A 144179-nucleotide genomic window follows, 5' to 3' on the forward strand; every position below is an offset into this window, starting at 1 on the left:
ATCATTGGTATTCACTGATGGAGTCCCGTACTTGTAGGCTACAATGCAGTGTTGCCGGGTGGTGGTTAGAAAGGAGCCAGTGCAGCGTTGACATGGCAATGGGAAGCTCCAGAGGAACCCATAAGGTAACATCGACTGAAGCATGAAGCAAAGATAATTCAGAAATCTGAGCAGCCTGGTAGTATTTAGCTACATTAGGAACCCCTAGGCCCCCCTGTAGTCTATGCACAAAAAGATAGCCAGCATTATTCAACCCAATTCCTCTGATCCCAGGTCATCCTGGACCCACCCCCCAGTCTGTGACTGGATAGCGAAGGGATAAGCAGCACAGTAATTAGCTCATCTGTAACTCTGATTTTTCCTCCCATCAGCATCTTTTCTGTCAGCTCATGAACTGATTGGCTCCATATGCTGCTTCTTCTTTGCACATTCCAGCCCTGCTGTACAGGGACTGCAACAGGCTGGTATCTGGTCATATTCTAGTACTGGCACGGCTTGCAGTAGAAAAATATAAAGTGGTCTACAGGGGCGGACTGACAACTCATGGGGCCCCCGGGCAATAGGGGATCATGGGGCCCCTGTGTCCTTTCCCAAACTCAAAAAAGCGTATGAAAAAGGTACCAGCGGCATCTCATGGGGCCCCTTACTGACCCCGGGCCCTCGGGCAGTGCCAGAGTTTCCAAATGGTCAGTCCGCCCCTGGTGGTGTATTAATAGGTACAGGGCTCCCTTATATGATCAGATATTGGCCTAGAGTCTATTTTCTGCCATTTGGATACAGTGTGGAAGAGAAGGAAGTGTGGAAGAGAAGGAAGTGTGGAAGAGAAAAAGTGTGGAAGAGAAAAAGTGTGGAAGAGAAAAAGTGTGGAAGAGAAAAAGTGTGGAAGAGAAAAAGTGTGGAAGAGAAAAAGTGTGGAAGAGAAAAAGTGTGGAAGAGAAAAAGTGTGGAAGAGAAAAAGTGTGGAAGAGAAGGAAGTGTGGAAGAGAAGGAAGTGTGGAAGAGAAGGAAGTGTGGAAGAGAAGGAGTGTGGAAGAGAAGGAGTGTGGAAGAGAGGAAGTGTGGAAGAGAAGGAAGTGTGGAAGAGAAGAAGTGTGGAAGAGAAGGAAGTGTGGAAGAGAAGGAAGTGTGGAAGAGAAGGAAGTGTGGAAGAGAAGAAGTGTGGGAGAGAGGAAGTGTGGAAGAGAAGGAGTGAGGAAGAGAAGGAGTGTGGAAGAGAAGGAGTGTGGAAGAGAAGGAGTGTGGAAGAGAAGGAGTGTGGAAGAGAAGGAGTGTGGAAGAGAAGGAGTGTGGAAGAGAAGGAGTGTGGAAGAGAAGGAGTGTGGAAGAGAGGAAGTGTGGAAGAGAGGAAGTGTGGAAGAGAAGGAGTGTGGAAGAGAGGAAGTGTGGAAGAGAAGGAGTGTGGAAGAGAGGAAGTGTGGAAGAGAAGGAGTGTGGAAGAGAAGGAAGTGTGGAAGAGAAGGAGTGTGGAAGAGAAGGAAGTGTGGAAGAGAGGAAGTGTGGAAGAGAAGGAGTGTGGAAGAGAAGGAAGTGTGGAAGAGAAGAAGTGTGGAAGAGAGGAAGTGTGGAAGAGAAGGAGTGTGGAAGAGAGGAAGTGTGGAAGAGAAGAAGTGTGGAAGAGAGGAAGTGTGGAAGAGAAGGAGTGTGGAAGAGAGGAAGTGTGGAAGAGAAGGAGTGTGGAAGAGAGGAAGTGTGGAAGAGAAGGAGTGTGGAAGAGAGGAAGTGTGGAAGAGAAGGAGTGTGGAAGAGAAGGAAGTGTGGAAGAGAAGAAGTGTGGAAGAGAAGAAGTGTGGAAGAGAAGGAAGTGTGGAAGAGAGGAAGTGTGGAAGAGAAGGAGTGTGGAAGAGAGGAAGTGTGGAAGAGAAGGAGTGTGGAAGAGAAGAAGTGTGGAAGAGAGGAAGTGTGGAAGAGAAGGAGTGTGGAAGAGAGGAAGTGTGGAAGAGAAGGAAGTGTGGAAGAGAAGAAGTGTGGAAGAGAAGGAGTGTGGAAGAGAGGAAGTGTGGAAGAGAAGGAGTGTGGAAGAGAAGGAAGTGTGGAAGAGAAGAAGTGTGGAAGAGAAGAAGTGTGGAAGAGAAGAAGTGTGGAAGCCCACCGATCAGCAAAATTGTCACGCTGACCTCGTGGGAAAGGTTAGAGACATAAACCACCTCAAGCGGACCACACACATTACAATCTTCTTTAAATCTACCAAAACTAGGTGACAGAAGGACAGTCCTACACAATAAACTTCACTTGTATCCAGTCAGGCAGGTCCTGCTCTACATAGCTGGCCGTAGATTTTAATGAAATTGTACAGAGTGTATAGTGAATATTGGCTCCTATAGGTGGCCATACACTATACAATATGATTGTACAATCTCCTTTAGATCTACTATCAACTACATAGTGCAATGGCCTACGTGATTCAAATTCAATTTTTTTTTTGGTTTGTTCCCATTATTCATAGTTTTGGTATGTCCAGCTTAATGAGGAAAAAGAAAAAAACCACACAGGTATTTATCTCACCATACACTCTTCCTGTTCAATTACACACATACATACGCACCCTCTTAGTTTTTGAAATAAACATCTGATAAATACTAATACATGACAAAGGATTCCCAGATCACTATGGCTTACCTAATGTGACACTACAGCAGCCCCTTTGTCTCCTTGACCCCACCTAACAGCGCAGTCTGATATGGGATGACCACTGCTGGGATGAGTCGTAGTTTTGTAAACCAGGCACATTTTTTGGAACGTGACAGCACAGGGCAGTCAATTGGGTTGCCTTATGAGCAACAAACACGTCAAAGTAGCCGCTGCACTTTTTTTTGTGGCAGTGAGCCTGGCGCATCTCATAGCTGCATTTGGGGTGTTATTAGGAAATAATGGAATCACAAGTGCAGTGCGTGATTTCGGGAACAAGAGCAGAAACATGCATTTCTCTGCACGTTCCCGGAATGCGCAGGTGTGAATGGGGCCTTAAAGAAGAATTCCGGGTATGGATATTTTATACATAGTTACATTGACCCAGCCTGGTCCAATGTATGTAGATATATCTATCTCGTATCATACCTGGCCGATGTCCCTGGAAGCTGGAAATCACCGACACGGACATCTCCACTTGCTTCCAGGTCCCATGCTGAGCTGCTGCTGCTTACTGAACACAGGAGGTCGGTCACTCAGGGAATGTATTGCACTTTCTGAATGAATGCAAAGCATTCTCTGACTGGGAGAGGGGGGTCAGTGGCATCATTATTTATTTATTTCAGGTACTTATATAGTGCCATCAATTTACGCAGCGCTTTACATATATATTGTACATTCACATCAGTCCCTAACCCTCAAGGGGCGTACAATCTAAGGTCCCTAATTTACATACATACACATACTAGGGCCAATTTAAACAGGATCCAATTCACCTACCAGCATGTCTTTGGGGTGTGGGAGGAAACTGGAGTACCCGGAGGAAACCCACGCAGGCACAGAGAGAACATGGAAACTCCAGGCAGGTGGTGCCGTGGCTGGGATATCATAATCCCCACCTCGTCCAAACAGAGAATGCTTTGCATTCATTCAGAAAATGCAATACATTCCCTGAGTGGAAGACCTCCTGCGTTCATTATGCAGCAGAACAGTCACGCCACTTCCAAAGGCATCGGCCAGATATATTATATAGTAATAAAAGAATATATGAATAGCTACATTGGTCCAAGCTGGATCAATATAATGATGTAAAACATATTCATACCTGGAACTCTTCTTTAACTCATAAAAAGATTATAAAAAGGGATAGTCTGAAACCCCGATAAGAGGATTAGAGCTCCCACTGCTGGCTCAAAAGGAGAATGCAGATTAATATACCAGATTTCATATTTACCTGAATAAATTACTATATAAATAATTCTTTAGCCCTGATTTACAGTAAAAAAAATCCCTACCACTAGTCTCCAAAGTTGTCAGGTGGCTCTGAACCCCTGGTGCTGGGTAAGCATACACCATCCTCCTGCCCAACACCAGAGTGCTGTCATACCTTTGGGTTATAAAACACCTTCATCACACTGACAGGTTCACTTTAATGAGGCTTCTGCCTCCACTTCCTAAAATGTAACGGGAGGGATGACCCCCCTGTAGGCACTACATGAATACAATGTTGCCTGTGTGCAGCAAAGTGAGGAGGACAAGATTATACTAGAAAAATGAAACAAAACTGACATTTTCCTGATACATTCCATACCTCCCGTCATTGACCCTGCTGATGCTGGCGGATCTTGTGCCAATGCATTTGGCAGCAGATCGACGAGAGGAGAAACATTTCCCATCTCTTCCCCAGCAATGACTTCATGACAAATCAGAAATGTTGTACCAAGGGAGAACACGGAGCTGGTGTGGATGATCTGAAACGCTCTCCGATGCCTGTCAGCCATACACTAGTGTAATGGAAGCAATGAATAGCGCTCACCTGGAAAGATATTCAGCATATTTGGGGCATCTCCTCTTTGGCATACGCATAGTTAACTGTAATGACTTGAAGTGTTCCTTTAACCAGTGTGCCATTTCATGGGGCGTTCCAGAGTTCCAGGTACTACTACACGCAGCAAGCCGTGATACAGGGGATTCCAGAGATCCAGGTACTACTACACTCAGCAAGCCGTGATACAGGGGATTCCAGAGATCCAGGTACTACTACACTCAGCAAGCCGTAATACAGGGGATTCCAGATATTCAGGTACTACTACACTCAGCAAGCCATTATACAGGGGATTCCAGAGATCCAGGTACTACTACACTCAGCAAGCCGTAATACAGGGAATTCCAGATATTCAGGTACTACTACACTCAGCAAGCCATTATACAGGGGATTCCAGAGATCCACGTACTACTACACTCAGCATGCCGTGATAAAGGGGATTCCAGATTTCCAGGTACTACTACACTCAGTGTGCCATGTCATGGGGCATTCCTGGTGTCCACGTACTACTGCACCCAGCAAGCCATGCTATGGGTCATTCCAGATGCTAATGTACTACACCCTGCATGCCATGCCACAGAGCATTTCACCTGTCCAGGTACTACTGCATCCAGCAAGCCATGTCATGGGGCATTCCCGGTGTCCAGACTACTACATCCAGAGTGCCACACCTTGGGGCATTCCCAGTATACAGGTACTACTGCACCCAGCATACCACCACACAGTCTATTCCAGCTGCCCAGGTACTATGGTCATACCATGTCATGGGGCCATGTCATGGGACATTCCAGTATCCAAGTACTACTGCACCCAGCATACCATGTCATGGGACATTCCAGTATCCAAGTACTACTGCACCCAGCATACCATGTCATGGGGCATTCCAGCTGCTGAGGTACTACTGCACCCAGCAAACCATGTCAAGGGGCATTCCAGTGTCCAAGTACTACTGCACTCAGCATACCATGTCATGGGGCATTCCAGCTGCCCAGACACTACCCAGCAAGCCATGGTGTGGAGCATTTTGGGACTTGTGGTCCCTGTGCAGTTGATACATTTGGCAAGTGTTACACCCAAGTAAGAAGAAGGGGAGTGAGCCCAGACCTGTGCCAGCTTATGGACTTAGTGATCCCTGTGCTGCCCACCATACACCCCAGTACCCCCAGTGCACACACCTCCCATTCATAGATCCCAGCGCACACAGTGCCCTGCCCCCATCCCAGTGCCATGCACACCCCCCACCCCCTGCCATCCCAGAGCCAGGCACACAGGCAGACCCCATGCACACAGGGCTTTACCTTGGGCTTATTAAAGGAGGGAGCCTTGCTCTCCATTCTGTAAGTTCAGTTTCCCCTTTGTGCTGCCTGCTGCATGACAGATAATATTGTCAGGTTACACCGCCCCGCCCCTCCTCTGCCCCCCCCCCGGACACGCCCCCTCTATGGCTCGTGCGGGGACAGCTGCGATCGTCTGCAGTGCTGGATGGACTGCATGGAGGGTGCATGGGCTGCATGGCAATGCTGCTGCTACCAGCAGGACGAGGCTGGGGCACACGTGGCTGCCCGACACATTACATCCAGGATGGGATCACATCAGATCCTGCTTAGAAATACCTAAGAAGATGAACGAGTATAGATAGATATACACATAAATATAGATAGATATATACATACATATAGATAGATATATACATACATATAGATAGATATACATACCTATACAAACACACCTACACATATAAATAGATCTATATATGTATATATACACACACAAACACAGATACATAGATAGCTATATACACACACACACACATATATACACACACATATACATACATACACACAGATGTCAATGGCAGTTCGTCCCCCCCAGTGTTAGACAGCCCGCCGCAGTCCTGCTATAAGTCACTGATCACCGTCATTACTAGTATATATAAAAATAAATAAAACTCCTAGTATCTATACCGCTATAACTTTCACGTAAACTAATTAAGTTACATGTATTGGGATTTTTTTGTAGCAAACACGTCGCAGAATACATTTTGGCCTAAATTTATGACGAAATCTGATTTTTTTTCTGGATATGTTTAATAGCAAAAAGTAAAAAATATTGTTTTTTCTTAAAATTGTCAGTTTTTTTGTTTATAGCGCACAAAATAAAAATTATACAACCGATCAAATACCACCGAAAGAAAGCTCTATTTGTGGGAGAAAAAAGGAGGTAAATTTGGGTACAGCGTTACATGACCGCGCAATTGTCAGCTAAAGTAACGCAGCGCCTTATCGCAAAAAATGGCCTAGTCGGGCGGGGGGGGAGGATCCTCAGGAGGGCAAGGGGTTAACTATATAAAATAAATTATTATACCCCTACCTTTTTTTTTTTTTTTTTTTTTTAAATGTCTCAGTTTCTGGCACAATGTTTCCGAACTGAAGAAACATGCCGGTATGGAGGCGATTAAGGGGCCACCTTGCACCTTGGCAGCCCCCTATTGGATCAGCACCAGAGGGACAATTTCTATTCCTGTGCTCCCATGCCATTCTTTGTTGTGCTCAGACAAAACCCGTCCACATGACTTGTGGGTGTCACTTGTTTGTTTCCACCAGGACACAGGAACAATCTAGGAGGTGAATAGAGTGCTGAGGGCTTCTCATTGTCACACCACCATGACCAGTCTGTTCCCATATATACAGCTAAAGTGGATGTACAGACAAAATTTCTTTTGGATAGGGAAGAGAAGGGTGAAAAGTCCAGTTTTCTTTTTTGCAGTGTCCCCGTTGGGGGGAGATGTCCCTTCCAATTCTTTTCCTTGTTTACAGGAAGTAAGAAGAAATATCTTCAAGTAAGGTGAAATTCCCTCTAGCACAGTGATTACCAGAACAGGTGTCCCCTTAGGAGGATTCCCCTCACCATATCTGGTGGTGACAGCCGGAACATTTTGGATTTCAGATCATTTTCAGTTCCCCTTACATCAGTGTCCTCATCAAAGATCCCCCCCCTTACATGAGAGTCCCCATCAGAGTCCATCCTGGATTAGAGGGCTGAATTAAACCTTGTAGTGGTCCTGATTTGGCCCACAGGCCATAGTTTGGAGACTGCTGGTCTAAGACAGAGGTCTCCAAATTTTTAAATGAAGGGCGAGTTTACTGTCCTTCATACTCTAGGTGGGCCGGACTGTGGCCAGCAGAAGTAGAAAATGTCTTTGTGTCAGTGGGATTTAACAGTGTCCCAACTTTGGTATCAGTGGGAGGAATAGTGCCCCGTCATTGGTATCAGTGGGAGGAATAGTGCCCCATCATTGGTGTCAGTGGGGGGAATAGTGCCCCATCATTGGTATCAGTGGGAGGAATAGTGCCCCATCATTGGTATCAGTGGGAGGATTAGTGCCCCATCATTGGTATCAGTGGGAGGATTAGTGCCCCGTCATTGGTATCAGTGGGAGGAATAGTGCCCCGTCATTGGTATCAGTGGGAGGAATAGTACCCCGTCATTGGTATCAGTGGGAGGAATAGTGCCCCATCATTGGTGTCAGTGGGAGGAATACTGCCCCATCATTGGTGTCAGTGGGGGGAATACTGCCCCATCATTGGTGTCATTGGTGTCAGTGGGGGGAATAGTGCCCCATCATTGGTGTCAGTGGGGGGAATAGTGCCCCATCATTGGTATCAGTGGGAGGAAGTGTGCCCCATCATTGGTATCAGTGGGGGGAATAGTACCCCATCATTGGTGTCAGTGGGGGGAATAGTGCCCCATCATTGGTATCAGTGGGAGGAATAGTGCCCCATCATTGGTATCAGTGGGAGGAATAGTGCTCCATCATTGGTGTCAGTGGGAGGAATAGTGCCCCATCATTGGTATCAGTGGGAGGAATAGTGCCCCATCATTGGTATCAGTGGGAGGATTAGTGCCCCATCATTGGTATCAGTGGGAGGAATAGTGCCCCATCATTGGTGTCAGTGGGAGGAATAGTGCCCCATCATTGGTGTCAGTGGGAGGAATAGTGCCCCATCATTGGTGTCAGTGGGAGGAATAGTGCCCCATCATTGGTGTCAGTGGGAGGAATAGTGCCCCATCATTGGTGTCAGTGGGAGGAATAGTGCCCCATCATTGGTGTCAGTGGGAGGAATAGTGCCCCATCATTGGTATCAGTGGGAGGAATAGTGCCCCATCATTGGTATCAGTGGGAGGAATAGTGCCCCATCATTGGTATCAGTGGGAGGAATAGTGCCCCATCATTGGTATCAGTGGGAGGAATAGTGCCCCATCATTGGTATCAGTGGGAGGAATAGTGCCCCATCATTGGTGTCAGTGGAAGGAATAGTGCCCCATCATTGGTATCAGTGGGAGGAATAGTGCCCCATCATTGCATTACCCCCTTCATTGTACTTGATGATATCAGAAGGCATCTGATTGTTCATTCTTGCAGTATGTGGGCAGCTCCACTACAGGGGAGACTTCTTACTTTCCTCAGACACTCAGCTTTAAAGTGTAACTAAAGGCATAACTTTTTTTTCATTTTCCATAGAATAAGGGAGGGTTATAACCCCGGTCAGGTTTTTTTGCCATCTGTGTCCCATTGGGGAGATTTACCTTCATTTCCTGTCCCATAGCCAAGAGAGGGATAGAGAGGAAATCCCTACAAAGTGAGGGAATCCCTTAGAGCCCCCCAGTAACCAGAACCAGTGTCCCCATTGGAAGATTTCCCCTCTATTACTTTGCTGGGGACTACTGAAAATTTGGGATTTTCTTTTACTTCTGGTGATCATGGTACACAGAACAAATAGAGAGGGGGAATCGCCCTAACAGGGACACAGACTGTAATAAAAACTGACATGCATTTTCAATTTATCCAAAACTAAAAAAAAAAAAGTTTTGCCTTTAGTTATATTTTAATTAATGGGCCATAATAAACCACCCACCTGCCACATCTCAGAATCTCCAGTGGGAAGATTTCCGTGCCTCTGCAGCAGGAGGAGCAAGACTCTCTATTTAAAACTGCAAAGTACCCCCCCTGGAGCTCCATAGGACGATTAAGCCTATAGTTACTCGTAACATAAATCAACATGGCGCAGGCTTCCTTTTTTTTTTTTTTAAAGCCCAAGACAAGCTAATTTTTTAAATTGTTAATTCAAAATTAATGACACATTTATTAAAAATATATGAACTGGGCTCCCAGCCTATAAAAAAAACTGCACTGGACTCTTGAAATCCAGAGCTGTTCCCAGCAGTACCTTACTTTCATCACAAGATGTCCTCAGACTTCCAGGTACATGACGCCCAGTGTCAGGGTGCATGCAGGGTGTCATAGGCCCGCCTACTGAGACATCATCACCGCTCCCTACTTTCCTTATGCAGTTCTGACATGATGGATCACGGAGGACAGCCTAGTATGGAGTAGAAGAAGAGGATCCTGTGGCATCACATGACCTCCATGAAGACACGAGAAGAGGTAAGTATGAAAAATAACAATGGTGACAACTGGCCTTCACCGGTTATATAAATAGTCGGAGTAAAATCACCAGCAATTGGGGAGTCTTAGGATTAAAGTGGAACTCCGGGAACAGACAAACAATTCTTAAGCAAAAAAAGCTTCCAGATGACAGATGTGACAGTCAGTGTATTTGTCTGTCCTCTGCTCCTCATAGGACGCACTGTCTTCCATGAATCGTTCATAGTATACAAGGCATTCATTGAACTCAAAAAGCTTGAGTGCAACAAAAGAAAAGGGTTACAAAGGAAATCATTCCGATTAGTTATGGATGTCTCCGTATTTCTTGGAAAAGGGTAAAAGGCTTATTCCACCCCAAATTATTAGTATTGTAGGATTCTGTATGGGGGGCCAGGGACGCTTCTGCTCTGTACATGGAATATACTTTTTTTTTTTTTTTTTTTACGGATTCCTGTACTATACCTGGCTGATCCATTCCCAGCAGCCCTTATAGTCCTAAACACAATGCAGTCGGCAGTGGCTGGCAGCAGTTTAATGAGAAGGAAATCTTGAGGGGTCAGGGGCATGCAGTCCCTTTGTTGTGTGAAGGATTCCATCCCATAAGCCTTTTGGACTTGCTTTGTAATTGGGCATTCTTGCAAGAAATTGGGGACTGGTGACATGCATTTCTCCATGAATTCCAGCAAATGGGCAATTAAAGTACAACTGAAAAGGCAAAACTTTTTTTTTTTAAGTTTGGGTAGAGTAAGGGATGGTTATAGTCCCCGTTTGTTTGTCATCTGTGTCCCACTGGGGAGATTGCCCTTAATTTCCTGTCCCGTAGCCAAAACAGGAAGGGGAAATCCCTCCAAAGAGGGAATCCCTGTTGTCAGCAAAACAAGTGTCCTCATTGGAAGATTTCCCCTCTATTCCTGTTTTAACAACCCAAAATGTGGGATTTGTTTTCATTTTCAATGATTATAGAGCTATATATATATATATATATATATATATATATATATATATATATATATATATATACACACACATACATATACATATACATATACATACATACACATACACAGTGGGGATCGAAAGTTTGGGCACCCCAGCTAAAAATTTGTATTAATGTGCATAAAGAAGCCAAGGAAAGATGGAAAAATCTCCAAAAGGCATCAAATTACAGATTAGACATTCTTATAATATGTCAACAAAAGTTAGATTTTATTTCCATCATTTACACTTTCAAAATAACAGAAAACAAAAAAATGGCGTCTGCAAAAGTTTGGGCACCCTGCAGAATTTATAGCATGCACTGCCCCCTTTGCCAAGCTGAGACCTGCCAGTGTCATGGATTGTTCTCAATCATCGTCTGGGAAGACCAGGTGATGTCAATCTCAAAGGTTTTAAATGCCCAGACTCATCTGACCTTGCCCCAACAATCAGCAACATGGGTTCTTCTAAGCAGTTGTCTAGAAAACTGAAACTGAAAATAGTTGACGCTCACAAAGCTGGAGAAGGCTATAAGAAGATAGCAAAGCGTTTTCAGATGTCAATATCCTCTGTTCGGAATGTAATTAAGAAATGGCAGTCATCAGGAACAGTGGAAGTTAAAGCAAGATCTGGAAGACCAAGAAAAATATCAGACAGAACAGCTCGCAGGATTGTGAGAAAAACAATTCAAAACCCACGTTTGACTGCACGATCCCTCCAGAAAGATCTGGCAGACACTGGAGTTGTGGTACACTATTCCACTATAAAGAGATACTTGTACAAATATGGTCTTCATGGAAGAGTCATCAGAAGAAAACCTCTTCTACGTTCTCTCCACAAAAATCATCGTTTGAACTTTGCAAATGAACATATAAACAAGCCTGATGCATTTTGGAAACAAGTTCTGTGGACCGATGAGGTTAAAATTTAACTTTTTGGCTGGAATGAGCAAAGGTAAGTTTGGAGAAGAAGGGGCACAGAATTTAATGAAAAGAACCTCTGTCCAACTGTTAAGCATGGGGTTGGATCAATCATGCTTTGGGGTTGTGTTGCAGCCAGTGGCACAGGGAACATCTCACGAGTAGAAGGAAAAATGGATTCAATAAAATCTCAGCAAATTTTGGATGGTAACTTGATGCCATCTGTGAAAAAGCTGAAGTTAAAGAGAGGACGGCTTCTACAAATGGATAATGATCCTAAACACACCTCGAAATCCACGGGGGATTACATCAAGAGGCGTAAACTGAAGGTTTTGCCATGGCCTTCACAATCTCCTGACCTCAACATAATTGAAAATCTATGGATAGACCTTAAAAGAGCAGTGCGTGACAGACAGCCCAGAAATCTCAAAGAACTGGAAGACTTTTGTAAGGAAGAATGGGCAAAGATACCTCAAACAAGAATTGAAAGACTCTTGGCTGGCTACAAAAAGCGTTTACAAGCTGTGATACTTGCCAAAGGGGGCAGTACAAGATATTAACTCTGCAGGGTGCCCAAACTTTTGCAGACGCCATTTTTTTATTTTCTGTTATTTTGAAAGTGTAAATGATGGAAATAAAATCTAACTTTTGTTGACATATTATAAGAATGTCTAATCTGTAGTTTGATGCCTTTTGGAGATTTTTCCATCTTTCCTTGGCTTCTTTATGAACATTAATACAGATTTTTAGCTGGGGTGCCCAAACTTTCGATCTCCACTGTATGTATATATATATACACACACATACATACACACACATATATACAAAGTTGCAAGAAAAAGTATGTGAACCCCTTGGGATTACGTGGAATTTTGCATGAATTGGGCATAAAATGTGCTCTGAACGTCATCTGAGTCACAACAATAGAAGAACAGTCTGCTGAACATAATACTACACAAACAGATGTTGCCATGGTTTAATTGCACATAACATGTAAACATTCACAGTGCAGGGAGGAAAAAGTATGTGAACCTTTGGACTTAATAACTGGTTGACCCTCCTTTGGCAGCAATAACCTCAACCAAACGTTTCCTGTAGTTGCACATCAGACCTGCACAACGATCTGGAGTAATTTTGGACCACCCTCTTCACAAAACTGTTTCAGTGTAGCAATATTCTTGGGATGTCTGGTGTGAATCGCTCTCTTAAGGTCATGCCACAGCATTTCAATCGGGTTGAGGTCAGGACTCTGACTGGGCCACTCCAGACGGCGTATTCTGTGCTGTTGCAGCCATTGTTTTGTTGAATTACTTGTACGCTTTGGGTCATTGTCCTGTTGCATCACCCATCCTCTGCGGAGCTTCAGTTGGCGGACAGATGGTCGTACGTTTTTCCTACAAAATGTCTTGATAAACTCTGGAATTCATTTTCCCATCAATGACAACAATCCGTCCAGGCCCTGAGGCAGCAAAGCAGCCCCAAACCATGATGCTCCCTCCGCCATGTTTTACAGTGGGGATGAGGTTTTGATGTTGGTGTGCTGTGCCTTTTTTTCTCCACACATAGTGTTGTGTGTTCTTCCCAAACAACTCAATCTTGGTTTCATCTGTCCACAGTATATTTTGCCAGTAGTGCTGTGGAACATCCAGGTGCTCCTTTGCAAACTTCAAACGTGCTGCAATATTCTTTTTGGACAGCAATGGCTTCCTCCGTGGTGTCCTCCCATGTACTCCATTCTTGTTTAATGTTTTCCTTATTGTAGATGTGTCAACAAAAATGTTAGCATGTGCCAGAGATTTCTGTAGGTCTTTAGCTGACACTCTGGGATTCTTCTTTACCTTATGCAGCATTCTGCGCTGTGCTCTTGCAGTCATTTTTACAGGACGACCGCGCCTAGGGAGAGTAGCAACAGTGCTAAACTTTCTCCATTTGTAGACAGTCTGTCTTACCGTGGACACATGAACATCAAGGCTTTTGGAGATACTTTTGTAACCCTTTCCAGCTTCATGCAAGTCACCAATTCTTGATCGTAGGTCTTCTGAGAGCTCTTTTCTGCGAAGCATGGTTCACATCAGACAGTGCTTCTTGAAACCAGTAAACCCAAAACAGGTGTGTGTTTTTTAAGGGCAGGACAGCTGTCAGCAACACATCCAATATCATCACACTGATTGGAGTCAAGGTTGGCTCACTCCTGGCTCCAATTAGCTCTGGGAGAAGTCATTAAGCCAGGGCCTCACATACTTTTTCCTCCCTGCACTGTGAATGCTTACATGTTATGTGCAATTAAACCATGGCAACATCTAATGTTTGTGTAGTATTATGTTCAGCAGACTGTGTTCTTCTATTGTTGTGACTTAGATGACGTTCAGAGCACATTTTATGCCCAATTCATGCAAAACTCCACGTAATCCCAAGGGGTTCACATACTTTTTCTTGCAACTGTATATATACACACACACATACATACATACACACACACTTTAACCACTTCCGTGCTGCACTATAGCAGAAGAACTACTGATACAGGGCAGCATATGTGCGCAAAATCACATACACACACACACGTGATTTTGCAGTTCCGGGTAGGGGGTGCGTGCGCGCCCTACCTGCGCCACCATTCGCAGCTTCAGCTGTCAATCACCAGGTCCCGGCCAGTGATTCCCCGCCCACACCCAGCAATCTCCGAGGATTTCCGATGGGGGAGAGACCAGTATGTAAACAACACAGATCTCTCCCGTCAGCTCCAGCACACTGCTTTGTATGGCTCTGCATTGCAGTGTGCTTACAGTGAAACACACGCACAGGCTAATAGTAAAACAGCACACAGTTAACCCCTTTGATCGCCCCTTCCTGCCTGGTGTCATTAGTACTGTGTCAGTGATTTTTATTAGCACTGATCACTGTATTGGTGTCACTGGGGATTTCCCAGTGAATGTAATCCCCAGATCTGTTCCAGTGATCCCTACTGCTTGCACACCTCACACAGAGATAAAAAAGTAAGGTCATATAAAATATCTCTAATTGTATCACAGAAATCCTACAGGGGTGAGATAAGCTGTATATTGCAAAAGAGTGAACTCTGGAACTCCTGGATAGAACTGGAAAATATTTGCAGAGATTTGTGCTGGTAGAGAACAGGGGTGAGAAAACTCTCTTAAGACATTTCGAGGAAAGCAGCATTTGTATGAGCTTCAAATAGAGGCAAATATTTATCATTTTGGGGGAAGCCTGATACAGCTGTTCTAAGTACTTACTTATGTAGCTTTGTTTGCACTGCAGCGGAAAATAAACCCATTGTGTGCGTTTGCTATTTGGCTGTGCGGACAACAAAATCAAACTGCTGGTGAAGTATCTTGGATAAGCAAATACTGTCTAACAGGAGCCACATACACATGAATATTGGTGTGCCTTGTGTATTTCTTCCAGATCTGAGCAGTAATCCAGTGTGAGACTTTACCTCTGAAATAAAGACCAGACACTGCTGATCTCTCTCCTTGTGCAGAGTGACTGGTCTTGTCTCCACCCCCCTGTGGTTTTCTGCAGGCAGCCTGTAGTGGGTGGGTCTTCTGGGCCCCTCCCACAGCTCTGATCAGGCTATGTACGACACAGTGATGATGTCACTGCCACTTTACAAGGCAATACATGAGTTTGCAAAGGCATTTGGTGAAAATATACCATTTGTGGTTGTTGAGGATTATATTCTTTAAAACCCCTGTTCATTTTTTTTACTGCCATCTACGGAGCTGATAGAGAGGGGTTCTCCTCATTTCCTGTCCTAGTGATGACAGTTTTACCAGACAAGAAGTGGGGAAAACAATCTCCAACAGAAACACACAGAAATAACAGGGAAAGGTTAGAACCCCTGGTAGAATGTTGTTGAACGTTTAGAGCAGCCTCTCTCAACCAGGGTGCCCAGACACCCTGGGGTGCCTTGAGGTTTCTTCAGGGTGCCTTGGCAAAATGTCTACAAATTGCCCAAAACTTGTATACAAGCCAGCTGGTGGAACAAGTCTGCCTTTTAGTTACACAAAGCCACAGGTTTTCATTGTGCTCCATTACAACCTTCTACCCGCCGGTGTCCTGACAACCCATGACATCATCAGTTGATAAGGAGGATGTCAGTTGCCTGCACAGCATCCTAGTTTGACCCTCCCCCGCCCCTCTCCATCAGTGCTGGGGTCACATTAGCTCAGTGATGGAGAAAAACTGAGGGAGAAGAGAAACACTGGAATACTAGTCAGTACCAGTGTGCAAAAGTGTATTTGCTTTGGAAGAATGAATCCCCTCTAATGTTGGGGGTCCTACATGTGTGGATGTTGCTGCGTTATATGAAACCATTAGAATAGTCTTTCACATTTTAGAACGGGGTACCTCATGGACTGTCCATAATTTTAAAGGGTGCCTCAGGAATGTCTTTATTTTTAAAGGGTGCCTTGACTGAAAAAAGGTTGAGAAACACTAGTTTTGTTGATTCCAAAATACAGCAAAATTAAAATAGACTATTATTGGACTCCAGATCACATATCACAGTCAGAAACTACAAATTGCAAAATTTCAAAGGCTGCAGACCCCAGGGCTATCAACAAATCACACGGAGTTTGTATGCATGTGTGTATAACAAAATAACACATACATACATCATATCTATACACACGTGTGACCACCACCAAGCTGGATCATCCAGGTACGGTGAAGGAACACACAAGATAGGAATCACAGATATTGCACAGATGACTCTGCTGATGCAATTTTACCAGAAGATGCCTATCGCAAAAAAATGGCCTGGTCAGGAAGGGGGGTAAATCCTCTGGAGGGGAAGTGGTTAAAATCCCTGCAATGTACATAGATCCCCCAGAGGGGAGGGCTTTTTCTCAACAAAAGTGGAGTTATCTGTTTTATGCTCTAATCTTTTTTATGCTGCTCAGAGCCAAAATCTCCATTGCTGAAGCCTGGAAAACTCCTAATGTCTCTCACTTGCTTCAGAACATCTCCTTTCTTTTTCAACCTTTTTTATTCTCGACTTCTGCTTGAGATGTCACATTTCTCAGATTGGTTTAGTGTCTTAACCAAGACCATTGGAGGGCCTTGAGATATTGATCACATCTATTGTCCTACAGGACTTGTTCTCCAAGATCTGACTGACGATGTAGTTCTATTTCAAGAAATGTATGTTTAGGACATAATTCATGCTGCTTCAATGTTATACCTGTAATGACTTTTGTAACATTTGACAATTAAAGTATTGAATGGGGGAAAAAAAAAAAAAGATAACCCTTTGTAGTGGATTCCTAGACAGATATATTTTTCTGCAGCCTGCAAATAACAAGGGTGACCCTCCTTACAGATCCCCTATAGAGAGATTTCTGTTGTTACTGAAATGGATCCCCTGTATGGCTGTCTCTGCAGCAGATGAAAGCCAGCGGAAGGGAGAGAAGAAGAAGCCAGATTTCAGATGCTGCAGAGAGTGCCATACAGGGGATTGGTTCCAGTAATTGCCCCCCCACCGTGCCGATCACCCTCCCTGCCTACAAATCTGATTCACCCAGCTGCCTGGGCCCCGTACAGGAGGACTTGTGGAACCCCCTTATCCAGGGCCCTGTATATGACTCAAATTCAAGCTGAATCGACTGAGATTAGAACCATGGGTGCCCCTATCGTCACAATCAGGGGCGGACTGACCATTTGGGAACTCGGGCACTGCCCGAGGTCAGTAGGGGGCCCCATGAGAAGCCCCTGGTACCTTTCATAGACTTTTTTGGATGTGGTTTGAGTGTGGGTGAGGACACAGGGGCCCCATGATCCCTTATTGCCCGGGGGCCCCATGAGTTGTCAGTCCACCCCTGGTAACAATTGACTTTTGTCACAGGATCCAGATGGAAAACTGTCAGCAAAACACTGCAAGCAACCAATCAGATGTATTCACTGTTTGGATGTTCCAACAGCTGTTAGCACTGGTTGCCTGGGCCCCCCTGATGGCCTGGGCCCCGAACAGGAGGACTTGTGGTACCCCCTTATCCAGGGCCCTGTATATGACTCAAATTCAAGCTGAATCGACTGAGATTTGAACCATGGGTGCCCCTATCGTCACAATCAGGGGCGGACTGACCATTTGGGAATTCGGGCACTGCCCGAGGTCAGTAGGGGGCCCCATGAGATGCCCCTGGTACCTTTCATAGACTTTTTTGGATGTGGTGTGAGTGTGGGTGAGGACACAGGGGCCCCATGATCCCCTATTTCCGGGGGCCCCATGAGTTGTCAGTCCATCCCTGGTCACAATTGACTTTTGTCACAGGATCCAGATGGAAAACTGTCAGCAAAACACCGCAAGCAACCAGTCAGATGTAGGCACTGTTTGGATGTTCCAACAGCTGTTAGCACTGGCTGCCTGGGCCCCCCTGATGGCCTGGGCCCCATACAGGAGGACTTGTGGTACCCCCTTATCCACGGCCGTGTATATGACTCAAATTCAAGCTGAATAAACTGAGATTTGAACCATAGGTTCCCCTATTGTCACAATTAACTTTTGTTACAGGAGCCAGATGGAAAACGGTCAGCAAAACAACGCAAGCAACCAATCAGATGTAGGCACGGTTTGGATGTTCCAACAGCTGGCTGTCAGAATATGGTGGGAGATTCAGCCATCCGTGCCGTTAGCATAGATGGAGGAATCTGTCAGATTTCTTTTGTTCAGCCCCTGCAAGTGTATGGCCAGATTTAGTGCGGATGGAAAGATCTTCAGCTGTATGACCAGCTTAGCCATAGGAGACTTTTTCTAAGATGCATCCTGTGTACAGAATGTCCTGTAGTCCCTGTTGTTCCAGCAGCGAAAGCGACAAAGGAAAATAGAGAAGTCTGAGCCAAGCCATTCATGGAGGCTCTCAGCAGATGCAGAACAATGGAGAGGTAGAGGACTCTAGCAAATCCTCCCATGTGGCCCCATACAGGGACATCTGAATGAGCAAATTCCTTCAAGAAAAAGGAGGGGACCTGCAACTTGGAGAGCCCCCAAAAAAAAGGCAAGCAGCTGCACACAGGATTACGGACTCCATGTAGAATTATGCTCACCTCCTCCTGGGAATATGTATTTGCTTACAGCAGAGCAAATTGAACCCAACTGAATTACTGATGGTGACTAGAAGGAATATCAGCACCCACCAATATATGGTGGACACTGATGGATAGGGGATGAGCAAAACTGAGCCCTCAATGCAGAAGATGAAATGAACTGTGTAATGAGCTTTATATGGCTCTTGAGGGTTAGAGAAGCACCTTTCATGTCAGAACATGATTCAGCCCGGGTTCACACTGCTGTTGTGCAGAATTTGCAGCGTTTTAAATGCAAATTCCAGAATCGTACCCAGTTCATGCGAACCGCTGCAGGTGTGTATGTTAAGCTAACAACACCCCAATATTGGTCCGCAAAACGTGGTGCGATGTGCAGAATTGGATCGCATAGGTGTGAATACCCATGCGATCCGATTCTAGTGCGGACCCAAAAAAGTGTCCTGCACCTTTTTGGTGCGGGGCGAATACAGCCATCCAAAATGTATGATTCCAATCACACCATACACAAATCGCATTTGATGTTGCAGGAATGCGGTGCGGTTCCTGTGCGAATCACATGCGATATACCACACCGCACATATGTGAACCCGGGCTGAAAATAATTTTTTACAGAAAAAAAAAAAAAATCACAGTGACAAAAGTAAGAGTTTTAGGCAATACTACATAAATATTAATAAATCAGGAAAGGTGACTTTCACCAAACATTCACTGCCAATTAGTCACTTAAACAATTTCAGCATCAGTGACAGGAGGTGCTGGGGTAACATTCATTAGTGTAGGCTGGGCGACCAGAGCCAAGTGTGGACATGTTCAGCTGCAACAATTCTAAGCAAAGCAGGTGCTGGGAACAGAGACGGAAAGCTTTTTTGGCTATACATTTCCTATTAATCACATGAGAGCATTTCATTCTGCACTCCTGTAACCCATTTTTAGTCGACAACACTGCTGCTGGCTGATGTAATTGTGCCAGGGTCTGGAGGAATCCCGACTGTAATGTCAGGCTGCACCCAGGTGCCTGGGCTACCAACCAGCTCAGTCTCCACTCCAGCACACTGCGCTCCAGTGGGAACTGGAGGGACACAGCAGAGAGCTGGTGACTGACAGCCACAGCTCATGCTCACTGAAGACTGGGAACTGAACGATCAGCAGTCTGTGATTGCTCAGTTCTGCTAATGGTGGGGGGACAGCAGCAGTTCCGTTGCCGCGTCCACCTGGGCGAGTACTTTTTTTTTTTTTTACATTCCCAAACATCTCTTTCAAATGTCAGTGCTAGTTATTTGTTTTTTTTTTAATGTATGTCAAATGCACATTTTTTTTGACGTTCAGCCCAGAAGGAATGGATCAGAAATGGCCCATGGGGGGCAGAGTGAGGTGACAGGTAAAGTGGACTAGGAATCAAGAAAAAAAAAAGGAAAAAAGACGAGGGAGGGAAAAGGGGGAAAAAAAGACGAGGGAGGGAAAAGGGGGAAAAAAAGACGAGGGAGGGAAAAGGGGGAAAAAAAGACGAGGGAGGGAAAAGGGGGAAAAAAAGACGAGGGAGGGAAAAGGGGGAAAAAAAGACGAGGGAGGGAAAAGGGGGAAAAAAAGACGAGGGAGGGAAAAGGGGGAAAAAAAGACGAGGGAGGGAAAAGGGGGAAAAAAAGACGAGGGAGGGAAAAGGGGGAAAAAAAGACGAGGGAGGGAAAAGGGGGAAAAAAAGACGAGGGAGGGAAAAGGGGGAAAAAAAGACGAGGGAGGGAAAAGGGGGAAAAAAAGACGAGGGAGGGAAAAGGGGGGAAAAAAGACGAGGGAGGGAAAAGGGGGGAAAAAAAGACGAGGGAGGGAAAAGGGGGGAAAAAAAGACGAGGGAGGGAAAAGGGGGAAAAAAAAAGACGAGGGAGGGAAAAGGGGGGGAAAAAAAAAGACGAGGGAGGGAAAAGGGGGAAAAAAAAAAAAAGACGAGGGAGGGAAAAGAGGGAAAAAAAAAAAAGACGAGGGAGGGAAAAGAGGGAAAAAAAAAAAAGACGAGGGAGGGAAAAGGGGGAAAAAGACGAGGGGGGGGGGAAAGACGAGGGGGGGGGAAAGACGAGGGGGGGGGAAAGACGAGGGGGGGGGGAAAGACGAGGGGGGGGGAAAGACGAGGGGGGGGGAAAGACGAGGGGGGGGGAAAGACGAGGGGGGGGGGGAAAGACGAGGGGGGGGGAAAGACGAGGGGGGGGGGAAAGACGAGGGGGGGGGGAAAGACGAGGGGGGGGGAAAGACGAGGGGGGGGGGAAAGACGAGGGGGGGGGGAAAGACGAGGGGGGGGGGAAAGACGAGGGGGGGGAAAGACGAGGGGGGGGAAAGACGAGGGGGAAAAAAAAGACAAGGGAGGAAAAGGGGGGGAAAGACGAGGGAGGAAAAAAAGGGGGAAAAAGACGAGAGAGGAAAAAAGGGGGGAAAAGACGAGAAAGGAAAAAAGGGGGGAAAAGACGAGAAAGGAAAAAAGGGGGGAAAAGACGAGGGAGGAAAAAAGGGGGGAAAAGACGAGGGAGGAAAAAAGGGGGAAAAAGACGAGGGAGGAAAAAAGGGGGAAAAAGACGAGGGAGGAAAAAAGGGGGAAAAAGACGAGGGAGGAAAAAAGGGGGAAAAAGACGAGGGAGGAAAAAAGGGGGAAAAAGACGAGGGAGGAAAAAAGGGGGAAAAAGACGAGGGAGGAAAAGGGGGGGGGAAAAAAGAGGGGGGGGAAAAAAAAAAGAGGAGTGGGGTAGAAGAGGGGAAATGACAGGGAGAATAGTGAATGTAAAGGGGAGGGAGGAGACATGGAGTGAGACTGAGTTCTCTTGTAGAATGTCAAAGGACCCAATCATGAGATCAAGGAACAGTTGGCCAAATGGAGAAACAAATCATCACAGACCTCACATAGGGGATGATTTACTACAATGGAAATAGACTATTCACTGTGCAAGGAAAGTTGCACTTTGAATGTGAAGTTTCATTTAGCAAAGAATACCCAATCACGTGCAAGGAAAAAAAAATACAAAATTGAGCAGAGCTTCACCTTATTTTGGGGAAAATTCCCTTGCTAAGTGAACAATCTATTTGCCTTTAGTAAACCAGCCCCATAGAGTCCACTCTGTGCGTTTCTTTATACTGACAAATAGTTTACGGGGATGGTTAAGCTAGCCATATGCAGATCACATTCTGGCCAATTCCCCTTGAATCAATGGAAATTGGAGCTGTGGGTGGCCCTGCTGACTCAACCAGACTAAACAAAAGTTTGAAAAATTCAGCTGCATGGGATGACATTTTCAGGTATTCAGCTTGAATAAAATAGCAGGCAGAGGAAATGTCTGGTTCTTAGCGTGTGTGGGGGAATTGAATGATTTTCTCTTGTTCAACCTGCAGGTTTAAGTAAGAGCAATCTAGATGTGTATGGCTAGCCCAAGTCTAAATGAGCAGTAGAAGTAAAGTTGGATCTAGAGGTTCTGCAGATTGTGGAATTCAGACACAGCATCATTTCCTAGTTTAGTACATCAGTACATTTTTATATAGCATTACACAGGATACTTTGTTTTGGACCTTAGTAAAATGGATAGATGGGAACTTCCAGGCTGGAGCTATGACACACTTGGCTGCTGTGAGAATGGGAGCGATTACATTGAACTGAACTGCTGTGCATGTTAATGGGGTTTTGTGCAGGAGGGCCCCATAGGGGTCCTTAGTAAAGAAAACTCCGGAGACTGTATACAACGGTCGATACACTCGGGGGATCAGAATCTTCTAACTTTGAGTCATTCCCATCGGATGTGAAGGAATGTTCCTTCTCCTAAACACCCATGAAAACATGTGGATGGATAGCTGAGAAGTTTAGAGATCCTCGCGGGAACCAGGTACCAGTGTAAAAGTAATTTGTAGATCACCCCCACCGCTAGGACATGGACTGAACTTTGGGATGCAGTAAGTCAAATCTAATTCCAGCCATCTTCCATTATAGAACATTCCATTTCCGGTTTGTGTGTGTATGTGAGTGGCGTGTTCTGGGTCACATCAAGCAAGGACGTGTACATGAAAGAGATCAGAGCAGGGCTTGTAATGAGGATTCATTAGTGAATGGTGTAAGTAAAGTAGTCTCTGATTAGTTACAGATAACTGAATGGATAAAATGCTTTATTTGGAGAGATCTGAAAATGTCTTGTGGTGGGTAAATGGTGGCAATATTCAAGAAAACAAAAAACAGATTGATGTTTTGGACGCAATTTAAATTTGATGGAAATGTACTACATTTTTCCTGCCCGACTTGGTAAGCACCAGTTCCAGAATTGTTTGATTATACCGGATGAAAGCAATGGCTTATAAACCGAACTGTTATCTGAACTGCCTGGAAGATGTGCAAAAATTTAAAGCTGAATTCCACAAAAACTGAAAATCCTCCCTGCAATAGGAGACTCTGACACTGCAAGAGTTATGTTTGTTAATGTCTACGGGATCTGGTAAAGCAGTTTTATGTTCCTGATCCTCTCTGCTACTAGACCGGGCCCCGCAGCCTATTCTCCTCTGCAATCCAGCAGTCTAAGGTCCTCTGATGTCATCAAGATCAATGCAAGGACTTTAACCCTGCATTGGATGTGAGGATGCCAAGGGACAGTCCACTGCTCAAGCATAGGGGAGCATCATCTGCCAGGGGAGGGGAGGATCAGGTAAGTAAAACTGCTTTACCCACCCTCTAGACAGAATCAAGCAATTAACCCTTGCGGACCAGACAGTTCCACTGTGTGAGGACTTTTAGCTTTCCAGAAGTTCAGCTTTAATGTTTTCATCCTCTGCTGAGCATGTCAGTTGTATATAGCGACATAAGAAAGCTCTCAATTTAAACGCATCTAGATTTACTGTAATTAGAGACTTTTAGAGAGCTACAGATTATCCCATTTTAAAAGCCCATTACGTTTGATCTGCAATTTCAGTTTTAAAAAGGTTAAGCTTCAGTCCATCCAAATTAGTTTTGGTTGTGAGTGGAGAATACAACATGGTTTTAATTTATATACTAGTTGGGGTAGTCTCAATGCTTCTGCTGCATTCCCGTTGATAACAAAACAGTGGACTCATTAAGGTCGATTTACTAAAACTGGAGAGTGCAAAATATGGTGCAGTTCTGCAGAGAAAACAGCTTCCAGGTTTTGTCAAAACTTAATTGAACAAGACAAAGTTAGAAGCGGATTGGCTGCCATGCACAACCGCACCATATTTTGCATTCTACAGTTTTAGCAAATCTCCCCCATTCTGTCATGGGCAATCCCAACCTCAGTTCAATTTGTTTCCCTGAAGCCCTTCAGGCCTGCTAGAAAACAAAAAAGAAAGAATCACCATGCTGCGTCTTACTTCATAAGTATAGAGTATGGGTGCCGTCATTGCTGACCACTTTCTAAAAATGCTATGTGCCTGGCTATCATGCTGATCCAACAGCTTTAGTATTTTTTTTTTCAATTCTTTTAAATTTTTGTAAGGAATGTTGAGAAGTTAGAACCCCTATCAGAGTTTTATTATTGCCTGTGCTCCTGATGGATTCATCACTATTGGTCTTGGTACCCTTGTGGCAAAATCTGTACTGTCACCAGAACAGGAATAGAGGGGAAAACTTCCAGCAGGGACACTTGTTTGACTGACAACCCTCTCAGAGGTAATTCCCCCCTGAGATGTCCTCTGTTGTGGCCACAGGCAGCGCCATCTTAATGAATGGGCACACCCGGGCAGAGCCCAGGGGTCCCAGGTACATGTAGGGCACATGATCAGGGCAGGAAAAGGAGGGTGCTGTGTTGGGGGGTACCAGGGGTGGACTGACCATTTGGAAACTCGGGCACTGCCCGAGGGCCCGGGGTCAGTAGGGGGCCCATGAGATGCCCCTGGTACCTTTTTCAAAGGCTTTTTTGAATTTGGGCAAGGACACATTGCCCGGGGGCCCCATGAGTTGTCAGTCGGCCCTTGGGGGGTACACTGCTGATTTGGCCACTTGTGCTCCTCTTCTTTGACAAGAGTAACTGCAATGTCACTCCTGTCAGAAGGAGCAGCGGATGGCTTCTGCAGGAGGAGGAAGAGCTTCGGCACAGAGACTGAAAATTCACCTCAGTCTCAGCATGCGAGGGGAAGGAGGAGCTGCCTTTATTGCAGGTGGGAACAGCGTTTGTGATCTGTGAGTACAAGGGGGGATTCCTGATGTGTGGGGACACTGTGATGGGGGCACCTGATGTGTGGGGACACTGTGATGGGGGCACCTGATGTGTGGGGACACTGTGATGGGGGCACCTGATGTGTGGGGACACTGTGATGGGGGCACCTGATGTGTGGGGACACTGTGATGGGGGCACCTGATATGTGGGGACACTGTGATGGGGGCACCTGATGTAGGCCGGTAGGGGCCCCAGTGTTTTACTTTGCCCAGAGGCCCATGATGCTATTAAGATGGCATGGTCTATAGGACAGAAAATGAAGGGAAATCTCCCCAATTTCAGAGGGCAAAAAAAAGCGACAGGAGTTTTAACCCTCTCCCACTTTATCTGAAGTTGGAAAACATTTTGTGGATTTACATATACTCTAGGGCCTTTTTGGACTTCTATGTTGTGATAATGCACATTACTGCATCGCTGTATCATTTATTTTGAGTGGCACCCCAACATACTAAATCAACACACCTACATTGCAGCAATGAATGGTCATGTGTTGTGGTGGGAGAGCTGAAAGTTTACTATGGGCACAGGAAAACCACACTGACACATGACAATGAATGACTCCTCACCACAGACAGGAAGGGTTGAGCAACATCTACAAGCCACATGGTGGAGGCGGCTGTGAGCTGCACTCTGCGCACACTTTCATTTCCATACTCTCCTACCAGATCAGAGATAAATCCAAAATGTCCCTACTTCCCAGAAGAGCCCCGACTATCTCCATGTTCAGCATCATAAATGCGCACTGAATGTGGCCTTGAAGTATGGATTGATTATCTAGTCTGCATTCAGCTCTAGTGAAGCAGATTTCTGGGGACAAGTTAGTAAAAAATAACCAGGCATGGCAATCATGAAAGTTGGCATTGCTGAGAATGCTAGTTTCCTGGCTGCCATGTAGGCCTTCAGTTCTTGGAATCTGACCCAGAACAGCACTTGATCCTCTGGTATGGGTTCTGGTCAGAGAACACGCCAAGCGTGTAGTATCAGGGCAATGACACACATGTGGGCGATACATATAGAGGAGTCATAAAACAGCACTATACTCCAAGTATGCGTCACAAGAAAACTCCCCCCTCCCCCATCCAACTTATCTCCACTCTATGATAACAGCATACTGGGAGAAAGGTAAAGAACATACCATCCATACTGGGACCCTAAATGTGCCGAGATGTACACAGGGACCCTCCCTGTAACGTGACCAGGATATGGGGCCCATAAGCAGCAAAATGCCTTGTTTTTGGTCAATGCACTTATGTTCATTGTAAAGGCTAAACCCACCTTCCGAGAAAAAATACACATACTTGCAGAAAAAAAAAAAGTGTATTTTTGTATATTATTTTTGCATAGGAGTATGAAAAGCATTGCAACTGAAATCACTGGATCAGGGCCACAATCCCAGACTCGTCCTCCAGCTCTCTGTCCATAATGAGGCATAGACCTTCAAATGGAGAGCTGGAGGAAGGGTCAATGGAGGGGGAAAACTGGAAAGTGCAATATCTGGAGCAGCTCTGCCTAGGAGCCAATCAGCTTCCAGGTTATTCTGTCAAAGCTTAATTGGACAAGGTGAAGTTAGATGGTGATTGGCTATCATGCACAGCTGGGCCAGATTTTGCACTCTCCAGTTTGACCCCTGGTTCACATATATGCGGCCGTGCGGGCTGCGTTTTGCACAGGCACGAGAGCCCATTCATTTGAATGGACTCTCGTGCCCCGTGACACACAGGGAAGAAGTTTCTTAATTTCTTTGGAAAATGCAGCCTCCGTTCCCAGTATGGTTGTGTTTTCCAGTGCCTGTGGCGTGCAATTAGAACTAATGGCACCCGCCCGGGGGTCCGCATTTCTCTGTGCTGGCGGTGCGGCTACACGGATTTTCACGCAGATCCGCAGCAGCACCACCCGCACAGATGTGAATCTAGGGTTAGTAAATCAGCCCCCATTGTATTAGGAGTATGGTGATCACCACAGTTGTATCCCACTGAGAACTACAAGCCGTCTGCTGTAGTGGCATATGGGACTTGCAGTTCATTCATTCACAAACCTCTGAATGACTGATGCAGCTGTCTGGGTGGAGCTTTACACAACCATGCAAATTCAAAAGTGACAGCAGCTGCAGGGGAGAAGAACCTCTGCATGATGTTGGCGGGGGGGGGGGGACGTTTTGGGATTGGGGGTCTGCTTGGCACCAGGTTACATCATAAATAAGGGTGTCAGCCTTGGTTCACACCGATGCGGTGCAGAATTTGCAGCGTTTTCAGTGCAAATTCCACACCGCATCAGAATCGCACCCCGTTCATGCAAACCGCTGCGGGTGTGTATGTTAAGTTAACAACACCCCGAAAGCGGTCTGCAAAACGCAGTGTGATGTGCAGAATTGGATCACATACTGTAGCTGTGAATACCCATGCAATCCAATTCTAGTGCGGACCAAAGAAAGAGCCCTGCATGTTTTTGGTGTGGTGAGATTAGAGCCATTCAAAATGTATGGCTCCAATCGCACCGCACACAAATCGCATGAGATTTGCACAGGAATGCGGTGCGGTTCCTGTGCAAATCACATGCGATATACCCAAGGGCGGACTGACAACTCATGGGGCCCCCGGGCAATAGGGGATCATGGGGCCCCTGTGTCCTTGCCCACACTCAAAAAAAGCCTATAAAAAAAAAAAAAAAAAAAAAAAAAAAAAAAAAAAAAAAAAAAAAAGGTACAAGGGGCATTTCATGGGGCCCCCTACTGACCCCGGGCAGTGCCCGAGTATTCGAATGGTCAGTCCGCCCCTGGATATACCGCACATGTGTGAACCTGGGCTACGAGTGTAAAAGGTTAGCCTGTAAAACACACATTATATGCAAAGCAAGGCATAGAACACAGGCTAGTGGTTGTCAACTTATGAGCTATAGGTGGCCTCAACTGCAGCCCCTGACATCACCAGACGGCGGCACATAATGTTCAATACACGTCTCTGATTGAGAGGATTGTCATAGACTGCAAACTTAATAGAGGAATTGATGGTCAGAGACTGTGGGCATGCTGCATGATAGCATGTCCACAGTCTCTAGATAGTAGAGGTCAATGCTATTACCCACAGACTGCTGAGCTGTGAGGGCTGCACATTATATAAAGCCCTTGGGCCACAGGTTGGCCACCAAGGACATGACTTCAGATAATTCGTTGAGTCAGAGTGCTGCCTCTGGATGCAGCTATAATCAAAAACCGGCCAATCAGAAGTGGCCAAAATGCTGCAGCACCATTCTGGTTGATCCCGTTCGCAGGTAACCGCTCATGTGACCAGTTGCATATGAACAGCGGCGGTGCGGGATTTGAACAGAGTACATATCTGATAGCCAGAGCGATCGGCTGCTGCTGTTTGCACAAAATATGCATCAGTGCAGCATTTAGAACCCCTGGCGAGATTCTACAGATTCCCACTAGTGCCCATGTAAATGTAGCCTAGAATCCATAAAAGGTTCTCTATAAACCATCCCACTGAAATGCAACGAGCAGAACCACTGGCGTCATACAACACGGGGCACTTTAAATGCATCTACCGCATGGAAAACTCCAATTCTAAAGTTCCTCTCTCACTGCATAAAATAAGTCTTTAAAGCACACACATGTACATAAAAGCATCAAATGCACGATAAAAGAATGTAGTAGCCTGCCTCCAGGACACACATTGCTGCAGAAGGGCTCATTGAGACCTATGTCACTAGATCACTGTTCAGGTGACAACTAAGAATTTGTGAACACACCTGAGGTTTCCACCGGGTCATCCTCATCAGTACATAGCTAGTGCAGACTTCATCAGGGAATCAGAGGCTTCCCACACTGAACACACAAGTCCATCTACATTTGTAACGTGTATTGTAGATCATTTTTAAATACCATGATTCTGTGTTTAATGTATTTAATCCTATTGGAGCGTTCTCCTACTTGTATGTTTTATGCCTATAAAAAAAATGTAATCTGCACCCCACAGTTTCCTGGGCACCCCTTGAGTTTTGTTATTACCTTCTCAAGTAGTGGAAGTTTTCTGTTACATTTAGGCTGTGTTCACACTTGAAGCTACAAAAAAAGCTCAGAAAGAAAAGAGAAAAAGAAAGAAAGAGAAAAAAAGAGAAAAAGAAAGAAAGAGAAAAAAAGAGAAAAAGAAAGAAAGAGAAAAAAAGAGAAAAAGAAAGAAAGAGAAAAAAAGAGAAAAAGAAAGAAAGAGAAAAAAAGAGAAAAAGAAAGAAAGAGAAAAAAAGAGAAAAAGAAAGAAAGAGAAAAAAAGAGAAAAAGAAAGAAAGAGAAAAAAAGAGAAAAAGAAAGAAAGAGAAAAAAAGAGAAAAAGAAAGAAAGAGAAAAAAAGAGAAAAAGAAAGAAAGAGAAAAAAAGAGAAAAAGAAAGAAAGAGAAAAAAAGAGAAAAAGAAAGAAAGAGAAAAAAAGAGAAAAAGAAAGAAAGAGAAAAAAAGAGAAAAAGAAAGAAAGAGAAAAAAAGAGAAAAAGAAAGAAAGAGAAAAAAAGAGAAAAAGAAAGAAAGAGAAAAAAAGAGAAAAGAAAGAAAGAGAAAAAAAGAGAAAAGAAAGAAAGAGAAAAAAAGAGAAAAGAAAGAAAGAGAAAAAAAGAGAAAAGAAAGAAAGAGAAAAAAAGAGAAAAGAAAGAAAGAGAAAAAGAGAAAAGAAAGAAAGAGAAAAAAAGAAAAAGAGAAAGGAAAGAGAAAAAAAGAAAAGAGAAAGGAAAGAGAAAGGAAAGAGAAAGGAAAGAGAAAGGAAAGAGAAAGGAAAGAGAAAGGAAAGAGAAAGAAAGAAAGAGAAAGAGAGAAGAGAGAGAGAAGAGAGAGAGAAGAGAAAGAAAGAGAAAAAGAGAAGAGAAAAAGAAAGAAAGAAAGAAAAAAAGGAAAGAAAGAAAAAAAGGAAAGAAAGAAAAAAAGGAAAGAAAGAAAAAAAGGAAAGAAAGAAAAAAAAAAGGAAAGAAAGAAAGAAAAAAAAGGAAAGAAAGAAAGAAAAAAAAGGAAAGAAAGAAAGAAAAAAAAGGAAAGAAAGAAAGAAAAAAAAGGAAAGAAAGAAAGAAAAAAAAGGAAAGAAAGAGAAAAAAAAGGAAAGAAAAAAGGAAAGAGAGAAAAAAAAGGAAAGAAAAAAGGAAAGAAAGAGAAAAAAAAGAAAAAAAAGGAAAGAAAGAGAAAAAAAAAGAAAAAACGGAAAGAAAGAAAAAAAAGGAAAGAAAAGGAAAGAAAGGAAAGAAAGGAAAGAAAAGAAAGGAAAGAAAAGAAAAGAAAAAAAAAAAAAATCAGTCGTTCTCTATGGTGCCTGTTTGCGCGATCAGGTGTGAACAAGCACCATAGAGGACACTTTTTAAGTCTGAGCTTGCTTGGAGCTTCAAGCTACAAAGCGCTCAGGTATGAATGCAGCCTTAGGGAACAATGAACATCTCTGACATCTGACAATTCTTTGATAAAAATGTATAGCAGGAAAAGTACTGTAGATGTAAAATCTAACTGGACGCATTTAGTTTGCTAAAGCACTTTGCCTCGTATACATTACAAGTGCAATGTTTTCACTGCTGATCTGCTGTTTCCACACACTCCAGTGATAGCTGCATGGAGTTTCCTGATGGTGACAATGTCTGTCATTTATATTGACAATTCCACATGTAGTCACCATCAGAAGACGGGGTGACAACACAAGAACACAAATAGGAGACAGGGACAAAGCGTTGTCACCTTATGACAGGAGGTGCCTGAACAAACAGCTCAATGGCAAAATCAACAGGTAGAACATGAAAGCTGCAGATTGAGGAATATGGAATAAAAACATTTGGAATGAGTATATAAGATTAATGATGAATAATTACATCCAATTCAGCATGTTTGCACAATTGTTATCAAAAAGCATTGTTCCAGTAAACATTATACATAAACAAGGGGCGGACTGACCATTTGGAAACTCAGGCACTGCCTGAGGGCCCAGGGTCCGTAGGGGGCCCCATGAGATGCCCCAGGTACCTTTTTCATAGGTTTTTTTGAGTTTGGGCAAAGACACAGGGGCCCCATGATCTCCTATTGCCCGGGGCCCCATGAGTTGTCAATCCATCCCTGTCCATGAAGCACTATTTTATAAGATGACTGATTAGCTGGCTGTAGGTTTCTGTCTTGCACCAGTTTTAGAAATGTCCTACGTTCTATTAGAAGCCCCCCAAGTCCAGTACAACATACACAGACAACAGGACATGCCCTCCCCTGGAATACACCCCCTTACCTGTAGGAAGCTGGAAGTGTCTTCATAGGATACAATGCTTCTCCTCTGCAATCCACGGGCAGGTCAGGTTTTTCCAGCTCTCTCCCCACAGCTGAAGTGATTAGTGGGCCCACCTTACTAATGAGACACCTGTGCTGCCACCTGGAAACCAAGAAATATGCTCCTAGGTTCACATATGTGCAGGTGGTGCAGTTGAGGATCCATACAAAAATCCATGCAGCCGCACCACCAGCACAGAGGAATTTGGACCCACGGGCGGGTGCCATTAATTGTAATGGCACACCGCCCGCACTGAAAATCGCAACTGTACTGGGAACCGAGGTTCCCATGTGGGCTGCGTTTTCAGAAGAAGTGCAGGGACCTCTTCCCTGCGTTTCCCGGGGCACGGGAGTCCATTCAAATGAATGGGCTCTTGTGCCCACGCAAAACGTGGACCGCAGGAATGCGGATATATGAGCTACGGGTTACACGCCGGTCACATCGGGTGTGACTTGGCATGAGATTTGCAAATCGTATGCCAAGTCGCACCCTATTGTGCGCTATTAAAGCGGAAATATCAGTGCGGTTCTGACTTGGTCGGAGCCGCACCGATTTCTAAAGTAGCCCATGCACTACTTCTGGTGTGATTTGCATATATATCTGTGCCAGATGTCTTGCAAATTGCAACTGAAATAGGCAGTTCACCCGATTTTGAAATTGTGCAACTTCACTGTAAGTCGCACGATTTAAAAATCGGCTTTGATGTGGGGCTTAGTCTAGGTTCACACCTATGCAGGTTGCATTTGATGCGTTTCACATTGCGTTTTGCATTTTTGCCGCATTTTGTTTTTTTTTTTTTTTTTTTTTTTTTTTTTTTTTTTTAGCATTCTAATTGTTCTTGTTGCTAGGCAGATTTTAAACACTAAACACATAAAAAAACACAATACATGCTTTTCTGCAGCATTCCCCTTGAAGTCTATAGAACCACAAACACACCGTTTTGTGTTCAAAGAAGTTCCTGACCCTTTACAAAAAACGCACAGGGTAAAAACACAGAGATGTGAACGTGTCCCATAGGAAATAATGTTAAATGGACTGTACTGCGTTTGCGCAAAACGCTGTGGAAAACGCTTAGGTGTGAACCTAGGGTCAGGTATGGATCACAATATAGAAACACAGTCCTGATGTGTTCTGGATGTGTGTCCGATGCGTTTGACACGTTCTAGTGCGTTTTTATGCATTCCAGTTAATTTTTCCCCTCTCTTTTTCTTCAATTTGAATAGGGACATGTGCGTTTCTGATGCGTTTTACTGACTTCCAGTACAGTTCTGTGCAGAAAAAAGCAACCTGTTCTACTTTTTTTTCCACAACCGGAACGCACTGGAACTGCAAGCACTGATGTGAACTATGACATTGACAACCATATCACCTACTTTCTGTGCATTTTGGATGCAGAAAAAAGCAGCTGAAATGCATGCAGTGTGAACTGGCCCTTAGAGCACAAGGCCCCCTCTTTAAGAGGTTTTGGGGCCCATTAACATCATAATGGAGTGCAATGCTACATGTATGTTTTCCTGCTTTGTATAACATATGAAAAACTTGATTCTGTGGCATTTGTTTTTTAGCACATGGGAGCACAGTGCATATGCATCTGTGAATTGGGGTGCATTTAACTTTGCATAGTGTATTGACGCTCCATTCACACCTATGCAGATTGATTTTTGTCCATTTTGTAGTGCTTTTGCAGTTCATTTTGCATCTTTCTACACGTTTTTGACACGTTTTTCAGCTTTTATTTTTTTGGTAAAGTGGAATATTTTTTGTTGCTGTGCAGATTAAAAATGCAAAAGCGGTAAAAACGCACTTCCACGCATTTAAAGCACTTTCTCCATTGAACTCCATTGTAGCAAAAATGCTGCTTTTTCCTTTTAACCCCTTTACGCCGGCCGCACACATATGTGCGGCCTCCCGGCATCTGGGCCTAGACTCCAAGCGGCCACACATTTGCATTCAGCTAAGAAAAACCATATGTGCTGAGAGCGCACGCCCTGCATGCTCCCAGCACACATGTTCGGTACTCACGGAAAGGTCCCGGTCTGCTCTTTCGATCGGGACCTTTCCCGATCATGTGACCGCCGTGCCGACGGCGGTCACATGATCCCTAAACCACGCCCACCCGCCCCGCCTCCTACCATCTGAAACTTTTAAAGGGCCAGGAGGCGCCGGCAGGAAGGGGTTAAAGAAAGTCTCTGACCCTTTCCAAAAACGCAGCAGCTCAAAAAAATGTGAACGTGTTTCATAGGAAACCATGTTAACCGGACTGTAGTGCGTGTCTGCAAAAAGCACTAAAAATGCATTACAGTAATGTGAACGGAGCCGAAGTCTACGTTCACACCTACACCTTTTACAGAAATGCACTACAGTCCATCTAACATGATTTCCTATGGGACAGGTTCACATCTCTGCGTTTTCACCCCGTGCGTTTATTGGAAAGGGTCAGGGACTTTCTTAAACACAAAACGTTGCGTTTTTGGTTCTATAGACTTCAATGGAGATGCTGCAGAAAAGCATGTAGTGCGTTCTTGATGTGTTGTGTTTTAATCTGCCTAGCAACAAGAAAAAAACCCTGCAAAATGCATCAAACGCAAAAAACGCAATCCAAAACGCACTGCAGAAACAGATCAAATGCAAACTGCATAGGTGTGAACCTAGCCTTAAAGCCAATCGGATTATGGTTTATGTTCCTATACAGTGCAATTTGCTGTGCAGTATCTCAGACTGTTCCTTAAGGGCTCATTAACACTAGCGTATCACTTTTCAGAGGGTGTTTGACAAGCGATGAGGAGGTATCACCTCCTCACTGCCTGATTGAACTCCTAAAATCTCCCACCACAACAGAATGCATTCACTTGAATGGGTCATGTTTGGCAGTCAGTACAGACGAGGATCATTTTTTGCCACACTGTGATGTGAAGCATGGTGGCATGTGCATAACTGCACTGAACCTGTTAAAAATGTGGTTCAGCTGTGTGTTTTTACCATTCCCCCAATCCATATTCAGATTGCTTTTCAGAGGTGATTGACAGGTGGTATGAAGTCTCCTCATAACCAGTTTTAAAACATTTTTTTCTGATTAAATGCGCCTGCAATCACATGCATTGCACGCAGATGCAGGTTTTTGCGGCACTTTCCCATTTATTTGAATGGATCCTCGTTTGGTGGGGTTGTCCCCTGCTGATCATGATATGTTGGATCGTTCTTGCTGTAGTCACAAAGCATTACAACCGCAGCACATGAACATTCCCATTTGCTGCCATTGCAGACTAAAGTGGTTGTAATCCTCAGACATGAAATATGAGAAAGGCATATCCCTCTACAGCAGGGGTCTCCAAACTTGTCAAACAAAGGGCCAGTATACTGTCCTTCAGACTTTAGGAGGGCCGGATTAGGGTCAGTGAGGATAGAAAATATCCTGGTCCCAACATCAGGGAGAATAAACGTGGCCTCAGGGTTGTTGGTCAGTAGTGGGAAGAAGAGTACACCATCATCATTGGTTTCATGGGAAGAAGTACTGCCCCATTTTGGTCTCAGTGGGAGGAATAGTGCCCCAAGGGCCAGATAAAGGGTAGCAAAGAACCACACCCGGCCCTCAGGCCTCAGTTTGGAGACCCCTGATCTAGAGTATCTCAATCCAGAACACTAAGTGTCATTTCTCTCTGCTGCCTCCTTCCTCTGCTATCTGCATGAGTCACTTCTGACTAATTTGCTTGATACCAAGAGATAAAAAGGTGACAGGGGACCTCTGGCACACAGCCTGTGATTGACAGCCTCAGCTCTGTTCCTATGTAAAGGTGGGTGGGTGTGTTCCTTCCCTCCAATCAGCTCTCACCGAGCTCTGCAGAGTATAACTGCAGCTCCCTGCTTTCTGGAATCTCAAACTTTATAAATTCTGCACTTTGAAGGGCTGTAGAGAAGAGAAGAATGTAGATCAACCGGTATATCTTATATAAAAGGATTTGTTTCATATCACCTGAGGCCAGTCACTTCACTAAGTATATGTAATGGATAAATTCACCTTTAAAAAAAAATGTTTCAGGCCTCATTCCCTCACATTGGTGGTCAGTGGGAAGAATGTCCTTACATTGGTGATCAGTGGGAAGAATATCCCTTACATTGGGGGTCAGTGGGAAGAATATCCCTTACATTGGGGGTCAGTGGGAAGAATGTCCCTTACATTGGTGATCAGTGGGAAGAATGTCCCTTACATTGGTCATCAGTGGGAAGAATGTCCCTTACATTGGTCATCAGTGGGAAGAATGTCCCTTACATTGGTGATCGGTGGGAAGAATGTCCCTTACATTGGTGATCGGTGGGAAGAATGTCCCTTACATTGGAGGTCAGTGGGAAGAACATCCCTCACATTGGTGATCAGTGGGAAGAATGTCCCTTACATTGGTGATCGGTGGGAAGAACGTCCCTTACATTGGTGATCGGTGGGAAGAATGTCCCTTACATTGGTGATCAGTGGGAAGAATGTCCCTTACATTGGTGATCGGTGGGAAGAATGTCCCTTACATTGGTGATCAGTGGGAAGAATGTCCCTTACATTGGTGATCAGTGGGAAGAACATCCCTCACATTGGTGATCAGTGGGAAGAACGTCCCTTACATTGGTGATCGGTGGGAAGAACGTCCCTTACATTGGTGATCAGTGGGAAGAATGTCCCTTACATTGGAGGTCAGTGGGAAGAATGTCCCTTACATTGGTGATCAGTGGGAAGAATGTCCCTTACATTGGAGGTCAGTGGGAAGAACATCCCTCACATTGGTGATCAGTGGGAAGAATGTCCCTTACATTGGTGATCGGTGGGAAGAACGTCCCTTACATTGGTGATCGGTGGGAAGAATGTCCCTTACATTGGTGATCAGTGGGAAGAATGTCCCTTCATTGGTGATCGGTGGGAACAACGCCCCTTACATTGGTGATCAGTGGGAAGAATGTCCCTTACATTGGTGATCGGTGGGAAGAATGTCCCTTACATTGGTGATCGGTGGGAAGAATGTCCCTTACATTGGTGATCAGTGGGAAGAATGTCCCTTACATTGGTGATCAGTGGGAAGAACATCCCTCACATTGGTGATCAGTGGGAAGAACGTCCCTTGCATTGGTGATCGGTGGGAAGAACGTCCCTTACATTGGTGATCAGTGGGAAGAATGTCCCTTACATTGGAGGTCAGTGGGAAGAATGTCCCTTACATTGGTGATCAGTGGGAAGAATGTCCCTTACATTGGAGGTCAGTGGGAAGAACATCCCTCACATTGGTGATCAGTGGGAAGAATGTCCCTTACATTGGTGATCGGTGGGAAGAACGTCCCTTACATTGGTGATCGGTGGGAAGAATGTCCCTTACATTGGTGATCAGTGGGAAGAATGTCCCTTACATTGGAGGTCAGTGGGAATAATGTCCCTTACATTGGTGGTCAGTGGGAAGAATGTCCCTTACATTGGTGATCAGTGGGAAGAATGTCCCTTACATTGGTCATCAGTGGGAAGAATGTCCCTTACATTGGTGATCAGTGGGAAGAATGTCCCTTACATTGGAGGTCAGTGGGAATAATGTCCCTTACATTGGTGGTCAGTGGGAAGAATGTCCCTTACATTGGTGATCAGTGGGAAGAATATCCCTTACATTAGTGATCAGTGGGAAGAATGTCCCTTACATTGGTGATCAGTGGGAAGAATGTCCCTTACATTGGTGGTCAGTGGGAAGAATGTCCCTTACATTGGTCATCAGTGGGAAGAATGTCCCTTACATTGGTTGATAGTGGGAAGAATGTCCCTTATATTGGTGATCGGTGAGAAGAACGTCCCTTACATTGGTGATCAGTGGGAAGAATGTCCCTTACATTGGTGATCAGTGGGAAGAATGTCCCTTATATTGGTGATTGGTGAGAAGAACGTCCCTTACATTGTTGTCAGTGGGAAGAAAATACCTTACATTGGTCAATGGAAAGAATGCCCCCATTAGTTTGGTGGTCAGAATGCCATAGCTTAAAATGACAGCTAAAAAGCTCATTGGTATCATGGAACGTCCATCGGATTGCCAGACAGAGAAGCGTGATTGGTCACTCCAGAGAACACGTATCCCTCTAGAGTCCAGTGGCAGCGTACTTTACACCACGGCATCCGAGACTTTGCATTGCACTTGGTGATGTAAGGCTTGGATGCAGCTGCTCGGCCATGGAAACCCATTCCATGAAGCTCTCTATGCACTATTGTTGTGCTAATCTGAAGGCCACACCAAGTTTGGAGGTCTTAAGCTATTGACTCTGCAGACAGTTGATGACTTCTGCGCACTGCGATTCTGCATGCGCTGACCTCGCTCTCTCATTTGACGTGGCCTACCACTTTATGGCTGAGTTGCTGTTGTTCCCAGTTGCTTCAACTTTGTTATAATCCCACTAACAGTTGACCGTGGAATATTTAGTAGCCAGGAAATGTCACGGATGGACTTATTGCACAGGTGACAACCTATCACGGGCCCACGCTTGGAGTCACTGAGCTCCTGAGAGCGACCCATTCTTTCACAAATGTTTGTAGAAGCAGTCTGCATGCCTAGGTGATGATTTTATACACTGTGACCATGGAGGGGATTGGAACACCTGAATCCAATGATTTGGAGCCCGGACCCAATACGTTCGGCAATATATTGTATATTTGGCTCGTATACAGCAAACATTGCAACTGTTTGCAACAGTCAGAAAGCTCACACTTGCAGGGTGTTCAGAGGTGATCTTGTGGGACTGCAGCCTCCTACCACAGGATGCTACATCTCTAAATACAATGTAGGTGGAGCATCTGTACTAATATCTACAGATGATTGGTGCGTTTATCTATTTAGAAATGCAAAGAGGTTCCGGTGGGTGTGGTTGGGAATCCCTGGCGTGCAGACTTCTGAGCTTACTATTGGATGTTCCAGTAAAATCAGGCAAACTAAGCATACAAACAAAACGCTGGGCAGATAAATGCAGCTAGTATAAGTATCTGAATTTCACTTGTCAGCCTTTCATTACCTCATACAGCAGGCGAAGAGATGACCTTGTCAGCATGCTGCTGCTCTTTCACTGTCCAATCACAGGCTGGGAACAGGGAGATGAAATGGCTGCTTTACATAACTGCCCCAAATTACATCACCGATTTTGTCTCTAAATATCACCCAAACTGTCCTCTCTGCTCCTCGCACGACCTCCTGCTCTCTAGCTCCCTTGTCTCCTCCTCCCATGCTCATTTCCGGGACTTCTCCAGAGCTTCCCCCATCCTCTGGAACTCTCTATACCCCAATTTATCACTGCTCACTTTTAGGCGATCTCTGAAAACCTATCTCTTCGGGGAAGCCTATCCTGCCCTCAGCTAATACTGGAATCTTCTACTCTTCTAACCAGTCCATCCCCCACAGTTACTACCTTTTGTACCACTAGCCCCTCCCTCTTAGATTGTAAGCTCCAAGGAGCAGGGCCCTCAAATCCCTCTTGTATTGAACTGTATTGTTGCTCTATAGTCTCCCGTTATATTGTAAAGCGCTGAGCAAACTGTTGGCGCTATATAAATCCTGTACAATAATAATAACTTCAGGCTGGCTGTGCTGTCTGGCAGAACTGTGTATATTTCAGGACTGGATGGACAAAAATAAAACTTCTTTGATAGGTAAATAGCTCCAATGTATGCAGCAGAATGCAGTATTTAGCTGTTTGCCTGGAGTTGGGCATTACAAATGAGCAGACCTATGACTATTATTCTCTGGTGTCAGATGTTTCCTGCAGGCCTCTCTTTGTGGCCATCTCAGGCTTAGTTTGAGGGATTACAGAATGATAAATCCCCCACTATTACGGCTGACAACACCTGTGACTGGTATTGCTAGCTCTGCACTGTAGCCGAATGACCATTTCAAAGGTAAGTGAATTTTAATACTGAGAGATCAGCTGGGACTAGACAGCATGTATATAAAAGTCCTGTCTAAATCTAGAAAACATAGTGTAAACCTCCATGCGTACACTTCATTTCCTGAACGGGAATATCCAGCACAACAAAGGATTAGAAAAGTATTGGCTTCAATATTGCCTGACATACTGTACCAGTGCCAGATGCAGAAGAATCTTGTATGTGATTTTACAGAGCATTTGCTGAGAGAACACGGTCTTCGGAATCGTATATTTTAAGGATTTTAGCAGAGATTCTTACCCGCTTCCGTTCAGGAGGACTTATTAGGGGATCTGCTTACTATAATCATGTGATCGGTGCCAAAGATGAAAGGCTCAGTGCAGTCAATCTAAGGATGAATGCAAAAGCAGGGGATAAGCGTTTTGAGGGCCTATGAAGTGTGCTATAGTGTAAAAACCACTCCTTCTCATTCATCTCAATCCCATTTATTTATCTAAATCCCAATGGCTCAGTGTAACGCCTTCCACCCCAGAAAGGCAAGTACAGTGATAATAAGTCACATAAATATTAATTAAAAAATTAATTAATTAAAAAAATAAATGAAAAAAATATATAAAATAAATTAAAAATTAAAATGTATTTTTTTAATTTATTTTTTTTTTTATTAGCAGGGGATAAGCGTTTTGAGGTCCTATGAAGTGTGCTATAGTGTAAAATCCACTCCTCATTCATCTCAATCCCATTTATTTATCTAAATCCCAATGACTCAGTGTAACGCCTTCCACCCCAGAAAGGCAAGTACAAACAGTGATAATGAGCCACATAAATATTAATAAAAAAAATTAATTAATTAAAAAAATAAATTAAAAAATATATAAAATAAATGAAAAATTAAAATGTATTTTTTTAATTTTTTTATTAATATGTATGCGTCTTATTATCACTATATGAAGTGTGCTGTTGCCATGGTTGAAAGGAAGCAAGAAAAAAAAAACTACTGCTGGCAATCCTCTTGTTACTTTCCGTTAGAGATGTTGAATTAAAGGGGATGATCTTCGTTAACCAGAGTACAGCACTGATCCTGTAGGAGGGAGCCATTCTCTGCATTATTATAAATGGAAGGACACCCCCACAGACACCAATCAGAAGCAGATTCAGCCCTTCATAAGAACATGTTGATACATAAGGCCATTGACGTGTCTCATCGTGATGTTGGTTCAGCATAAGCCAGTATCTTTGTGTATTTAGAGAGGGACTAAAGTGCTACACTTACCTCCTGTCCAGTGAAGAAGGCTAAAAGAAATTAAAAATAAAAAAGCAGAAATAGTTGCCTTCTCCCTGTCACTGTGCCATGCAGAATGTCTGCTGTCACTGATCTAAAAAAAAAAAAAAAACACCTAGACTACACAATCCCTTTGGGATCCAGCATAGTTTAGCCGCTACTGCATTTGCAGGTCACCCTGACCCCAGGTTTGGTCAATAGGAGTGTGGAGATCTAGGCCTTTATGCTGCAAGAACCAGCTCACCCTCAGATGAAATCTCTTTAATTTAGTCCCTAAACTTGAACTCCTAATTTAAATTTATAGCCCAGTATTACTACAAATAAAAAAAGGACGTTTTTCCTGCAGTCTTCTCCTTTTATCTGGAGCCATCTCCTGCAGTAATTCCTTTCCATCACAAGATGTCCTCAGTTTTCCAGGCTGAATGACAGCCAGCCTCATCCAACCCACTTCCTCTGAGTCCAAAGTATTCCTGCACTAACTGGCATTCGCATGTGATCACATTAACATGTAATACTGAGTGCAGCAGTAACACCAGAGGACTGCAAACTGTATTTAGGTCTTAAGGGTGCAACTTGGCATGTGATTTGCAAATCATATGCCAAGTCGCACGCTATTGTCCGCAATTACAGCAGTCATATCAGTGTGGTTCCGACATGGCCGGAGTCGCACCAATTTCTAAAGTAGTCCATGCACTACTTTTGGTGTGATTTGCATAGACCAGAGTTTCTCAAGCTTTTTTCAGTCAAGGCACCCTTTACAATTCAGGACAGTCCTGAGGCACCCTTTACAATTATGGACAGTCCCGTGGCACCCTTTAAAATTATGGACATTCCCGAGGCACCCTTTACAATTATGGACAGTCCCGAGGCACCCTTTAAAATTATGGACAGTCCCGAGGCACCCTTTAAAATTATGGACAGTCCCGAGGCACCCTTTACAATTATGGACAGTCCCGAGGCACCCTTTACAATTATGGACAGTCCCGGAGCATCCTTTACAATTATGGACAATCCTGGGGCACCCTTTACAATTATGGACAGTCCCGGAGCATCCTTTACAATTATGGACAATCCTGGGGCACCCTTTAAAATTATGGACATTCCCGAGGCACCCTTTACAATTATGGACAGTCCCGTGGCACCCTTTAAAATTATGGACATTCCCGAGGCACCCTTTACAATTATGGACAGTCCCGAGGCACCCTTTATAATTATGGACAGTCCCGAGGCACCCTTTACAATTATGGACAATCCTGGGGCACCCTTTACAATTATGGACAGTCCCGTGGCACCCTTTACAATTATGGACAATCCTGAGGCACCCTTTACAATTATGGACAGTCCCGTGGCACCCTTTACAATTATGGACAATCCCGAGGCACCCTTTAAAATTAAAGTCACATGATTTCAAAGTCGGGCTTGATGTGACCAGGGCAGGGGCGGACTGACAACTCATGGGGCCCCCGGGCAATAGGGGATCATGGGGTCCCTGTGTCCTTGCCCAAACTCAAAAAAAGCCTATGAAAAAGGTACCAGGAGCATCTCATGGGGCCCCCTACTGACCCCGGGCCCTCGGGCAGTGCCCGAGTTTCCAAATGGTCAGTCCGCCCCTGGACCGGGGTGTTAGGGTTCCATTTTGTCTCTGAAGCTATTAAAGCAGTGCTTGCATCCACAGGTGTGCTAGGTAAATCATACAAGAAAACCTTCATTAAATACATGTAAAAGATACTTACCTTAGGCTTACACCTACTTTGGTGAAGCCGACATCGTTCTTCTTTCTCACAGGATCCTGAAAAAGACAAAAGATCTCAAATCTCCTGTACAGGGCCAACACATGTTTTGTAACTAGAAATGTAATATATGAAGGAGATTCCCAGAGCATTGTGGATGCAGAAAGACAGCACAGCGAAGCAGCCATCCTTGTGGCTCAGTCTGTCTAATTGAAACTTCAGGCACCCAATAAGGAATGAGTTGTTCTATTCTGTGCAGCTTGAGCTACAAAGCCTGTAAACAAAGAAGTTATTAATAGAGAGATATATCTGTAGAAGCAGAATAAGTCCTCATGCACACGGGACATTTTTACAGCGGCTGTTTTTGGCTTTTGACGCTTTTTTTCCACAGCTAGTAAACCCCACAGCATGTTATCCTATGTGTCCATACACACATAGACTGAAATCAACATTTTTGGCTGGAAAAAAATCCCCAGAACTAGAGGGTTTCTATAGGAGTTTTTAAGCTGTAAAAATGCAGAAAACCAGCCAAAAAACACAAAAAAAGTGGCTAAACGCAAATGCACGTTATTAATGTGACTTTACACAGCTATCGTTACCAGCGTTATTAAGACATCCCATGTGCATAGAGCCTTCAACTCCATATCCTGGCTTGAAAAGAGGGGTTCACATAGGAATATACAATATTTCAAGTGGACCTTAAAAGGGAAACATTTTTAAATTTCGTTTTTTTCAGTCCTGACCAGAAATTGTCACAACCCTCTATACTTTTTCTCTAAAAGTGCAAACAAGAAAATGTTAAAACTCTTGCTGTAGAACGTCATTTTGAGGGTAGATCCAGCCTCTTAATTTGCCAGTAACCAGGTGACTATCTTTTTCAGAGGGGGGTGTATAAAGGCTGCCCCCACATTCTGTCCTGGCTGGTGGACTGGACTTGCTTGTAGGTTGCTTTTCAGTTGTTTTGAACCAATTCTGAGTTGCTTTTCAGTTTACATTGACAAGAAAAGCGGTTTAAAGCCCTCAGGCCTCATTCCTGTGTTGGATGTAGAACTTGGCTCATGCTATATGTACACACTGATGTTTGCAGTGCTCTTGCCAGGGGTCAGAACCGACATCTGGGTGCCTGAAAAAATCCAGGAAGGGCCGCAGTTTGATTTAGCCTGGATTTATGTGCAAATTGATCGCCTAAGGAGGTGTGCTTGCTGGTTCAGTATCAGGATCTATGATGAAGATCCTACACCTAAAGCAACAGGTGTGATCTGCACACCCAGGAATAACCCTACAGATCTCACCATGTGCTGTTAATGTTTTGAATTTTGCCCAATGAATACAATTCAAAACAGTAACAAATAAAGCCATTTACAACTCTGCCCCCAATTACATCACCATCTCCAAATATTACCCAAACTGTCCTCTCCGGTCCTCCCATGACCTCCTGTTCTCTAGCGCCCTTGTCTCCTCCTCCCATGCTTGTCTCCAAGACTTCTCCAGAGCCTCCCCAACCTCTGGAACTCTGTACCCCAATCTATACATCTATTGCCTACTCTTAGTCAATCTCTGAAAACTTCTCTCTTCATAGAAGCCTATCCTGCCTTCAGCTAATAGCCGAATCTTCTATAAGTTACACCTATCCATATATGTTCTGAGGTTCTATTGATAAAATTGAAAACCTCAAGATCAAAAAAAACTTTTCAGAATGAAGTTGCATATGTAGCAGAGCCAGAAAAAGGCAACGTGTCCCCTTTCAAGCTAGAAACATTTTAGCTGATCCAGAAAAAAAGATTCAGAAAAGAAAAAAATAAATGAAAGAAACCCTCAGGAGCCATTTACAGAGATACTATAACCTTGTACATTCAGGACAAAGGGACAGTATGATTCTAAAGGGTATCCCCCCAGTTATAGCTACATTACCAGTGATATCCAACCACTCCTGCTTTAGCCGATCCTGGGGAAAAGAAAACAGTGGGAATGGGGGAACATGTGACCACCTACTATTGACAGTGCTAATCTCCTATTTCCCATCAGTTCATCCCCCACAGCTATTATCGTTTGTACCACTAGCCCTTCCGTCTTAGATTGTAAGCTCCAAGGATCAGGCCCTCCTAACCCTCTTGTATTGATCTGTATTGTTGCTGTATTGTCTCCCTTTATATTGTAAAGTGCTGAGCAAACTGTTGGCGCTATATAAATACTGTATAATAATAATAAAAGTGCTGTATGTGCAGCTTTTACAAGTGAGATACTAAGTCCATAGGAGGACCTGGTGCTGCAGCCACTACAAAGTGCGCACGTGACACCTACTGGTCATTTTAGATATGACACTGACAATTCAAAGAAACTTCTGAAAGTTTGGAAAACTCTGAAATGCCTTGACTCAACACATTTATTATTACAGGTACTTATATAGCGCCGTCAATGTATGTAGCGCTTTACATATATATTGTTCGCATTAGTCCCTAACCCTCAAGGGGCGTACAATTTAAGGTCCCTAACTCACATTCATACATACACATACTAGGGACAATTTAGACAGGAGCAAATTAACCTACCAGCATGTCTTTGGAGTGTGGGAGGAAACTTGAGTACCCAGAGGAAACCCAAGCAGGCACAGGGAGAACATGCAAACAGGCAAGTGGTGGCGTTGTTGGGATTCGAACCAACGACCCTGGTACTGCCAGGCGGAAGTGCTAACCATTTAGCCACTGTGCTGCCTGCACATAAAAAAAAAATCTGAACTAGAATGGGCAGCACAGTGGCTAAATGGTTAGCACTTCCACCTGGCAGTACTCGGGTCGTTAGTTCAAATCCCAACCACAGCACCTCCTACCTGGAGTTTGCATGTTCTCCCTGTGCCTGCGTGGGTTTCCTCCGGGTACTCCGGTTTTCTTCCACACTCCAAAGACATGCTGGTAGGTTAATTGGCTCCTGTCTAAATTGGCCCTAGTATGTGTATGTATGACTGTGAGTTAGGGACCTTAGATTGTACACCCCTTGAGGGTTAGGGACCTTAGATTGTACACCCCTTGAGGGTTAGGGACTGATGTGAATGTACAATATATATGTAAAGCGCTATGTAAATTGACGACGCTATATAAGTACCTGAAATAAACTAGAACCCACAGAATATTAAATCTGCCTTTATCTTGATTTGTAGGCCTCCACAGTAAACATATCTTAGTTTCACTGCTGAAATCAAACACTGGTTTCAAAAGGCCATAAACAAACAGCTAGGCATATTTAAAACCAAAAGGTCCCCCTGTAGTTCTATACATATAAACATGTTGCCACTAGAATAGGAAGTAAAGGGAAATCTGCCCAATGTAGACAAAGCCAACCTGACAGTGATTCAAACCCTTCCTTCAAAAATATTCATGTGAAATCTTCACAAATGCACTGGAACCACGGAAAGAGAAAAGAATAGTTCTGATGGTGGGAGGAACTTTACCTGTAACTGACACGATCTGTGGCCTTCTCATTATTGGGTACAGCAGTTCGTCAGGCCAGAATGGCCGATTATGAGGCATACACCTTTTGATCTTTACAATAAAAAAACCCTTTGGCACAGTTCTGTTGTACAAGTAAATATAATAATATCCTTCATGTATGAACTTACCAGGAGTTGTTGCTTAAAAAATCTACTCCAAAGGACAGTTCCGTCATTAGATGCATGAATGAAGTGCTGTAGAAAACAATATTCATGTGGGCTCTTCTGCAGTCTACACTGCACCCATAACATGCCAAGTATTCGGGTCCAATCTGCTTGTTATCAAATGCTCTTTTCCCTGTCACTATACATACATATGGACATTTAAATATTTCTACGGTCACAGCATAGACTTGCATGTCATAACATCCGCATAGTAATGACAATACAAACAAACTGACAATCTAATATAATCTCACTTGAAAAATCTTTCATGTTGTGAGTTCTATGTCTGCTGATCATCTCTGTCCACAACTTCCTGCTTGCTTTGCATCTTCTCCTCTGCAATTTACTTTTAGTTTCTAAGGACTACATGTCCCATGGTACCTTGCTGCCTGCAATCTGTGATTTCTGTTCTGACTCCTCCTCTCAGCACCTCTGTCATTCAGAAGGCAGGCTCTGTAAAATGTGTGATATGCATATAATTTTTTTTTTTACATTTTGACCACAGATAAGACTTATGTATAGCCGAAAATGTATTTTTGGTTTGGATAGAGTAGGGAATAGTTATCACCGTGTAACAGAATCTAATATATAGGTGAGCGCTGGCGATATCTGGGGAGCAGCTAGCACACAAGGTGAAGGTAACAATCCCCTACAATAGTATATGTAAGAAAGTGCAGCGCTTAAAACAAACAAATAAATAAATATATATATATACTCGAAAGAGCAGGGGTCTCAAACCTCTCGTGTATTGTTTTGTTACTGTATTGTCTCATGTTCTGTCCCCCACTACAATGTACAGCTCTGAGCAAACCTTCTGGCGCTATATAAATACTGTATAATAATAATATAATAATAATATATATACATATTGCGGAATAGTAGAGTGCAACACATAAATGTGCAAAAAACATTAGTAAATGCGAAATCTAAAAATCAAACAATATGATAACGTGCACTTTACCATATTGTTTGATTTTTAGATTTCGCAGTTACTAATGGTTTTTTCACATTTAGGTGTTGCACTCTACTATTCCGCAATATATATATATACCGTATTTTCCGGCGTATAAGGCGACTAGTTGTATAAGACGACCCCCTAATTTTCCAGTTGAAACAGGTTTCGGGCTATACTCGCCATATAAGACTACCCCCCTTCCGAGGCAACACCATTTAAAAACATCAGATTTTTTAATTGAAATGGTTATGACTTACCGGTACTTAAAATCCTTCAAAATCCTCATGTTCATCCTCTGACATCATAAGTTCATGAATGACATCTTCTGATACATTTGTAAGACAGTCATCATATGGATCAAATTCCAAATCAGATGGTTACCGCTGGATGTGCAGTAATACGGTCGCTTCGGCTACATACAGTATATATACAGCCCGCTGGATGTGCAGTAATGTACATACAGTATACCGCGCTGAGCCAAGCTGGCTCAAAACAAATGTCCCTATGACAGATTAATCTGCCAGCACGCTGGATGTGTGGTATATACAGTATACTGAGCCAAGCTGTTTCAAAACGTACCGGTACGCCCCTACGGTAATCAGACCGCTGGATGTGTGTATGTACAGTAGCTAAGGCTACATACAGTATACGCTGGACCAATCACGGCAAGCAATGTATTCTACTAATGAATACAAAGCCTGCTCGGATTGGCTGAGGTTGTGACATCATCAGCCCACCTCTCTGACTCAGCCAATCCAAGCAGGCTTTGTATTCATTAGTAGAATACATTGCTCGCAGTGATTGGCCCAGTGTATACTGTATGTAGCCGCAGCTACAGTACATACACGCATCCAGCGGGCTCATTACAGTACGGACGTACCGGTACGTTTTGAAACAGCTTGGCTCAGCGCGGTATCCTGTATATACCACACATCCAGCGTGCTGACAGATTAATCTGTCATAGGGACATTTGTTTTGAGGCAGCTTGGCTCAGCACGGTATACTGTATGTACATTACTGCACATCCAGCCAGCTTAACCCAAACAAACTCAAGGTTCACATTTTATACCCCGCATATAAGACGACCCCCAATTTTTGGGGTATATTTTTAAGTATAAAAAGTAGTCTTATACGCCAGAAAATACTGTGTGAATGTGTGTGTGTGTATATATATATATATATATATATATATATTTTTTTTTTTTTTTTTTAAGCGCTGCACTTTCTTACACAAGTTATCACTGTGTGCACACCGTTGGAGAGATTTCCCTTCTCTTCCTGTCCCAGATATACAACAGAAATCACGAGGTAATCTCTACAATGTGAGAGGAATTTACTTCCTAGCTATTTCCAGGAACAGGTGTACCCATTGGTGACTCTACCTAGTTGGGACGCAGACAATAAAAACCTGAGCTTACCAACTCTATCCAAAAAACACGTGATTGCATAGATATATATTTTTTTAACCAGTCGTTGCCATGAAAAGAAATAAAAATCCGTATCAGTAGGTCAAGGATATTTTATTATGTGTACAAATATGCAAACCCAGATAAATGACCACATCCGTTTCTTAAATAGAAATCTAGTTTTATTGAGATTAATACAAACTGGTTTCCACAACACTGTGTATGATACAGGGCTGCCAGAGAGGGGTGTGGGTCACCTAAAGTGTCAATCACAAAGGGGCAGCCTAAATGACTGCTGCAACAGTCCATCGCCAAAGGGAAAGGGGTAGTTTAGGTGCAGACTGTATACAATATAGGGGCATATCTTGGGGCCACCATCTGCTGGGGGGTTTATAAGCCTCGGTGGGGTGTGGTGAGGCTTACCAGATCCTCAGCAGCTCGGAGGCCCAAGGTAGCCAATAATATAATACATATAAAAATACGACAAAGGCCCTCATTCATCAAAGTGTGAGTGATAATTCACCCAGACTGCCCAAGGCAGCCAATCAGTCTCTCTTTCAGTCTCAGGGAAACCGAAAGGCAGAACCTGGCCGCTTTGAGCAACATGGACTGTCTGAGACCATTTTGGACGCTTTAATAATTTTGGCCCAGTGTCTGTAAAGTAACAGCCCGTACCTTTACCAACAAGGGAGGAGATACTGTACAATACAAAGTGCATAGAGCAGTACTGAGTAGAAACCGAACCATTACCACAATCTGCCACACAGTGCTTGTAGCTGCCGGTCATGTATATACAAGAGATGAAGGTTATTCCCTTCTGTAAAAGTACAGCCAAATTCTAGAGTCATCATGTTAAATAAAAAAAAAACCAAAAAGGTAAAAATCTAAGCTACTCAACTCACAGCAACCGATTCACACAAAACCAAAAATATACAGGAAATGAATTCGGAATCCACAGATAACCATTTTCAGTGCTCTCCCCTATAATCCCCGAAACTGTGTCGTACATTTTGGTTTGTGTGGGAATGTTCTGCAAAAGGTATTTAAATGATAAAGTTATTGTACGAGAAACCACAGACTTCAATAATCAAAGTGTGTGAGAGAAGTGTCTGCGTTGTCCTAAGAAAAAAAATGGCAGCTGGGATTGGACTGGCTGGTTGACGCAGCACAGACAGTTCTCTCGCCTTGGTAAATGTGGCCTTCTGCCAGCCTGCAGATCCTTGGATGAGATTATGAAAGCGAGTAGCTGCAGGCACTGAGGCAACCATGCAAGAACCGGTTGTGTTCCTGTCCTGAGTAAAGCCACATTTTCCTAGTCATAAGCTGTATTCTAGGTGCCATCACAAGCCCCCAGAGAGCCGACAAGACTGCAGGAGGAGGTCACTACAGCGTGGTTATCACTGCGGCTCGCCATGTCTGACAGTGCCGGTAGACCTAAAGGTGTAAGCACCTACAATGACAACCTGCTGCAACAGCTGAAACTATGAAGCCAATCAGAACCAAGCTGGCTTGCTACCATTTGTTACAACTACACTTTGTACTCGCAACCAAGTGTAAAATGCCATACAAATTCCAGAGGTGGGTTTATATACAGTGAAGTCAGTTCCAACAAAGGGTTACACACACGCTGCTTCAGTAGTACAGGCTATACCCCTGCAGTAAGGGTATTACTATACAGAAGTCTGGCAATTTCCATAAATGACTTGTAAAGGATCATTTCAGACAAAATTGGGAATTGTAAAGTGTCTAGATTGCTGTCAGGTTTCCTTTCACGGCCTTCAGCTGGAGAAATGATCCTCCACCATATACGAAGCATTACATTTATAGTTTGTATTGGGTGGCCTGACCAACCACAATCCGCCTACCACTGAACCTTTAGTTTTTTCCAGTGAGAAATTGTTTTTTGTTTTTTTTGCATATGAAAAATGTCAGTGTATAAATGAATGTGTAATACTGTATTACCAGTGTCATACCTCTATAATCCACACTTACCAACAAAGAACCAGAGTCTCCTTTTCTCCATCACATTAACATGCAGTGGCTTGTGCTGACATAACACATTTCTGTGCACACATAGCTGTGACACATACCCACAACATATTGGGGAACAGAAAAAAAGGTGACAATAAACGTTCAGAAGTGCTTCATTATGTGACACCCCATAAAGCAAACTTGTATCAGACTCCCATTTAAACCTTCGCCATTTACTGCACCTAGGATGGGTGTACTGTTCTCTCCCGGGCCTCTCTCACCTACGTGCTGCATTTTTTAAAAAAATCCTCCTACCTGCAGTTGACAGAAGAATACCTTCTGCCTGTAAAAAGTACCGGTGTTTCATGTAAAACTTCTTTACCCTGGTAAATGCATGAAGAAAACTTGTTAAACTGCACACAAAAAAATGACTTCAATGCTAAAAAATGCATAAGAGAGCATAAATATAAACAGGCTGCTTGCAAGACAGAAGGTGTCCCTGTCACTCAGTAAACTTGTCAACAATACCATCATGAATCAGGCATCACAGTCTGAACAGGCACCTCCTGGTATCTGTAAAGCCTGTTTCCAGATCCTGATGCCAGTTTATTAACCATACAGGTTATATACGGATTCAGGTCATCTGCAGAGTATATTTTTAAAAGGCCACATGTGCGTTTCTTAATCGGCTGATTATACCATCACCTCAACCCACCCACTAGTCTGTGAGTGCTCATTTGTGAAGAATTACAAAGTTAAATGCACAGAAAATGAGCCACATGTAATATTAATAATAAATACAACACATACAAATAAAATCTTGTTTCCCTGGTGCCTTGCAGAGATTTTCTAACATGCGAAAATGCTCTGCCTTTGACGACACACTCAATCGTAGCGCCCTGTTCAAACAAGGTATTCCAGGTCGATGGAGAATACCAACCAAGCTAAGCAGTTAAGCTAGCCACACACGATTAGGATTTTGATCAACCAATCATTATTATTATATTATTATACAGGATTTATATAGCGGCAACAGTTTTCGCAGCACTTTACAAAATGAAATATGTATATCCAAAAATGAATTCATCAGAGCGCTCGATGACCCGACAAATTGTGTTTAAAAGTTGTATAAAATTGTGTTAGATTGCCAATGTTTCAAATTTGAATGCTTGATTTTGGGAAGTATGTAATATTTGCGTATAATGCAAGTGATGCTATTAGCCGGTCCCTCATACTACTATATGTAGAGGAAGAATCGTTTGCAAAAATGATCATTTACAATCTTTCGTTGTGGCAAACATTGTATGCGCCTGTGTTTTTATACGGTCCCACACAGGGACGGACTGACAACTCATGGGGCCCCCGGGCAATAGGGGATCATGGGGCCCCTGTGTCCTTGCCGAAGCTCAAAAAAGCCTATGAAAAAGGTACCAGGGGCATCTCATGGGGCCCTCTACTGACCCCGGGCCCTCGGGCAGTGCCCGAGTTTCCAAATGGTCAGTCCGCCCCTGCTCCCACATCTTATCATGATATATATAGCATATTTATAATTATATGCACAGGAGCCCATGGGGTTATAGTGGATACATGGCAATATACTACAGTAGAATTCTAAATCTACCTATGCATATGCATTATATTTATTACACAAACCTTTGTTAGCATTCCATTATGTATATCATCATTAAGGCAAACGACTGTTCAATGACAACGAAAGTTGTACTTCCGGATGGAAGTAGTCCTAGCACAAGCGCAATTACAATAACTGATTGACCACCTTCCTTGTTAGTGTTTCAAGAAAAAAATGTTTTCAGCTCAGTACATTAGGAAATCAGTTTTATCCCTCTCAATGGAAAACAGAACAAATGTTTAGAAAACGACCGCTTTTGAACACCATTCTAATCGTGTATGGCTTGCTTTAGAGCAGGGGTGTCACATTGGCGGCCCTTCAGCTGTTGCGAAACTACAAGTCCCATCATACCTCTACTTTTGGTAGTCATGCTTGTAACTGTCAATCTTGCAATGCCTCATGGGACTTGTAGTTTGGTAACAGCTGGAGGGCTGCCAGTCTGACAGCTGTGCTTTAGAGTATCTGAAATAAAGACCGATAGTGCCATCGTAGGCTAACCTTTGCAGTCTGATTGACAAGAGGCACCTGGGATGTCAGTGTGTTAACCAAAGGCTATCACTATTATTACAAATCTGCAAAATCCACGTATGTGTCCTTCATGGACCTTTCTGTCACAGTTAATAAGTAAAATGACATTTAAGACTTTGTGTTGAAAGAATACCTGCATAATGTAGAAGCTACTAAACTGGCCTCAATATTTAAGAGCGGGTATCCTCTGGTGCCATTCAGTCCATACGTATTTACTGAAAGCAGCACTGAAGCGATTTCACCATAGCTATGTGCTATTATTTAAATTCCTCTAACATATCCCCCAATGCAGTTTCTAAGAAATTGCAACCATGGGGATCACAACGCTGCTCATGGGATCCCCATGGCTCTAACAGTCATACGTGTGCGAAGTATGTACAAAGGGTGGGAACTGTGTGTGTGGTCTCTCATTCTGAATCAGGAAAAAAAAAAAGCCCTGAACCAATAGGGAACTTTCCTTTCTGTGCTTCAAGTGCCAGTCATGATGAAAGATAAGACAGGCTTGTCTCTGGCTTAGATCTGCTCATTTAAAAAAGCAGTTTTCCCATCTTCAGAATACGGCATCACACTTTGCAGAGTAAGACTCCTCAGGTTACATTATTTACAAGGAATGTGCTGGAAGAAATGTATATTATTGGCAAAAAAAAAAAAAAAAATTCAATGGCCAGCTCAGATTTAACTGGCTTGCCAAGCCTGAAGCGGCTTTCGGATTAATCACGAGTCCCAAAAAAAGAAAGAGCCAACCAGTCCCTATCGTAAGAAACAAAAACGCAACTTAGACAAACAAAATTCTGAGATTTCAGTATCTTTTGATAAAGTCTCACAATATTTCATAAATGCCACCTCCCTCCCCCCCCTACATGTACTGGACCATTTTTTTGTTTTAGTTAAAAAAATATATAAAATATATTCAAAAACATATTACAGAAGTAGATAGTGTACAATGCTCCAACTTATACAGGTATATACACAAACACACATTGGCTTCTTTTTTTTTTTACGTTTTGCAGTCATGGTGAAAGCCCTTGGATCGAGGACTGAGATGCATGAGGTTAAAGACATTTGTAGAGGTCAAGTGCTCGGGCCTTATTGTATTGTAGCGGCATGCAATATCGAGGGGATTTCCTCTTTTTACAGAAAGTAGATTTACTGCAGAACTCGACCCAAGACAGATGAAAGCTTTTTCTGTGGACTGGAGCAGGTCTTGATCCTCTGGGGAGGGGTAAGCTCAGGGATTGTTCACAGCAGACATGTCATAATGCACATAAAGGTGTGGCATTACAACGCACTTTAACGTATGCCTATCTATGTTGTAAAGACCCCACCCCCTTTTTTGCTATACAACTGAAGGTCCATGGCCAGATGTGTTAGCTCAAATCAGCCAAGTCACTTGGTTCTGCTACAAAGCCCATATTATATATGTGATGCCATGCTAATTATTATTATTAAGTCCCTTTAAAGAGGACTGCCTTAAAACGTTACTAAACCCACAACAGTAAAATCAGTCTGTATATACAGTACAGCATGCTTGTTATACTCACTGTGGAACCTAAGGGGTTAACCCTTTGCATTGTGTAAAAAAGGAGGTTTACTACTGTTATCTCTGATCCTCCCCTTCTTCCACATTCCCCATTTCATCTCCTGATAGAACACAGCCTCAGGGTCACTCTGCACATGCTCAGTTTGGTGTATATGGCTAGAGAGTCTTTTTCTTTTTCTTGGGAGAGTGCATGTGATCAGTACAGGGCCAATCAGCACTGTCCAGACAGAGGGTCAGGGGTTTCACATCTTCCTAGAGCAGAAAGAAAACTCCTCCTACAAGCTTTAACCAGTGGTCAGCTGGACACTGATGGAAGTCACTAGACTGCTCTAACTGCTGATGAGAAAAGGTATTTTGCGGTTTATACTTACTAAAATAATTGCAGTTCTGTGTACTCTAGGAGACCAGATATAGTGAATGCAGGGTCCCGGGTTTAGTAACATTTAAAACGGAATTGTCACTATAATCTTAATTTTTTCCCATTCTGTGCTAAAAATGAAAACACCAAAAAATATGTAAGGTAAATATGAAAATACACTGCATATAAATATTTCAAATTTACCCCATTCAGCAGGTGGAGCACTTCAACAATATTAGAATCTGCTAAATCTCTTCCCTGCAGCTGGGCATAAAATTCGGCCTGAGGAGGGACAACAACCCCTCTGTCCTCTACATTTTAACACTGAACTATCATTAAAGTGGTTCCAAAGGTAATACGTTTTTTACCTTAATACACTCTATACATTAAAGCAAAAAAGAAAAAAAAACATCCTGCCACTTTCTGTGCACCGCCCCCTCACTAAATACTTACCCGAGTCCTCTATTGATTCAGCACTGTACATGGCTGCATTGGTTCTCTTCACTACTCCCCACTGTCATAAGTATGCTGAGAGCAACGGGAGCCATTGGCTCCCGCTGCTGTCACTCAAATCCTGTGAGGAGGAAATGGGAGGTTGGGCCGAGCTACTCTGTGTGTCTATAGATGCACACAGGTGTGCCCCCATAGGAAGCAGCTACCTAGTATCTCATACTAGATCTATTCTACTGTATCTAGCTGATTAGCACAGTATAGCAGAAAGCATGCAAGCAATGCTGGGCTTTCTTATTTGAAACCCCAGAATATGTTTTACGCAGAGTGCCACAAATGCAACCTCCATTAACTGTTCATTTTTAAAAATAAATATTTTATACAAATAATTAAAAATGATACAAAAGTTCATAAACCTGTAAACATTAAAACAAAATAGGCTAAAATAAGCTAAAAACATTATAGTCTCCCCTTTAAAAATGATTGTAAATACTGCCGAATTTGAACATACTATGATTAGTGCCACTGGCTTGCCATACTATCCTGGTAGTCCTCTGTAAGAAGTGTATTCTGGGCTGCCCCAATAAAACATTCACAGACTTACAGAGAGGTTACTGACTTCTTTGCATCATGCTAGCCTCACTGCCTCTGACTGTTAGGCAAGACTTTACAATGAGATCTATGCGTTGCCCAGGGGTAGGAAGAAAAAGACTGATGGCATCATACACCGAATAGTGGCGGAAGAAGGCATGACAGGTATGTTCTGCTGAGAAGGGAAAGGGGGGGTATTAAAGAGAACCTGTTGCTTTTGTTGTGCACAGTTCTGCTTAAATGTCTAACAAGGCCTCTTACAGCCTCATTCACATAAGAGGACCTACCTGACCTGAAGCCATTTGGAGACCTGGAAAGGGGATGAAACTTGCCCCATTCCACCCACCTTGCATCTGTTTTCGGGAGGAGTTCTGCTTTATCTTAAAAATAAGCTATATAACGCGCCTCATGCCATTGAAAGGTAAGGTTATTTGCTCTACGAGCGGAATTCATTTATATTTACAGAAAATATTGTGCGGGAGTTGAGAGAACACATCTGGAAAAAGCCTGTACAGACAGGAATCAGTCGACGGACTGCTCCAGGGAGGTGCTGCTGTTCAGGGGTCGTTTTGGCTCAGTGGCAGAAAAGAACCTGACGTCTTGGTCTCTATCCAGCTGCATGGCTTGTACGGTCTTCTCCACGGCCTCCAGGTGTGGGTGCCCCAGGCTGGTGAAATACGCTGGAAGAAACAGCATATGATTACATTTTTTAAAGGTTTGCTCCATCTACTGCCTTCTACCCAGAATCTCACTCCTCCTGCTGCATTCCTTGTCATGCAAAATACAAAAAAAAAATTCTAGAGCCAGGTAAGACCCATTGTATTGCCTTAACTAAGCTTCAGAAAACACGTAAAAAAAAAACCCCGGCCATCTACCATTTCCTTTCAGAAATGGGTGCCTGCTCCCAGAAAAAAAAGGAGGGATGGAGAATGAGGATAAGCAGAACTTTCCATTTTAGGTGAAGTTCCAACTTTAAATGACAATAATTTAGGTGCATGTCATAAATTTAGAGATGTCTTCTGTGTCCTGTTCACTCTTTCTGTGTTATCTCAAGGATTCTCAGTAGCCCCCCTAGTTCTCATCTTTGACTACAAAACAATGGCGGGAATTCAATAAAGCTTCTCCTCCACTTTTCTGGTGGTAAACCTTCTTGCACCAAATTCATAGAGCATCTGCAACACTTTTGTTTCTGGCAGCGACTTGTGCGCCGAAATCCAGATCAGTTCTAAGAAGAGCCAAATTCAAAATAAAATACCAACAGTTCATATCTTGTAAAAGTAGAGGCGTACAGAGACTCTGAAGCAGACAGATTTTGCTAAAATGTCTTGTGTGCATTCTACAAGTGGCGCCACATGCACCAAATTCAGGCACACATTCCAGACCGGTATTGTACAGGAATCTGGTGCACATTGCACCACTTTTAGTATGTACGCCAGACACTTTTGCAAAATCTGTCTATGCCAGTCTGAATTCCAGGGAATAAATCTCCATGTTTTAGAGAAAGGAAGGGGGTGGGGTGACTGAGCAACACACAAGTGAGCAGGGCTGACACCATTCAATCCACAAAAAATGCTGTGTGTTGTCAGCCCCCTTAAAAGTCCACTTCTGGCAGATCAACGGTTATTTTCTGTACTTGCATGATCTTTAAAGGGATAAATTTATTTATTACAGGTACTTATATGTGGCCATCAATTTTTGCAGCGCTTTACACACACACGTGTGTGTGTGTGTGTGTGTGTGTGTGTGTGTGTATATATAATTTTCTTTGTACATTCACATCAGTCCCTAACCCTCAAGGGGCGTACAATCTAAGGTCCCTAACTCACATTCATACATACACATACTAGGGACAATTTTAGACAGGATCCAATTCACCTCCCAGCATGTCTTTGGGGTGTGGGAGGAAACCCACGTATGCACAGGGAGAACATGCAAATTCCAGGCAGGTGGTGCCGTGGTTGGGATTCAAACCACTGACCCTAGAACTGCCAGGCGGAAGTGCTAACCATTTAGCCACTGTGCTGCCCAATATCATGACAAATGTGCATGCAATGAAGAGATGCACTGTATATGTTTTTTTTCCCTGACATACACTTGACTGAAGTGAAACTTTAAAAAAGAAAACCTGCCAGGATGTCTATTGTCACATCCCGGGTCCCTCAGTGGCTGGAGTCTGCCCCTTTAAGCAGTGCTAGTTCCAGGCTAGAAGTGCCTGTACAAGACACATTCATCTGTGACACGCTGGATGGAGCTGCCCTACTAAGTTAGTCAATGGCAACTTACAGCACTGGATGGGAGCCCCGGGGAAAAGTATAACGTCGCTATCATTTGTTCCCTTATTTGTACCTGTTTCCAGAAGAGTCTGTTTAAGCGCCTTAGCCAGTAATACTCGCACATTGGGCACAGGGTCTGACGCCAAGCTTAGAAGACTGGGGAGTAAGTGTGCAACAAACTGCTCGGCTGGCATACACTCCTCCTGCACCACCGCCTGTCAAACAACAAACACAGATATTACCATACAGGGAAAATTGTGTGTGATGCAAACATGGTATTATTTATTATGATCACAGCAAAACCGTTTCTTCTTTCTTGCTGAACAGGAAATATTCCTATGAATATTTTATATTTACAACATGAGACTAGCAGGCAGGGAGTTTAAAGGTAAGAGCCGGCTAATTTAGAGCTACGTTGTGTCTAGCCTGTGCTGTGATTAGGCCTACACAGCAGGAGAATTCAGATTACATGCTGCTGAATGACCTAGAGGGATAACACCATCTTCCCTCACAACATCATGTCAGTAGGAGGCAAAGCTTCTATTACGTCAGCTTCTGCTGCACCATGGCAGTTATGTTCTGCTTTCCTGCTTCAGGCCTACTCACCTACGCCACCTAGGAGGTGCATCAAGAATTGCATCTAAAATATACCCACACATCTAACTGGCATTTAAAGAGGAGTGGACAATCTAAACAGGCTTGTTTCACAGAAATCATCATTTTGCTAAAGTTTTATATTGATTTTAAATATAAATAGAGCTTATAAAAGTTCTTTATGGCATAATCTGGAGAGGACAGGTCCACTTTATATTAGAATGGATATGCATAGCTTGTGGGAGCAGAGAACTTTACGAGACGAGAAGGAAGACATACTGTGGTGGTGGATGAGGAGAGTACAGATTGTACATCAGAGGAGGGACAAGGAAATAAAAAAATACTTCGAGGTTAGAAATACCTGACAGATGAAGGCAAAGGCCTGCCTTCCCACCCATTTGTTGGAGTGTCGGAACTGCACAATGAGCTCGTTGATGAAGTTAATGCCTAATTCTGTCTCCCCATTAGAATAGAACTTGCGCAAGATTGCAACAATCTGGAAGGAAGAAAAAAAACAAAAAAACACTTAGTACCTTAAAGATTTTAACAAACGTTCTCAGAAAACAACTGAAAAAAAAAAAGCCAGGGTGACAACCACTGAAAGATTATCATTTTATGCACAACAAAAACTCTAGAATTCGGTGGCAGCTAAATTCACTCAGTTACACAGATGGCTCTTTTATCCTAGGTTCACATCTGTGTGGGTGGTGCCGCTGCGGATCCACACAAAAATCTGTGCAGCCACACCACCCGCACAGAGAAATGCGGACCCGTGGGCGGGTGCCATTAGTTCTAATGGCGCACCGCCCGCACTGGAAATCGCAACCGTACTGGGAACCGAGGTTCCCTTGTGGGCTGCATTTTCAGAGGAAGTGCAGGGACTTCTTACCTGCATGTCACGAGTACGGGAGTCCATTCAAATGAACCGAGGTTCCCATGCGGGCTGCATTTTCAGAGGAAGTGCAGGGACTTCTTCTCTGCATGTCACGAGCACGGGAGTACATTCAAATGAATGGGCTCTCGTGCCTGTGCAAAACACGACCTTCACGGCCGCATAGATGTGAACCGGGGGTTACAGAGAGTGAAGGCTTTGTCCAGTTTAAAAATATTTTAGATCCTTTAATATATTTAAGAAACGAAGCAAGTTTGCAAACATCTCCTCCCTCCTAGATTGTAAGCTCCAAGGAGGAGGGGCCTCTAATCCCTCTTGTATTGAACTGTATTGTTACCAGGGGCAGACTGACCATTTGTAAACTCGGGCACAGCCTGAGGGCCCGGGGTCAGTAGGGGGCCCCATGAGATGCCCCTGGTACCTTTTTCATAGGCTTTTTTGAGTTTGGGCAAGGACACAGGGGCCCCATGATCCCCTATTGCCCGGGGGCCCCATGAGTTGTCAGTCCGTCCCTGATTGTTACTGTACTGTCTCCCTCCATAATGTAAAGCACTGAGCAAACTGTTGGCGCTATATAAGCCCTGTATAATAATAATAATAATCTCCTGCTGTCATTTTAGAGCTGTATTAGGATCACCAAGGGTCCCACCATTTCTAACTGTCCTCTATCTTCTTATAAATCACCTGCAGACACAGAAAGGATAATTGCCAGATCAAAACTGACCAGTAAAGCAAGGGGTTTACACTTCAGGAGATGTTTGGAATACCGTCTTCAAATGCTGCAAATCATTGGCTGCATGTCTCTCCTCCTTCTATACCCACTATTCTTACCCCAGCCTCAGCGCATTTGCTTTGTATGCATGTCTAGGCACTTCACTAAAGACATGTGCTGTATAGAGATCATTAGGATGCACCAACTAAGTATAAGGCGCATCAGGCACAAGTCTGTACACAAGGACTTCAATCCAAATCAGTGTTACACTCTGCCATTCCGGATACTAACCCTACCTCTGCAATTCAATAGTCTAAGACAAAAACAGCAGGGGTCAGCAGAAGCTCTGGCTTTCACCTATGGACTTAGCAGCAGGAGAGGAAGGGCTTGCTGCAAAATTCAGCAGAAACGTAGTACTGGGAGTATAGCTTTGGTCATAAAATTCAGGAACATAATGCAAGACCTCAGCATCTACCAAAGTAGGAATTAAGCCTCACCACAGCTATGACATTTACCAGTCCAGTGCGAGGAGTGGTGGGGCTTAGTGCACTTCTTGATTGATAAACCAGGATGATTCCCTCTATAAGTAGCTCTATCACTGAGAGATGTTACTCGTTGTAGCTATTATTTGCTCTTGCCCGATACCACAGATCCTTCATTCCCATATTATAATCTTTTCACAATGATATGAAAACAAGTAAACAGTTTAAAAAAGAAATGATTATATAAACATATAGTTTTGAGTGCAACTTACCAGTTTGAAAGAGATCCACCTGACCTCGGACACTTTGTCAGAGCACAGCGTCAGTGCTATGACTCGCAAATAGTCATAGATGTCTTTGGGACTGTATAGTTCTAGGATGAGGATCAGTTGCCTGTAGAAAAAAACCCAAACATAGATTTACTCAGTGCATTTTCAGCAGTTCTCAGAGACAGCACCTCCTACTGGAGAGGATTCATCATTACAGCAAAGATGACCAGACCAGTATGCAGGCAGCCAGTGACGGTAAGTTCTGTTTAAAAGGCCCATCTGCAAAGTGCCAGTATGCCACTTACAGACAATTCTGTGTGTTCTGGATTTTTTCAAGTAAATTTAAAGGCATTTTAAAAATAAAAAGAGTCATTGGGGACTCTTAACCACTTGCCCTCCACTGATATTACCCCCCTTCCTGACTAGACCATTTTTTGCATTACGGCGCTGCGTTACTTTGACAATCGTGCGGTCATGCAACGATGCACCCAAATTAAATTTGCATTCTTTTTTTCCCACAAATTGACTTCTTTTGGTGGTATTTGATCGCCTGTGTGGTTTTTATTTTTTGCTCTATAAAAAAAAAAAAAAAAAAAACTGACAATTTTGAGAAAAAAAACAATATTTTTGACTTTTGCTATTAAACATGTCCTGTAAAAAATGTAAAAAATCTAATTTCGTCATAAATTTAAGCGAAAATGTATTCTGCTACATGTCTTTGCTAAAAAAAAATTCCAATACGTGCACATTAATTGGGTTACGTGAAAGTTACAGCGTTTACAAATGGCGGTATATGTACCGGGCTATTTTTTTTTTATATTTTTACTAGTAATAGCGGCGATCAGTGACTTATAGCGGGAATGCGGTGGGCATTCTGACACTGAGGGGAACTGACTTGATGTCACTGACACTGTACTAATGGAACTGGGCAGGAAGGGGTTAACATGAGGGGAGATCAAAGGGTTAACTGTGTGCTGTTTCACTATGTCCTGTGTCCCTGTGCTTCACTGTAATCACACTGCTTTGGATGGCTGTGCTGTGCACAGCCAAAGCAGTGTGCACGAGCCGTTGGAGATCCTCGGCAATCACCAGGCGCCGGCAAGTAATCACCAATAGGGACCTAGTGATTGACAGCCCCTGCTGTGAATGGCGGCGCAGGTAGGGTGCACGTACCCCCTATCCAGAAATGCAAAATCACGTATATATACGTGATTTTGCGCACCCGTGCCGCCATGTAGCAGTATTTCTGCTATAGGGCGGTTGGGAAGCAGTTAAAGACTGGGGGAGATCTGGTGCACTTACAGCGACCCTCTGGCCCTCCTCATATCATTATTGAATTAATTGTGCTGCAATAACCCAAAAACACAGAACAGAAAGCAGTATTACTTATCCCTCTTCTAGGAACACGTTAAATATAAAACACCACCTTTGTGAAAAATATATTATCAATATAACTTATATCTATGAATTGGTTTGTTTCTTTTTTTGTCTGTGCAGGCTTTTGAAGTGTTTACTGCCCAATGAAAATTTTGATTGCTGGAGATAATTATAAAACAATTCCCACATTAAATGTAGTCATCTGGACACATTACTGGCAAAAACACATTTGTTTATTTAAATTCCTTTTCATTGGGGAACATTGTCTTCCATTTCTTCTATTTATCACACAGACATAGCTGTAGCGCACTATTTCACCTCATTGCTACAAAAATAAAATAAAATCTTTGCTACTAATAATCTCATCTTCTGGGACCACCAACTGCAGAGTCATGTGGGAATGCAGGGCAGGTATTCCCAATAACTGTATGTTTTAGATGTTTCTTGGAGATGCACTTTTATGCCCCTTATTTATTCCTACAGAACATTCCCATATAATGCGATTGGCACTCACTCTGCTAATTCATATCGGAACCTCCAGTTGCGGATGTTGTCAGTGGTCAGGAACTCCTGTAGTTGGTAGAGGTAATCTCGCCTCATGTCTGCGTGGAGGAGCTTCAGAGACACAGAGAATTCATTCACAATCATCGCTTCAATTTGTCACACATTGCAGGGAATGTACAGCACAGATCTACACTAAACTATAGCTTAAAGGCATAGTCCACCTTTCTAATTTTTTTTTTAAAATTGAATAAATGCACAAACAATGAATTATTTAAAACAAGCGCATTTATGAATATTGCATTCAAGCATGAAGACCACTACAACCACGATCAATGCTTCTCTGGTGCAGCTCACAGGTTCCTGCATTGTTTCCCCCCAGCCCCAGGTCTGTATGGAGGTACAGGCCTTCAGTTGTGGGGCTGATCAAGGGACTACAAGTGCAAAGACATCACCACCCTACTGCTAGTGCAATCACCTGAGCCTGTCTTTCATAGTGACAGATGGAACTTATCGTATTCTGATTCACCAACCTGTGCACAGCCGTGCTGAATTCAAATAACTACAACCTAGATAAAGAAGCACCCCATAATTGAGGGGTTCGGGGTGTAACATGAAACACAGTATCCAACGTGGACTATGCTTTTAAATCCAGAGTCATTTAGAATATCTTTTCTAGCAATCAGTGTCCTAAAGGGACCCTGTGAGCTCTTTAAATGAGTTAGAAGTACAACACTGATGTAGGTATCCGTTTGCTCACATACCTCAGTGCATGGCTTTAGCAGCCACAAAGCCATCGGCTACACAAACAGCAACTTTAGGAAACTAAAGTCATGCTTGGTCCTGCCCCTTCTTGAACCTCCCTGTAAACCCATAAGTAAAATATATGTCTATATGGGCCAGTATGGAAGAAATGGCACTAGTTCCCCAAGTTACTTTTTGAATATGAAATAACTCGGACTCTGGTGAGGGAAAATCTCCAATGGGGTCACAGAGAGATTCAAAAAAGCTAAACGAAAATGATTAAAATAGATTGTTTCTGCGGGGACGTCTTACACATTTGGTGGTCATGCCCACGATTGACAGGCTTCTGGTCTAGAGTTTTTGGCTTGCTACAAATGCTATTTCACATTACAGTCCGTAGGGATGCAAGGGTGGCCCTTCTGCACTGCCCAATTTTGGGTCTGTCCAGATCTCAGCAGAAATTGGCATCCTATCTATTTACTTCGGCCAAACATGCCATAGCTCTAGCTTGGAGAACCCCTTCGGTTGTCTTCCAAGGGGTGAAGACCCGGATGAATGATATGTTGATCAATGAACAGATGTCTGGCATTCTTCATGATTCTCATCCGAGATTCCTTAAGGTTTGGGAACCTTGGATACGATATTCTTTGCCATCCCTGCCCCCTACTAGTTATGGCCTCTTGTAGTTGCTGCCTGTGCTAGCCCTGGATCCGTGATTCTCCTAGTCTCCCTTTCCTCTATGTTTTCTTTCTGATTTCTTTTTTTTTTTCTCCTTTCTTCTAACCTTTTTTCTTTCCTCTTCTCTTTATGGTATTATCTTGGACTACTCCTGATAATATTTGGTTCGGCTTTTTGCCATCCTCCCTTGCTGTCATTGGACATTTTGTTATTTGGCTAATACAAGTCAGCAGGATGTATCTGTTTCTGTGTTATTGTTAGCGCGGCCACTGCGTGGGCGTATATTGAGCTTGTTGTGTTCCTAAAACAAAACTTTCTTAATAAAAATATTGAAACAGAAAATAGATTGTTTCTGTCCGAGTCAAAGAAAGAGAAGAGGATACTCTTCAGTTGAGTCTAAAGTTCTAAAGTACCCATAAAAAAAATAAATTTCCTCCACACCCCTGACACAGCTGTAACATGCTGTTTCTGGCTTTTCAGCTGAGCTACTGTTATCACTGAACCAAAGTTCCATCTATATTCCCTTAACGAGTATATTAATGGGTGACAGATCTAGAACACTGTATTATCATCCTTCTGATGAACTCAGCATCATTACAGCATTGAAAACAGAGGATTTCATGTGAAGAACTACTTATTGGGTGCAGTACCATGCCATATTCTTTCTTCCCATCTTACTTCAAGCAGTGTGACACTCCACCACAATCTGCTAGTGTAAGATTTTAATTTGTACACATTACCTTAAGAAAGTCATACAAATGCTTTAAGACCCCAATGCGCACTTCATCCAAGTCTTTTAGGAAGCCGTTGAAAATAGGGACCAGATCAGCAGCTGTAAGCTTATCCCCAAGAATGACTGCCAGTTCATGGATGGAAAATGCAAGCGTTCTTCGTACCTTCCACTGAAAAGACAGGCAGGACATGACTATATCAATAACGTATTTTTGCCTACAATGTGCTAATTTACAGAACCCATGATGCTAATACTAGAACTGATTTGGGTAGTATGATTAAATGGTCAGCTTGAATTCCTCCCTGATCCATAAGCAGCCAAAGATGGTACAAACCTGGGGAAGGAGCTGTTTTGTCTAAGTGTCCAGCTTCCTAGGTGAAACTAATATCCCTCAGCAATGCTGGATCATCCAAAAAATGACTAAAGGATTTCTCTTCAATTCACTGCTACACAGCAACATATTTCATTTTATAGTATGGGTTTAAATACGAATATATCTATCTTCAATATACAAGTTAATAATGGAAGAATACTGTAATGTCCATAGATAAGTGGTCTGGCACAGCAAAGGCCATGTGATGAAGCAAACCTAAACGAGTATTGGGGCTGCCATTGATGATCTCTTTAGAAAATGCCAGATAACTGTCAGTCAATCTGATCCAAAGGCTTCGGTATTTACTAAGACCAGTTTCACATGGGCATTCCGATCAGGTTCACCTGTCAGTTTTTTAGGTGGACCTGATCGTAAGCTCCATGAAGCCCTATAGGCTCGTGTCTGTTTATGCCCAGCTACCTCCAGATTGATCCAGGTCTGGAAAAAAAAAAAAACAGAAAAGGTCTAGATCAGAGGTAGCCCAATGTAAAAATGGAAAGCGGAGTTCCTTTATACCCCGGCTGCCCATATAGCCTCTGCCTGTAACCACTCTGCACACAGATGTGACATCCTTCCTGCTCTGGCTCCGATCCATCAGGGGATCTGCTCACAGATCCCCTTCTGATTGGAGCGGACTCCACTCCATATAGAAGAGCCGTAAGGCTTTGACTTTCCTGTGACTCAAAATCCTTAGAAAATCCCACAGTTACAGATAGCCAGGGACATAGTATTTTATAGGGTGGTAGGGCGGTGCTGGTATAGGAGGTGGGCAATGACTGTCTATCTTTCAAGGGAATCCAGTGAATGGAGCTTTACTTTTGAGGCCAGCCATGTTTTGGAGAAACTCTGTGCTATAATCTGTATATATCCCAATAAAGTCAGGCATGTGACATCTGGGCTTTCAGCAAACATCTATCATGGGGAATGGATCTATCATGGGGAATGGTTAGTGACAATTTGCAACACTCACCTATTTTTTTCCCTCTTACTGAAAAAAAATAAATAATTGAAACTACATAATTCATACCTGGACATCAGCTGCCAGTGTTTCGTATGTGTCTTTCAGAAAATGCCAGTTTTGTCTCCCCAGTGTCAGGGCCACTCCTGGCAGGCTGTAAGCGCAGTGCTTAGTGATTTCTGTATCCACTGTCTGGGCCCGGACAGGGTCAGTCATGGAGAGGTACTGGTCGAGCAGTGGCTGTGGTACAACATCCTGCAGTAATGTGGAGCAAATGTTAGTGATGTTTTATTTGTGAGAGCCAAAAAACTGACAGTAGGATACAAGAGAGCAATATAACTTCTACAGTACAGGATAAATAGCACCGTGTTACCGCCATAATATCCAAATATCACTTGTCACCAGTGCACTGCTGTCATTCAAGACGATTTATATCTGAAGAGATCTCTCCACAGGCCAGAGAGAGGGAGCCAGTAGGACAATATACCTACCAATATCTATCTAAAACTAAACTATCAGTTTTGAGAAGAGCTTCTCTTTACATTTTTAAAGGCATAAATGACACCAACAACAGTACTTTTTTCAGGTCGGTGTGATTTATGGTGTGTGCTGAAAAATCTGTCTGTGGGTTTGTGAAGATAGCCTGTCACTAGACCATTCATGTCAACAACATTCTCCCCAAAAATTATATGTACATTTCAGATATTTGATGCATATTATTTACTTGTACAAGCCTCCCTTGTACAGACATATTAAATTCCTGAGACTGCTGCTGGGCACAGCCATCGTGGACGTGATGTAAGCAGCCCTAGCAGACTCAGCTATTACTCAAATGACATTCAAAAGTATTCCCCTGCAGGCCACCCCTGGCAACTACATATAAGGTCATGTATGAAGGTGAGAGAAGGAATGGAGGAGCTGGGCCAGCATAGGAAATAATTAGACACTCCCAGAAGAGGAGGGGGCTGTTCCTTGGTACTTGATTTTTCTGTGCTTTTACCTGCAATTTTTTTTAATGTAGTGACAGGACCTCGTTAATGACATCTGGGGATTACGTAAACTTCACTACATCAGTTTTCGGTGAGTACTGAGAGGAATCACAAATGTACATTTCAAAATGTCACCTAAATTCTGACACTGTCTACACATTGTCTCTTGGAATTTTTAACATGTCTCTACTTGTGCTTTGCAAAAGGACTTTTTGGAAGGTATACCCATTGACTTGAATGAAAATGGTCTATTTAAAGCAGTACAGCCAAAGCTCTTATGGCTGTACTTCTCATGTGGATCACATGAGTGCACTTTGTTCTGCACTCATGTGACCCGTTTTCATCTGACAGTGGAATGAGGTCCGCTGTTGGCTGACATCAGCCAGTCCAGGCTGGGGAAAGATCCCGACATTAAAGTCAGGAACTACCCCAGAGTCTGGAGCGGCACCAGGCTCAACCTCTTAGTGAAGCGCTGAGAGCCTGAGCCAGCCTCTCCCTCCCACTCCATGATCCAGTGCTCCAATGAGCACTGGGGGGGCTGAGCAGACAGCAGTGACTGACAGTCCCACTCTCTGCACAGAGTGGAGAGAACGCCGCAATCAGCGGTCATATCGTTGCTAGGTTCTCACCCTTAGGCTGGCCATACATTATACAATTTTCTTGAGATTTATGGTTTAGATTTACCAAAAACCATATAATGTGAGGTCAAACCTAACAAAACTTTCAATTGTATCCAATTAGGCGGGCTCTTGTACTACATAGTTGAAGGTAAATCTAAAGGAAATTGGGCAGAAATTGGACAGAAAATTGTACAGTGTATGGCCAGCCTTAGAGCTGATGGGTGACAGATGCTGCATCCACCTAGGCAACTGTAAGTAGGGAAATAAAATCCCTACTTCTCTTTTAATCCAATTTCGTGCATTCGCACACGATTATGTGCATTTGCATTGTAGAAAAATGCAGCACTACATTACAATAGTATAAACTATGCCCATTGACCTAAAGGTAATTAATTCCATAACATCCCCCCAACCCACCGATATCTCCTCTTATATGCTCTTTAACCCACAAGGACTGGGTTTACAGGTCTGTAATGGATCAATGGAGGGGTGGGGAAGGAAGATGAGTATCAGCGGGAAGTGAGTTGCACTTACAAGGAAACCTGTCACTTTTAGAGTACATTCTCTTTAAACAACACTTGATTTTCAAATGGCCGCAAAGCCCGTATTGTTAATGACTTATCCTCCCTTCATGTTATATGACGCTTACCCAGGGAACTTCTTTACCAGTTACTCTAGTAAAGGAGCAGAAACAGGTAGCTTACTGTGAAGGAAAGAAATATTTCTCATCCAATACGGGAGTGTCGGTGACACACTGACCTGTACTCTACACTGCTCCTCCTCTTCCTCGTTCATTGTATCTTCCTCTTCCTGTACAGAGTCATTAGAAACCGAAGTCTCATTTTCTGGAATCTGATATGCAGAAAACAAGAAAAGAATAAAAGATATAGATTTAGTGCAACAAGTACTGTCAGTGTTGAGGCTCTACCAAAAAGAACTTGCTTTTCACTGTCCCACTGCAGAATAAGATGCTAAGGGTTGAACTGCAATAACTGCCATCATTTTTCACAAAGCTTTTTAAAGGGATTTATTTACAGTCCGTGTTCCTTTGGGGAGATTCACCCTCATTTCCTGTCTAGAAAGGCAGTAATGGGAAAACTCTCCAGTATGGACACATACTGCAAAGACAACCTTTTATTTAGTAAAATGTGGCATATGCAGGGGTGGACTGACAACTCATGGGGCCCCCGGGCAATAAGGGATCATGGGGCCCCTGTGTCCTCGCCCACACTCAAACCACACCCAAAAAAGCCTATGAAAGGTACCAGGGACATCTCATGGGGCCCCCTACTGACCCTGGGCCCTCGGGCAGTGCCCGAGTTCCCCAATGGTCAGTCCACCACTGGTCTATGGGCATTCCCTCCTGTTCCATTATTGTCTATGGGCATTCCCTCCTTTATGCCCTTCTGTTCCATTATTCTCTATGGGCATTCCCTCCTGCTCCATTATTCTCTATGGGCATTCCCTCCTGTTCCATTATTCTCTATGGGCATTCCCTCCTGTTCCATTATTCTCTATGGGCATTTCACTGCCCTGGTAACGTCTATGGGCATTTCACTGCCTTGGTAAAGTCTATGGGCATTTCACTGCCCTGGTAAAGTCTATGGGCATTTCACTGCCCTGGTAAAGTCTATGGGCATTTCACTGCCCTGGAAAAGTCTATGGGCATTTCACTGCCCTGGTAAAGTCTATGGGCATTCGATTGTGCCATTCGTTTTAGTATGTCCCCGAGTAGGTCCATGTGTCCTGAGTCCATCCAGGTCCCATACAGTCCCCCCAGGGTGACGTGTGCAGTCAGTAGGTGCTGATCTCGGTGTGAGGTCCCCTGCGATCATTAGCACTCACACATGACAGGGGTGGACTGACAACTCATGGGGCCCCGGGCAATAGGGGATCATGGGGCCCCTGTGTCCTAGCCCACACTCAAACTACACCCAAAAAAGCCTATGAAAGGTACCAGGGACATCTCATGGGGCCCCCTACTGATCCCAGTTCCCCAATGGTCAGTCTGCCCCTGGGCGTATGAAAACTTTTGTCAGGTTATTATAACTGTTTGTATCTTCCTGTCCTACTGTCACAGGGACAGGATATAAGAAGAAATCACAGACAGCAGTGAAATATTAGTAGAAGAATGTAATAGACCCTGGGACAATCCAGTCCTCTTCTCCTGACATGCTCATCCCCTATTCACAAAATGCTGGCCATTTCCCCATCAGTGACAATCACAAGCTGTAAGCCCTGGTTCATATATCTGCGGCGGTGCGGGCTGCAATTTGCGCGGACACGAGAGCCCATTCATTTGAATGGACTCCCATGCCCCAGGACACGCAGGGAAGAAGTCCCTGCACTTCTTTGGAAACCGCAGCCCACGCGGGAACCTCGGTTCCCAGTGCGGTTGCAATTTCCAGTGTGGGCGGCGTGCCACTAGAAGTAATGGCACCTGCTCACGGGTCTGCATTCTTCTGTGTGGGTGGTGCGGCTGCACGGATTTTTGTGCGGATCCGCAGCAGCACCACCCACACATATGTGAACCTAGCCTAAAGGTTACCAGGCAGGTGGTCATTTTCTGTACAGAATTTGACATTCCATAGCCTGTCTAAGAAACAACACAGAGAGCTTCTTTATTCAGAATCTTTCATAAATAAGAGTTGAAATTGAAGTGCCAAGCCACTGTTAAGAGGTCCAGATACAACTTTATTCTATTAAACATCAGGGGTATAATTTGAGAAGTACCCAGAGCATTTCGGGGGTCCTAGTGCTCCTTTCATCAGGGCTTGACTGGCAATAAAGTGAATAAGGCCCTCTTTTCTGAACACTGTACAACACACACAGAACACACCATGGATGAACAAAGACACACAGAACACACCATGGACGAACAAAGACACACAGAACACACCATGGACGAACAAAGACACACAGAACACACCATGGACGAACAAAGACACACAGAACACACCATGGACGAACAAAGACACACAGAACACACCATGGACGAACAAAGACACACAGAACACACCATGGACGAACAAAGACACACAGAACACACCATGGACAAACAAAGACACACAGAACACACCATGGACGAACAAAGACACACAGAACACACCATGGACGAACAAAGACACACAGAACACACCATGGACGAACAAAGACACACAGAACACACCATGGACGAACAAAGACACACAGAACACACCATGGACGAACAAAGACACACAGAACACACCATGGACGAACAAAGACACACAGAACACACCATGGACGAACAAAGACACACAGAACACACCATGGACGAACAAAGACACACAGAACACACCATGGACGAACAAAGACACACAGAACACACCATGGACAAACAAAGACACACAGAACACACCATGGACGAACAAAGACACACAGAACACACCATGGACGAACAAAGACACACAGAACACACCATGGACGAACAAAGACACACAGAACACACCATGGACGAACAAAGACACACAGAACACACCATGGACGAACAAACACACACAGAACACACCATGGACGAACAAAGACACACAGAACACACCATGGACGAACAAAGACACACAGAACACACCATGGACGAACAAAGACACACAGAACACACCATGGACGAACAAAGACACACATACACAGGAACAGTCTGCTAGCAGACAACATTCACACACAGGAAAAGTCTGCTGACAGGCGACACTCACTGGGTCTTCAGAGGGGGCTGTCTGCTCTGAATGAGCCTCTTCCTCTGTATTTGGGCATGCAGTGCAGGTTGTAGGTTCCGGCTCCTCAATTGGCTGTTTGTCCTCTTCTTGAGGTGAAGAATCCAGCTCAGCCGCCCGCAGAGCTGCAGACAGAACCTCAACCTGGGCTGGGGTACAACATAGAGAGTAAATCACCATTATCAACTAAAACAAACTAAACCTGCTTGTGAAAGTATAGCATAAAAGGATAAGTCTAGCCCTAACTATCAGGTTACATAGTTTTGGGGAACACTTTCGGGGCTGTTCATCACCCCTGTTCAATTCCTATCAAAAATCAGCCCAAGGAGGGGACAGTAGTGGCTGCAGCCATTCAAGCCATGCGATGGCTGTAGTGGGAAGTTGCGAGGTGATCTTCTTCCAACCACAAATCAAGACAGCCTGTTATTATAGCTGCCAACATGTTTCTTTCAACTTTCTAGGTGGCAGTTCAACTGAAATGTCAGTTATGTGTGGATGCAAACAGACTGATAAACTCGTAGTGAATACAGAGATGGAAATTGATTTTCAAATCAGGCAAGGCAAACTTTCAAGCACTAGTCTGCTTGAATACACAGATGCTGGCTTGTCCAATTTGACTCCTTGGATTCATCTGTGCCATTCATGTCTGTTCCTTATATCAATCATATATTGGTGAATCAGAGTTCCCAGCTCTACCCCCTTGTCCCAGCCACTGCAATGAGAACTTGCTTAGCTGACAAGTATTAAAGGAGGAGGAAGACTCCATAGTGTAGGAGGAGCTGGGAACTCCAGGGTGGAGGTTTTTCCACTAGAATGACCAACAGACAAAAGAAGCCTTTGGGTCATTCAGTACGACTGCATTCACTCATTACTGAAATGTCCATATTCTACAGACTTGCCCTTCAATCCCCTGAAGGGTAATATAATAAAAACTCACCTTTTGCCATTCACACAGTATCCCTGGTCCAAAATTACAATGCAGTTTACCTTGTACATCAGGATCATCCAGGTGTCCCTGTAAACTCTGCAGCACTTTCTCTATGTCCCTGCTGGCCAGACACGATTTAGGAACAGCGCTGAGATCTGGTTCCATTGGAGATTCTACAGGAAGCAGCTCCAGTTCCTCACTGATGTCAGGCAGTGGGCTCCTCCAGAACAGGAAAGAGTTAAAGGCATCGGGTTGGCGCCCCTCTCCGGAGACACTGCTGCCTTGGGGTCTCCTGCTGGGGTTCCCATCATCCTCTAGAGTGGAGATGCCTGTGATATTGTCCATGGGAGATGCCTGTGGGTCCTTGCTGCTGTTGGTCTGGCTGGGTGCTATGTCCGCACACTTTGCAGGGCTATGAATATGTACACAACAAATGACATACATTACACCAGGCATTTTACATAAGCCACAACTGTCATCAAATTACGAGTTCAGCATAGCCTAGGGAAAATATATTTTCAGAGTAATACTTTATTGTTTACTAGAAAGTAAGCAACTGTTTGATAAATACATTTATTTGTGGTTGCTTTTCCATATTTCATGGTAGCAATGTATATGTTTTCACTCTAGTGGTTATATATTTTATATATATATATATATATATATATATATACACACACACAAAAAAAAAAAGAAAAAAAGAAACCTGCAGACATTTCCCTAGTTTGCGCTCCAGCACCAGGAAGCATGGCCAGCGTGCATTCCACGAATAGGAAGCACACAGTTCAGTTAATCTTGACAGTGTACCCCAAATAATAATTGGTAGTGGCCACTGTTTCCCATTATTACTATCCCATGTAAACGCTCATCTTCATGAGCCAGTAGCTCATAATCCACTCCATTAGATGCCCTTAAAGATCGTCACTGACTGGCCCCACACATTGATGGTAAGCAGTCATTGGCCAGAAACGGAGGGGTAGATGAGTACCTCAATATATAAGCCCCTTTGATGATGTGGAAAGAGATATATATATATATATATATATATATACTCCATCCCTCCTCTCCCCACCCCCCTGATGGTAGGTGGGTTGTGGGATCCACATATGTTATTTAAGGAGTTTGAGTTCTGCCTTTGATCTGAGCAAGAGGGCAGGGTCCCCGAAAAGCGTCAGCCGTCAACACCATCTTGTCTCCAATTGGATAGCAGTCCACATTGTGTGCTTATGCAATCACATGCCAATAGCTCACTTGGTTTGTGAGTAGAACCTCTGCCTCCTATTTCTTAATAAATTGTTTTGAGGTAACGCACCAGGCGTTTGCGCCCTCTTTGTTTTTATGTTTTTGTGTAGTGTTGGGTTTCCCTGGTCTGAGGAGGGCTGCATTGTCATTTCTTTCCAGTCCTGGTTGTGAAAGGTCTATGGGATCTTACCAACAGTGTCCATTTCTGAGCGTCGAGTGTCAAGTTTAACTATTTCTTCACATGCAGGTCATACAGAGCATGATCTCTAAATGTTCACCCTTACAACTCCCTTGAAAGTGAACCTAAAAGGGTCAACCTACCCATACATTATATTTTAATAATAAAAGTGGTTGGAGTTAGCCCCTGGATTCCCTTATGTCCCTTCCTCATGCCCCTTAATATTCTAATAGTGAGATCTCCTGTCATAGTTCCTGACTCTGCGCCTGTCGACTTGTGAGTATTGGATGTCCCCACCTTGCTTTGTGTGTTTCTCTGGTTACATTCCCTATTAAATAAAATCAAGTAGAGAGCAGGGGCGGACTGACCACTGGAACAGTCGGGCACTGCCCGAGTGCCCTGGGTCAGTAGGGGGCCCCATGAGATGCCCCTGGTACCTTTTTATAGGCTTTTTTTGAGTGTGGGCAAGGACATAGGGGCCCCATGAGTTGTCAGTCCGCCCCTGGTAGAGAGATTAGGAACCTGGGATGTAGACTTGACATATCATTGTATATATATCTTACCAACACATTTTTCAAGAAATACAGAGAACGTGAGTTGGTTTAACTCTCTAACATCTACCAAATGTCAAAAAGTCAGTTTTTGGTGAACTGTAATTATAGAATGATGGAGCCTGCAACTACCCTGTCTTTCCTGAAAATGCTTGCTCGCTGGCTCTCTTTGATTTTGGTACTCTCAGAGCCACTGGCTGAAATAAAAGTCTATCAGGGTTGTGATGCCTAGGTCAGTGACTCAGAAAGCATAGAAGCCAGCCCCTTCAGAAGTAACAGGGTCACAAATGTCCTATGTTCCTTGTACTGAAGACAATCCCTGCACAATAAAAGGCTCTGATACAATGCACGTTGCAGTATTGCATGTCACAGGCAGGTGCCACTATATATAAACCAAACCATTCTCAGAACAAACCAGCCTTTTTGGTTATTGTCGGTATTACCCGGGTCTCAGCCTATGACACCTACACAGGGTTACTTTAAATTACCTTAGCAGTGTTTTCTACATTTATTTTCTCTGTCAAAAAACAAACATAAATTTTTTTTGGCTGGAGTTGGGCTTTAAAGTGACCCTGTCACCACGGTCACTTCTACAAATGAGGAAGTCTGTTATAGAAGAGGCAGTACACTTATATTTCCAGTGCTGTGTGTTGAAAAGCCACGTATACTCTTGCTTTCCAAATGCTGCAAATATTTTACACTTCTGGATGCGTAGAATACCTCCTACCATGACATATGCTGTGCGGGGGAGCAGGTATTTGATGACCCACCCGAAGTGTTGAATACCTTCAGCAGTAGGTCATCAAAATATAGGTCAGCAGAAATATTGCCTCTTCTATTATAGGATTCCTTGTTTGAGTGGATTTAGACTTGATTGACAGTTCGAATTTCTCATGTTCAGCCTGCAGGCTAAACAAGATAAAATCAACTAACACCACCATACACACTAGCAGCTTGGAAAGAGGAATCTCCACTGCTGTCTATTGAATCCAGGCAGCCACAACACCCACGGATGCCTGAGTATGACACTTACAAAGAGAGACTGCAACCGGCTAAGCCTCGTTTTCAGTTGACTTTTGTTGAGCCAGGGGGACCTTAAGACTTGATTTGAGTCTTTTCAGATTAGAACCGGTTAGAATAAAAACGGTAAAATGTACGTTTTAGATACACTTTAGAGGAAAAGGGGCTTTACACACACTTGACCATTACAAGTACCAGCTAGCTATATAATGGCTACTGTTTCTCCTTGGCTGCCTGCCAGTTAGTGGCATCAGCATATAGAATTAAAAATCCACTACAGGGTCAGTGAACTTCAGCTGTATAACCTCTCATGTATAACTGCACTAGGGTGACTGCCACTTGCCTTGGTGACAGGTCATACCTAGAGCTGTCCTGAGTGTCCTCTGCAGGAGGCCGGATGCTTAGTGTCCCATCCTCCTTCACGTATAATCCTGCTGTGGATGGGTTGGCGAAGGTGGAGATAAAAGGACCCAGAGACTGGAAGGCAGTCTGTCGTACCTGTAATGCAGATCATATCATCTGTTAATGTCTGTGCCAGGAGAACATAGAGAAATTACTCAGTACTCTACTGATAATGGAAGCTAAAACAGGAACTGTCACAAGACCAAAAGCCAACAGCCCCTCTTTCAATGTGGTGAAGGTATATAAAGGCGGTATTAGGAAGCTATGTTTATGTAACCTGAACAAAGATAAGAAATGCTACAGCGAGGAATGGGGAAACTTACCCATCGGCAGGGGTCACTGATAAGGTTTATGAAAAGAGGGGAAAGCTTGGTCCGTCGCACCTCACTTGACGTTGTGTAAGACACGGCCATGAAACACTCGGCACACACTTTGCGCATCCCCCAGGCACTGTCAGAACACAACTCCAGAAACTTGGGGATCTGCAGAAACAAACATCAACACTTAGAACAGCTTTCTAATGACATTTGGAAAACAAATTTTATATTTCAAATTGTTTATTAAATGAGCAGTACAAAAGAAAAAAGTCCTCCACAGAGATCATTTCCACAAAATAAAAACAGGGGACATTGCAAATGAAAAATATACAAGAAGAAAGAAGTAAAACAAATTTTAAAGCAAAAAAATGTAGCATGATTCGGGTCAATTGGTGATGTAAAAATTTGAAATGCTAGACTAAAAAAGAATGAGATGCACTGTAAAGGAAATAAGTGTACATTTTAAGTAATATTAATTTTCTGCTACTGATGCGAAATAAAATCTATTATATTATCCTATTTTGTTTAACTCCTCGTAAGAACTCACAAAATGGTAGATTCAGCAAAGGCATAAACTACCTTTTTTCAAATATAAAACAGCGCAAAACACAAACTGCCTCACACCAATCAATATGTGAGCAATAATAAATAACCTATTCACTAAATAATATTATTGATAAAATTTATCAATAATATTATTTAGTGAATAAGTTATTTATTATTGCTCACTTATATTGATTGGTGTGAGGCAGTTTGTGTTTTGCGCTGTTTTATATTTGAAAAATTATTTTGGTTTTTATACCTGTGCACAGTGGCATTTCACTTAAAGAGTGTGATAGTAAATTGGTCCTGGGCGCTGAGGTTTTTCTATTTGCAATAAACTACCTTTTGCTAAAATTGTATAAATTCACTCACGTTAATAAATATGCATTTATTAAATTTTTGCATTGAAGCCTGCAGACCACCGCAACTATGATTAGTGTGTTACGGATGCATTGCACAGGCTCCTGCACTGTTCACTCCTCAGCCTCAGGTCCATATGGAGTTACAGACCTACTGTTTTGGGGCTATAAGAAGTAAATAATGGACTACAACTTAGAATAACATCAGATTAAAAGGACTCTCCGCTTCAAGCTACTGCTTCTCAGCGCCACTCAAACTCTAGGTGCAGGAAGATGACGGAACCATCCGCTTTAACTGGAAGTGAAAGAAAAGGCTGGCACACACTGGATAGGTCACAAGTGTCCACGTTTATTGTAGACACCATTCACAGACATGGCAATGGTAGGCCCAACCCTAGGACCACCCGTCTATTGTGCTTTACCCTATCAGGGGTTATTGATAGAAATGGACTACAATTGCGGATATGTCACTGCAGTTGCGCCTGTGCGCCCACACTCTGTGAGTTCTTTTGCCACAGTCTTCCCATTCACAGATGCCAGTAAGTGTGAATGGAGAATGTTCCATGAAGAATGACTCCACATTTCTGGTAAGTGAGGGGTGATGGGGAATCTGCAAGTCGCACCTGAAATCACAAAAACTAGTGCAGGTACTTTCGGGAGTCGCACCGATTTGAACGGTTCCATTGGAAACAATAGGGTGCAACTTGTCATGCGATTTGAAACTGTAAAATCGCATGACAAGTCGCATCGGTGTGAACCAGGGTTTATGTTACACCCTAAATATGTGTATAACACAAAACATGGTCAAAAGGGAAGTCTTTAAGAGGTAAGGAGCCACTCATACAATATGTTATCATGCACAAGGAAAGGCATTTATGTTTTATAGCCAAGACAAAAAAACACGACCTGGGATCCAGAACTAATCTTACCAAAAATTTCTCGGTAGCTTCTTGGCCAACTGCATTGCACACGTCACCAAAGTTTGCTGCGCAAACCTGAAAAGGATATACAACATTTTTAAAGGTCATCCCCACAGATCAGTCTTAACCATTGAAATTCTGACAGTCACATCATGCCATAAAAATGCAAAATTTAGTTATTTCTTTTTATTAGAGAGGGAGGGCTTCCTACACAGAAGTTAACAACACACACATGATTGAATCAATCCTACAAACATCAGCAGCTGAATTTTGTCCACATTTTGACAAACATAAACCGGGTTCAAACACAATATTGATGCACAGAAATCACATCCCATACCCTAATGCAGGCCATACATGGGTCAAATTCCGAATAATTGTTCGACCAAAAATCGAAAACGACGTTCGCTCAGTAATCCGATGGTGCCATCAATGATTTCGAAAATTGGCCAACCAAATCAATACGTTCACCCCATATAACAGGTGAAACTTCTGTTCCTTCCAGGTCACGGCTCATGCGCATATTCTTTTCGGAAAAACGATCGTACGATTTGACCATCTCTGAGTCGAAAATCAGTAGTTTTTTACAATTTTCCAACATGCCCGATCACCGAAAAGGGGAGGAACCACAAAAATTGGCCGGTGCCATTGGCCACTAACAAAGCAAAAATCAGCCGATTATTCTTAGGTCCGATTTTTGGACATTAGGCCCCTTTCCTACGAAAGATCTGATAAGGACCGCCTATCAGTTTTTCAGGCCGACCTGATCGGATGGTCTATTCACCCCTATGGACCAGCAGGCATAAACAGACTTGTGTCTGTTTACACCTGCCTACCTCTGGTCTGATCCAGTCTGCAAAAAAAAATTCAAAAGGAGATCTGTCCCCTTCTATCTAGGCAGATCAAGTCAGAGGGTAGTTGGGTGTAAACAGACAGTGGCATCCACTTACTTCTGGCTGCCCATAGAGTGGAGCTGGTTTTGTCAGTGTCTGCTCCGCAGAAACTGAGTGGACACTGACCTGTCATCCGCCCGCTCTGCTCAGATCAGCAGACAGATCCCTTGCTGATCAAAACGGAGACCACCCCGTAAAAAAAAAGGCTTTAAACATCATGCCCCCTTTTTTGTCATACCTTGCGGACTTGGAAGAGCTTGCTGTCGCTGCAGAGGTCACAGAATCGCGGCAGTAACATCTGTTCCGCAGTTTGCCTACCGAGCATGGAGATCATCTTACAAATAATCTGGGAGGAAGAGAGAAAAGGTTTATTCCACAGGCCAATCTAGTCAACATAGAATAAGTGATACATTTTTGGCTTATTTGAGTCTTTTTATCTGTAAAGAAAAGCGTGGCGATAATGTTGCAGAATGACATCATAATTAGATCTAGAACCTTATTACTATTAAGACCCTGCTTCCTTTTCCCAGACCCACATAAAGGGCTAAACTGGGCTAGATGATCAGCTTACATTGGAGCCCTTTCTCTAACATGTGAGGCAGCTACTGTTTACATGGGCTTTACGTGTTATGTCAACTAAAAAAAAAAAAAAAAAACACGGGTTGGGGCTAACCTCTTTAGCTTTACAGCCTGTGTCCCAAAAATATACGTTATCTGCGCTAAATGCGATAAACAGGACTGGTCAATGGTCATACTGAAATGAGCATTAGTCCTCATGCACACTGGAACGTTTTTCCAGCTGCTGCTTCTGGCTTTTAGTGCTTTTTTTCTACAGCCAGTAAACTCCCCAGCATGTTATCCTATGGCTCCATGCACACATAGTCTTTAAAGTTCCACCTGAAAAAAAATAAATAAAAGTCAGCAGCTACAAAAAACTGTAGCTGCTGACTTTTAAAATACAGACACTTACCTGTCCCTTGGTTCAGTGGTGTCCTCATCACCGATGGTTTCACCGGCCGTCCTCTCTCCCTGGCACCTTCAGTGTGGGCTCCCGGCTGTGACAGCTTGCAGCTTCACAGCTGGGTGCCCACTGCGCATGTGCGAGAAGCGCTTCACTTTGTGAATGGCCCCATAGTCTTCTGGGACCTGTCACATGTCCCACAAGACAATGGGACCTGTCACATGTCCCACAAGACTATGGGGAGGGAGGGGGGAGGACAACTTCCGCTTCCTATTACCTAGGCGATCGTAGCAGAAATGGGAGTGAGTATCTGTCAAATTCAGGTACCCCGCTCCCCCCCCTGCTCCCCAAAGGTGCCAATCCTTAATGGGGAGTGGGAGACAAAGGCTTAAAGCGGAACTTCCCCTTTTGGATGGATTCTGCTTTAATCAGCTTTTTTGGCTGTAAAAAAAAAACCAGAACTAGTGGGTTTCTAGAGGAGTTATTTAGCTGTAAAAACGTTGGGAAAAAAGCAGCAAACTGGCATTTTTTTGAGCAACAAATTGTTTTTTTTTACTGCTACCGCGTAAAAACGTGATTGATGTGTTTTTCAGGCGTTCCTCTTTATAAAGTCACATGGCCATTCTGTCTGTATGAGAGATTTTATCTCATGTCCATTCCTTCTCTGTGAATGGGGCTAAAACACCAATACAAAACCGCTAAAAACTGCTGAAAAACTCCCATTTTTAAACGCAACTTTACACAGCTAATACTGCCGGCGTTATTAAAGCTCCCCGTGTGCATGGAGCCTGACAGCTGCATTTACACTTACAAATATTAAAGAGCAACTCTTACATGGCCACACCATGGCTACTAAACGTAGCTTTCCATTTATGTTATTATTCCAAACGTTCTTCTATTTCCCATTTAATTCCAATCTTTGGTCTATTGCAGCACAGTGGCTAAGTGGTTAGCACTTCCGCCTGGCAGTACTAGGGTCGTTGGTTCGAATCCCAGCCACGGCACCTCCTGCCTGGAGTTTGCATTTTCTCCCTGTGCCTGCGTGGGTTTCCTCCGGGTACTCCGGTTTCCTTCCACACTCCAAAGACATGCTGGTAGGTTAATTGGCTCCTGTCTATATTGTCCCTAGTATGTGTATGTATGAATGTAAGTTAGGGACCTTAGATTGTACGCCCCTTGAGGGTTAGGGACTGATGTGAATGTACAATATATATGTAAAGCGCTGCGTAAATTGACGGTGCTATACAAGTACCTGAAATAAATAAATATTGCAGAGGTACACTGGATGCAGAATCTTCAGCATCCGACACTTTTCTGTGTGTCGGACTGATGCCTGTGTGGACTGATGCCTGTGTTCCCTTCTGCGGGCTGGGGTTCAACCGGTGAGCCACACTTGGGAACACGGCAGTGATCAGCAGCTATTTTTACAAGAATAAAGTGCAGAGGAAATGAAATTGGTCATGCACTGGAACTACTCATCTACGGGATTGCTATGGTTTAGCACACTTTGCACACCATTACTGCTGTGTGCTTTGTTGGTTACTGCATTCAGCTGTCTATGAGTCACGTAGGGTTTTGTGACCCGCAGCAGTAAAGAATGAAACTCCTACACGGCGTCAAAAGTATGCAGTATGAATGTGCTTGTGCAAGCACGCTCAGGAGAACGCCGACTCACGCCTACCCCTTTCACTTACATTCACAGCTTCCACTTTGAATTCGTCGTCATTCTCGGGAGCGGACAGATCCAGCAGTATTGGGCACACTTTGTTCTCGAGGTCACTCTGGTCGATCAGGTCTTGCTCCAGCAGGATCAGCAGAGCCTCCTGGCTTGCCTTCCTCACCTAAGGACCACAGAAAGAAGTTTCAGCTATTTGCAGTTTCAGCTCTTAAAGTGCAAAAAAGGTTTTTTACTGCCGCATGTGATCTTGTAAGGGGGGAAAATCTAAAATTTTAAGAGTTGTCACCAGAAAAGGAAAATGTACAAATGGGAGCATCCATCAAAGTGGAAGGAGGAATCATCCTCCCTTCCATTTGTGTCTATGGGAGAGGAAGTGATAGTAAAATCTCCCTAATGGGGAAATAAAGTGTGTGACGGGAGTGACTTTTGGGGGTGGGGGGACCTCTGTATCATCTTCCCAAATTCCCATTATGTTTAAGGCACCCTGTGCCTGTTAAGGGGTACAGGGTGTGTATGTGAATGTCTGAGTCTTGTGTATAGTGTGTGTTCCTTTGTTCTTGGCCACATGGCTGTCCATTGTCTGTTTGCCATGTGCTACCCCCCATTGTGCTGTGTCTTCCTGTCCAGCCAACTATTATGGGATGTACTGTTTGTGTACTAGTGTGGGGGTTGGCCAATGTCCATTGCCATGTACTTCATCCCATTGTTCTGTGTCTTGGTGGGGTGGGGAGGGGTGATGATGTATTTCCTGTTCCTGGTTGTGTTTCCCCGCCCCCTGTATATATCCTGTGTTTTGTGTTAAAATAAAAGAGTTGGCTTTGTGTATTAAGAAGAGCTGGGTGCTGTCTGTTTCCTGAGGGATTTCAAGGGTGTGGTCCGTGGATGGTGTTCGGACAGGGTAAGCTGCAGGATAACGGAATATACCCAAGTGCGGTCCGGTCGGGTACCGGTTCCGTTACAAAGTGCAATTAAAGCAATATAAAACCCACAACCAAAAATTTTATATAAAGCCACTTAGCAATCCTCAGATGTGGTGGCTGCATTAGTTTTATTTTCTTAGGCTTTTCCCCTTTGTCCTCACCTGGTGATCTGGCCAGTAACACACCTTCTGTATTAAAGTGCCTCCACTCTGGATGAAGGAGCACAGGGGGCACCTTTGGACAGCAGCATTGTCAGTCTGGCAGGGTAGGGATGTTAGATGTACTAGCAGATTTATTTACACTGACAAATTGAAGCCAAACTGCAGATCACACGTTAAATTCAGTTATTTTTCCCTTTTGGGATAAAAGTTTTACATAAATAAAATCTAATCATTGTAAGCACCCATGTCAGTGGTAAATGGTTTTTCTCAATATTCTAACTGCTACAATTGCAGGAGAGCTTGTTCTGTGGAAAAACAAAAGACTTGCTGGGAGGATCACCAAATGAAAAGAAAGAAAAGAAAGCCTAAAAAAGAAAATGAACATCTAAGAATTGGTAAGCTGCAGTATAATACATGTTTTGGGTTTAATACTGCTTTAAAGTTGTTGTAAACCATTACATATACCCAGTGACGTGACTGGCTTCAGGTGATACACAGAGATTAAACAAATCCTCCTCCATACGTTGTACCTGTTTATCTGCAGTATTTTTTCTCTACATCCCTACAAAGCACAGAATTTTTACAGTTTGTCTGAGAGTTCAGAAAAGAGGGGGTGTAGAGCTGAAATTACACACTGAAGCTCAGTGAGGAGAGCTCTGAGAGCTGATTGGAGGGAAGGGACACACCCCCCTCCTCACAGCACACAGGAACAGAGCTGAGGCTGTCAATCTGCTGGAGGTCTCTCCTCTGTCACCATTTTTCTCTTAGTGTCAGGCAAACTTGTCAGAAGTGATTCATGCTGATAGCAGAAGAATGTAGCAGCAGACAGAAATTACACTTAGTTCTCTGGATTGCGACAAGTACACGCTACAGAGGGATATGCTTTGCTCATATCACAGTGGCTAAATGGTTAGCACTTCTGCCTGGCAGTACTGGGGTTGTTGGTTCAAATCCCAACCACAGCACCACCTGCCTGGAGTTTGCATGTGTGGGTTTCCTCCGGGTACTCCGGTGCTTGAATGTAGTCTTTCGAGTCAAGAGATCTCTTTCAGTCATGATGACAACCTCTCCCTTATTACGGGTGTCACAGGTACTGGAAGTAAGGGAAAATCTTCCCAATGGGGTCACACACAGAAATAAAGCTGGACTTCATATTTCACATCCATGGACTACTGGGGATGCAGACATTCACTCTAGTAGTCTCTGCTACATACAGTCAGCACTGGTCTCCTCTATTTATTTTTTTATTATTATTATTTTTGCATGTTCTCCCTGTGCCTGCGTGGTTTTCCTCCAGGTGCTCCAGTTTCCTTCCACACTCCAAAGACATGCTGGTAGGTTAATTGGCTCCTGTCTAAATTGGTCCTAGTATATGTATGTATGAATGTAAGTTAGGGACCTTAGATGGTACACCCCTTCAGGGTTAGGGACTGATGTGTAAAATATAAATGTTCCATAAAAACTTTTTTTTTGAAGAATTCACAACATTCAAGATTACACGGTGAGAAAAGCTGAAATGCTATCATACTAACATAGATCAATAGGCTATAATATAACATCAGTCAATGAAGGCCATTTAAAATATAGAGAAATTTTGTATTTAGTGTTGTCTTGTGCCTCAAAGTCATAAAAAAAATAGAAGCGAGCCAATTACAGTCTATGGAAAGGTAGCTGAGAGTAAGAATCTAGCAGGTATTTGGACGCTCGTCGGTGAAGTTGTTTAGAAAAATCAAATAGCTCATGAAAACTAGCATGTCACCATTGTAGTCTATGAATATAGACATCAAATCATAATAATCAGGAAAGAAAAAGGGGAAAAGTCAGGGAAAAAGAAGGGAGAGTGGGGGAGGAAAAGTAAGTTAGGTGGTGAAAAGAAAGCGGATTCAGGATAGAAGAATGTGTAGTTATATAAAAAAAAAAAAAAAAATGTGGATGGGCAGCACAGTGGCTAAATGGTTAGCACTTCCCCCTGGCAGTACTCGGGTCGTTGGTTCGAATCCCAACCACGGCACCACCTGCCTGGAGTTTGCATGTTCTCCCTGTGCCTGTGTGGGTTTCCTTCGGGGGCTCCGGTTTCCTCCCACACTCCAAAGACATGCTGGTAGGTTAATTGGCTCCTGTCTAAATTGTCCCTAGTATGTGTATATATGAATGTGAGTTAGGGACCTTAGATTGTACACCCCTTGAGGGTTAGGGACTGATGTGAATGTACAGTATATATGTAAAAGCAATGCTTAAACTGACGGCACCAGGGGCAGACTGACCATTTGGAAACTCGGGCACTGCCCGAGGGCCCGGGGACAGTAGGGGGCCCCATGAGATGCCCCTGGTACCTTTTTCATAGGCTTTTTTGAGTTTGGGCAAGGACACAGGGGCCCCATGATCCCCTATTGCCCGGGGGCCCCATGAGTTGTCAGTCCGCCCCTGGACGGCACTATATAAGTACCTGAAATGAATAAAGTGACCAGCGAAAGTTTGAGTAGGGTTCTCATTGTATGGTGAACAATGCAAATCCAGACTTCAGGTGGCTGACACATATTTCCATATTTTTCATTTAAAATTTGAGTGCCTACAGGAGCCCCCAACAATAAGGGACTGGTTAGACAGGGTGGCAAATATAAACAGGATGGAGGAACTATACCATATAGACGAAGGTAATATGACCAAATTTAGAAAGAATTGGGGAAGATGGTATGACTTCAAGGCATCTGGAAAATATATTGAAGTAATGGGAGGCCCAGGGACCTGATTTGAAGTAGGAGAACAAATGGAATGATCTGAAAGGCAATAGCATGAATAAGGAGACGGGAAAAGAAAGGCTGGAGGGAAAGGAAAAATTGTAAGAAAAAGGAAGAATTGGAAGTGAGGACCGAGGAGAAAGATCATAGGCAGCCTGGGGCAAAACAGTGGCTAAATGGTTAGCACTTCCGCCCGGCAGTACTAGGGTCTCTGGTTCAAATCCCAACCACGGCACCACCTGCCTGGAGTTTGCATGTTCTCCCTGTGTCTGCGTGGGTTTCCTCCGGGTACTCCGGTTTCCTCCCACACTCCAAAGATATGCTGGTAGGGTAATTGGCTCCTGTCTAAATTGTCCCTGTTATGTGTATGTATGAATGTAAGTTAGGGACCTTAGATTGTACGCCCCTTGTGGGTTAGGGACTGATGTGAATGTACAATATATGTATGTAAAGTGCTGCGTAAATTGATGGCGCTATATAAGTACCTGAAATAAATAAATAACTGGTACAGAATGGAAAGTCAGAAAGAGAAGGGAAGAGCTATATGGACTGGGGTAAATTATTAGGGGGTTAGTGGGGAGGTGGGATTGCAAAATTTCTGGGGCATGGTTGTATTTTGGATGTAAATGTAATTTTGTGTTTTTGTAAAAGTTTAATAAAAAAATTAATAAAAAATAAATAAAATTTGAGTGCCAGTTTGGAATTAACATTTTTAAAAACTGGATACTGCACTTGAACATTGCAAACATTGAGAATGAGCCCCATTTGCAGTAAAGCCTGTACACACCACTAATGCAATGCTGGTCACGGAGGTGTAATACATCCTCAGGAAGGGGTTAAATAAACCCTGTCAATGTGTTTTTTGTTCATTCTATGACTATCCAGCGTTCTACTAGATGCACATGCTTTCTGCAAGCAGCATCATTTATCTAAGCATCACTGATGACGGTTGGGAAATGTGGGGTTTACATGCCTGTGATAATGAGAAGCTAAGCAGCTAGAACCACACCAAAATGTGACACTTCTCAATTCTAAAACCCGGACAGGTTCAGCAAAGCCGATGACAGTGGGCAGACCTCTCTCCAGAGCGATCGATGAAAGATCTATGAATCTTCGGTCTCCCTTACGCTAAAGGCGGGTCAGGCAGAGGTCAGTCTGGCAGGCTGTTTACAGTGGAAATTTTTGCAATGCCTACTTGCACAGACAGGCAGACATTCTCCATCAAGTTCCCAGTGAATGCTGCACCTGAGGGATAAAATAACTTAGGAGTTGCCCTGTTAAGCTTCACACTGACTGGGAACAGGACAAGAAAAGTGGGCAAACCGGTTCTCGCCTGCGCATTACTGGGATGCTCTAACGCTCTCCTCCATGCATGAAAATGCCAGACTGCTTCCTGGAAAACAGAAACCTATAGACCTACTGAATGGGAGACAAAGTAAAGTGACCCACAGCATCCAATCGCCTTTCATTGTTCTGTTGATAAAAAGGTATAAACTGGTTGGTTTTTATGGGCTTTGAACTGACTTATTTATTTCAGGTACTTATTATTATTATATTATTATTATTATTATTATTATTATTATTATTATTAAACAGTATTTATATAGCGCCAAAAAGTTTGCTCAGCCCTGTACATTATAGTGGGGGGACAGGACATGAGACAATACAGTAACAATACAATACACGAGGGGTTCGAGGGCCCTGCTCTTTGGAGCTTACAATCTACTATAGCGCCGTCAATTTGCGCAGTGCTTTACATATATATTGTACATTCACATCAGTCCCTAACCCTCAAGGGGTGTACAATCTAAGGTCCCTAACCCTCAAGGGGTGTACAATCTAAGGTCCCTAACCCTCAAGGGGGGTACAATCTAAGGTCCCTAACCCTCAAGGAGCGTACAATCTAAGGTCCCTAACCCTCAAGGAGCGTACAATCTAAGGTCCCTAACCCTCAAGGGGCGTACAATCTAAGGTCCCTAACCCTCAAGGGGCGTACAATCTAAGGTCCCTAACCCTCAAGGGGCGTACAATCTAAGGTCCCTAACTTACATTCATACATACTAGGGTCAATTTAGACAGGAGCTAATTAACCTACCAACATGTCTTTGGAGTGTGGGAGGAAACCGAGAAAAATGGTGACGTGTTCAATAATTATTTTACCCTCTGTAAATAAAGAATGTTAAAAAAAAATAAGTCAGCAAAGAGTTGCGTATATTTCCATCCTTCTAAGCTAAAGGTATCATGGTTCAAGAAGAAAGGGGAGAGATGGAGCTTGGATTGTGATGCTATTAGATGCCTGAGTTTTTTAGAACCTGACATGTGATATGTGAGTATTCAGTTCTTGGTTTTGATTGGAATTATTTTTGAACTGAATGTATAATATACATGTTATTATTATTATACAGGATTTATATAGTGCCAGCAGTTTGCTCAGTGCTTTGTAAAGAGCTACGTAAATTGTAGACGCTATATAAATACCACAAAAAAGTAAAATAAAATCTATTTTCGTAATGAGCCATGAAGGACAGTGCTATGGTATGAAGCCCTGGCTTACCTGATTATTGGAATCTGTGAGATAGCGAACAAGAATGGGCAGTAAGTACTCAGAAAACGCCCGGGGAAACTGAGGTCGGCTCTCCTGCAGGAAGAGGGTGATTTGTGGGATCTGCTCCATCAGCTCAGTGCGCACTGTAGGCTCTGTAATGAACAAAGAGGACACAATCTCCATTACATTTTACATTACATTAAAAAAGTGACGCTGCTCTGCACAAGTGACTTGGAATGGGATCGCTAGCTGTTCCCTCATCAAGTCAGACTGAACACTATGAAGAAGAGAAGCCTGGAGGGGACAGCAGCAAAAAGACAGAAATGGCTGCACCAATATCCCCCACCATGAAAGATGCTTTAACAAGATGTATCTTGTTCTGCGTGAATTATCCTCCGCAGGAAGCCTTGTTCTCCAGCATTGCAGAAATAAAAAAAAACGAAAAAACTTCCTTTTAAAGTAAAACTATAGCTCAGCTATAACTTGTAGTGGAACCCATCTGGTCCAAAGTTTCCAGAGACAGAACCGTGCTGAAGTGCAGGATCCAACATGGCTCAAAAGGAATCTATTTGAAGACCAACCCAAGCATGCGCAGGCACCTCAATGCATCAGAACTGTCGCCAACTAGAGAAACATTTTTATTGTAGATAATGCTATTCTTAGAAATAACACATCCAACGGTTTTCAGGTAAAGTTTGTAATTAACCACTTGCCCTCCAGAGAATTTACCCCCCCCTTCCTGACCCGGCCATTTTTTGCGATACGGCGCTGCGTTACTTTGACAATTGCGCGGTCATGCAACACTGTACCCAAATGAAATGTCCTTTTTTCCCCACAAATAGAGCTTTCTTTCAGTGGTATTTGATCACCTGTGCGGTTTTTTTTGCGCTATAAAAGACTGACAATTTTGAACAAAAAAAACTATATTTTTGACTTTTTGCTATTAAACATGTCCAATAATAAAATGTAAAAAAATCTAATTTCGTCATAAATTTAGGCCAAAATGTATTCTGCGACATGTCTTTGCTAAAAAAAAAAAAAAAAATACCAATACGTGTAAATTAATTGGTTTACGTGAAAGTTATAGCGTCTACAAATGGAGGTATATATGCTGGAATTTTTTTTTTTCTACTAGTAATGGAGGCGATCAGCGACTTACTGCAGCGGGCATTCTGACATTGGGGGGAGGAAACTGACTAACTGCCACTGACATCCCCAGTGACACTAATACAGTGATCAGTGCTAATAAAAAGCACTGACACTGTACACTGGGCAGGAAGGAGTTAACATCTGGGTGCGATCAAAGGGTTAACTGTGTGCTGTGTGTGTTTTACATTGTGTGCTGTGTGTTTTACATTGTGTGCTGTGTGTTTTACATTGTGTGCTGTGTGTGTTTTACATTGTGTGCTGTGTGTGTTTTACATTGTGTGCTGTGTGTGTTTTACATTGTGTGCTGTGTGTGTTTTACATTGTGTGCTGTGTGTGTTTTACATAGTGTGCTGCGTCTGTTTTACTGTGTAGACAAACTGCTTTGTATTGCTCTGCTGTGCAGAGCAATACAAAGCAGATTGTTTGTGCTGACAGGGGAGAGATCTGTATTTTTTACATACAGACCTCTCTCCCCTGTCAGCTCCGCTGACGATCACCTGTCCCGGCCGAGAATCGGTGTTCAGGACCCGGTGATTGACATGTCGAGGAGCCAATAGCGGCGCGGGTAGACAGCACACACCCTCCACCCACAAATACAAAATCATGTATATATCTGTGATTTTGCACATTCCTGCCGCCCTGTAGTAGTACTTCTGCTATAGGGGGGTCGGGAAGCGGTTAATTATAGACAGGTTTCTGTCCCCACACAAACAAGTTTACTAAAACGTTCCGTAGGATTTAAAAGGATACATTTTTGCATGCATTTTTCTTCTGCGTTTTAAACCCCAAAAGTGCATCAAAACCTGATCAGTGTGAAAGGGCCCTAATCGTGCAGCATAGCGGTTGGGACTGATCAATCGTTCCAAAATTTGTTGACATTTAGCTACAGCAACCAATCTTGGTTTTGTCTTAAAAATCAGGAGTAAAACCAAAATATTGTAGACCGCAGTACCGACCTGAGTCTTCCGACAGGCGAACAACGATCTCCATGACTGTGAGAAAGTCATCTTCTGTACTGCTAAAGTCTCTCAGCACATCCAGCAAGCCGCGTGCAATTATCTGTCTGTATGGGAAGTATAGGAACACTGGTTAAAAGCATGTAGACAGTGGGCTTTACCATAACTGAGGTACCAATTAGGCTAGGTTCACATCTGTGCGGGTGGTGCTGCTGCAGATCCGCACGAAAATCCACGCAGTCGTACCACCCGCACAGAGAATTGCGTACCCACGGTCGGGTGCCATTAGTTCTAATGGCAAGACGCCCGCAGTGGAAAACGCAACCGTACTGGGAACCTCGGTTCCCAGTGCAGGCAGCGTGCCATTAGAATTAATGGCACCCGCCCGGGGGTCCGCATTCTTCTGTGTGGGTGGTGCGGCTGCACAGATTTTTGTGCAGATCCGCAGCGGCACCACCCGCACATATGTGAACCTAGCCTGAGACAATACAGAGTAAATTTACTCAATCTGGTGCACCTGTGCATGAGAGCCAATCAGCTTCTAACTTCAGCTTGTTTAATAAACCTGGAAGCCGATTGGTTTCTATGCAGAGCTGCACCAGATTTTGCATTCTTCAGTTTTATTAAATAACTTCCTACATGTGCTAAAGGTCCTTTGTTGGTACATATCCTAGTTAATAAGACCTAGAGGTCTACAAGCAATGTAGGTTATTGGCAAGGAATATGTGAAGCGCTGTGATAGAACAGTGGTAAGCACTAGTGGCTTGTAGAACAGGTGTCCTGGGTTCAGTTCCTGCTGCTCTGGATAACTCGGTGGCTCATATTGGGCCTCATAAACATGTAAAAATGTACGCCTTTTTAACTGGTAATCAAAACCTCTTTATAATTCTTTCAAGTATTCCTCCACCCCAAAGACTGGTAGAAAAGTCTTTAGTTGGGCACACATTTTGAGGGTTTTTTTCGGTCAATCAGCGGGCTAAACAGAAAAAAAACTCTCAGATTTCTGTATGCACACAAGCAGTGTGAATGCAGGTATCTTCTCCTCTGTGTTATTGAATTCTGACAGCGGGACATCCTCCCTGTCAGAATACACAGATCAGTGCTGCAGCCATTGGCTGCAGTGGCTGATCGAATGCTGGTTTCACCGCAGGACTGTTTGACAGAAGCTGGTCTAATGATTGGCTCCAGTTAAACAGACAACACTACACAAGGATCAAAATTCGACCTGTTCCCCTTGAACTGGCCAAATACGCTACATGATATCTAACTTTATGTTGGGGCTGGTGCAAGGGCAGACTGACAACTCATGGGGCCCCGGGCAATAGGGGATCATGGGGCCCATGTCCTTGCCCACACTCAAAAAAGCCTATAAAAAAGGTACCAGGGGCATTTCATGGGGCCCCCTACTGACCCCGGGCCCTCGGGCAGTGCCTGAGTACTCGAATGGTCAGTCCACCCCTGGGCTGGTGTATTGTATTACTTGAAGGCTTCTTCCATCTCTACTCAACAGTCCCACCCATTAAAAGCCAAGTAATGGTGCCATGCGCCTCATGGATTCTCCATACCATTATAATTTTGTATTCCAATTTTCAAAAAATTGATCTCTTTAATTGGGCCTTGTGTGGGAAGCAGAGACTTAACGTGTACCTTCACCCTCATTCTAAATATTCCCCTTGTATTACTATTTATCCCCTTGGGAAACAGAATCACTTTTATAATTTGTAAATATTTTTAGGGTTCTTATTTTCCCCCCTAAACAAGAATGATGTAGCCCCCTGAGATACTCACATCACACATCCCAGGAAGCTTTGAGGCAATCTATAAAATATGCATATTTGCTGCTGCAAGTTATCAGGAGGCCGACTGTCTCTTCCTGCCTCTTGCAGCCGGGCCCCTGATGATGAGCTTCATCAGGGGTCTGGTGACAAGAATTATGAAGGCTCCCAGTGATGTCAGGGAGGAAGATGGTGGCGAGGGGCCTGGTGTATAGCAGCAGAGCAGTGGATCACTATAAAGAGTCGCTGGATTTTCTGGGTGAGTAAATAGGTTTATTGTAAATGTAAAAGATCAGGTTCAGCGAGCGCTTAAAAATGAAAAAGCGGCTAGAACACTAAAAAAGGAAACCATAAAACATTCTATAAAACCATATAAACCATGTAGTGCAGCGCTAAAATATACGTGATCTTAATAATTAATACTTGTAACACACAATATAAATCACTATAGAATGATTATAATATTATGTAGTGATTTATATTCTGTGTTACAAGTATTAACCACTTCCTGTCCGGACACTTTTACCCCCTTCCTGTCCAGGGCAATTTTCAGCTTTCAGCGCTATCACACGTTGAATGAGAATTGCGCGGTCATACAATACTGTACCCATATGAATTTTTTACCATTTTTTTAAGACAGATAAAGCTTTATTTTGGTGGTATTTATTCACCGCTGGGATTTTTATTTTTTTTACTATGTAAATGAAAAAGTCCAAAAATTTTGAAAAAAGTGTTTTTTTAATAAAATTTTGCAAATAAATAATATTTCATCATAAATCTTGGCCAAAATGTATTCTGTTTTTTTTTAGTAAAAAAAAAAAAATCCAAATTAGTTTATAACCAAAAATTATAATTTTTAAACATTTATTTTTACATTTTTATATTATTTTTTTTTTTTTTTTTTACATACTGTCACCCTAGCAGTACAGTGTCACCATGGTGATGAAGATTTTTTTTTTTTTTTCTTTTTACACCCATATACGATGTAAAAGCAATCATTTCTCTTTCTCTCTGTCTGCATTCTTGCAGTCATTGAGAAGTACTGAGTGAGCTGTGATTGGTCATAGCTTGTCACATGGTACAAGGCTGTTGTGAATAGCCCTGTACCATGTGATCATTCACAGATTTCACACGTAGTAAGCAATGATGTCACAAGTGACATCTTGCTTACTACTTTTACACTGATTGGCCAATCAGTGATCACATGATCGGGACCTCGTACAGAGGTCCCGTCCGACGATCGGTGTTTCACTGTGTCCGGAGGACACAGCGGGCAGCGGATCGCGGTGCTGCGCACTCCCAGGGAGCGCGCACAGCTAGAAAAGGCGGGTGCCGTTTAGGAACGGCAACCTGCCCCTGGACTGCCACCGCCCTGCCGTTTATAAACAGCAGGCTGACGGCAAGTGGTTAATTATTAAGATCACATATATTTTAGCGCTGCTCTACATGGTTTATATTTTTATTGTAGATGCCACAGCAAAAAAAAAAAAGGTAACGGGGGATTAAAAAAAAATAAAATTACAGGCCAGGTACAGCTTCTCTTTCAAACACTGTATAGAAATTTCGGCACTTGGCTTCCACTGAGATGAAGGAAGCCAGCGGGTTATTATACCCACCCAAAACAGGAACGATTGGTTTTTGGTGATGTCTCCCACTACCTGCAGGGCCGCAGCATTTACCTGTTGAATATATTATCACTAAAGGCGTATTTTTCCAGGCGTGCCAGGGGTGTCAGGTTGTCCTGCCCGGGAATGTCCAGAAAAGCACTTATCCTCATGCTTTCACAGTCTGGTCCATAATCCTCGAAGCCAACTTAAAGGAGGAAAACAAAGAGATGTGTTACATTTCCCTTTAGTGCGGAGCAGACCTGTCTGGGTGTCATGTTACTCTGTGTGTGTGGGGCGCAGGGTGTCCTGTATCCACACCTATATACCAAGCGTCTGACGGCCATACTTAGGTTACACAATGATGGACACAAACCAGCCCACAGAGCTATGTAAGCTCATTTGTATCCAGCTCGGAGATAGCGATCTGCTAAGATGCTCAGCCCTGCTACAGGTTTGAAGAGCACAGCACTAATCCCTTGTAACATGAAGTGTGAGCAGAATTTTAATTCCTGCTCAAGAGGAATTACAGGAGATTTCCCTGCCCAGTTTGTCCTTCCTTTCCACCCGCCGTGAGGCACAAGTGACATGGGTTCAAGCAACATGGCTTCCTCCACTTCTTGGACCAAACTAGGGAGCCAAGAAACGAGGCTCGGTCTGCTGCAATTCCTTTGCGGATAAAGGTTTTATCTATTTTCATTTGTTTTCAGAGCCAAACGTCACTTAGGTTTCAAAAACTAAAGCAATGGCTGCCACTCTAGTAAAAAAAAAAAAAAAAAACAACAAATACAGGCGTACCTCAGTTTACGAACGCCTCGGTTTACGCAATTTTCGGTTTACGAATGAAATCCATTGAAAATAATGCCTCGCAATACGAACGGATTAATTGTTTTTCAGTGCATTTACGATTTGTTTTTTAAATCATGTTGCTGTACAGTACTATGCCTTTATAAAGAGTTTTGAACAAAGAAGACTTTTTTCTGACCTCTGAAAAAGATTAATTGGTTTTCAATGCATTTACGATTTTTTTTTTTTCATCATGTCCCTGTACAGTATTTATGCCTTTAAAGTGCATTTTATACAGGTTTTTGAACAGATAAGACTTTTTTTTTTTTTTACTTTTTTCTAACCTCCGGAACAGATTAATTGGTTTTCAATGCATTTACAAATTATTTTTTTTTATCATGTCCCTGTACAGTATTTATGCCGTTAACGTGCACTTTATAAAGAGTTTTGAACAGATAGACTTTTTTTTACTTTTTTCTGACCCCCGGAATGGATTTATTGGTTTTCAATGCATTTACAAATTTATTTTTTTTTATCATGTCCCTGTACAGTATTTATGCCTTTAAAGTGCACTTTATAAAGAGTTTTGAACAGTTAAGACTTTTTGTCTTACTTTTTTCTGACCTCCGGAACAGATTAATTAGTTTTCAATGCATTTACAAATTAATTTTTAATTATGTTCCTGTACAGTATTTATGCCTTTAAAGTGCATTTTATAAAGAGTTTAACAGATAAGACTTTTTTGACTTTTTTCTGACCTCCGGAACGAATTGATTTTCAATGCATTTATGATTTTTTTTTAATCATGTCCCCATACAGTATTTATGCCTTTAAAGTGCATTTTATACAGGCTTTTGAACAGATAAGACTTTTTTTTTTTTTTTAGTTTTTTCTAACCTCCGGAACAGATTAATTGGTTTTCAATGCATTTACAAATTATTTTTTTTATCATGTCCCTATACAGTATTTATGCTGGTAACGTGCACTTTATAAAGAGTTTTGAACAGTTAAGACTTTTTTTCTTACTTTTTTCTGACCTCCAGAACGGATTAATTAGTTTTCAATGCATTTACAAATTAATTTTTAATCATGTTCCTGTACAGTATTTATGCCTTTAAAGTGCACTTTATAAAGAGTTTGTTAACAGATAAGACTTTTTTCTGACCTCCGGAACGAATTGATTTTCAATGCATTTACGATTTTTTTTTTTAATCATGTCCCCGTACAGTATTTATGCCTTTAAAGTGCACTTTATAAAGAGTTTTGAACAGATAAGACTTTTTTTTACTTTTTTCTGACCTCCGGAATGGATTAATTGGTTTTCAATGCATTTATGATTTTTTTTTTATCATGTCCCCCCCGTACAGTATTTATGCCGTTAACGTGTACTTTATAGAGAGTTTTGAACAGATAAAATATTTTTTTTTCTTTTTTCTGACATCCGGAACGGATTAATTGGCTTTCAATGCATTCCTATGGGAAACCGCGTTTTGGATTACAAATTTTTCGCAATACGAAAAGTCCCGCTGAACGAATTAAATTCGTAAACCGAGGTACGCCTCTAAAGTTTTAAAGTAATAAAGTTCTAAAAAGGATAGATTTTGACTAGAATGGCAATGTTTTATGTAGTCAAGTAGGGGGAGATCTGAATTGCTGTCTGTGTCTTTGTTGGACTGTCTAGTGATATGAGTGTAAAGCCAGCCATAGATGGATCAAATCTTGTCCGGTTCTGCAGGGACAGGCCGAGATTCAATCCATCTATAGGTAGGCTGGTTGTACAATCATCCTGTCAGATTTTTTTGGGTTGTGATTACTGCCAGCGGCTACAGCGTCTAGCAGTAATCATTGTGTTTTGCTGGCCGGGAGAACACAATATCTCCAGGGGTGGGATTCCACCATCAACACTAAGGACCAATTCACACTATATACGATGACAGACGTTTTACCGCATGGTTAAATATCTGTCACCGCAATGACACAAAGAAAACGATTGTTTCCTATGTGTCCCATTCACACTGCAATGCAGCCTAGCGCTGAGCAGCAGCATGCTACGGTAACATGCAGACGTGCTGCATTTTATTACAGCGCATTGGCCCAAATCACACTGTAATGTCGGGCAGCACAGCGCAGCGCACTGCCCGACATTGCAGTGAATGAAGTGTATGTTTTGTACATTTCACATAAAGCTTTTACAAAATGAAACAAAAAAAAAGAAGGGAGCAGCATGATGCAATGAATGCGCTAGTGCAGTGACAACGCAGAGAGGTCAATCGCTCCACCTGCTCTGCATTGTGCTGTGAATACACCCTCACTGTGTTGATGAGGGAAGCAAGTGATTTTCTTTCCTGCAACCTGTGGTTGCTTGCCTTAGCACTTGTTTACACTAGTGGGTTTGGGGGGGCAGTAAAACCACACAGCTGCATTTTTACATGGAAAGACAGTGGCTGGGGGTGTACGTACAGCAGTAATGATACCCTTTTTGCATTTGGCAGGCACTACCACCTGCTGAATGCAACCCATTCAAGTGAATGGAGCCACACTGCAGCCGTCCCGGAACAGCATGCAATGCACACAGTTGCGGCGTAGCAGTCTGGCGTTTAGGGAGTTAAAACAGGTGGCCCTTTGCACTAATCAGTGTGATGCCCTTTGAACAGGCGTTTTACAAAAACCGTTTTACTTGACTTTTCCTGGCATAATCATTTTTTTACTGCGCAGTTCACGGCTCCAACCTTCATGGTGAATGATTAACCCCTATAGATTCCTACATGTGATCTTAGAAGGAAATGACATCAGAGGACGATAATACTTGTGTCAATAGAAACACAAGGAGATCAGCCTGCAGATGGTTCCAACTTTCCCAAAGTAAACACAACAAGAAATCACAGTAGATTGAATGCGTAATAACAAACACATGGCCTAATATACAGTATATGCAATAATGAGCGAATGAAAGTGAACTGAGGGCAAGAAAAAGCCTGTTTTTAGGTATTAGTGTGCTTTTTGACGTGCTGACTGCACAGGTTTTTCTTCTGATAGTAAAGAAGAGGGAGCATATATGAGCCCTGGATGGCTTTCTTAGAAAGGGAAACAATGCAGTGTAGCAAACTGTAGAGAAAGAAACTCAGAATGAACAAGGTGCTTGCAGCCAAATCCCACCGTAGCTCCCGTATTATTGGCTGCCCTCTGTGTGCCTGACTTCTCTCCACTGGCTGTGGTGTTGTTCTGCAGCTTCTCCTACCTCCGTCTGTTAATACATTGGAGATGATGTACTAAAGGCAAATAGACAGTGTACTTTGCAGCTGCACCGATTTCCCCCAGAGCTTACTGAATGTGGTGAAGCTTTACTTTGTAACGAATACTCAATCGGGTGCAAGGCAAATAAACAAAACATCATTTCCGCTTGCACGATTGGATGATGGAAATCAGCCAAGCTTACCCGAATTCATAAAGCGGCTGAATGTAACCACACTGCACTGCGTTCTTTACTGGTCTCAATGGCCAGGAAATCTGTCAACGGGGACGCAGAAGTAACGTCACTTCCGGGTCAGGACGTGTTCACTCTCCTCCCTCCCCTCTAGCTGAACTGGTCCTGGGCCTGCAGATGGGCAAGCAGAGCCCGGTTGACATGGGGGGGACGGGGGTCAAGGCTGGCACTATGGGCTGTGTGAAAACAATCGGGCAGCAGCACGGCCACCCGAATGCTTTCAACTGACAGGCGAGTCCTACTCCTTGCCCGCAGCAGGGCTAAAGGTTGAAAGAAAAAAAAAATACCTGCCTGGCGCCTCGAACTACATGTCCCAGGCGTTGGGTGATATACATTCAACATCCCTGTGCAACTGCCACAGTCTATTCACCTTTAGTAAATCAACCTCTAGGTCTGCCGTGCTACGTGATCTGCCTAGATCAATACAAGGGCACATAGAAAACAATTGCTCTCTGTGTGCCCTATTTACACCGTATATCTACAGTGGTGTGAGCTCACCGCATGTCACCGCAGCGGGTCACAACACAACGTGGTGCAAAGGGCTGAAGTAAATGTCATTTTGTTACAATTCAAGAAAGTTAAAAAAAAAACAAAAAACAGAAAGAAGTGACAAGGCATTGCGCTATGTACACCAGCACCCACACACGTTAGATCAGGGCTTAAAATTTCCACTCACCTGCTTGCATTTGGCGAGTGGAAATAACGTGGGGGCGAGTGTTATTGTTGGCTACTCCTTGCCCGTTACTGACCGCTCCTGCACCTTCTATCACTCTCTTTTCTTTTACCTATCAGCTTTACTGTATGAGGTTCTCCCACCTCCCCCGGTACTTGTGTCCTGTGACACCCAACCTGGGCAAGGTAGGGTGGGGCAACTGGTGGAGAGTAAGGTTTGTGCCTGGCTAGTAGGTCTAGACTTGAAATTATAAGTCCTGCGTTAGATGACAAGTCGGTGTGAGCGAGCCCGTACTCTGCGATTCTATGATAGTGTTGGCTCTACATCTGGATAGCTGTGCAAACAATGTAAAAGCTCTGACAACTAAACATGCATCCCTGACCTAGGTGATGAAGGAAACTTCTGTTTTGCTCAAGTGCTCACTGGTGTAATTTGTGTAGGTGCCGGGGTGGTCGGATGTGCTGTTACGGCGCATCCAACTGTTTGTTTTTTTTCTGTTTAACTTTATTAAAGTGGTGGGGTGACATGCAATGCTGTACGTTGCACTACATGAACAAGGCACATAAACTACAATTGCACCCTTGTGTTGATCAACACATCTCGATGGATATCTCCGGCATTTGATATAGTTTACCACCCTGTTCCTCTTCAAATAAAAACTCCCTTGGCCTCTGTGACTCTGCAGGTTCCCCTCTTACCTATCTCACCCCACCTTCAGTGTCACTTACAACTTTCCTTCCTGCTCTCTTCTTCCTCTTTCAATATGGGTCCCCCAAGTTTCCATTCTCAGACCTCTTCTGTTCTCTATCTACACCTTCCTCTGGATCACCTGATAGACTGCCATAGCTGCAACTACCATTTCTATGCTGATGACACCACAACTCTGTCTTGAGCTACATCACCAACCTCATCGTCCTCCCTGCTCCTTCTAAGACCTCCTGCTCTGTAGCTCCCTTGTCACCTCCTCCCATGTTTGCCTCCAAGACTTCTTCAGAGCCTCTCCCATCCTCTGGAACCCCCTACACCACAGGTGTCAAACTGGCGGCCCTCCAGCTGTTGCCGAACTACAAGTCCCATGAGGCATTGCAATATTGACAGTTCCAAGCATGACTCCCAAAGACAGAGGCACGATGGGACTTGCAGTTTGGCAACAGCTGGAGGGCAGCATTAGATCGATGCTGCATCTACATAGGTAAGTATGTTTGTTTTTTGTATCCCATACTTCTCTTTTAAAGTTCTATTTCACAAGAGTTGAAAAAAAAAGTAGTGGTTAGTTAATAGGACTTGAAGTACAGGTACTGGAGGAAGTAAACGTCAAGTAAAGGAGGAAGTGGAGGCGTACGATGACGTACGGCCCCCGCAATGCAGACTTACAGTCATCCAGATCATCTTGTAGGTCCACAAAGTAGAGAGGAATCCCTGAGAGGAAACACAGCAGGAAGTCAGCAAGACAGAACATTGACATGTAGAGGACAAGGAACACAAATAACATTTAAAGGAACAGTCAGTTCTATCTTCATGTCTATTAAAATACAAACGACAGGATGGAGATCCTCCCTGCGAGGAGCAGGCGTAAAGCTCTTCAACGACAATGTGCCCATTTTATAGGCAAAATCATGTTGGGGGTATTTTGGGAGGCAGACATTCCACACACAAAATTCAGGCAAAATTGGAGAACATCAAACTCAGAGGACCCCTTCCTTTCTGTCACCATGAAAAGACTCACCCTTGAAGTGACAGTACACTCTGTTGTGTTGTTACTCTTTAGGATGCGAGTGCTGTGACTTACACTGGCTGCTGCTTCTTCTAATGCACGGGTGTCAGTGGCCCTCCAGCTGCTGCAAAACTACAAGTCCCATCATGCCTCTGGCTTTGGGAGTCATGCTTGTATTTGCCAATCTTGCAATGCCTCATGGGACTTGTAGTTCGGCAACAGCTGGAGGGCCGCCAGCTTGACACCATTATTTATTTATTTATTTCACGTACTTATATAGCGCCGTCAATTTACACAGCACTTTACATATATATAAATATACACATATAATGTACATTCAGATCAGTTCCTAACCCTCAAGGGGCGTACAATCTAAGGTCCCTAACCTTCATACATACACACACTAGGGACAATTTAGACAGGAGCCAATTAACCTCCCAGCATGCCTTTGGAGTGTGGGAGGAAACCCAAGCAGGCACAGGGAGAACATGCAAACTTCAGGCAGGTGGTGCCGTGGTTGGGATTCAAACCAATGACCCTAGTACTGCCAGGCGGAAATGCTAACCATTTACCACTGTGCTGCTCACGTGTTCTTCTGTTTCTGGTTTTCCACCCCCCTTTTCACTCCCTCAGTTTATGCTGTAGGGGTGGCCCCTTGGCTTGCAGGGTCCTATGGAGCCCCCACAAGAGCCACCCTTTTATGGGAAGAATACTACAAGATGACATCATGACCTGGCAAAAGACATGCCTCGGGCAAGTGATTGAAAGCAGCTTGCAAGGGCCGTGCATGCGCAATGGTGCTATGAATTATGGGATATGTAGTATGGAGGAAGGGGATCAGTGTGCAGCTATGAGTACGCACTCCCCAACCAGAAATACAAGGAAGGGATATTGTGATACCTTCAGATATATGGATGGTGGCTGTGCTGGTTGTCACTTCACATATTAAGGTGGACAGGGATTTTTTTTTTTAAAAGCAGTACCCCAGGTAAAGGTAACAAGATAAATAATGAATTGAAAGGATAAAATAACATATCCAGCCTTCACTGCAATATTCAGCTTCAATCCAGTGACTTCCCCTGCAGTACTGTTTTCTGCCCTTAGATGTCTTCAGTCTGATGGCCGGCATAATTCAACCCACTTCCTCTGAGCTCTGATCTTCCTGGGCCCGCCCCCAGCCTGTGACTGGACAGTGAGAAGAGAAGCAGCAGACTGATGAGCTCATCTCCCTGATAAACAATCTGCTCTCTCCTATCAGCATGCATTTGTCAGTACATGAAGTATCCTTGTGCTGCTTTTAACTCTCAAACTCCAGCCCTGCTGTACAGACTACAGGAAGCTGATCCAGGGTAAATCCAGGTACTTACTCTGTTTGCATATAAAAAAAACACATTTAAAGGTGTATTCATATGTACAGAGCAATAATCCGACTCCCCTGTATCAGCCAGCACAGCTGCAGGGGAGAGGAGGGAGCGGCAACATTGGATGGGCCATTGAAGCCTATGGGTGATGTCACCGTTCCAGGCTTCACCAACCATTGGTCGGAGCGCTCTCTACTCTCCCCTGCAGTCACCACTGGTTGACAGTACGGATCACATGATCGGACCACCGGCCTGAAAATAGGTCAGTATATGCATCTTTCTTACACCGGTTAGTAAGTATGGGTGTTAGGAGGGGGGAGGGGACATTTTTTAAGACTAGTTAGGGTTAAGCTGGAATTCCATTTTATTGTTTCGCTTTCACACAAGGTGTATGGCTCATCCACAGGAGCAGCCAGGGGGTGGTAAAATCAGGCAGCTGAGCACTGGCTTTACCGTCCTCCAACCTAACAAGGACATGCAGCCACTCAGGGCTATACACATACCACAGCTAAAATGTAACAGCATGTTGTTTTCGGCTGACCCTGAAATGTGACCATGCCGCAACCCCCAAGCCCCCCCCCCCCCCCCCCCCGCATCCACATGCAGAGCAAGCTGTGGATGCCCAATGGTAGACTATGCCTGAAGGTGACATATCACCTCCTCACCACCTGCGAAAGGCCCTCTGAAAAGCTATCCATGGTGGATCACTTTTCAGAGAAGCAGCTATGACAGACGCATGTGTGAACAAACCCTTAATGGATGCACAAGTGTGAGGGGGCACTTATGCTCTTTTTTTTTTTTGCCAACACATTTTTGCTTTGTCTTTATGAAGAACACAACAACATTAAAATGCACCTGAGGCTTTTTTTTTTAAGAGGAGAACAGAGTGCTGAGAGGTTAGAACCCTGTGTCCCCGCCAAGGATATTTACTCTATGTTGGTACTGGTGACCACAGTCACCCAGATACAACGTGAGGGACCACCTAAAAGTTGTCACCAGAACAGGAATCAAGGAGAAGTTTTCTATTGAGGGCCCCTGTTCTGGTGACAACTTCCTAAGACAGGGTTTCTGTTACTGTGGCATGAGGGGTGACTGGCAATGACTTATGAGCACACACTTCCCCACCAGGAAGTTCAGGGAAGTGGCACACACAGCTGTAAACAGACCAAAATGTGTTTCTGAACTTGGTGGCAGGAATCATGTATTGTGCTGTGCAGATTACAGCTGAATTCCAGCAATGGCTAGGAATTTGTACATAGCTGCATTGATCCAGCTTGCAACAATGGAAGTATGAATGTGCTATACTGCTGGGATCCCTGGAATTATTAGGCACCACCCCTCCAGCCATCTCCACTAGCTTCCAGGTCCTGTGCCAAGTGATTGCCCTGATGTCTACTGAACACAGGAAGTCACAGGGGCGGACTGACAACTCATGGGGCCCCCGGGCAATAGGGGATCATGGGGCCCCTGTGTCCTTGCCCAAACTCAAAAAAGCCTATGAAAAAGGTAACAGGGGCAACTTATGGGGCCCCCTACTGACCCCGGGCCCTTGGGCAGTGACCAAGTTTCCAAATGGTCAGTCCGCCCCTGGGAAGTCATCATCTCAGCATGGGCACCATTCAGAGAACACTCAATAAAATTTTCTCTGATTGGATGAAATGGAGATGGATGACCACCCCACCTCATCCAATCAGAGGACGCTTTGCATTCACTTAGAAAAGGCTAAGTGTTCCCTGAATGGCGACCCTGCTGAGTGAGTGGCCTCCTGTGTTCACAATACAGCAGGGGGACCCAGAAGCTAGTGGAGATGCCTGGAGTAGCGGTCAGTGATTTCCAGCTTCCAGGGACATTGGCCAGGTACGGTATATACACAGTTACATTGTTCCACGCTGGGCCAGGAATACTGTGTACAAATACCCAGAGCTGGAATTCACCTTTAACCTATATCAGTAGATTTCTGCTTAAAAAGGAGACATTTTCTTAGCACTGTAAGAACCTCCACATGTACAGAATGCAATGAGCACACCAGGCCAAAGATCTAGGATTGCAAAGTCTTTTAATATTTGTATTATTGCAGAACAGGAGAACATAAGATGACCAACGCGTTTCGGGGAGAAAAAAATTTTGTAAATTGATCGGCCTGCTAATACGTTGAATCCTGCCTGCACCATCTTCTACTACATTGCACATGTCCAACAATAGGTCTACCCCAGCACTGCACATGTGCCCACGCCGTCCAGTCCTCTACAGCCCCAGCATGGTGTCATCACTTCTCTTCTGGACCCTGAGTGCACCCTGCCACTGGACAGCCAATAGGAAATGTCCATGTCACACAGGCAGTGATGATGTCACCTGTCGGATGTGCGCAGAAGAGGAGAGAACGCTCAGGGCGGGAACATCACCTGACCAGCGATTTGTTAAGAGGGCGATGGGAGAGAAGGGGGTCTGTGTTTTGTGAGCTGGGCTCTAACCTTCTGCCATGGGCTGTAAACACATACAGTATGTGGAGGTAGAGAGCGGGATGTCATCCTGTGCGTCCATATATACAGGTCTACAGTCTGTGCTGGGAACAAGAACAACTGTGTCTGCACTGTCAGCAATACCACAGAAGGCTCATACACTGCACCCAGGGCCACTGCCCCTCCTGTCCACCCCATATCCTCCCCCCTTCCCCACTGCACCCAGGGCGGTTGCCCCTTCTGTCCACCCCATATCCTCCCCCCTTCCCCACTGCACCCAGGGCCACTGCCCCTCCTGTCCACCCCATATCCTCCCCCCTTCCCCACTGCACCCAGGGCGGCTGCCCCTCCTGTCCACCCCATATCCTGCCCCATTCCCCACTGCACCCAGGGCCACTGCCCCTTCTGTCCACCCCATAGCCTGCCCCATTCCCCACTGCACCCAGGGAAACTGCCCCTCCTGTCCACCCCATATCCTGCCCCATTCCCCACTGCACCCAGGGAAACTGCCCCTCCTGTCCACCCCATATCCTGCCCCATTCCCCACTGCACCCAGGGCCACTGCCCCTCCTGTCCACCCCATATCCTGCCCCATTCCCCACTGCACCCAGGGAAACTGCCCCTCCTGTCCACCCCATATCCTCCCCCATTCTCCACTGCACCCAGGGCGGCTGCCCCTCCTGTCCACCCCATATCCTCCTCCATTCCCCACTGCACCCAGGGCGGCTGCCCCTCCTCTCCACCCCATATCCTCCCCCATTCCCCACTGCACCCAGGGAAACTGCCCCTCCTGTCCACCCCATATCCTGCCCCATTCCCCACTGCACCCAGGGCGGCTGCCCCTCCTGTCCACCCCATATCCTCCCCCCTTCCCCACTGCACCCAGGGCGGCTGCCCCTCCTGTCCACCCAATATCCTGCCCCATTCCCCACTGCACCCAGGGCCACTGCCCCTCCTGTCCACCCCATATCCTCCCCCCTTCCCCACTGCACCCAGGGCGGTTGCCCCTTCTGTCCACCCCATAGCCTGCCCCATTCCCCACTGCACCCAGGGCAACTGCCCCCCCTGTCCACCCCATATCCCCCCCCCTTCCCCACTGCACCCAGGGCAACTGCCCCCCTGTCCACCCCATATCCCCCCCCTTCCCCACTGCACCCAGGACAGCTGCCCCTCCTGTCCACCCCACATCCTCCCCCATTCCCCACTGCACCCAGGGCAGCTGCCCCTCCTGTCCACCCCATATCCTCCCCCATTCCCCACTGCACCCAGGGCGGCTGCCTCCTGCCCACCCCATGTTCCCCTCCACTGCCCCTCCTGCCCACCCCATGTTCCCCTCCAGCGCACCTCCTGCCCACCCCATGTTCCCCTCCACTGCCCCTCCTGACCACCCCATGTTCCCCTCCACTGCCCCTCCTGACCACCTCATGCCTCCACTTCCCCACTGCACCTGCCCCTCCTACCCATCCCATGTTCTCCACCCCTTCCCCCCACTGCACCTAGGGCGGTTGCCCCCCCTGCATGTTCTCCCCCACTGCCCTCTTGCCCACCCTATGTTCTCCCCCACTGCCCCCTCCTGCCTACCCCATGTTCTCCCTCACTGCCCCTCCTGCCCACCCCATGTTCTCCCCCACTGCCCCTCCTGCCCACCCTATGTTCCCCCCACTGCCCCCTCCTGCCTACCCCATGTTCTCCCTCACTGCCCCTCCTGCCCACCCCATGTTCTCCCTCACTGCCCCTCCTGCCCACCCCATGTTCTCCCCCACTGCCCCTCCTGCCCACCCCATGTTCTCCCTCACTGCCCCTCCTGCCCACCCCATGTTCTCCCCCACTGCCCCTCCTGCCCACCCTATGTTCCCCCCCCCACTGCCCCCTCCTGCCTACCCCATGTTCCCCCCACTGCCCCCTCCTGCCTACCCCATGTTCCCCCCACTTCCCCCTCATTGCCCTGGCTGTCACCTGACAGCTCGCAGTCACATAGCTATCACCCACATCATGTGATCACTGTGACAGCCAATGGCATGAAGGGGCAGCCAATGTAATGCCATTACAAAATCTTAAAGGGCCCATAGTAGGGGTTTTAAAATTACAACAGCGGGTTTGCAAGCACCCAATAGGCAACGGCAGAGGAGATGAGCCGTACACGACCCGTCCTCCATGACATCCTACCATCAGTACCACCCCCCAATACTGACAATGGGGGGGGGGGAAGAGCAGGGCCCAGGGTTGGCTCCATACACCACCACGGCACATGACTGCGCTATACACACTATGAGGAGATGACATTACAGGTGTGAAGACACAACGAGCCCTGTACAACGCCATGGAATAGGTCAGCGCCATAATGAGTCCCATTGTGATTGTACAGAACATCATCTCCTTCTGGATACACAGCTTACTGTACACGGGCTGCAGTCCATGTGTACTCCCCGGACACAACAACGGGCCCCTGAAGGAAACACACCAATGACAGACAAAGAGGAAGGGGCCCCGCACCCAGCACCGCACACAGCCGGCCCCGCACCCACCTCCACCACAACACGGGGCCCCAACACACCGCCCACAGCGCCCCATACACCTCACACTCCGCTCACTCTGCACTTACCGGCCATCTTGAGGGCTGAGCCGGGAGGACGGAAGCGCGCACCCTGCGCCCAGGCGCGTCCCCGAAGCTCGCCCCGTCGGCTGCGCGCTCTGGCTGAGGGGCTGCGGGGCCGAGGGGACGCGCTGGGAGTATTCCCGTCACGTAGCGCGCTCGCCCCCTGGCGGGGATTGCAGGGTTCCTAGGCCAGCGGCTGCAGGGGATTGGCTGCTTCCAGTTCAAGAAGACTGTTGTTGTCTTTCTTCGGTTCAAAGAATCAAATGAAACATTGTTGTTGTTTAAATATCCTGACGGTGCTGCGATGTTCTCTGCGATCCACGAAAAAAAACGATTTTTTGACTGTTTTTCTTTTAGGGTTAAAAAAAAGAAGCAGAATACATTTTATATATATAGCAAGCGATCTAAAAAGGAAGAAAAAAATTATATATATGTATTTATATATACACACATTTTACATATACAGGATATACTGTACAGAGTTATATATACCAGTGTGCCATTTTAAAAAAGAAAGAAGGTGCAAAAAGCAATATTGTGTATATAGCAATATATGTATACATCATTACTATAGAATATATATATATACTAGTGTTCAGGGGCGGACTGACCATTTGGAATCTCGGGCACTGCCCAAGGGCCCAGGGTCAGTAGGGGGCCCCATGAGATGCCCCTGGTACCTTTTTCATAGGCTTTTTTGAGTTTGGGCAAGGACACAGGGGCCCCATGATCCCCTATTGCCTGGGGGCCTCATGATCCCCTATTGCCCGGGGGCCCCATGATCCCCTATTGCCCAGGGGCCCCATGAGTTGTCAGTCCGCCCCTGATAGTGTTACATAAAAAAGATAAAACGAAGCAAAGAGTAACACTGTTTATAATATATATATATGACATTTCATATACACAGTATATTCTAGTGCTCCATTATCACTATTATTATCACTGTTTTACCATTTATATGGCATTTTTCCTTTATTTTTCAAAGCTCAATCTTTTTTTTTTTGTAAAGACCCCCCCCTAGTTCCAGGGGTGGGCAACTGTGGCCCTCCAGCTGTTGGTGAACTACAAGTCCCATCATGCATCTGCCCTTGGGAGTCATGCTTGTAACTGTCAGTTTTGCAATGCCTCATGGGACTTGTAGTTCTACACAAACCCTGCCCTAGTTGGTTTTAATTAGAAAAAAAAAAAAACAACTGCACGTCTGTCTGCAATATTCCCCTACTTTCTGGTGCTGTTCCCTCCCCCCCTCCTGCAGAAATTCAAATCCCTGATTAGACTCGTCACTCTTCCTGGTTCAATGATTCCCATAGGAGATCCTGTGAGTGCAGGGGGTCTTGGACCCACCCCCTGGGAGCATCTTCATTATAGCATCCTAAAATTGAAATACTGCCCACTAGAGGACCTTTACAACTGCCACTTCTGGGATTCATACACCTCTACCAGACAGCACAGCCAGAGGAGTGGACACCACCTTAAGCAGTGGTGTATTTAGGTTTTGTGCTGCCTAGGGCTCTCAACTTCATCCGGCCCACAAAACTGTCAGACCCCCCCTCCCCCCTCGTGGAGAGAGCCTGACACTGACCAACACCATATCACCCCCCCAATGGAGAGAGCCTGACAACGACTGACAGCACATCACCCCATCACCCCGCACCCCCCCCCCCCCCCCCAGGGAGAGAGCCTGACACTGACCAACACTACATCACCCCCCCCCCCCCCAATGGAGAGAGCCTGACAACGACAGACACCACATCACCCCGCACCCCCCTCAATGGAGAGAGCCTGACACTGACCGACACCACATCACCCCGCACCCCCCCCCCCAGGGAGAGAGCCTGACACTGACCAGCACCATATCACCCCCCCCCCCCACAGAGAGAGCCTGACACTGACCAACACCACATCACCCCGCACCCCCCCCCCAATGGAGAGAGCCTGCCAATGACCGACACCACATCACCCCGCACCCCCCCCCCCCCAGGGAGAGAGCCTGACACTGACCAACACCACATCACCCCCCCAATGGAGAGAGCCTGACAACGACTGACACCACATCACCCCGCACCCCCCCCCCCCCCCCCAGGGAGAGAGCCTGACACTGACCAACACCACATCACCCCCCTCAATGGAGAGAGCCTGACAACGACAGACACCACATCACCCCGCACCCCCCCCTCAGGGAGAGAGCCTGACACTGACCAGCACCATATCACCCCCCCCCCCACAGAGAGAGCCTGACACTGACCAACACCACATCACCCCGCACCCCCCCCCCCCCCAATGGAGAGAGCCTGACAACGACAGACACCACATCACCCCGCACCCCCCTCAATGGAGAGAGCCTGACAACGACAGACACCACATCACCCCGCACCCCCCCCCCCCTCAGGGAGAGAGCCTGACACTGACCAGCACCATATCACCCCCCCCCCCCACAGAGAGAGCCTGACACTGACCAACACCACATCACCCCGCACCCCCCCCCCCCCCCCAGGGAGAGAGCCTGACACTGACCAACACCATATCACCCCCCCAGGGAGAGAGCCTGACAATGACAGACACCATATCACCCCGCACCCCCCCCTCCAGGGAGAGAGCCTGACACTGACCAACACTACATCACCCCCCCCCCCCCAATGGAGAGAGCCTGACAACGACAGACACCACATCACCCCGCACCCCCCTCAATGGAGAGAGCCTGACAACGACAGACACCACATCACCCCGCACTCCCCCCCAGGGAGAGAGCCTGACACTGACCAGCACCATATCACCCCCCCCCCCCCCACGGAGAGAGCCTGACACTGACCAGCACCACATCACCCCGCACCCCCCCCCCCGCAATGGAGAACGCCTGACAACGACAGACACCACATCACCCCTCACCCCCCCCCCCCCCCCAGGGAGAGAGCCTGACACTGACCAACAGCAACTGACCAACAGCACATCGCCCACCCCCCTCCCCCACATTGAGAGAGGAGAGGCCTGACACTGACCAACACCACATCACCCCCCCCCCCCCCCAGCCAGGAGAGCCTTCCACGACCCCCCATACATCCACCACCATGACACCCCCCACCCAGCATGAGAGAGATGCTCACCTTCACAGCTCCAGATAACCCCGGGAACAAGAGTTGGGCTCTGCATACACAGTCAAGCAGCCCACAGCCTCTCATGGATCCCACCTGTTCCCTATGCCATGTGTGTCCCTTCTTCCACCGCCCCCCAAAAATGCCACCCTAGGCAAATGCCTTGTTGGCCTTGTGGTGAATACGCCCCTGCCTATAAGCACAGAGTTTATAGGCCAAGGACACATTCCAGTCTTCTGGCCCATGATGAATTATTGCACAGGAATGATCACCTAAACCTACTGGGATTTTCACTGCTATTTTCCCTTAGCCTGGGTTCACACTGATGCGGTGCGGAATTTGCAGCATTTTCAGTGTGAATTCCGCACTGCATCAGAATCGCACCCCCTTCATGTGAACCGCTGCGGGTGTGTATGTTAAGTTAACAACACCCCGAAAGCTCTCCACAAAACGTGGTGCGATGTGCAGAATCAGATTGCATAGGTGTGAATACCTATGCGATCCGATTCTTGTGCGGACCAAATAAGGGTCCTGCATGTTTTTGGTGCGGGTGCAGTGCAATTAGAACCATACAAAATGTACGGCTCCAGTCGCACACAAATTGCATGTAATTTGCACAGGACTGCGGTGCGGTTCCTGTACAAATCACATGCGATTTACCTCACCGCATATATGTGAACCCGGGCTTACATTTACACTTAAAGACAACCAGGGTAATATTCTAATGCATAGATTAAACAATAAGGGCTCATTTACACTTGCTCTCGGGGGGAAGGGGGCAGTAAAAATAGGAGGTTGAGACACAGTTTTACCACCCCCAACCACCCAGATTAAAATAACATGGCCGGATGAAGTTGAGAGCAATACACATCTGCAGCAAAAATTAAACCCTCGATTGTATTCAGCAGGCATGACCACCACTAAACATAACCCATTCAAATGAATGGAGCCATCCTGCAACCACACTCCAAACACAAGGCACACGGTTGCAGCACATTATTCCCATTGAAAAACTCAGTTTGGCTATGAGAAACAAATCAGGCGTTTGGAAGGTGGCAGTATCGCCTCCTGAATGCCTGTCAGCAGCTTCAGTACTGCTCTCTGAAAAGCGATCCACCGCAGACAGTTTGTTATAGATCAATGCAGGTGTAAAATAGCCCTCAGAGCAGTGGTGTATTTAGGTTTTGTGCTGCCCTAGGTTTTGTGCAGCCGCCCCCCCCCTCCCTCCCAGGGGGGAGAGCATTCCATTACCCCCTAGCTATTGTGATGCAGACGTGTATTACCATTCCATCTTGAAGAAGCAGACTGTGAGCTGGGAAGCTTTTCTACTATCAAAGCTATTACGATGCAGATGCAAGGCAGCAGAATACTGTTCTATCCTGAGGAAGCAGACCAAGTCTGTGAAACGTGTCGTGAGCTGGGAAGCTTTTCTACTATCATAGCTATTACGATGCAGATGCAATGCATTGTATTCCTGTTCCATCTTGAAGAAGCAGACCATTTCTACGAAACGTGTCGTGAGCTGGGAAGCTTTTCTACTGTCATAGCTGTTATGGTGTAGATGCAAGGCAGTGTATTACCATTCCATCCTGAGGAAGCAGACCAAGTCTGCAAAACGTGTCGTGAGCTGGGAAGCTTTTCTACTATCATAGCTATTATGATGCAGATGCAAGACAGTGTATTACTGTTCCATCCTGAGGAAGCAGACCAAGTTTGCGAAACGTTTCGTGAGCTGGGAAGCTTTTCTACTATTATAGCTATTATGGTGTAGATGCTAGGCAGTGTATTACTGTTCCATCCTGAGGAAGCACACCAAGTCTGCAAAATGTGTCGTGAGCTAGGAAGCTTTTCTACTATCATAGCTTTTACGATGTAGATGCTAGGCAGTGTATTACCATTCCATCCAGAGGAAGCAGACCAGTTCTTTGAAGCACGTTGTGAGCTTGGAAGCTTTTCTACTATCATGCCTATGATAATGTAGATGTGAGGAAATGTATTACTGTTCCATCTTGAGGAAGCAGACCAATTGTTCGAAACACGTTTTGAGCTGGGAAGCTTTTCTACTATCTTAGCTATTATGGTGTAGACGTAAGGCAATGTATTACCGTTCCATCCTGAGGAAGCAGATCAAGTCTGCGAAACGTGTCGTGAGCTGGGAAGCTTTTCTACTATCATAGCTGTTATGATGCAGATGCAAGACAGTGTATTACCATTCCATCCTGAGGAAGCAGACCAAGTTTGTGAAACGTGTCGTGAGCAGGGAAGCTTTTCCACTGTCATAGCTATTATAATGCAGATGCAAGGAAGTGTATTACCGGTCCATCTTGAAGAAGCAGACCATTTCTGTGAAATGCGTTGTGAGTTTGGATGTTTTTCTACTTTCATAGCAATTACAATGCAGATGCTAGGCAGTGTATTATTCCATCCTGAGGAAGCAGACCAGTTCTGTGAAACACGTTGTGAGCTGGGAAGCTTTTCTACTATCATGCCTATGATAATGTAGATGTGAGGAAATGTATTACTGTTCCATCCTGAGGAAGCAGACCAAGTCTGCGAAACGTGTCGTGAGCAGGGAAGCTTTTCCACTGTCATAGCTATTATAATGCAAATTCAAGGAAGTGTATTACTGTTCCATTGTGAGGAAGCAGTCCAATTGTTCGAAACCTGTTGTGAGCTGGGAAGCTTTTCTACTATCTTAGCTATTACAATGCAGATGCAAGACAGTATATTACCATTCCATCCTGAGGAAATGTGTTGTGAACTGGGAAGCTTTACTACTATCATAGCTATTATGATGCAGATGAAAGGAAGTGTATTACCGTTCCATCTTGAAGAAGCAGACCAGTTCTGTGAAATGCATTGTGAGCTTGGACGTTTTTCTACTATCTTAGCTATTACAATGCAGATGCAAGGCAGCGTATTACCATTCCATCCTGAGGAAGCAGACCAAGTCTGCGAAACGTGTCGTGAGCTGGGAAGCTTTTCTACTATCTTCGCTATTACGATGTAGATGCAAGGCAGTGTTACATTATTAAGGAGGTCATTCTTCCCACATGGAATGTGATCAGTTAGATATGAGTATGTCTAGACATACTAGAATGTTGTATGATTTTAGGACAAGTATTTCATGTAACAATACTGATGAAATGATAATGATGTGATTTTACACTAGAAGGTCTCCAGGAGGTACTGGGGTACAGGGGTGTGCTCTTGGCAATCTTGCTGATTTGGTACTTTTTGGCCCCATGCTTTGATTTATTTTGTGATCTATATATAATATTAAAGACATCCCGAGGGGCTCTGCTCAGCTTTTGAACCTGGCAGAGACCGGCAGCACATATGTACATAAGACAAGATTTAACAATATAATATACAAACAAAAAAAACTGGAGAGATGATAACCTGACAACTTCACTTCTGTCCCTTAGAAGATAATGCAGATAAATTTTTTTTGTTAAAAGGAATCCAATGACGTCATCCCAAATTCCATCTAGTACAGGTTTCCTTTAATTCTCAACAGCAAATATGTACTCTCAGGTTTTAGATTCACCCTCAACAAACAGATGAGCAGGTTGTGAGTCATGGGACATGCATTATTCCTGTGCAAGCACACTTCCTGCAGGTACCTGTACCTTCCACAATGCACAGGGCGGGGTCACATGACTTTGCCAAACCTGTATCACTTCTGATTGGAGAGAAAGTTCTGGATTATGTGATGACAATTTGCAGCAGTATTGCTGAAATAAATACAACAGGTACAACAGATGTGCTTGAATGTATTCTTTCGAGTCAAGAGATCTCTTTCAGTCATGATGACAACCCCTTATTACGGGTATCACAGGAACAGGAAGTGAGGGAAAATCTTCCCAATGGGGTCACACACAGAAATAAAGCTTTACTTCATATTTCACATCCATGGACTACTGGGGATGCAGAAATTCACTTTAGTAGTCTCTGCTACATACAGTCAGCACTGGTCTCCTCTATTTATTTTTTTATTATTATTTATTTCAGGCACTCATATAGCACTGTCAATTTACGCAGCACTTTACATATATATTGTACATTCACATCAGTCCCTAACCCTCAACAGGCATACAATCTAAGGTCCCTAACTTACATTCATACATACACATACTATGGACAATTTAGACAGGAGCCAATTAACCTACCAGCATGTCTTTGGAGTGTGGGAGGAAACTGGAGTACCTGGAGGAAACCCACGCAGGCACAGGGAGAACATGCAAACTCCAGGCAGGTGGTGCTGTGGTTGGGATTTGAACCAGCAACCCTAGTACTGCCAGGTGGAAGTGCTAACCATTTAGCCACTGTGCAGGCACTCTACTTTCCCAATATTGGACATGGGGGGGTGTTCACCCAAGACCTCCGCCACTTAAAGAGTGTTTCCTGGCTCACCCCATGTCAGCATACAGTGGGTCAAGCTTGTGCTATATACTGACATGAGGAAAAGCCAGGAAAGGAAAATTATGGAAAGTATCAGGTAACAATTTTCCATATTAAATACACAACTTTCTCGGACTGGATGAGATGGAGGTGATTGGATGAGGTGGAGATTGTGACATCATCAAGCAATCCCAGTGACAACTGCCATAGAGTGGATTTCCCTCACTTTGTAGATTTCCTCTCACTTCCTTTTATGTTCCTGGGAGAGGAGGTTAAGTAAAATCTTCACAATTGAACACAGATGGCACAACTAAAAAAAAAGAAAGTCTGTTGAGATTTTACCCACTTATCACATCAGGACAATGATGCTTAAAGTCCAGCAACAATATCTTTCATTTGAATATGTCCCTCAAAAGCTCACATAATTAATTTTCACTTTTTGTGCACCAGTCGCTCTTTTAAGCCCAGATATTACTTTGTAAAATTAGCAGTGACATCCTCACTGTGCTGTACATAGCCTGTGCAGAGAGCAGAGCTGTGGGAGGGGCCCATCAGGCTCCACCCTCTACAGGCTGCCTGCAGAAAACTACAATAGGGGGCGGAGACAAGACCAGTCACTCTGCACAAGGACAGAGATCAGCAGTGTCTGGTCTTTATTACAGAGGTAAAGCGTCACACTGGATTACTGCGCAGATCTGGAAGAAATACACAAAACACACCAAGATTCAATAAGAATACACATGGACTCTTGTTACACACAAGTGGCTGCACACGCATTTATAAGGCTTGGCATGTTGGGTATCTATTTACTCATCTTTTATATTTACCCCCCAAAAATGGATAATCTATTGCATTTCTGTGCCCTGAAATGAACCTAAATGTTTATTGTACACTGACACCTTGCGCTTAGCAAACCATTGTGTTAATATCAAATAAAAATTAAAAGACTGGAATTTCCAACATTTTATTCTCCAGGCTCTCTGCTGTCAGAAAATATATGTCACGTGTGGGGGTTTTAAGTAGTCTTCGGGACTAAAATTATTTTTTAAACGTGTGCAAAAAAAAAGAAAATGCATCTCCGGCAGTGAAAGAGTTAAGTCCAATGATATTTGGAAATTACAGTCACAAGGCCAAAATAAAGAAACATATTCTTGTGTTCAAGCTGAACTCCGGGATAAATAAATATGATGTTAAATATATCCATCATGTGTATTCTTCATGACTCCTGGTGTGCTTTGTGTACTTCTTCCAGATCTGTTCAGTAATCCAGTGTGACACTTTACCTCTGTAATAAAGACCACTCACTGCTGATCTCTCTCCTTGTTCCAGGTTACTGGTCTTGTCTCCGCCCCCTTCTATAGGTCTGAAGCCAGCCTGTGGTGGGTGGAGCCTGCTGGGTCCCTTCCACAGCTGTACCCTCTGCACAGGCTATGTACAGCACAGTGGTGATGTCACAGCTACTTTTACAGTATCTGGGTTTGCATACGGTTCTGGTGAATGCAAAGTGGATTTGTATCCTCTGTGTCTACTGAGGGAATACACTATATTGCCAAAGTATTGTCCCCGCCCTCCCAATCATGTGATTCAGGTGTTCCAATCCCCTCCATGGCCACAGGTGTATACAATCATCACCTAGGCATGCAGACTGCTTCTACAAACATTTGTGAAAGAATGGGTCGCTCTCAGGAGCTCAGTGACTCCAAGCGTGGTCCCGTGATAGGTTGTCACCTGTGCAATAAGTCCATCCGTGACATTTCCTGGCTACTAAATATTCCACGCTCAACTGTTAGTGGGAGTATAGCAAAGTGGAAGCAACTGGAAACAACAGCAACTCAGCCACCAAGTGGTAGGCCACGTCACATGACAGAGCGGGGTCAGCACATCCTGAAGCGCACAGAAGTCACCAACTGTCTGCAGAGTCAATAGCTAAAGAGCTCCAAACTTCATGTGGCCTTCAGATTAGCACAACAACAGTGTGTAGAGAGCTTCATGGAATGGGTTTCCATGGGTGAGCAGCTGCATCCAAGCCTTACATCACCAAGTGCAATGCAAAGCGTCGGAGGCCATGGTGTAAAGCACGCTGCCACTGGACTCTAGAGCAGTGGAGACTGGAACAGTGTGTTCTCTGGAGTGACCAATCACGCTTCTCTGTCTGGCAATCCAATGGACGTGTCTGGGTTTGGTGGTTGCCAGGAGAGCAGTACTTGCCTGACTGCATTGTGCCAAGTGTAAAGTTTGGTGGAGGGGGGATTATGGTGTGGGGGTGTTTTTCAGGGGTTGGGCTTGGCCCTCTAATTCCAGACAAGGGAACTCTTAAGGCATCAGCATACCAAGACATTTTAGACAATTTCATGCTCCCAACTTTGTGGGAAGAGTTTGGGGATGGCCCCTTCCTGTTCCAACATGACTGCACTCCAGTGCACAAAGCAAGGTCCATAAAGACATGGAGGAGCCAGTTTGGGGTGGAGGAACTTGACTGTCCTGCACAGAGTCCTGACCTCAACCCAGTAGAACACCTTTGGGATGAATTAGAGCGGAGACTGTGAGCCAGGCCTCCTCCCCCGACATCAGTGCCTGACCTCACAAATGTGCTTCTGGAAGAATGGTCCAACCTTCCCATAGACACCCTCCTAAACCTTGTAGACGGCCTTCCCAGAAGACTTGAAGCTGTTATAGGTGCAAAGGGCGGGGCCAACTCAATATTGAACCCTAAGACTGGGATGCCAATAAAGTTCATGTGTGTGGAAAGGCCGGCCGGCCAATACTTTTGGCAATATAGTGTATATGTAAATGAAAGTTTTTGTGCTTAGAGTTCAGCTTTAACCCTTTTACTGCCACTGACATACTGCGGTGGCAGGGGGTTTTACAAACACTCCCAGTGACTGCAGTCGCATGACTTCCACACACCCCAGTATGTGCCGGTCTAAACAGGGGCAGACTGACAACTCATGGGGCCCCGGGCAATCGGGGATCATGGGGCCCCTATGTCCTTGCTCAAACTCAAAAAAGCCTATGAAAAAGGTACCAGGGGCATCTCATGGGGCCCCCAACTGACCCTGGGCCCTCGAGCAGTGCCCGAGTTTCCAAATGGTCAGTCCACCCCGGGTCTAAACACTGTATGTACCCACACCATGTTTCCTGGGCCCCACATACCCATCTGCAGACGTGGGACTGGCATGGCAGGTGCTTCTGGGTAAAGGGAGGGAGATCAGTGAACATTTGGTTGCTGATATCCCCTCCTTGCCAATGGAAGCAACATATAAAATGTCACTTCTGGATCCTAGTGTCAATTTCCCCAGCCAATATGGCCAGGAAAGGTGCTAATGGAATGCGATCTGCACTGCATTAGTCTCATTGGAGAGGGTCTTTTTAGACACCGGGTGTCCTATTAATGAGAGCCTGTCATAAAAAAATACATCATTTAGGGGGCTTTTTGTCCCCTATGTCATGAAAAAAAGTTTAAAAAGAAAAAAAAATTAATAAAGATAAAAAATGTAAATTCCACCCAAGCACCTGAAGTAGTTCTAAAGGCAGAAGGTTTTTTACCTATGCATGAAGGTAATAAAATGTTCTGGGTGCAGCTGCCTCCTTTTCCCCCCTATACTTACCTGAGCCCCATCTCGATCCACTGATGTGCATGAGAGCCTACCTCTCTCCAGGGTCTCTCTCTCCTCATTGGCTCACACAGAAGCAGGACCCATTGACTCCTGCTGCTGTCAATCACAGCCAGTGAGCCAATAAGGAGATAGAAGGGGCGGGGCCATGCCTTGCTCTGTGTGTGAATGGATAGCTTTTTTTTATTTTCCAGGGGGTCTGAAAATATATCATGCTTGGAGGGGGGGATGTGTAATCTTAAGGCCTATTATAAATGTTTGGGGTTTATATGGGTTTTTTTTTAAACGTGTGCAAAAAATGCAAAAATGGCTCCAGCAGCAAAAGGGTTAAAGTTTTATTGCAGGGGTCTCCATACCATTCACACAAAGGACTAGTTTAAGATTTTAGGGGGGCCGAATTGTGACCAGTGGGGCTAGAAAATGTCCTGTGCCTAACATCAGTGAAAATAAATATGGCCGCAGGGTTGGTGGTCAGCAGGAGGTAGAATAGTGCCCCATCATTGGTGTCAGTGGGAGGAATAGTGCCCCATCATTGGTATCAGTGGGAGGAATAGTGCCCCATCATTGGTGTCAGTGGGAGGAATAGTGCCCCATCATTGGTGTCAGTGGGAGGAATAGTGCCCCATCATTGGTATCAGTGGGAGGAATAGTGCCCCATCATTGGTATCAGTGGGAGGAATAGTGCCCCATCATTGGTGTCAGTGGGAGGAATAGTGCCCCATCATTGGTGTCAGTGGGGGGAATAGTGCCCCATCATTGGTGTCAGTGGGAGGAATAGTGCCCCATCATTGGTATCAGTGGGAGGAATAGTGCCTCATCATTGGTGTCAGTGGAATGGTGTCCCGTCATTGGTGTCAGTGGGAGGAATGGTGTCTCGTCATTGGTATCAGTGGAAGGAATAGTGCCCCGTCATTGGTGTCAGTGGGAGGAATAGTGCCCCGTCATTGGTGTCAGTGGGAGGAATAGTGCCCCATCGTTGGTGTCAGTGGGAGGAATAGTGTCCCATCGTTGGTGTCAGTGGGAGGAATAGTGTCCCATCGTTGGTGTCAGTGGGAGGAATAGTGCCCCATCGTTGGTGTCAGTGGGAGGAATAGTGTCCCATCGCTGGTGTCAGTGGGAGGAATAGTGCCCCATCGTTGGTGTCAGTGGGAGGAATAGTGTCCCATCGTTGGTGTCAGTGGGAGGAATAGTGCCCCATCGTTGGTGTCAGTGGGAGGAATAGTGTCCCATCGTTGGTGTCAGTGGGAGGAATGATGTCTCGTCATTGGTGTCATTGGGAGGGATAGTGCCCCATCATTGGTGTCAGTGGGAGGAATAGTGCCCCATCGTTGGTGTCAGTGGGAGGAATAGTGTCCCATCATTGGTGTCAGTGGGAGGAATGATGTCTCGTCATTGGTGTCATTGGGAGGGATAGTGCCCCATCATTGGTGTCAGTGGGAGGAATAGTGTCCCATCATTGGTGTCAGTGGGAGGAATGATGTCTCGTCATTGGTGTCATTGGGAGGGATAGTGCCCTGTCATTGGTATTAGTGGGGGGAATGGTGTCCCATCATTGGTGTTGGTGGGGGGAATGGTGCAACATCATTGGTGTCGGTGGGAGGAATGGTGCCCCGTCATTGGTGTCGGTGGGAGGAATAGTGAATCATGACATCGGGAAGAAGGGCCAGATAATTGCTAGCAAAGGGCCGCATGTGGCCCTCGGGCCAGGGTTTGGGGAGCCCTCTTTTGGTGCAGCAAGCCCCCTACACTGTGAGCGCAGTCCTGTCTGGATGGGAAGCTGTGGCCATGCTGGGACTAGTAGTTCCCCCCACCTAGAGCGACAACCAAACACCAGCAGGGCTGGGGCCGTTGAGGACAATGTGGGCGTGGTAGGGGAGGAGAGCAGTCACAAGGGGGAATGTGGGGGCGGGCCTTAGACGGTGGGTTGAGGGGGCGGGCACACAGTAGTAAAGGCCGGCAAAAACTGGGGGCGGTCCGTATGGGCAAGCAAGTGGGCGGGATAAGGGGTGCGGTAAAGGGCGTGTTTGTGAACGGAACACAGTGGCTGTGAGTGGGGAAGGGGGCGAGGCGATGGGCGGGCTGGAGAGGCGTGTCTGGCTTGTGCAGGGCCTCGGGAAGGCCGAGGTGCTGCAGGCCGGAGATCTGTCGTTGGTCCCGGGCATCTGTGATCGGACATGGCCCTGAGAGAGCTGAAAGTCTGCCTGCTGGGGGTGAGTGTGCTGCCGGTCCCCCTATCCTGCACTGTGACCGCACAGACCCATAGGGGGCACCTGGAGACGGTTATGTAATGGCTGTGACATCATAGCTGGCCAGAATCCGGGCTCTATTATATCTCCATATATATAGAACACTGTGTATCCATATAGAGGTCCTGCTATATACAGTCATATAGTGTGTGTGTCCATCTGTATGTATGATGGAACTATATATAGTGTGTATATCCATCCATCTGTATGTATGTAGGAACTATATATAGTGTGTGTGTCCATCTGTATGTATGTATGGAACTATATATAGTGTGTGTATCCATCTATATGTATGTATGGAACTATATATAGTGTGTGTATCCATCTGTATGTATGATGGAACCATATATAGTGTGTGTATCCATCTGTATGTATGATGGAACCATATATAGTGTGTGTATCCATCTGTATGTATGATGGAACCATATATAGTGTGTGTATCCATCTATATGTATGATGGAACCATATATAGTGTGTGTATCCATCTGTATGTATGTAGGAACTATATATAGTGTGTGTATCCATCTGTATGTATGTAGGAACTATATATAGTGTGTGTATCCATCTATATGTATGTATGGAACTATATATAGTGTGTGTATCCATCTGTATGTATGTAGGAACTATATATAGTGTGTGTGTGTGTGTCCATCTGTATGTATGGAACTATATATAGTGTGTGTATCCATCTATATGTATGTATGGAACTATATATAGTGTGTGTATCCATCTGTATGTATGTAGGAACTATATATAGTGTGTGTGTCCATCTGTATGTATGTAGGAACTATATATAGTGTGTGTGTCCATCTGTATGTATGTAGGAACTATATATAGTGTGTGTGTGTGTGTGTGTGTGTGTGTCCATCTGTATGTATGTATGGAACTATATATAGTGTGTGTATCCATCTATATGTATGTATGGAACTATATATAGTGTGTGTATCCATCTGTATGTATGTAGGAACTATATATAGTGTGTGTGTCCATCTGTATGTATAGAACTATATATAGTGTGTGTTTTATGTGTGTATGTGTGTGTATGTATGTGTATGTATATGTGTGTATATATATATATATATATATATATATATATATATATATATATATATATATACACAGTACATTTGTCTGTATCTATATATAGCGTGTATATATATTTATTGTGTATCTACATGTCTATCCTAATAACAATAGTAATATTCGGATCCTCTCCTGTACACATCGGTGGTGATCTGATTTCTCTGTTGTTACAATGTTACTTAACAAAAGAAACAAAGTATCTTCATGGTGCAGTTATAATTCTAAAGCCGGCCATGCATTATACAATCTGATGGTATGATCTGCATAAAGCCGGCCATGCATTATACAATCTGATGGTATGATCGGCCTAAAGCCGGCCATGCATTATACAATCTGATGGTATGATCTGCCTAAAGCTGGCCATGCATTATACAATCTGATGGTATGATCTGCATAAAGCCGGCCACACATTATACAATCTGATGGTATGATCTGCATAAAGCCGGCCACACATTATACAATCTGATGGTATGATCTGCATAAAGCCGGCCACACATTATACAATCTGATGGTATGATCTGCCTAAAGCTGGCTCTTGCATTACATAGTTGATGGCAGATCTAAAGCAGATTGGACAATCAGATTGTATAGTGTATGGCCAGCCTAATACCAACCATACCCCTTGTAATCTGACTGTAAAGTCTGCTTTAGATCTACCATCAACTATGCAGTACAATGGTCTGTCTGATTGGATACAAATTGAATGTAGAGTTCAGGTTTGTCCTCCTATCACATAGCTTTGGTAAGTCTAAAGGAGTTGCACATTCAGATTGTATAATGTATGGCCACTTTTCGATTTACTAAAAAAAAAAAAAAAATTAAAAACCCATTCCATTTGTACCCAGACAGGTGCGTTTGCACTACATAGAAGAGGTGAGCTCAGGCACCAAGCACACTCCCCTCTACCTTAAACCCCCCCCCCCGCTGTGCCCTACTGTCCAATCAGCCCTGAGCTGGGTCATTCCCCACCCTGCAGCACACATAAACAAAGAGGCGGAGCTTTCCCCTCATATAAACAAAGACCCTGGTGATGTCAGTGACCTTATATGGACACATGCTGATAGTCAATGTGATTATCCATAATAAAGACACTGACATCAGCATCCTGCCCCTTTGTTTATATGTTCTGCCAGGAATCTACCCAACTCACAACCGATTGGATTGTAAATGAGGGGACAGCAGGGGGGATTGAATAGGAGAGGAGTTCAGGAGACACCCGAGCTCACCTCTACTATTGTAGATCTAACCTGACCGGCTACAAACGGAATCACTTTTTTATTATTTTAGGTAGATCTTCCAGTGCACGTTTTTGGAGGAGATAATATACATTGTACAATCGGCCATATACTACACAATCTGACAATCACAGTCTATGGACACCTTAAAGGACACTATACAGTGTACAACCTCCATACAATCTGCTTTAACGGCACCAAAACTAATATAAAAACACCCCCTAAACCATTCTCTAGTATAGTTGGCTATACACTGTATAATGTCCTTTAAGGTGTCCATAGACTGTGATTGTACAACCTTCTTCACCATACATGTTAAAATCTCACAAAGCAATCTGTACAGTTAACATTAAATCTACCTAAACTATGTGATATGAGGATGTACTAATGTTATCCAATCAGGCAGGTGCCCTGCACTACATACAGTAGTTGTATGTAGATCTATAGAAGATTGTAACATTTATTGTGAGCTTAAAGTTGACTATACACTATACAATCTCCGTTAGGGCTGATTCACACATGTGCGGTGCGGATTGAAGCTCAGGTTTCACAGCTAATTGATATACAGTATTTGTTCACCGGTTCAGTTCAGGACAGGATCAGCTCAGGATTATCCTGTTCACACATACGGGGTTTAGAAACGGTTTGATGAATGTCGAGGTTCAGGAAGATGCTCAGGCAGGGTTGTGTTTGGTAAAAGTCCTGCCTGGGCACCTTCCTCCCAGTCCCGGGATACCCGAATTGCTGATTGTCGTTGGAGGCTCATACATACACCAATCTATTATTATTTTTATTATTATACAGGATTTATATAGCGCCAACAGTTTGCTCAGCGCTTTGACAACTTATGACAACCTTCGTGTCTATTTATAGGTTACTGGGCAACCAGTGTCACCGTTCCTGTATTGTATAGCAGTCATTGTGTGCAGAACCTGTTCTATCACCTTGTTATGGGGAGCCATTGTAGAACAACAGAGAGGAATGTAGGGGAGGTCCTTACTGACCTTTCCTTCTCAAAATGTCAGTTGCCTGGCTGTCATGTGATCCTATAGCTTTAAAGTATTGATAAAGAGAATGGGAGATGGGGACCCCCCCCCTTGCTAATGGGATTTTTTGGTGCCACACCCCTTGATAATAAGACACTGAAACTGACAAATCCCTAACTGAAAAAAACTAATGGGGTTGTAGAGGCACAAATTTTAAAGTTATTATTATTATACAGGATTTATATAGAGCCAACAGTGTGCTCAGCGCTTTACAATATAAAGGGAGACAATACAGTTCAATACAAGAGGGATAGGAGGGCCTGATCCTTGGAGCTTATAATCTAGGAGGGAGGGGCTAGTGGCACAAAAGGTAGTAGGGGGGGACAGACTGGTAGGCGAAATAGAAGATTCCATTATTAGCTGAGGGCAGGATAGGCTTCCCTGAAGAGAGAGGTTTTCAGAGATCGATAGTCTGATAAATTGGGGTAGAGAGTTCCAGAGGATGGGGGAAGCCTCTGGAGAAGTCCTGTAGATGAGCATGGGAGGAAGAGACAAGGGAGCTAGAGAGCAGGAGGTCGTGCGAGGACCGAAGAGTACGGTTTGGGTGATATTTGGAGACAAGATTGGTGATGAAATTTGGGGCAGAGTTATAAATGGCTTTATATGTTATTGTTAATGTTTTGAATTTTATCCGTTGGGCAATGGGAAGCCAGTGGAGGGATTGGCAGAGAGGGGTGGAGGACACTGAGTGGAGGCCAGTGGAGGGATTGGCAGAGAGGGATGGAAGACACTGAGTGGAGGCCAGTGGAGGGATTGGCAGAGAGGGATGGAAGACACTGAGTGGAGGCCAGTGGAGGGATTGGCAGAGAGGGATGGAAGACACTGAGTGGAGGCCAGTGGAGGGATTGGCAGAGAGGGATGGAAGACACTGAGTGGAGGCCAGTGGAGGGATTGGCAGAGAGGGGTGGAGGACACTGAGTGGAGGCCAGTGGAGGGATTGGCAGAGAGGTATGGAGGACACTGAGTGGAGGCCAGTGGAGGGATTGGCAGAGAGGGAGTGTAGGACACTGAGTGGAGGCCAGTGGAGGGATTGGCAGAGCGGGGTGGAGGACACTGAGTGGAGGCCAGTGGAGGGATTGGCAGAGAGGGGTGGAGGACACTGAGTGGAGGCCAGTGGAGGGATTGGCAGAGAGGGATGGAGGACACTGAGTGGAGGCCAGTGGAGGGATTGGCAGAGTGGGGTGGAGGCCAGTGGAGGGATTGGCAGAGAGGGATGGAGGACACTGAGTGGAGGCCAGTGGTGGAATTGGCAGAGAGGGGTGGCAGATACAGAACGGTTAATAAGGTGAATGAGTCTGGCAGCAGCATAAAGTAAAAAAAAAATAAACAAATACAGCTTTATTAATATAATTCCCATGCAGTCACAGGGAGAACATGCAAACTCCAGGCAGGTGGTGCCTTGGTTGGGACTTGAACCAATGACTCTAGTACTGCCAGGTGGAAGTGCTAACCATTTAGCCACTGTACTGCCCTGTTATTTCAATCAAAAGGGTTGTCAACTATAGATCGATTATCAGTTTGGAAGAGATTGGAGATCATTCGGAAAATAAATCGATCAGTTACTGAGGTGTGTCTGGCCACTGTTGTACTGTACAATACTACTGCTGACTTCTGGGGAGAACACTGCTTGAACATTCACTCCATAGTCTTCCTTGTGTTCCTGCAGTGTGTATGTATGCTGATGAGAGGTAATGTAAAGGTGATTGTGTCCTTTATCCGAGGAGCAGTGGAATTCCGTACAAAGCACAGCTCCAACCCCGGGGCAATGGAAATCACCTGATGTATGCACAGAATGAACAAGGACTATTGGCGGACAATGGAAACCCCCCCCTTAAAGGACAGCTCCCTCCTTGGCCTGATTGTTCCGCTGGTCAGCAGTAGACTGGCTAACCTATCGGTCTGTAGGAGAGAACAGACCACCAAGAGTGGGTGACACGTGGCTTTGTCATGGTTGCAGTAGGTTGGGGAGATTGGTGTAGAGCTACAGTTTTTGTAATGATCCCAGAAAAACCTCTGTGCCATTTATTTTTTTTATATTTAAAAAAAGTTTTTTACCCTTTTGGAGGACTTTGATTCATTCAGTGGTACTCACCTCCCAGCAACTGATGCACTACATTCACCTTGCTCCTTCTGTAGGGTTTTCCCAGCCCACTTACTGCGCCTCCATCCAATCAGTTGCTTCTAAACTGAACTCCCTTCCCACCACCCCTGTAATACCTATAGCAGGTGGGTGGAGCTGGGAACTCGTGGGCAGGTCTAACTGACATAGACTCGGGAATTTGATGGGATTCACACTCTAGGCCACAAATGTCAAACACAAGGCCCGCGGGCCGAATCCGGCCCTCCAGGTCATTTCATGTGGCCCTTACACCTCTCCTGCAGGTACCCGCTTGTCTCCGCCCCCACCTTGTCTCAGCAGTTGGCAGCAGAGAGGAGAATAGAACTCTGCCAAATCCTGCACCTGTCAGTGCAGCTGCAGCACCCCCTCATCTCTGCCCCCCCCCCCGGTTTGGCATTCAGCAGACTCTGATAACTGACTCCACTCCTCCTCTGGTCCTCCTCCAGACCCTGCACTTTCTGCTTTCCAGCTCTGCCCCCAAAGGGGGTGCACAGTGATGTTAGGGAGGGTGTGGGATTCTTGACACCTGATGTAATGGGGGGGGGGTGTGCTCCGGACATCTAGTCTTACAGATACAACTGGCCCTTTGAGGACAACCATAATGCTGATATGACCCGCGATGAAATGGAGTGTGACACCCCTGTTCTAGACTATTACTTATATGTCTGAAGAAGGGCAAATTTTGTTGCCCTTCGTTGCCCAGCAGAGTCCTCCCCTTACATCAATGTGTGCCCAGCAGAGTCCTCCCCTTACATCAATGTGTGCCCAGCAGAGTCCTCCCCTTACATCAATGTGTGCCCAGCAGAGTCCTCCCCTTACATCAATGTGTGCCCAGCAGAGTCCTCCCCTTACATCAATGTGTGCCCAGCAGAGTCCTCCCCTTACATCAATGTGTGCCCAGCAGAGTCCTCCCCTTACATCAATGTGTGCCCAGCAGAGTCCTCCCCTTACATCAATGTGTGCCCAGCAGAGTCCTCCCCTTACATCAATGTGTGCCCAGCAGAGTCCTCCCCTTACATCTATGTGTGCCCAGCAGAGTCCTCCCCTTACATCAATGTGTGCCCAGCAGAGTCCGCCCCCCCCCCTCCTTACATCAATGTGTGCCCAGCGGAGTCGTCCCGTCCCCCCCCCCCTTACATCAATGTGTGCCCAGCAGAGTCCTCCCCTTACATCAATGTGTGCCCAGCAGAGTCCCCCCCCCCCCCGTCCCCCCCTTACATCAATGTGTGCCCAGCAGAGTCCCCCCCCGTCCCCCCCTTACATCAATGTGTGCCCAGCAGAGTCCTCCCCTTACATCAATGTGTGCCCAGCAGAGTTCCCCCCCCCCCCCCCTTACATCAGTGTGTGCCCAGCAGAGTCCTCCCCTTACATCTATGTGTGCCCAGCAGAGTCCTCCCCTTACATCTATGTGTGCCCAGCAGAGTCCTCCCCTTACATCTATGTGTGCCCAGCAGAGTCCTTCCCTTACATCTATGTGTACCCAGCAGAGTCCTTCCCTTACATCTATGTGTACCCAGCAGAGTCCTTCCCTTACATCTATGTGTACCAAGCAGAGTCCTTCCCTTACATCTATGTGTACCCAGCAGAGTCCCCTCTCTACAAAGTGGTGTTGACCCTGACACTATGCGGACACCATCAGATGGGAGATCAATCAGCCACAACTCGAGGAACCTCTAGCGACTTCTGATTGACAATGGTTCTCTAGACACCTATAGAATAAAATTCATATAAAGGTAAAGGAAGCGGAAGTTCTACAAGGTTTCCCGTCTACCGTAAACCAATCACCATTGGATGGCCTTATTACTTGCTGCCTAGAGTTGCTCTATACGGCTTAATTCCTAGGCAGAACCTGTTCTAATTAACCGCATGCGTCTTCATTCTATATCTATCAGGCTGTTCCTATGAATCAGATGGCAGTCGCTTGTGTATGTATTACCTTGTGACCTCTCTTCCATGTAATATTACAAAAGCTCAGTGTGTAGGCAGGAGCGTCGTACAAACAGATGTACATTTTATTGAGAGCAGAGCAAATATTCTTTGCAACCACATTCCTAGAGAGAGCCTTCGGGTGGAAATATGTAGAAAGGAGATATTTCTTATCTACAGCAGCTTGGAACGTTAATGCGGAACTCCAGCCATTAGGTCTTACATGGGCTACGGAAACGTTGGAGTCTCTGTTGGGTTTTTATGGACTTCTGGGTTCCCGTTTTCATAGATCTGATTCTGGATCCATGACTACTGTCTCTAACACAGGAAGCGAAAGGGATTCTTCTTCACAAGAATGAAGACGGCGCCCTGTTCTACATAAAGAAGAAAAAAGCTGGAGTTCTGCATTCTATTACATTAAAGGGAACCCGTTGCCTACGTTCATTCTCTGTTTGCTCTGCTGCTCTGATTGCCTGCTGGCATCAAATGTAAGGAGCCCTGGGTAAGCTCCAAGTTGGTCTCATTGGAACTTATTCTGGGCTAAGGACTTTCCTCTCCCCATGGGACAGTGCTGGGGTCAGACGTCTGGTCCTCAGTGCTGTTTTGTGGGAGGACAGCGAGCGTGCCACACAATCCCACGTACTTGAAATTACAAGCAGCAGGGTTGGCTATTTAGTGAACCTGTTAGCGTGCCATGAGTGGGTTACGGGCTCTCTTTAAAAATCACGTTCTACCGTGTTATGTATCTGACCATGTATTGAGTTTAAATTATGGGTATACTTATATGGGGGATACTTTCACATTGAATAATTCAGACTTCCCATAAAGGCTCAGGCAGTGATTTCTCAGCACCGCAGTTCCCGGCTCCACCCAACCAATACGGTCATTAAATTCAACCTTTAGGTCTCGTGCACTCATTGGGCCCCTGGTACATGAGGCTGTGGTGTGTACCTGTGGGGTGCGCTGTCCAGCCTTGCTGCTGGCTGCCTGTAAAACTTTGACAGTCTGACAGCCGCTGCAGCTGGACCAGGCTGGGTGGTGCATTCAGCAGTACTGAGATTGTGCCCAGGGATGAACGCCCGGAATGTAGACTGCTTGTGTTCTGGGCATTCCTCCCTGGGCTCATACTGTTCTAAACATACAAACCAATAGGTGAACATCCCAGCTTTTGACCCTCCTAGAGTTTGACAAACTGCCAGCTATGGGACTGGACGGTGCGCCTGGGCCCTCCTGCAGCAGCTACATACCGGAACTTCATATGCCGAGTGTGCATGGGGCCTCAAGATTCACTTTTCATGTGAATCATTAGGACACATGAGCCTTATCAAATTTTATTATGTTTCAGCAGGAAAGTTCAAAACTAGCCTTAGAAAGTCCTAGTTTATCGAAAGAGTAGTTGATGCTTTTCATAGACTTCCAGCAGAGGTAGTGTCAGTCAACAGTAAGTGGACAAGCATGCTTGGGATAAACATAGATCTATACTCCGCACATGGGGAACGCCACACTCCCAACCCGATCGGAGTATAGACACAGGTGTAGAACAGCCTCAGCCAGCTCTGCTCCACAAACCATGCCCTAACCCATTTTGCTCCACCTATCAGGGGTTTAGTCTCTGACTAAGCCCTGATGGGCAGGACGAAACGCGTTGGTGTGTGGTTTGTGGAGCAGAGCTGATTGAGGCTGTTCTACACCAGTATTTAAACTTCAGTCAGATCAGGAGTGCAGCGTTCCCCATGTACACGGATTTTGACACTTGCTGAATAAGTGAGCCTGTATGGTGGCACGCGATTTCAGAGCACCGAGAGACTGAACTTCTCCCTGCTTAGAGCGGCACTTCAGCTTCCAATCTGGGTCACAATAGATCTATACTCGTTTGAACTTTTTCTGTTGTCACTGTTTGTTTCTGTTTTTGTTGTTACAAAAACTTTTTTCCTGCCTTTAATAACCGTGTCCTTGAAATTCCAGCCTAGATCACATGGTCTCTGACTACCAATCATTGCTCTACTGAGTCTACTTTCCAATTAGCAGTGTGACAAGCTGATCAGAGAGTCTGCCTACCAGGTGCATTGTGGGTGTTTTGTGTCATTAGCGGCTGCGAACAGTCTCTCCTTTTTCAATTGGTCAGGCACTGTCTGGTAGACTAAAGATGGCCACACACTAGTAGATTTTCAAACGAATGTTTGTGAGTAAATTCTATGTACATTAAATGATGAAAGTTGTTCGAGAGTACTTCAAAATTTCTGTTTGTTCGCTGTTAGCATTCCATTTTGGAATGCATGGACTTTCCTGAACCAATCCCACATTCACAATTAGAAATTCATTCATTAGACAAAAAATGTTTCCATCCTGCTCCTTCGAATTTTCTCATCACTGCAGGAGAAAACGAACTTCGATTTGCCTCCGCTAATGATTAGAAAATCAAATAAACATTCTCAAAATTTAGTATTACACCCCGGTCACATCAAACCCGACTTTAAAATTTTGAAGACTTCACTGTAAGTCACACGATTTCAAAGTCGGGTGGCTTCTTGATTTCATGTGAGATTTGCAAGACATCTGGCCCAGATGTCTATGCAAATCGCACCAAAAGTAGTGCATGTACTGCTTTAGAAATCGGAGCGGCTCCGACCAAGTTGGAACCGCACCGATATGACCGCTGTAATTGTGGACAATAGGGTGTGACTTGGTATGTGATTTGCAAGTCGCATGGTATGCAAATTGCATGCCATTTCGTATCCAGTGTGACCGGGGACTTAGTGTAACAAAAGGATCAGCAGGGCACAGTCATTCTGATCCTCCCAAGACCTTCTGCTCTCTAGTTCCCATGTCACCTCCTTCCATGCTTGCCTCCAGGACTTCTCCCGAGCTTCTCCCATCCTATGGAACTCTACCATAATCTGTCTGGCTGTCTCCTAATCTATCCACCTTTAGATGGATCCCTGAAAAACTTTCTCATTAAAGAAGTCTATTCTGCTTCTACCTAGTAAACCGCCATTTATTTCCTCCATCAGCTCATCCCCCACATCTATTACCTTTTGTATCACTCAACCCTTCCTTCTAGATTGTAAGCTCTAATGAGCCGGGCCCTCTGTCTCCTCTTGTACCAAATTGTATTGTAACTGTAATGTCTACCTTCATTTTGTAAAGCGCGGAGCAAGCTGTTGGCACTATATAAATCCTGTATAATAATAATTAGAAAAGCTACAATTTCTGGGGAAATTGTGTGAAGTGTTCTTGCCTCCACCCGTAGTCTACAACCGGAGTGGGAGGAGTAGCTTTTGTCACTCTGCTGCCTGCTCACACACCTGGGTTCCTATGGCAACTCACTCTACAGCAAGGTCAGAGAAGAGCTGTTAAAAACAAACTGCTCCAACTTGCTCACTTCACTGGCGGTTGCCATCTTCAAACGGTTGTAGTTTAAAAATTATAAATCCTACACCGAAGAGCTTTATATTGTGAGAATCACAAGACCCAGACCTATATGTTGATGCCTAGTATGTTTCTGAAATATTAAAATGAAGGCACAGTTGCAGTTTAGAAATTGCCCTTCAAATTTGAGGTGGCTAGAGTGGCGTTTCAATGAATGTAAATGGGCGGCGTGAGTTGCAAACAAATGGTCATATTGTGAAAACTATCAGGACTATGGCTTAGCCGTGGACATTTTTAGTGGCAGCAGGGATAGCTGAACGTTTTGATATAAGATTTGTGTAGGTGGGCTTGAAAATGAGGGAGTGATGGCAGTTTAGAAATCATGTCCTGATTTTTCAGCTCACACTCTAGCTTTTGTCAGCTCCCACTCTAGTTTTGAACATTCCACCATTCATTCCTATGGGACCAATTTCACCACAAAAACGCTGATATTTCGTGAACCATTTGGCGAAACATTCCACAAAGTAATGGCACGCCAATCGGGAACAATCCGCACGTTTCGTATATTACTGTCTATGTAGTGTAAAAACTGTGGGAGGAGTTAGGGTGGTAAATTTGGCTATAATAATAAGAATATATATGAGAGATAACAGGAAGTGGTCTGCCATGCAAGAACACTTAATAATTGTGTTGCAGTACTAGACAGGAAGCCTGCGGATGGCAATTAGAAGACACAGATATTGGATACGTTGTCACAGCTGCATTAATCATTGAAATATGGTTATATTCATTATTTGTTTGTTTCCTTCCCCTTTATGTCAAATGCCATGGCTAGAGCTCATACACTAAACTTCCTGTCACCATTCTGACCGTGGTTTGTTTTTCTGCAGGACACGGGTGTCGGAAAATCTAGTATCGTCTGGCGGTTTGTAGAAGACAGCTTTGATCCGAATATCAATCCAACAATTGGGTGAGTGTTCTTGTGTTCTGATAGCAGCTACCATTTAATGTATGGTTAAAATCCATGTCAGGTTTTATATTGCTGTTAATTTTCTGCTGAAGAGATCTCCCTTCACTTCCTGTCCCAGAGGAGCAAAAGGAAAGCGATGGGAAAATCTTCCAATGGGGACATCTGATTTGTGACACTTGTTAGTTGTCACAAACTAGGTGTCACCAATGGAAGATTTACCTTCCCTCCTTCTGTTCTGGTAACTGTAAAAATGTGAGTTTCTCATAGCTCTGCATAGAAACCAATCAGCTTCCAGGTTTTATTGCCAAATTTATTAGAACAAGTTGACGGTAGAAGCTGATTGGCCACCAGATTCTGAGTGTTCCAGTTTTAGTAAATCTCCCCATATATGTCTGTAATTATACCAGTGCTGAGTAACGAAGAGTTTGTCTCCCTTGCTGCCTTTGAGCTGCCTGACCTCCTGCACAGCACACTGACAAGCTGACAGCCTGTGAGGTCAGGCAATTGATAGGTTAGAACCTGTCCGATGTCAGGTGACCTTTGACCTTCTGATGCCCTCAGCCTCATAGTTTGATCCTGACAAGTGCCTTTCAAATTCTGTTTTATTTCAGGGCTTCTTTTATGACCAAGACTGTACAGCATCAGAACGAACTCCATAAATTTCTTATATGGGACACGGCTGGACAAGAGCGGGTAAGCTTAGATTGGAAGACTTTGATACCGTCGCTCTGTTTGCTTAGTTCTGCTTCAGGCTTTGGGGAACTTTGCTACAACAGCAGTTAATCCGACTTTCTGCACACATCCAAGTTAGCCGTGTCAATGAACATCAACTGCAGCACTGTGCAGTCATTCGCTGTCAATGGCCTGTCTAGCTAGTCTGTATTCAGCAGGCTTTTCACAATGCTTATGGAAGGCACTGCAGCCCCATGCCATGGGATCCTCTGTCTAAGAATCACAGAGGACAGTGCTTGGCCAGCATTTATGTAGGCTTGAATTTGAGACTGTTAAAAAGAAAGTAAAGGATACTGTCCACCAAAAGTATGGGCAGCACTGTGGCTAAGTGGTTAGCACTTCCACCTGGCAGTACTAGGGGCGCTGGTTCGAATCCCAACCACAGCACCACCTGCCTGGAGTTTGCATGTTCCCCCTGTGCCTGCGTGTGTTTCCTCCGGGTACTCCAGTTTCCTCTCACACTCCAAAGACCTGCTGATAGGTTAACTGGATCCTGTCTGAATTGAGTATGTCTATGTATGAATGTGCGTTAGGGGCCTTAGCTTGTAAGCCCCTTGAGGGTTAGGGACTGATGTTACATAGTTAGTCTGGCTGAAAAAAGACAAAAGTCCATCCAGTTCAATCATTAAAAAAAATAAATAAAAAGGTGAATGTAATTGTGTGTGTGTAAATTGATGGTGCTATACTGGAGTAACTAGCTGTCAGGATGATGGTCAGAATGAAAACTACAGACCCTTTGCAGGCTGTCCCCTGAGTTAGTTGAAATGCAGAATATTTATGACTGCAGTGTACATTTAAACATCTTTAAAAGTGCAAAGGCTACTGTAAAGTAATTATACTGTCAAACCCTCTGGAGATCCTTTACTCATTTCAAGTTTGGCAGCTTCCCATAGACCGTAATACACAAAGTCCTCTTATCTCTGTTCAGAAGAGAACAATAGTTGATGGCTTACATTTTCCACCCAGTTTGATTGGGCTGTCTAATAGCAAGCTCAATCATTTAATAAGTGCCTGTTGTTTTCCTGCTTTGTATTGGTTTGCATCATCCTACAGTTGGCCTCCAGGAATGATGAGCTGTGTAATGGTGAGCTGTGTAATGGTGAGCTGTGTAAACTATATATCTATAGGTGTTTATAACGACCTGTCTTATTTCCTTCTAGTTCCGTGCCTTGGCTCCAATGTATTACAGAGGATCGACGGCGGCCATCATTGTGTATGACATTACAAAGGAGGTGAGCAAAACCTGGTCCTGGTAGGGGTTGAGCTTCAAGTCTTAAAGAGAACCAGTCACTTGTATTCTTGCATTTCTCATTTATCTGTGACCCTCCATCTGTACTGGAGACCTCCAGTGACCTGTTTCTTGTAGAAATAAAATCATGTACAGGAGTGGGATTATTGGAGCCTACTAGCCTTAGGTAAAGATGGTCATGGATGTTTGATTCTTGGGTTCCTGAGCAGCCAGTCAACAAGCTCCTAAGCTGTCACATGGGGAGAAAGAGGAGCGAGTCGCATGCTCCTTGTACCTGGAAGTACCAGGTATTTCTCTTAGTTCCAGCATATCAATATAGCAGCTGGGGAGCAAAGGAAAAGGTGAGCACAGCTTGGAAGGGCAATCAGTCAACCTGTTCATTCGCCCTGCATAAGCAAAGGAAAGGTTCACTTTAAGTCAGGGTGGATAAAAATCAATGATTTTTTAAAAAAAAAAATCAAAAAATCGGATTTTTTTTTATTTAAATCGGATTTTTTTGAATAAAATGCTTTTTGAGGAAAATATATTCCCATCCAAAGCTCATTCCATCATGAAATAAAGATTAGTTTTGTATTTATGTAGAATAAGGATGTATATGTTTAATTTTTTTGGTAAATAAATTCCATGAATCCATTCACAATGTCATGCTCTTCCAGAGGTTTTTGTAAGATTATTGGGCAGTTTCTCTGCCTACAAGATATGATCACAGATGCTCGGTTTACTTTGCAGTTATCAAAACTGAATTTGACTCAGAGGAGATCACATGCCTCTTCTTCACAGCAAAAATGTTATAACATGAACAGAGTTAAGAAAAAGACCTTCATCCTAACTTCTACAAACCTATGAATACAGAATCAACCCCTTCAGTGCTAAGTTTCAAGAAGTTCAGTGAATAGAATAGAAACAATATTTTTCTGATTGTTTGGAGTGGAATAGATCTGCACAAGAAGAAAGTGAAACGAAGTGTGAGGAGGAAGGGGCTGACAGTCTAAGTTTCTTAGAATATATATATTTTGTTTAGCCAAATTAGTTACAAACATGGATGTTTAAGCAAATACCATATGCTGGAATGTTATTGTTTCAGTTGAATAAATCTATTTAAATTGTTATTATTAAGGTAATGATTATTTTTCTCCTTCCTAACTACAACAGAAAAGTTGTCCAAATATGAATGATTAACCTATTAAACTGGGGATAAAAAAACTAATATGAAAAGTTGTTATTCTAAAAATCTTCATCTACTTGCATATTAAAGTTATACCAGCAAGAATTAGTCTTTATGTAGAAAACTAGGATTTAAATCAAGCCTTACTGACCAGTGATTTAAATCGTGATTTAAATCCGTTTGATTTAAATCAAATCCACCCTGCTTTAAGTCCATTGGATCACACCTGTATATCTTGTCTTATAAGGTCAAATATTCCCTTTAACTGATTTGACTGAAATTGGGCTGCAATGTGTTACTGCAAATGGCACCTTTTGTATATTAAATATGCTTGATGTGCTGTCACAGGTTGGTTTTGGTTCTGGAGGTCCAGTGCATGACTTTGTGTTAGCAGACCTGATTTCACATAGATAAGCCATTTAATGTCCTGCTAATCACCACCTCTCTTACAGGAAACATTTTCAACGTTGAAGAACTGGGTGAAGGAGCTTCGTCAGCATGGACCCCCCAACATTGTGGTGGCAATAGCTGGAAACAAATGTGACCTAAATGATGTCAGGTACTTCTGGTTACCCTAGTACAGATATTGGCTTTCATTCTATAGCCTTGTATGCAAGCCTTGTTTTATCCATGTTAGATTGTCTATCAGCGCTACACTGGGAAGATGATCCGATGATGATTGGTGTAGCCTGGACGTGTCCAAATTCAACCTAGAATGATTCTGTACAGCCAATCAGATTCTCCTTTCCTTGTCTAACCTACGCTGATAGTGTGATAAGAAGAGGCCTGTTATTTTGCAATGGGTCAGAAACACTGCTGTATTTTAATACTAGTAAATTAAATATGGTAAGATGCAGTAGGCCATATCGGTCAATCGGAAATCCTTTTAAAACGAATGTTCACTTATAAAATGGACTTCCTCTTATCTGCCCTCCACCCTTACACAATAGGAGATAATTGTTTTATGTTGGCAGTGTAAATACCTATATTTTGGTGCAGGCCGCTACCTCCTTATTCCTTGACTAGACAAGGATGGCGAAAAGATCGGCCTTCACTTCCTTTTAGGATGTCAATTCACACATTCCAGAAAGCAGTGTTCCACTTGGAGGCAATCTTCTATATGCACAGACATGCCAGCAGGTCTACCAGGTCTCAAATACATGGCAGACCTGTGCAGTGCCTGCACATACGCGAGATCCCCTGTGCAAGTTCAGTGACACCACAAGCCTCTGCTAGGTCCCAAATATCCGGCAGGGACCTGCTGGGTGTCTGCACATGTGCAGAGAGGAATTTCAAGGTGGCAGCACGCTAGGAGAGGGGTGGATGGAGAACTTCAGAAGCAAGCAAGTACCTGGTGGTGGAGCCTGATGTGGAGATGAAGGTGTCCTCTTACACCTCCCATTCAGTGCCCCTGGTAGAGCAGACAGGAGGTACCAGAGCCAGGAGTGGCAGGAGTGCCTGGCAGGTCTGCAATGTCAGCTGGCAGGTGAGTAGTCCGTATGACCAGGATGCAGGCTGGCTGAGGATGTAGGGTAGCAGGAGCAGCAGCTGGCAGATACTAGCAGCAGAGTAACAGGAACTCAGCGACTGCAGATGACTGGTAGCGGATGACGGCCACAGACTGGACAGATAGCAAGGTCAGGCAAGTTGGGTCAGGATCTAGCAGGCGAATCGGGAACAAACAGCAGGCAGGTGGATAGTCAGCGCTCAGGCCAAAGAGTCAGCAATGGTCAAGCAGATAGCAAGCATGAGCAGACAAGATGTAATTCAAAGGCAAGCCAAAGTCGGTACAGGCGGAGTCCATGCGAAATCAAGACAGGTCAGGTCGGCAATAGGATCAGGATACAGAAGATCGCAGATAACAAGACCTAATAGACCAAAAGGCAAAGACTCATAGTGCAGTATGGTTGAAATAGCCCGTCTGGCAGTGGGCATGCACGTTGGCGCACGGAAGTGGGCATGGCTGATGGGCAGTCAGCATTGGCGCATTAATGTGCACCTCGGCATTCCTGGTCTTCCCTGACAACTGGACTCCATGGACTAGTCAGTGTGTATTTATTTTCTTATTCTAGACAAGGACAACTGTTACTTTGCTAAAAATGTATTGCATCCTCAGTTTCATATTGTCAGTTATGCTCTGAAAACCATATTTACTGATGGTAACTGTGAAAATCATGTCAATACAATCCGCTAACACTTTCACATACCCACTGTAAAGTTTTAGATATGCATCATAATGCATGAAAATCTGAAGTGTCATCTGTGCCCCCCTTCTCATCATTGTCTGTGCCCCCCTTCTCTTCACTATTGTCTGGGCCCCCCCCTTCTCTTCATTACATTGTGGGAACTCACAACATAAGGCCCATACAGCGGAATACATGAAGTTCCATTGAATGGCCGAAGCTGATCACTTTTTCCCTAGCTATTACATTGCAGAAGAGGTATGGGTGGAGATTTCCTAAAACTGGTGCACCCAGATTCTGCATGGAATCCAACTGGCTTCTAACTTCATCTTGTTCAGTTAAGTGTTGGCAATAAAACCTGGAATCCGACTGGTTTCTATGCAGAGTTGCACCAGATATAAAATATTTGCATGGTGTAATAAGCTGCTTGGCTGGAGTTCTTTAAATTGCAACCCCCCTTTCGATAATAAATCTGATATTGTAAGAAACATTCACCCTTGTCAACAGAATTGATTCCCTTTTCCTTTTAGGGAAGTGCTGGAAAAAGATGCTAAAGATTATGCTGATGCCATCAATGCTGTGTTTGTGGAGACAAGTGCCAAGAACGCCATCAACATTAATGAGCTATTCTTAGAAATTAGTAAGTATACGGGCCGCATCCTTAACAACCAAGTCCGCTCCATTTCTTTCTTGTCATAGGTTGTCCGTAAAGAGACCACATGGGCAAAGTAACAGGACCTCTTTACAGGCCACCCAACCCATTTATATTGCTCTCCTTGGCACTCCTTCCACTCCTTCCCAGTTACGCTTGACAATTGACCACTAGGTACAAGCACTGCATCATGGGAGAAGGTCACATACTTCTCCATACGTGAAGGTATTGGCATTTCTCAGCAACTGCGGCAGAACAATGGAACATTGGAGAAATTGTTTATAATTGGGTTGGATGTAGGCTCATTAGAGATCCTGTCTCTAAGATGTCAGTCTCTTTAAATAACTCCTTTTTTTTTTTTTTTTTTTATAGGCAAAAGAATCCCATCAGCCAATGCCAGCGCCACATCCGGAAAGGGATTTAAGCTTCGAAGGCAATCTTCAGAGGCAGAGCACCGATGCTGCTGACCAGATGGATGTGTAGACAGGACTGTATGAGAATGGTGCCTCCACCGGTCTAGTTGCCACTATGCACACAGTGTGTACGCTTCCTCCGCTGTAAGCTTTCCACAGAAAGGGAAAATGTACAGACACCGTCCGTCTATGGGGTTTTTTTTTTTATATACGATAGCCTAGAATTTTCGGTACTCCTTTTTGGAAGGATCTCTGTTCTCCCTGCTTAACCCAGAGCTCCATCGTTCATCTTTCCATGCTTGTCCTCTAGGAGGACATGGAGGCCATTCAGATGGAAGACTGGGGCTCTCTTGTAGCCATTCCAATACTCAATAATGAACATTACATTTTAGATTTTTTTTTTTAAGTGAGTCAATTACTCATTTCTGTGGTTTTTAAATTAACATCTCCTGGAGACAGGGCTGTTCAGAGGAAAGATTGGCCCATTTGCTTTAAGACACAACTCCGACAAGATATGACAGTTTTATGATAATACTTAATCCTTTGACCCTTAAGGATCAATATTGGGCTTACTGAATTAGGGCAGACAGTTAAAGAATTCACCATAAACACTACATGTACTGTATATAAAACGCAGTGTAACATCATTTTACAAGACCTACAACCTTTTCCATAAAAGATACATTTTTTGTTTTAGGTTGGTAAGGAATTTTTGAGCCGCCTTTGGCAGTCCTATACTACTTTGTGCATTTGTTACATTGGAAATGGCTTGAGAGCACAGCATCCTCAGTGTTCCTTTAGTGATGCATTAAACACTCTCGTAGTAAAATGTATCTTTGGGAGCAGTGGGGACGTCACACTTTAAATTCCCCAGACTTCCCTTATCCCGGATACGCTTCATTGAGCGAATCACCCTGAGACATGAAGAAGGTAGCACAGCAGAGAAGATGTTGGACTTCAGACAGCCATCAGCAGCTCTCCTAAAGCCAAGAAAAGTGGGTATAGTTGTGGGCTCATCGGTGGTCATTCAGAATGGCAAAAATCTTGAGATTTTTTCCTTCTCTCTACAGTCTCATTTTTAACACTAGAACGGCATGTTCTTACATAGCAGGAAACTACTACAAGGAGACACTAGAAATTTTACTAAAAGCCTGCCCATTAGCTGTAAGAATCTAATCCAATTTTTGATGCTGGACTTCCGTAAATCCAATTGGATAATCATTTTATTTAGTGATTGTGGCATGTTTTAATGCTAGCATCTAAAACCCCTTTTTCTAAACACTTTTCCCATTCTCTTCCTTTTTTTTTTTTTTTAAAATCTTGTCAAGTTGTCTTTTAAAAGAAACCCAGATGGACCACAAAAGCCATCTCCACAGATTAAGTTTTAGAATTCTCCTCTGCTGTATTTTCTATGGTCTGTTTTAGTGACAGACTGCTTACTGGAAGAGCAGTTTCTGAAATTATACCTGGGGCATGGTTGTCAAGAGACAACTTACACTTAGTTCTAAAGACATCTTAGCTGAATGGAATAAGAAAATGTAAGTGTCCACTTTAGGCTTAAACTGCAGCTCAAGCATAATTAATTATACATGGATATTCCCACATGGAAGAAAAATTATATTTGAAATATATTTTAAAAATATTCTTCCCAAATGTATTGCCATATATTTGAAATGCTACAATTCTGGCCATACTTAAAATAAAAAAATAAAAAATATGTGTGTGTGTTGAAATTCATTTTTTTTTTTACAAAATATATGAAATATTTTTAAAAATATATTTCAAATATACTATATGTCTTTAAAAATACAAATTTACAAATGTACATTTTTTTGAATGCATTTACATATCCTATATTAAAATTATTTTTTATATGTTAAAAAAAATCTGAAGAATAGATTTAAAAAATAAAAAATATATATTTTTTTTAAATCTATTCTTCAGGTTTTTTTTAACATAAAAAAGTCATTTTAACATATTTCTACAATGTAGATTTGTATTTTTAAAGACCATACAGTATATTTGAAATGTATTTGTACAAATATTTTTCATATATTTTGTAATAAATGCATTTCAACATGCAGTGTATGTATGTATATGTAAGTGTCCACCTTAGGCTTAAACTGCACATACATACTTACATACATATATATATATATATATATATATATATATATATATATATATATCTTTTTTTTTTTTTTTTTTTTTAATATGGCCAAAATTGTAGCATTTCAAATATATGGCAATATATTTGGGAAGAATATTTTTAAAATATATTTCAAATATATTTTTCTTCCATATGGGTTGGTTTAAGCCAACTGGTCTGAAACATGGCCTTTAACTGACTCATTGCTGTAGAATTTGTCATGGAGACTTCAATCTGTACAGAACTTTCTGCATGTTGTGGCAGAGTAGAATAGGTGACAGGTGCACTTTAGCTGGAAGCAGTGCAACTACCACTCTTTATTTTGTCTATATTTTCCACCCAATTGTTTACCTCTTAAAGGGAAGTACCACTCTTCCTTATAGGAAAAGTGTATTCTTGTTCCTTGTAGGTGATGTCATGATACCACCATTTTTTATTGCACATATTTATATTGTAGCAGTGCTTTTTGTTGGCTCAGTGTATTCAGGTCCTAGTTTCTGCAGAAAGGTGCCCACATGTGGTAAACTCCAAACTACATCTGCATGACTGCTTAATATTGGAACTAAATTTAGGAAACCTGACCCACCTCAATAGTTCCTTACTGATTGCTGACCTCCTTCCTTCGTTTTGTTATTTTTTAGCTTTAATCAAACAATAAATAAAGGGAAGCCCAGGAAGGTTGAATAATCAGTGGGCATATATTTTTATGAACCCTTGTGACCACTGAGCCACTGTTATCCCATGGCCATTTTAAGTGAGGCTAAGTTTGCACATTTGCTATTTAAAAATTTATGCAATTTACAGATTTTTTTTTTTTATGTGCCATTTTAGACATTTGTTTTTAGTAAACTGAATGCATTTTTCAGCTTACAGGGGCATATAGGTTGACTTAAAAAAACAAAACAATTCCTAATCTTTTCCATTGACCTCTGTGAAAGACCTTAGCACCATATATCAAAGGGCCAATTGTGACTCTTGCTCAGCTTTGCACTTTTCATATGCATTTGGAGTATTACAATGCAGTTATGTGGCTTGTTACAGATTATTGATTGATGAAGCGTCTAGTTAGTAAGTTTCTCATGAAGAATAGCTGGTTCAATCAAGCATGAAATAAAGGGAAGTTCAGAAAGGTAAAATAGCCAGTGGGCATGTATTTTTATGAACCCCTGTGACCACTGAGCCACTATTATCTCATGACCATTTTAAGTGAGGCTACGTTTGCACATTTTGCTATTTAAAAATTGATGCAATTTTCAGAATTTCATGTGCCCTTTAGACACTTGTTTTTTAGTAAATTGCATGCATTTTTCAGCTTACAAAAGCATACAGGTTGACATTTGTTAAAAAAAAAAAAAGTTATTAATCTTTTCCATTGACCTCTGTGAAATACTTTAGCACCGTGCATCAAAGGGCCAATTGTGATTCTTGCTTGACTTTGCACTTTCACATACATTCGGAGTATTACAATGTGGTTGCATGGATTGTTACAGATTATTGATTGATGGAGCGTCTAGCTAGTAAGTTGCCCGTGAAGAATAGCTGGTCTGATCTTCCTTTGGTGGCTACTAGTAGTTTTAATCCCATGCAATTGTGATAACAATTAATGTTTTTATATATTAATGTATAGTTTGTTCACACACATTGCAAGCTCTTCTTGCTTCTGAGAAAGTTATCTCTAAAAACAGGTTCCTCTTGACCGACTTGAGAGAATGCCTTACTGATTACAGATTGGCCGTCTCAGCTGTTGGAATATTAGCAGCAAGTTGGAGGAACATTTAAGTGCTAAGTCCGCCCTAAATATTTGTTTTTGTATCCATGCCAGGGGGTGGAAAAATGCTTCGGCTTCTGGTAATTGTCAGAAACTCAAGTGATGAGACCTCTGTGATAGAGTTCCTACCTTGATCAGAGACAGAGCCTCACAACTTCTGCTGCATCTTCTGAACATCAATAAAAAAATGCAACAGGGCTTATGAGACGCTTGTAGAGAACAAGATGTGGGCGGAGCTGGGAACTCCGGTGCCCTTGGCGTCCTTTGGAGATATTAAGCAGCTGGTGGGTGACTCGTATGTCACGATCTACCTAGTACAAAAATAAGCATTTTTAGAGGACTGACCCTTAAATGCCCAGTATTATCAAGTCTACGGCTAGCTTTTAAGAGCTGAACAGTGCATAAAAGAAAACTGCTTGCTGGGGAAATCAATCTTGTTTAGTATAACTTTATTAATGTTTAATGTGCTTTTATTTACATAAGAGCCAGCAAAGTTGCCATAGCAGCTGAAGAACAAATAGCCACTGCAGTGACTGGAGTCACTTCTCTGCCTTTTGTCTACGGCGCTAAAAGCTGCAACTGAAAACCAGGTCGGACAAGTTTACCCTCACGTGCAGCTAGCTGACTCATTTGTGCCACTTCTGCACTGAAAATCCAGCATTTTTAGCTTGTGGATCAAGAGAAATCATTAGATTCAATTACCGAAAATAAGGAACCGTCTCTCGAGGAAAATTATGGACGACCTGGCATCTACCCATATCTGAAGTATACATTTTGTATGGACTGGCGTTTGCTAGTCAGAAAAAAAATGCTGTTGGATGAACTGTTGAGATTAGTCAGAGAAAAGAGTTCTAAAGGTAACGATAGTTGATAAAAAAAAAATTCACCTTTTTTAAGGTGGCCGGGAATATTAGAGGCTGTACGTTTTTAATAAAACATTTTTTGTACATAAACATTCACTTATGGTTCATCAGAGCATGAATGGTCCTACTGATGGACTGGGGAAGCCCAAACAAGTCCATCACCATATAATCCTAAAGGGAAGCTTTATAATTTGATTGCATATTTACAACATGGTTGTTCTCAGCCTAGTTTTTGGAACACTGCATCCAGACCCCACTGGACTGGACATGTGAGGACAGCCTTGTAACCATTGGCCACTCCAAACTTTGTTCTGGTGAAAGTTCGCTCTGGACTACTTTCAAGATTGAGAGGCATTGGCATTGCCTTAGTGCTTGGTTTGTCTCTGAAGACTCCGTGAGTAGGCAGGTTGGCCATGCATCAAGAGCAACCTTAAAGGCCTCATTAATCCAAGTAACTAAGGTTGCTTGGATTAATGAGGCCTTTTTACGCTGTCCCGCTGGTTTTTGCAGTGAAAGATGAAATGCTGTGGGCCTGAGCGCTATTGAAGAACTAGGATTCCTCAAGCAGAAGCAGTGGATGCTCTGGTGCCTCCATGGGATCAATGATCTATGCTTTCCCTCCCCTAAAACATCTTTCTCATGTGCCTTGCAGAATCAAAATGGAAGGCATTTCAGTGATTCCTATAACTTCTTACTGGCCCAGGTGGATGTGGTACACTAACCTGGTAAGGTTCCTTATATACATTCCATGGGTTCTACCAGATTGCCAGGACCTTCTGTCTCAAGGAATGAATTGCCATTCTGGTTCCGGCTTCAATAGCATGGTTGTGGAAGCCCACCTTCTGAGGAACAAGGCACTCTGAGTTTGTCATTACTATGATTCTACAATCCTAAAAGCTAGGAAGTCTTCTTCTCGTAAGATCTGTCATTGAACATTAAAGGCTTACTGTACTGGATTTGAGTCTCAGGGTTTCCACCTTGGAGATTATCCATAGGACAAATTCTCTCCTTCCTACAGCTAGGTCTGGAACAGTGTCTGACTCTCTATTCTGTTTCTCACTCTGATCAAGATCTTTGCAGAAAGGATTTGCCATGTAGCTCTCCTTGTCCATTTCCAAATGACTCCATAGGATCTAAATGTGTCTTTCTATGCACTTCATAAACCACCATTTGAACCCATTAGAGACCTTCCTCTCTCTACTCTTACACACAAGGTGGTGTTTCTTGTGGCCATCATTTCTGCAAGGCAATTGTCTTTTAGTTGGTGGCCTTATCCTACAAGGAACTTTTTTTTTTTTTTTTTTTTTGGTCCGCATAGTAACAAGTTGGTGTTCAGGTCCTGGACTTTCTTCTTGCCTAAGGTAGTTTCTGCCTTTCACCTCAACCAAGGCATCGTTCTCCTGTCCCCCTGTCCACCTTCAGTCAACCAAAAGGAAATTTCCCTTCATTGCCTGGATGTGTTTTGGGCTGTTATGCATGGTGCAGAGACGCAAGTTTTTCTGCATGTGTTCTGCAAGGGCACAAAGAAAACCATTTTTCTCTGTGCCCTGTTCACGCCACAGCATTAGTATCATGTGTGGAATTTTTTCTGCACAGGAATCTGCAACATGTATAAGACTCACTGAAACGCACATGAAAACTAATGTCTCTGCAAGTGAAATCTGCATGTTTTTTCCATCAGTTTTTCTGTGCATATGGTGTGAATGAGGCCTTAGAGTCTCTCAGCCACTGCTTTCTTTAGGAAGATTGATTCCCTTTTTGTAATTCTGGATAAACACCGTAAAGGTGCA

General features: G+C 44.2%; 3 protein-coding genes across 4 annotated transcripts in view; 1 reads left to right on the plus strand and 2 right to left on the minus strand.

Moving 5' to 3' along the window:
• ADA (adenosine deaminase) overlaps positions 1-5847 on the minus strand; it is a 93912-nt gene extending 88065 nt beyond the window's left edge. The window contains exon 1 of one of the 2 annotated variants that reach the window (XM_089658620.1): positions 5749-5847. In XM_089658620.1, the coding sequence (XP_089514746.1) occupies positions 5749-5784 (36 nt within the window). In that variant the 5' untranslated portion in view covers positions 5785-5847. Of the gene's footprint in view, positions 1-4441; positions 4581-5748 lie in introns of those variants that run through there. The other variant, XM_089658621.1, reaches the window with a different exon arrangement.
• A 42461-nt stretch (positions 5848-48308) lies between these two features.
• LOC149440417 (serine/threonine-protein phosphatase 4 regulatory subunit 1-like) lies at positions 48309-106236 on the minus strand. The gene is made up of 20 exons (XM_089658631.1): positions 106121-106236; positions 99359-99403; positions 93117-93249; positions 89663-89769; positions 87567-87709; positions 81210-81356; positions 78793-78900; positions 77671-77736; positions 75846-76004; positions 75482-75618; positions 72189-72541; positions 71184-71350; positions 68233-68325; positions 65934-66119; positions 64541-64702; positions 62392-62492; positions 60504-60624; positions 58507-58641; positions 57625-57766; positions 48309-55958 (listed from the first exon to the last, which is right to left on the minus strand). Exons 1-20 carry the CDS (start codon positions 106125-106127, stop codon positions 55801-55803), a joined length of 2670 nt encoding a protein of 889 aa, XP_089514757.1. The 5' UTR covers positions 106128-106236; the 3' UTR covers positions 48309-55800.
• Positions 106237-119303: 13067 nt separating this feature from the next.
• On the plus strand, positions 119304-137786 carry RAB22A (RAB22A, member RAS oncogene family). Its single transcript, XM_089658632.1, has 7 exons — positions 119304-119431; positions 131136-131215; positions 131827-131908; positions 133108-133179; positions 134814-134920; positions 137075-137184; positions 137569-137786. Exons 1-7 carry the CDS (start codon positions 119396-119398, stop codon positions 137661-137663), a joined length of 582 nt encoding a protein of 193 aa, XP_089514758.1. The 5' UTR covers positions 119304-119395; the 3' UTR covers positions 137664-137786.
• Positions 137787-144179: the final 6393 nt, after the last annotated feature.

Source organism: Staurois parvus, unplaced genomic scaffold (genome assembly GCF_062004578.1).
Source record: "Staurois parvus isolate SC_StPar_1 unplaced genomic scaffold, SC_StPar_1.0 ptg001087l, whole genome shotgun sequence".
Lineage (NCBI taxonomy): Eukaryota > Metazoa > Chordata > Amphibia > Anura > Ranidae > Staurois > Staurois parvus.

Coding starts and splice junctions, on each gene's coding strand:
- LOC149440417 (XM_089658631.1), bottom strand. Junction 81,357..87,566: donor TCACAGATTCCAATAATCAG/GTAAGCCAGGGC, acceptor TGTGGTCCTTAG/GTGAGGAAGGCAAGCCAGGA. Junction 78,901..81,209: donor TCAAAGTGGAAGCTGTGAAT/GTAAGTGAAAGG, acceptor TCTTCCTCCCAG/ATTATTTGTAAGATGATCTC.
- RAB22A (XM_089658632.1), top strand. CDS start 119,396: ATGGCCCTGAGAGAGCTGAAAGTCTGCCTGCTGGGG. Junction 119,432..131,135: donor TGAAAGTCTGCCTGCTGGGG/GTGAGTGTGCTG, acceptor GTTTTTCTGCAG/GACACGGGTGTCGGAAAATC. Junction 137,185..137,568: donor TGAGCTATTCTTAGAAATTA/GTAAGTATACGG, acceptor TTTTTTTTATAG/GCAAAAGAATCCCATCAGCC.